We start from the raw sequence: 144,179 nt of genomic DNA, 5'->3' as shown, positions 1-144,179 counted from the left end.
ACTTTTGACTTGGAGGGAAGGCTGAATGGCGGGCGACCAGGGGTCAAACAGGGGGAGCGCGCCCCCTATGTCGGATGTGACAGGCGAGAGCCCCCCCCTGCTGAGGCTCCAGAGGTGGCACTTTGAAAATATTTTGAAGATTGGTTGACTGAACCGGCCGGGGGGGGCAAATGTGGTCAGGGAGGCCGCCCCATAGCGCCCCTATGTTGGATATGGCAGGCGAGGAGGAAAGGAGGAAAATGAATGTACAGATGGGTAAAAGTCAGCTGAAAAGGTAGGTTGATGGCTTGACCCAAGGTTGTGATGAATGTCCTTAATTTTATCATGGAAAAATGACAAGATGGAGTTGCAGAAGGCGGTTGTGCATAAGTGAGGAGGGAGGGAGTCCTGGTTATGGGTGATATTGTTGAAAACAGCAAACAGGGACTTAGCATTTCCATTATTGTCAGTGATTCTCTTGGAATAATAGTTAGTTTTGGCATTGGTAATGGAGATCTTATAATATGAAATGTGATTAGCATACATTTCTTTGTGAATGGTAAGTCCGTTTTTTCTGTAGAGGCGTTCCAGTTGTCGAGCTTTTGATTTCAGGAGACGGAGATCGGAGGTAAACCAAGGAGCAGAGAGCGAGAAAGAAACAGGCCGTTTTTTTAGTGGAGCTAGGGTATTCAAGATGTTATGAAGTCCAGAATTGTAATGTGTGACCAGATCATCAGGGCTGGAGAAACTGTGTATGTTGGGGAGAGAATATATCCTTCTACTTCTTACTGTAGACCCTTTTGCCCCGGTCTGGAAGATATCGTGCTTGTATTGCTCCAAGAACACTCACTGACATTCATTTAAATTGTAAGTGTACAGAAGGTTGTCGAACCATGAAGCGTCAATTAAGGGGGCGAGGCTTTGGCGAAAGGTTAATTGGAGGCATGAAATCAGAGAAATGTGATTCAACACTCAGTGTGTGCTTTGAGCATAATCTTGGAGAAGAACACAGATTTGTAAATTCATCAGAATATGAAATAATCAGAAAGTGGCTAATTCAGATTGATACTGGGGAAATAACTAGCTATCCAGCCCTGAACGAGCCACACATTTTTGTTCTTTGGGTAGGATTCTTTGAACCAAGTAATGCTGACACTCATTATTCCCACAATTATGGCCAGGTTTACAAATAGATGTACTGTACAATTCTTAAAAAAAAAAGAATCACTAGAAGATTAAATCAACAGGGCCAAATGGAGTGGTAAAAATAAAAATAAAAATTCAACGGTTGTTTCTTTCACATTCACACTCTGGTGGTAGTAAACTACATATGTAGCCTCACCTGCCCTAGGGTAGACTGACGGAAGTGTGGCTGCCAGTGTGCGCCTACGGCCCCTCCGACCACCACCAAACCTTCACACCATCCATACACCAGTATGTCTAGCACTAGTGGATCTGATACAAAAGTTAGAGCAATGATTCTCATCTGGTGAGCGAGACCCAAAAGTGTTCCGAGTGTGTCGCGAACAAGTGTTTAAAAATTTAGAGGTCTTCGATTTCCGATAGCACTGATGTCTGAGGTCACAAACGAACCAACGGCGTAAAGAATACACGGTCACACGGCACAAGAAGGCATGCTCAGTTAGCACTGTACTTTTTTTTTTTTTCATTTGACTGTTTTATATTTGTGGCTTACAAGTGTTTTTTAATCATGACTTTACTAATTATTATTTATTTTATGAATGATGTAACCAAATTTATTGGGAGTTCCTTCGTCATGCAGCATTAATGACTCAAAACAGACTGCCAAAACAAAAAAGGATTTCATCTGTTCATCGATTGAAAATATTTAATTGCCAGTCAACCTCCAGATTAACCTGTAAAAGAAAAGATAGAAGGCAGTAACCTCCCAAAAACAAACAACACATGAAAGTGGCTGTGATAATAGCCTGCAAAAAAAGTTGGGTGATGTCAATGGGATTTGCTGTGTAGTTATCGCAACTACAAAATAAATATGGATCTGCTTTATGTCTATTTTAAGTCTGTTCTGATATTTCTTTCCAAATAATGCCATCTTCTAAGTCGATTATCTTATCCAGCCATAAATGCCTGGGGAAAATTATAAAAATGTTTATGGCTTGTCTCGTACTTTTTTTTTAAGTTTTCATTTTCAATTTTCAGATACTTTGAGGGGAGGGTACGGTCAGTAGGGATGTAACGATATCCAAACAGTACAATACAATAAATATCACGATATGAACCTCATGATACGATAAATATCACAATATATTGTGGGAAGCTTGATGTAAAAAAGTAAGATAATGTGTAAAAACTCACAATATTGTAAAAATAAAAAATAAAAAAATACAATTAAATAAAAAATCTATATAATAAAAGCTCATGTTTGGGTTTGGCTGAAGCGGGTCAAAAGTAATGTTTTTTTTTTTTTTATTTAGATATTGAAAAATATTTGCTGGTAGACTGATAGGAGTGATAACCACTGCACCAGCCAAAACATTCCTGTTTAAAATTAATCTGCACTAATGAACTAACACTGCACAAATGGAATACAACCTCGCCTTTTTAACAGATGTGCTACTTTTAATATTGTGACATGACGATAACGATATTGTGGCACTTTTAATAACACGATATTGCTACAATATATATAATAATAAATATATATATATATATATATATATATATATATATATATAATCGTTACATCTCTAATGGTCAGTGGTCAGCTTGTGGATTTTTCTCCAAAGGAAGTTTAAACTCCAAAATAAGCATTTCAAACAACAAGCAAACACGTACAAACATTGGTCTTTTATAAGCATAACCTTCACATTTTGCTTCCTAATTTAATTTGAACACGTAGAGCTATGGCGCAGTCTAATAAAAGCAGAAAAATATAACAGAATTTCAAAGTGAAAATGCAAAAAGATGCAATGCTACAAGTGCATTAGCTTTAATGTGCTGTATATCTCTCAGTATTCACACGTACACTGTTAGGGGATCGAATAAAAATAAAATCCACATTAAAAAAACACCTTTATATATATATATATATATATATATATATATATATATATATATAATGGCGTTGTCAGTGAGTTTAATCACCATTTTTGCTGACATTTTTATAGATTTACCCTTATTTTAAAACTTAATGGTGTCTTTAGTTAACATGCTGTTTGCAGTATATCGGCCCTCAACATGTATATTTTGACCTACTGTACATTCTGGAGACACAGTGGCCTAATAGGTGGCAGCTTGAAATAAAGTGGTTAAATTGTTTGAAATTAAACAACTCATTTATATAATGTATAGTGCAAGCTTACTTTTTGAAATATTTAATATAAGGTTGGGGAGCGTCTTTGTAATATATTTCCGAATTGAAAAAAGTCCATTGTTAGGTCATATGAAGTATTTGACATTGTGAAACCATTTATAAGTCATGCCAGAGCACACATAAGATAACAGATAAAACATTGTTGGGAAAAATGCAGTATACATACAATTTAGTCATCCATCGTAAAAGCTAAATGTAACACATACTGTGATTGATGTTGCCGTGCATTAAATGATTGAGATTGTATTTCCATAATATGACATCTAGATGTGTTAACAAATATCCATGACCTCTTTGAGCACTATCTCAGGGCCTTTTGTGTTTTTGTTTTTTGATCGTATTTTCAGATAAATCTTGCTTTGATAAAAAAATATTAAAATAGGGATGGTAGCTTACCTCTTGCCCAAAATCACTGGGATAGGCTCCATTTACCCATGACCCTAACGTGAGAAAAGTGCAATAGAAAAAGATGTATGGTTGAATTTTACGTGTGTTATTTAGTGAATGACAACCGAATATAGCATAAGCCATAACGCAAAGAAGTCAGTTTGAGATGATTAAGTAGCAGATGTTCCTGAGTGTGGATTGTGCAATTGTGTGTTTAAGAGGACACATCTAGTCTTTTAAATGCTTATAACGAGCTCCAAGAAGGAATGATTTTAAGCTTAGATTTGGAGTAAAAAAAAAAAAAAAAGTAGTGAAGTAGAAAACTGGATAATGCAAATTTAAAGAAATGTGGCTCAGGCATGAGTGCACAATATTTCATTAAGTAAAAATAAAAATATTACTGCATTGAGGTAACGACTTAGCAGTTAACATTAGTATGTGCACGTTCAAATTAACCATTTACCCAACAGTTAAATGGCACTACAGCACTAAAGGAGACAAATGTAAACTGTGCCACTTGCTCATGACTCATATTTGGTATTCACTGACACTTGACCTAGCCTTACATTCTCACAACCAATGTTAAAGCATTTTTTTTTCTTTTATTATGCTTCTGTGTACATTACACGTGGAAAAAAATAGATAAAAAATGATAAAACTGATGAACGCAGTAAAAGGCCACGTTTAAAAAAATATATATATTTTTAAATTCAGAGCTTCAACATGAAACTGAGAAGTCAAAAAAGACGCATGCTATATTGCAAACATATATAACAATGTACAGTGTGATGTCAATGGTCTCGCTCTACATGTTTTAGATGATAAGGCTTTTGTGTTTGTTTTTTAATTATTATTTTTCTATCTGCCTGTGTTTTTAAAATCTGCCTTGTACTTGGATGTTGCTCGCAGTCTCGAAGGTGCAACCATAATGTTTCCTTTTGGAAATAAATATCACTGAATATGAAGTTAATGAAACTGTCTGGTATTATATGTCTCTGCATCTGATTGGCGAGTGCTATGTTATAGGAAATGTGGGAATTGTAGACAAGGCGGGGCTGTGAACAAATCACCACATGGTGGTGTGCTGGCTCCGATTATGGGGGAAGATGCCGGACCCGGTCTGACCCATCAGACGATAATGTAATGTAATGTAAGGGTCTGCTGGGAACATCTGGCAGAGTCCCCTGTCAGAAGGAATTTCAACTCCAATCTCCAGTAGAGTTCCGCCTACTTTCCGGATCTGTCTGCAGCCTGGAAGATGTGGACTGTTGTGTTTATTCAACCTAGAACATTTAATAAACAGATACGGAAGGAAGACAAGAGATATAGGCTCGCGAGGAGAAATGAACAGAGATGTGCTGATCACAGATTCCTGCCCATTTCAGACACACTCTGCCGTTTCTCCTCCTTTTATTTGGGTTGACCTACCACATGGACATTACTGCTCTGAGGGGTTTGGGGAAGCACATAGCAGTACTGTAATGTGACAATAATTTACAATAAGACGTTACACAGGCAACATTGCAGACATACTTTAACACTAAAAGTTTCTCAACCATCCGGCCATCTGTTTTCTGTTGAAGCTCGTAACTGCATATTTCCTGTTTTCTGTTGAATCTTTGTGACTGATTGTGACTGCAGTGACTTCAACTCACACAGTTCCAGCAGAGGTCACAATGTTGAATACATTAACAAGGTTGAGTAAATGCTTTATAATTAATAAAAGACTAAATATGGGATAAGTAAGATACATTAATCTAACATGGACGTAACATAATTTCGGCTTTATCATGTATAAGTGGGAATAATTTGACTGTAGTGTAGTCCAATTTGCTGTATCCACTTCTGGCAAAACAGCACGGTTTCCATCGGACTAAGAGGAAATGTATTTAATTTAATGAATATAAGGACATAAGTCACTTCTAAAATTTGCTCCAAATAACTGTGGGCCAATTAGCAACAATATTAATATTCACAAGTTTAAGTCAGCAATTTTCTGCATTGTCATTTTATCATACATGGATCAATAGGGTTGACGTCCTGTTTGCTCATTAATATGCATAAGATCCGAACTTTCGGACAAACATTTAGTGCCGACACCCACTATACGTATCATTTTGGAAGAGAAATGTTTTTCTTGTCATAAAATTTTAAACATTATCAAACTTTCTTTGCAACAAGAAAAATCGTTTGAGAGTATATAAAAAAGAGTTTGAGTAGGGGCGGACTTACCATTAGGCAAACCTAGGCAGTTGCCTAGGGCAGAGGTCGCCAAGTTCGGTCCTCGAGAGTCACTATCCAGCCTGTTTTCCATGTTTCTCTCCACTAACACACCTGATTCATGATCAGGATTGTTATCAGGCTTCTGCAAAGCTTGCTGATGAGCTGATCATTAGATTCAGCTTTGCTGAAGGAGGGAGACATGGAAAACAGGCTGAATAGTGGCTCTCGAGGACCGAACTTGGCCACCCCTGGGCTAGGGCCTCACGTTACTAGGTGCCCCATACAATTCCTCATACACTAATGGTCAATATAGTTTTTACCTATTTGCGCACATTAATTGTGTTTTTGATTCAAATCATTTTGCTAAAATGCCAATAGAATGATTCTTACTTCTACTGCGCATGTGCAGAAAGTATCTAGAAAGTCTGCGCCCAAACTGACCAAAGGGCGCGAAGTGACGACAGCGAGCGAGACTCAGAAGCAATCCCAGCAGGGGCGAAAAGACGAAGGAGGAGGAAAGCAAAAAGTTTATTGCAAAATTACCAAAAATGACAAATATTTTTTCACTGCGTCTACGTCTTCTACCAGCGACTCACAGCCTGCAGCAGCAATATCAACACCTATTGGTCTGTTAAATAATTTTCCTGTCACACCTAAAAGTAGAGCTGCAGAATATATCGAAAAATTATCAATATTTTATTGTAATATTGGCCCATGCAATATGCATATCACAAAGATCCTGTATTCAATCATTTTCATATGGGATTGTATGCGTTTATCAAAATTTGAATAGTCAGATGCAAACTCCACAATCCAATAGTTGAACGTTATCTAGGACAGGCTTTGTCACTCCTGGTCCTTGAGGGCCAGAATCCTGCAAATTTTAGATGTTTCAGTCCTCCAACCAACCTTTATTCTAAAGATCATTTTCAGGCTTCTGCTGAGCTTGCTGATGAGCTGATTATGCAAATCAGCTGTTGTGGAGGACGGAAACATCTAAAACCTGAGGACCAAGAGTCCTAAGGCCTGGTATTAGATACTTTCATAATGTCATTTATTTAAGTACATGTTAAAAACTGCAATGATAGATAGCTAGAGTATAACTATATCGCATGTTTTGCCAATATCGTGCAGCCCTACTTAAGAGTCGCCATTACATAATTACCAGTGATGTGCAGTGAGCTCTAGGTTTGGGTAGGCAGGCAGTTATAAATTGAGACGCACACACATTTGTGTGTCTGCAGGCGAGTGTACAGCATCCTCTGTATGGGTAGAAAATAAAACAAAAAAACATTACTCTCTTTTGAAGTCGCATATTTTTTGCTCCGCAATCTTTTTTAATTTTTTTTTACTTTGAGCGGGGTTCGTACCTATCGCCTCCGGTGCAGCAGTTCAACACTTGCCACTCAGCTAAAGTTCTAGGCCACCATCAGTCAGCGCGCAGTCTGCCAGCCTCAGTAAACGTTGCACAACGGAAAACGGACAATTTCTAACCCGACCGGACGCCCGGAAAGAATGTAATAAAGTGAATAATATATATATATATATATGAATAATAGCAATAGCAATAGCAATGCCAAACACCATGTAAAGTGAAACAGCCAGTTAATCGATGCACATCCACAAAGCCAATCTTTCCTTTTGCACCATTCTTTGTGAAAAGTACGAATAATTCTTTGTCCCTTACTTTGCTGGAGATCCGATAGCTACGGCGTTGGTCTCCCATCCTTCAAAAGATGGCGTTTTCCCTCAAAAGAAAGGTGTGAGAATAGTTTTATCTTCTCCAGAGTGGCGTCATCTTACCACTTTGCTGTGCACTAAGTGTGTTTTGAATTCATGACTGCACTGTGTAATAAAATAAAATAATAATACAGCCACGTAAAAAGGCTGCGTAGCGATCTGCCTATTTGCGTAAAGGACTTTTCTACTGGGAAACTGACTAGGCATGCGCGAACAGACATCGCTACGCGGACAGGGCTGGGAAAAGCACAGTAGCGGTGTGCCTTCAGAGGGATAATTTTTGCAGCATTTTTGCCTGCAGGCCAGACGAAGTAATGAGTCATTTTTAATTGAGGTATGAAAATCACCAAATGTTGTCACTTTTAAACCTATAGTTAGTTTAGGCTTTCTGAAATGAAAGACATAATTTAAATAAATAGAAAAAGCCAAACGGTTTCAGCTTTCATTTCAGGCTGTGGTAGGCATGAAGTTGTGATTACAATATTGCAGACTCAAAACTAAAGGTATCACGCTGTTGTTTATTTTTGTCACACCGCAATGAGGTTGTCTCGTCTGGGCTTTTACTGTCTTATTTAGAAAATTCTGACTCTCCTTTCGGTTCAGGTCAATTGCCCTTCCTCATGTGGTGTCAGTGTCAACCCTAATTCCTGATTGTGTCCACCTGTTTCTCATTACCCTCATGTGTTAAATGGTCTGTGTCTCCCCTGTCACTACACTGGACAATATACACATGATGCATTGGTAAAAGTGGCACAGTGGATGCCAACTGCGGTGCAAGGTCAAGCACAGAATGTATTAATTTGGGAAAAACAAGTGCAGTTTCACGAAAAAGTAAACAACTCCACTGATGAGGTATTACACAATATGACTAATTGGATGAATTGGACTGCGTGTTCATTGCAATACATACATGCCAAAGTACAAAGACATCGATTTAAAGCAATTGTAATAACAAATAATTATTACGAATGGCGAAGGATATGGAATATTACTACTAATGTCTAAATGCATACTGGATTTTACAAATTAAAGGAGAGTGGTTAGCACCCAAAACAAATATCACTTACGATTTAAACGGATGTGACCATACCGATGGAGGAAAAGTCTGTATGCTAAATCAAGGGTGCACCAATCCATGCCTGAAAGAGGAAAATGCAATGTGTGACTGGGATAATTAGGTGCCTCGAGATGTGCTATATCAGGTAGGGCCACATACCTTATGTGTACCTACAACCCGGTTGCATCCCCAGTTGCCGAAAGTACCATTCTCTGGCTGCCTCAAGGATGTCTATCTGTGGACATGGAACAATCATACTTATCGGTTAACCAATTTCACTGATGCCACAGCTCTCACCTTGATCCAGTGGGAGGTGTTGCATGACAACCGTTTGGTTATCTCCTTGGAGAAGTACAGTTGCGCACTGAGCGAATCTAAGGAGCTAAAACAGATGGTGAAAGAACACCGTCATAACCTTACTAAATTACAGATAACGACAGTGGTAGCCAGGGAACAGGTACTTGCAGTGGGAAAGACGGTGGAACAATCATCAGCGTCGCACTGGTATGATATATTCACAGGATTATCACCCTTTGTACAAAAAGTAATGCCTCCTCCATTGATTGTACTTATTGTGGTATTATGTGCGATATCTTTACTCAATGTATGTACTTGCCTCTATGTGAAACGGGTAAAACGCGCCATGGATGACAAATTAACTAGAACACTTTTGGAATGAGGGGACGATATTTTGAAATAACATGTATGGATTAACATTACAGTAATATCTATGGGAAACAATGCCTTGTTTATACTGCAGTTCTCCCTTTTTCGAAAACATGTTTTCGGAGCAGGACACGACTCATAGAGAGGGTGCCTGGGAGAGGGCTTGGCCAGCCCAGCTTCTCGCGCTCGTCCCTACTTGTTAAAGAATAAAAGATGGAGCGGCACGCGGCTTGGGTAGAGTCAGCTTAGGGAAGCGTACGCTCGCCCAGCCGTTAAGCAGCTCGTTCTACCCGGACCGTCGGCTCTCCGGTCCAGTGTCAAGGTAAGCGCTGATGAGATTATATTATACTGCTTAGCGTTGAAGTGTGTTGATTGCTGTTTGCGGTGAATAAAGGACACAATTATTCTAGCACAGTATATCAGTCTCTGTGTATTCATTGATGCCGCCGATCACTCACGATCCTGCATAAAAATATAAAAGTGAAGCAGTGTTCCACAAAAAGTCCTAGTCAAGTACTTTTGAATTAAGAGGAATAGTTCGACCACTTCTGAGAAATTAAGGCTCGGACACTTTTGTTTGGGAATAAGCAAGTGTCTTTGAATAAGGAAAAAGAGAAGGCCTATGTGAAACTGTGGTACCACAAAAGACGTTAATGAAGTAACTAAAAAATAAAAATAAAAAGAGAGAGAGAGAGAGGAGTCGATTTAAAACAAAATGAAGGGAGAGTTTGATAGGTAAAGTGAATGGTTCGATTTACGGCAAATACCAAACCATTCTGAATAAGTGTTGCTGAGGAATGCATGTGACTGTGTGTGGGAGTATTGCCTGAGGGAGAAATGTTGGGGGGGGGGGGGGGGTTGAGAGAGAACGGTAAAAAAAAAAAATGGATGAGGAAGTGTTGCGAGAATGGATGGTTTCCTACATTGTCTTCAACTGCGTGTTTGGTGATATTAATGAGAGAAACGGAAAAAAGCTTGTGTTAAAAGAGCGGCGGCTCTAAAATTGGAAGTAAAATTTTTTTGAACAGGTTGTCTCCAAAAGGTAGAAAGGTGAGAGAGAATGCTAAGAAAGTTGTGGAAATTAAACCGAGAGCAAGAATGATGGCAATGGGAACACGCAGCTAGAGGCCCTTCGAATGAGGAAGTGGAAAACAGGTTGTACATTGCTCAGTTACAGAATCAAGTAGCAGAATTAAAGTGTCATGTCCATAATCTTTCAGGTGCCCACCCTGACTTCGCTCTGGACCGAACCAGAGGTCCTGAAGACCCCGAAGAATCTTCCAAAGGTCCAACTTTTCCTCCTCATCGGCCTGTGACTCGTTCCCAAATCTTGCAGGCACCCATGTTAGCTAAAGTTGACTCGTCCACTGGTAACTCTGCTATGTTTTACAAACCTTTCTCTCCCACTGATGTGAGTGTGTTGATGCAGAAACTTCCGCCTATGCAATTTGGTGGTGCCAATTAGCTTCAAGCAGTGCAGAGAGCGGTTGCGGGACAAATGTTAACAGTAGGTGATATCTGTGTTCTTCTTACACAATTATGTCCGCTTTTATAGTTGAAAACTTAAATGTAAAAATTAGGTTTTTCTTCTCTCCCCGATAATTAGGCTCTTACGCGAGAAAATTACTTAACCTTGTCTATAGCCTTAGACGCTTTGTTTCCCCTCCCTTAGTGTGTCATTTCAGATCTGGTGTTCACGCTGATAGATTACATTAATTTTGTAATCTATTGCGTGTTCAAATAAATCATAAATGAAATCGAGGAAGAAGTTTCTTGCAAGATTTCATTTTAGAAGCTTCTAAAAGACACAGAATTAGGTTTACTGAAGAAAATGTTCTTCAGAGTTCCAAGTGTGTGTATAATAGTGAATGTCCAGCATCTTTATAGTAAAGGTTCTACATTGTGTGGCTTGTTCACGCCCTCCTCTGAATCCTAGCAGAGTTTGTGATATAAAACAGATACAAGTTTCTGTCAGAGTTACTCCCAAACTTTGGAGAATTAATGTTGACAGGCTTAATCCTTGGAGATTTAGAATTTACTATCTGATGACCTGGTGACCAGAAACTCTGACAGTATTTTAAACATGCCCTCACATTATATCAACAGAAAACCTTTTAACATTCTTTTCTCATGGAAAGAGAGAGAAGACAGAGTTCAAACAAAGTTGAAAGAAATCATTATCACACCCTTATACATCTAATAATTGAAATAACATCCGTCTCCGTCCGTCCGTCTTCTTCCGCTTATCCGGGGTCGGGTCGCGGGGGCAGCAGCTTTAACAGGGAAGCCCAGACTTCCCTCTCCCCAGCCACTTCAGCCAGCTCATCCGACGGGACCCCAAGGCGTTCCCAGGACAGCCGAGAGACATAGTCTCTCCAGCGTGTCCTGGGTCGTCCCCGGGGCCTCCTGCCGGTAGGACATGCCCGGAACACCTCCCCAGGGAGGCGTCCAGGAGGCATCCGAACCAGATGCCCGAGCCACCTCAACTGGTTCCTCTCAACGTGGAGGAGCAGCGACTCGACGCTGAGTCCCTCTCGGATGACCGAGCTTCTCACCCTATCTCTAAGGGAGAGCCCGGCTACCCTGCGGAGGAAACTCATTTCGGCCGCTTGTATCCGGGATCTTGTTCTTTCGGTCACGACCCACAGCTCGTGACCATAGGTGAGGGTAGGAACGTAGATCGACCGGTAAATCGAGAGCTTCGCCTTTCGGCTCAGCTCCTTCTTCACCACAACGGACCGATACAGCGTCCGCATCACTGCAGACGCTGCACCGATCCGCCTGTCGATCTCCCGCTCTAACCTACCCTCACTCGTGAACAAGACCCCAAGATACTTGAACTCCTCCACTTGGGGCAGGACCTCCTCCCCGACCCGGAGAGGGCACTCCACCCTTTTCCGACTGAGGACCATGGTCTCGGATTTGGAGGTGCTGATCCCCATCCCAACCGCTTCACACTCGGCTGCGAACCGCTCCAGTGAGAGCTGGAGGTCACGGCTTGAAGAAGCCAACAGCACCACATCATCTGCAAAAAGCAGAGATGCAATGCTGAGGCCACCAAACCGGACCCCCTCAACGCCTCGGCTACGCCTAGAAATTCTGTCCATAAAAGTTATGAACAGAATCGGTGACAAAGGGCAACCTTGGCGGAGTCCAACCCTCACCGGAAACAAATTCGACTTACTGCCGGCAATGCGGACCAGACTCTGACATCGGTCGTACAGGGACCGAATGGCCCGTATTGAAATAACATAGTAATATCTATCTCTACACATGTATAACTAAATTCAAAACAGTCAGAATATAAATTGAAACAGTTAAATGTCAACAACAAAGCAGATGAGGAGGCCGCGGCTTTTGTTGATCGGGCACTCACTGATTACACTCTGAAAACAGGACATGCCCCCACGGCCTCCACCTTGCATTCGCAAGTGTTCCAAGAAGTTATTTTGAAGGGCGTTCCCAAGTCTGTGGCACAGGCCATGGAGGCCAATCTGGATCTTCCCAGTGCTGAGGTTGACCTTTGGTTGTCACATCTTAAACATCATTTGAGGAGACATGCTAAAGAAAAAGAGTCTAAGGTAGACAAACACAAAAGTACAGAAACACAACTTACTCTGTAGAAGAGGTGGGGTTAATTAGCATTTTAAGAATACTTTTTGGTTTGTTTAAAGTAGGAATTTTGTCTTGTTTTCCCTCTGATCTTTTATCTTAATTTACATCTGCTTGAGTTGTTTTCCTCACTTTGTGTTGCCTGAATAGGATTCAAATTTGCATCACAAACACAGAATATTATCCACAGGCGGAGCGGGGAAACTTCACAGTGAGAGAGACAAGATGGCCCAAGGCTCATCCTCTCCTGTCCGCGATTTCGTAAATAAATGTAAAGAAAATGCCTGAATTCACTGATCTCATTGTATGTTTTATTAATCAACGGCATGAACACGCAAATGGTAAGAATCCTTCATTCCAACACTTGGAATGGTGTTTGCTACTCCAACAATCGCCTGCCTCAAGGCTTTGTCCTTTCACCTGGACTCTTCAATGACTGTCTTCGCCAGTTGCTGCCTCCACTTGAACTGCCCCCCTGGTGTTCTCCTAGTGCAGTGTATGGATGACCTCTTGCTGGAAGCTCCATCTGAAACTTCTTGTCTTGAAGCCACCAGGTCTTTGCTTTCTCATTTGGCCTCTGTTGGACTGAAGTGTTCCAAGTCTAAACTCCAGATTGCCCGATCACAGGTTTCCTTTCTAGGACGTCCGATTTCACGCCACGGAACAGGAATGTCTCCCTCTCACAAAGACAATATCCTCCATCACCCAAAACCAACAAATGTCAAAACCATGCTGGATTTTCTTGGTCTTTGCAACTACTCCAGACATCATGTTCCAAACTTTGTTGAACTCACTCACCCACTCCGACAGATGGTCAATGAACAGGGTATGCGAAACACTCTTTGTTGGACAATGGAAGCAGACACTTCCTTCATCTCCTTGAAAAAGCATCTTTCCAATGCTGCAGCTTTTGCGATTCCTGACTACAGTCGCATGTTCTATCTTGACGTGTCTGAAAAGTTCAGCAGTGTTTCTGAAGGAGGAAGTCGACAAGTTTGTCTGTATGCATCAACTCCATTGGAAAAATACAAGCAAAACAAGACAAAATCAACACTTCTACCTATTACAGAAAATTCATGGAACCCTGCAAGCCAGGACCCACATTACTCATTTCCTATAGGTAATTTAAAATACTTAGGCATAAAAATCTCACCTAAATTAACTGATTTAATTCATTTAAATTTTTCTCCACTTCTGGATAACATTCATAGTGACTTGGAACGCTGGAATAATCTTCTTATTTCTTTAATAGGACGAATAGCCACCGTTAAAATGAAAGTTTTACCTAAAATAAACTATTTTTTCTCAATGATTCCATTTAAACCTACGGCTAAATGGTTCCAGTTGTTGGACTCAGCCGTTACAAAATTTTACTGGAAAAAAAAAAAGCAAAGATTAGTCTATCTATTCTTCAGAAAAGTAAATCCAAAGGTGGTCTAGAGGCACCAAATTTTATGTACTACTATATAGCTAACCAGCTACAATATATCGTTCTATGGGCACAACCCAACAGAGATACTAACTGTTGGCTGGAACTAGAACAGAAGGATTGTAATAACCTCAGACTTCTAGATTTACTCTTTATTACAACATCGATTAAGCGACATAATTGTTTTAAAAACCCAATGATCTCCGCCACCCTGACTGCTTGTTGGAAGGCATTAGAAATTACAAAAGCCCAAGTGGAGCCCTGTGGGCTTTCTCCCCTATGGCATAACCCTGACTTTCGAATTAACAACCAAACGTTTTATTTAGGTGTGTGGGAGCAGAAAGGAATCACACATCTTCACCATCTCTTCTCAGATAATATGTTTATATCATATACATCTTTGCTCCAAAAATACAAAATAACTAACGGAAATTTTTTACATTATCTGCAAGTTAAAAATATGATAAAGAAACAAATTCCAACACTTCAGGGTACGCTCCAACCGCCTGGCTTAGCTAAAGATATTACCAAGCTTTCTCCGACAACAACAAAAAAACTTTCAAAAATATATAAGTTACTTTCATATACGGATAAAATGTCTTTACCCATCTTAAAATGGGAGACAGACTTGTCTATAGCTCCGGAATCTGACTTTTGGATTCAAGTTTGTGAAAATGCATTTAAAATGACAAAACACACAAATTTACAACTTATCCAATACAAAATAATCCATAGAACATACATTACTCAATATATGATGAAGAAAATGGGCCTCTCCGACTCCGACATTTGTCTCCAGTGTCTACAAAACACTCCAGACACTTATTTTCATGCTTTATGGTTATGCACCCCGGTTATGTATTTCTGGACTAAAGTCTTAGAAAAACTTTCCGCTATCTTGGACTATAGGATACCTTTATCTCCAAACTTGTGTTTGCTAGGTGACCTAACAACAACTGACCTACCACATAAACAATTTCAATCTACACTTGTAGCCCTTACTATCGCTAAAAAAACAATTCTTGTTAACTGGAAAAATAAACAAACTCTGAATATCGACCAATGGTCTAACCTCCTCATAAATCACATTTTAATGGAAAAAATATCGGCCTCAAATAAAAAACAAATATCAAAATTCATAGAAATATGGTCTACGTATATAGAATATTTTAACCTAATTCTGGTTATTTAATTCTGCCTGTTAGCGAGAGCCACCACATCGTGATAACTTACATTGATGTCTCTGCATTTGGCAGTTTGTTACTAATGGTTGTGTTTTTATAGTCAGGAACCCAGTTGCTGCCAACAGGATCGAGCAGATTCACCTCCAATGGGCACTAAAGGCTAATATTCGGATTCACTGCATGCCAGGGGACTAACTCTACAGGTGCTGTCCCCCCTGGCTGGGCGTGGGCGGGTCTGCCCCTCTGTTGGCAGCTGGGTGGCGGCTGCGTCTTGGTCGTTCCCTGGGTCTCGTGGTGGGTGCTGTGTTGCGGGGCTCTCCCTGGTGTCCGGGGCGGCGCCGCCCCGGCGCGGTTCGTCGCTCTGGGTCCGGCGACGCGGGTCGGGCCCTGTGGGCCGCCGGGGTGCCCCGTGGTTCCCTCTCCCCTCCCCCTTCCTCCCCCTTGCTTCCTCTCCCTCTTCACCTCTCCCCGCCCGTCCTCCGCCTCCCTGTCCCTTCTCCCTCGTCGCCCTTCCTCCTCCTCTCCCCCTCTCTCTGCGGCCCTGCCGCTGCCTCCTGCCCTTCCTGTCGTCTCCTTATATCATATCCCTCTGCTCCGGTTCACCTGCCCCCAATTTTAATGCAACACACACACTTATGTATATACACTGGGTGGGGTCACACTCACGGTTTAGGGGTAGAGTTCGCCAGTCGGCGAGCTGGCGAACTTAGTAACAGGGTTAGTTTTTCACTTAGATCGTTGGGGTGACGACCGGGGCCTCTCCCCGCTGGGCCTGGGGTTCGGGGATGCCGCCCGTCCTCCGGTGCCCCCATCTCCCCTTCTGCCCCTGGTGTTCCGTCCCTCCGCGTGGTGGGGTGGGCGCGGGTGCCCTCTCCGCTCCGCTGCCCGGCCCCCTCTTCGGCGCGGATGCCTGGGTGCGGTGTGTCCCCGGGGTCTGGGGTCGGGGGCTGGGGGGCTGTCGGTTGGTGGGGGTGGCGGGCGGGGGCGGCTTGGTTGGTGGGGGGGTGGTGGGGGGGTGCCGGGGTGGGGGGTGCTGGGGTGGGGAGGGTGTCTGGGGATTTGGGGACCTGGGGGCGGTTGGGGCTGGGTTGGGGTGGGTGGCGGGGGTGGGGGGGCGGGGGGAGCGGGGGTTGTGGGCCGGTGGGGTGCCTGGTGGGCCTGCAGTGCCCCGTCCTGCTGTGTTGGGTTGGGGGCGCGGGCCGCGTTGGGGTGGGGGGCGCTCCTGCTCCAGGGTTTGCTCTCCGGCCGGTGGCCCCTGCGGGGCCCGGGGGTCGTCCTTTGGCGCGGCCGCGGCCTGGGGGGCCCTGAGGTGTTGTTGGGTCTGATATTACAGATCCCCTTAGTTACTGACCGTGCACCAAGGAAAAAGGAGGCAGAAGCTGTTGCTTTGTTTTATTGCAACCGCGGCTGGGAGAGGAGAGGAGACGCGAGACCTTAACTCACGCTCGGCTCCTTCCGACTCTCTCTGTCCTCCCCCGGCCACCTCGTCGCTTTTATTACAGTTAAGTTTCAGTTTCGTTTCATACGTCATGGAAAAATACAAAACATTAGAGAAAGTTGAGCGGCGCCTCTAAACGACAGTTGATAATATAAAAACACAAAAATATATACAGGATATTCTTTAAAATACACATAATGTTAAGACTACTGTTTTAAGCAACTTCACATTCCCTCCTGTTGTGGATTTAAAAGGATATCAGTAAATACTAAAACAATTAAGTTTTCTCAGTATTACTTCATTAATAGATTCACAACATTTGAACCATTCTCAGGAAATGGCGAAAACCCTTAACTTAAAGGGAAAAATTCCATAACTCCCCCACCGCACGGTGACGAGAACCTCTTGGTCTGAGAATGGAACTGGATTTGAAGTTAGGAAAACACAATAAGATGAGGGTCACACTTTTGTGTCGGTCTCCACAGTGTCAACATAATCCTCTACGCGTAGTAAGTTATATTGATACATCTGGGCCACGAACATACGGGCGACTAATCTTTTAGACATTGGGACAATACAGCAAGAACAAATAACACATAATAAGATAAACATTATAATGATCAAAGTCCAAACAATGTCTGAAAAAGGGTCATCTTCTCCTTTGTTCTTCTTCTTTTTGACAAGAATCAGGGGGTAATCCCTTATCTGAGTTCGGTGACCTTTTTGCAGTGACTCTGGTGGATCCACGTCTCTCTCTCAGCGATTTTGAGAGCGGTGGGTGTGGTCAGGAGAACAACGAATGGGCCGTCCCAGCATGGGCTCGACCATGTTTTCCTTTTTATCACCTTCACCAACACCAGGTCACCCGGGGTCACCGTTTCCTGTGCAGGAGGAAGAGAGGTAGAGGGCAGATCATTTGCTCTTGACACAGTCCGTTCTTTAAACAAGTCACATAACCATTTAGTCAGTGGATCTGCCTCTCCTGTTTTGTCTGACCATGGCTGATTTTCCCATAAGGGGAGCACAAAGGGTCTGCCTGTTACTGCCTCAAAGGGCGTGATCCCTTGTGGGTTTGGCGTTATTCTCATGTAAGTTTTTACTAGAGATAAACACTCAGGCCATGGTTTTTTGGTTTCTTCCATGGTCTTTTTGAGTCTTAGTTTAATAGTACCGTTGGTCCGTTCAACTAAGCCTGCGCTCTGTGGGTGATATGCACAATGATTTTTTAGGGTGATCCCTAAGTGAACGGCCATATTGTCAACGATGGTATTTACAAAATGGCTACCGTTATCACTCCACAAGACTCGTGGAATGCCATGTTCTGGTATTATGTGTTTACAAATAGCTTTAGCTACTGTGAGGGCGTTTGGATGTTTTGAAGGAACAAGTTCAACCCATTTAGTTAGTGAGTCTACTAACACTAAACAGTACTTGTGCTGACCACTTTTGTGTAGTTCAATAAAGTCCATGTGTAAAACTTCAAATGGGTAGGAGCCCACTGGGCATTTCCCTCTCTGTGGTCTTAAGTTTCCCTGAGCATTGTGACGACAACACACCATACATGACCTACAAAAAGTTTTAAAATAGGTTTGTAAGCCCTGTGGTATTGTCATTGTCTGTTCTACCATAGATACCATCCCTCCTGTTGAGACATGGGACTTGCCATGACTCAATGTGGCTACTGCGTGGAACAGACTGCGGGGGATGACTGGTCGGTCTTCTTTGTGGTAGAGGCCTTCTGGGGTGAGTTCAATGTTCATCATTTTCCATAGTGTTTTTTCTTTGTCTGGAGCGTTGTTTTGCATGTCAATTAGTACTTGTTTTGGAATGTTGTTGTGTTGTTGTGTTTCTTTGTGGTTGGCGAGCATGACGATCTTTGTTTTGTCTTGGCCTGCTTGCTTGGCTGCCAAATCTGCTTTTGCATTTCCTACAGAAACTGCGTCTTTTGCTGAGGTGTGAGCTTTGCATTTGCATACCGCTATTTTGGAGGGTAGCAGTACAGCGGCCAAAAGGTCAGTGAGTAATTTGGCGTGTTGAACAGGTTTTCCTGTTGATGTTTTCATTCCTCGTCGAGCCCACATGGCGGCAAAGATGTGCAATGTCGAGTGGGCATATTGGCTGTCGGTCCAAATTGTTACTGCTTTGTCTTTGAATAATTTACATGCTTCTGTTAGCGCGATGAGTTCTGCTGCTTGTGCTGACAGATTTCCTATTAATCGTCCGCTCTTCAGTGTCTTTTGTTGTGTGACCACTGCATAGCCTGTGTTGGTGTTGCCTAGTTCATCTTTGCTTGAGGAACCATCTACAAACACTGCTTCTCCTTCTTGTAAGGGTGTGTCTAACAAATCTCTTCTTGGTTTGCAGATTTCCTCGGTGGCTTCTGTGCAACTGTGTGGTGTCCCATCTGTCTCCACTGGGAGGAGACTTGCAGGATTGAGAGTGCTGCATCTCTTGATGGTAAGATGGGGTTGGGACAACAGTACAGCTGTTAGGCCAAGATGTCTTGCTGGTGAGAGAAATGACATCTTTGTTTGAGTCAAAAGAACATCTACTGAGTGTGTTACTAGTAGAGTGGTGGGATGGAACAACACCAATTCGGCGGATGCTTGGACAGCCATTGCTGCGGCACACACTGCTTGGACACACTGGGGCAGGGCTCTGGCGACAGCATCAAGTTTCTTTGAGTAGTAGGCCACTGGTCGCATTTGTGTACCATGTTGTTGGAGTAGGACGGATGTCATGAATCCGTCTTTGCAGTCCACTGTTTGGGTAAACAGTTTCTTGTAGTCGGGTAGGCCCAAGGGGCCTGTGCTTGTGATGGTCTGTTTTATCTGATTGAACTTTTCATTAGCTATTTTCGTCCATGTGATGGGATCGGCCAGGGCGATGTCTTCTTGGTAAATTAAATCCACCAGTGGTTGCGTTATTTCGGCGAAGTCCAGAACCCATAGACGGCAAAAGTTCACTAGGCCTAGGAAGGCCATCATCTGTCTTTTGGTCTTTGGTTTGGGGGCATCAAGGATAGCTTGTTTCCGATCAGAGGTTAGTTTTCTTCCTTCTGCCGATATGATGTGACCTAAGAAAACTACTTCGGTCTGAGTCCACTGTAGTTTGGTCAGTGAGGCTTTGTTTCCTGTCTTTGCCAGGTGTTGACACAGTTTCACTGCTTCTTCTTGATTTTCTTCTTTGGTTGGACTGGCGATGAGAATGTCATCTACGTAAATCAAGATTTGAGTGGTTTCACTGTGTTCATGGAGGCTCAGACAGTTGTTGATTTCTTGAGAGAAAATGGTGGGGCTCTCTGCATAGCCTTGGGGTAGTCTCGTATAGGTGTACTTCTTTTGATTAAAGGTGAAACCAAACCAATGACGGGCAGACTCGTGCAATGGGATGGAAAAGAAGGCGTTGCTTAGATCAATTACTGTGAACCATTTCTGTTCTGGCTTCAGCGCATTGAGTAGAGTGTGGGGGTCGGGGACGCAGGGGGCTCTCTGTTTTACTGCCTGATTTACGGCTCTTAAGTCGTGGACCATTCGCCAGGTCGTGGTGTCTGCTTTCTTTACTGGAAAGATTGGAGTGTTGCAAGTTACCTTGGGGGCTTCTATGAGCACTCCAGCTTTTACCATGTTCATGATTACTGGTGTGATTCCTTCTTTGGCATCAGGTTTGAGTGGGTATTGATTGATTCGTGGGCGATAGTTTGTTCTTGGTTCAATTGTTACTTCTGTGGCTGTGGTCATTAGGCCCACATCGGTTTTTGACGCTGACCACAGCTGAGGTGGTATTTGATCCATGGCGTCTTTTAGTGCCAGGATCGTGGTTTCCTCCGGATGTCATGTACTTAGGTGGGTGCTGGGGACAAATGTTGTCACCCAGTTTAGTTTTTTCCTCCAGACCACGTTTCCTGATGACATGATGCGTTTAAATCTTCCATCTTGACATGGGGTCCACGGAAGTCGTTGTTCGGACCATGTTACATCTCTTATTTTTGATCCTATGTCCTTCCATCTCCAGCCTGTTGGTTTTGCCAGTGAAATGTGGAAGGGAATGCCAACGCCTTCATATGTGGTTAATGCATATATGTAATCTGGAAAGATTACTGTGGCTGCCATCCATCCTGCCTGTTCGTCCCAAATTAGGTCTTTTATTTGGGCCCGCATGGTTGTCAATCGGGACCATTGATCAAAGAAGTCTCTGTCCTCTTTGTTCGGGGCGAAGCGGATGGTGGAGTGAAGTGGGTACGTGGTTTGGGGCACCCAATTTGAATTTGGTAGGATTTGTTCTGGCATCTGTTGCAGATTGTTTGTTACTGATGTTGGACCTTTTTGGATCGGATCCAGACTGTAGAATGGGCGTGGTTTGTCTTTTCCTTCTAGTACTAACATCTGCATTGGTGTTTCTTGTCCTCTTTTTGTCACGACCATGCTGGAGCCTTCGACCATTAATACAAGGCTCATGGCTTTTATCAAATCTCGTCCGATGAGATTTTCAGGACAACGAGGCACGTAAACGAAAGTTTGATCTGGGTATTCTGTTCCGTCTTCATCAATAATGGTCAGTGGTTCGGTAAAGTAATGGATGGCTGGTCTACCTCCCACTCCTATGACCATTATTGTGCTTTTTGACAATTTGACACCTGTTGGTAGATCAGTGATCACGGAGGATTGTGCTCCTGAATCTACAATGAATTTCAATGTTGTAGTAAATGGCCCTAAGCCTAGTTTTCTTACTGCTGGGTCAATAGAGGACATCTGGCTAAACAGGACTGTCAGGTCAAGCACCTCGACGATCGTTCTGGTGTCATCAGGGTTTTCATCACTTGACCTTTCCTGCTCGCGTCATTCGGTTGGATCCCAGTGGTCAGATCTTGGGGTCTCAATTTTTTGTTTGGAGCGGCAATCTCGGGCGAAGTGGCCGTACTTGCCACAATTGTAGCACACATCCTGTCTGGTGGCTGGTCGGCCTCTTCCTCTTCCGCGTCCACGTCCTCTACCCCGATTGGGTTGGTTTTGGTAGTAAATTGGTCCAGAAGGTGGAGGAGAGGCATGTTGAAAAAATGTGTGCATGGCATTGAAGACTGATGATTGCGCTTTTTGTCTTTTTAGGTCTTCAGCGTGTGAGGCCCAAGCTACGAGATCATTCACCGGGGCAGTTCTCCAGGTGTGGTAATGTTTCTTGATAAAATTGACTGTACCGTCCACTAGTCCATCCAGGAATGTTGCCCGCAGTAATGTTTGGTATGTGCTTTGTGCCTCAGTGCTTTCTTCGATGCCACCATGTAGTTTCAGTACGTCTTGGAGGCGGTCCACATATTTTTGTGCGCTTTCTTCAGGTTCTTGGCGGCATTGGCGGACTTTAGTTAAATCAGGTGGTTTCTTGAACACTGCGATGGCTCTTTCTAAAAGAGTATTTAGGGCGTTGTCTAGTTCTTGGCCTGGTTGGTAGACTTGGCCTCGTTGGTTGGCTGGAGCAAAGGCTCCTTGGAATCTTCCAACTCGATGTCCTGCGGTCAGACGTAGGACGCTTAGTAATTCATTGCCATTGAGGTGATAGGATCCATGTAGTTCTCTAATTGCAGCTGCCCATTTTTCAACGTTGTCTTCAATGGGAGGAACTGATGCGCATGCAGCTACTTTTTCTTCTTCGGTCCATGGGCGATAGAGCAGCAAGGTCTGTGGATGAGCAGGTTGACCAGGATTTGGCATTCCATAAGCTGGGTTGGCTACAGCTACCATGGGATATGCTGCCACCTGCTGAATGTCTGGGTATAATTTTGTTGTTGCAGCCAGGACGTCTGCTGTTGGTTTGTTTGATCTTGTACGGCTTCCAATAGGAGGGGAGGCTCCGTCCCCAAAACTCGTGGAGGTGGAATTTGGGGAGGAGGTAGACGGGGTAGGCGGTTCCCGCTGTTGGTTGACGTTTACTTCCTCTTCTGGATCATTTTGCTGTCGCACTTCAGCCGGTGCATTTCCGTTGTCTCTTCGTCTGGCGCCGGTTTCTTCCGTTGGTCTTATCTTCATCTGATACATTTTTCTTTCTGTCTTTTCCTTTTTTCTTTTCTCACTTTCCAAAATGCTTTCTGCCCTCATTTTACACTGTTTTATCCACACTTCAACAGCACGTAGTTGTGCTTCCAATTTTTCTACATTCTTTCCCTTTTTAATCTTATCTCATAAACTCGCACAAAGTACACACCCACACACACACACACACACACACACACAAGCACACACACACAAAAACTCACACACAAACACACACACTTAGTCTTTTCTGTGGTGCACCACTTTCTAATTTAAAACCATGATTTGTGTTTTAGGCGATTATTTTTAATCGCAGTCAGTTCTGTTCTGACCTAATAAATCTTAGTTATATTGAACACAGATATTTTGGTAACCAATGAGTGGGGAGGTGTAAATTATTACGTATTTACGGCAACGTTTAATTTCCTCTACCCGGGCACCCGAAAACGACACTTTTTTTTAACAAGTTAAAAACTAGTCAATAAAAGTATTTTGGATCTCATCTAATAAAACCGTGATCCCTTTGATGCCCGGATCATGTATACCATGGGTTTTTTTTCTCTTCTTCACGGGCCAACGCCCAAGCGCTTCTCTTTTACTCCCCACTTTTCTATTTTTCTCTTACTTCTTCAGTATATTTAGTGTTCCTTTTTTCAAACTTCTGTGTAAATCGTGATAATTAAACAGCATAATACCTGTTAGTCCTCGGTGCCGGTCTGGTTCGCAGGACCCGGTGTCCGGGCGAACGGCCGAGGCCGGAGCGACGAGACCCGTCACGCAAGGGGAGACGCTGTCGACAGATTCTCGGTGTCCTCGGTTCGGCGGCAGTCGTCCGTCCAGATGCAGGTCCCAGGTTTCGGCACCAATTTAATGTTGGGTCTGATATTACAGATCCCCTTAGTTACTGACCGTGCACCAAGGAAAAAGGAGGCAGAAGCTGTTGCTTTGTTTTATTGCAACCGCGGCTGGGAGAGGAGAGGAGACGCGAGACCTTAACTCACGCTCGGCTCCTTCCGACTCTCTCTGTCCTCCCCCGGCCACCTCGTCGCTTTTATTACAGTTAAGTTTCAGTTTCGTTTCATACGTCATGGAAAAATACAAAACATTAGAGAAAGTTGAGCGGCGCCTCTAAACGACAGTTGATAATATAAAAACACAAAAATATATACAGGATATTCTTTAAAATACACATAATGTTAAGACTACTGTTTTAAGCAACTTCACAGGTGTTGCGCTTGCTCTGTCCTGGCGGGGGTCGACGGCTCCCCTCTTTGGTGGAGATTTTCATGCATGCTAGATCCACCACACCAGCATCTATCGAGACTCAGACACAATTTGTTTCTCCCTCAGGTCATTGATTCGGTGGAGGCTGGTGTCTGTGGATCTCACTCTGCTTCGTCTGTCCTTTCTACCTTTCCTCAGTTTCTCCTTTGGGCCCTTGAGGTTTCCCTGATTTGTTGGAGTTTGGATGTCTCTGGGGTTGGTGAAGGTTAGTGGCCCGGTGGGTGGTGTCTGGTCGGTGCTGGGCTTCGCTTTTCTTTCTTTTCTTTGGTCCCCCTTCGGGTCTCCTGGCGGCCCCACGACGATTTTGAAGTGGTTTAGGTTTAGGTGAACGGTATGGGAATTCTTATTTATTTATTTTATTTTTTTCTCACGCACGCACGCACGCACGCACACACACACGCACACACACACGCACGCACAAACACACATTAAAAAAAAAAAAAAAAAAAGGAGAACAATGATGATGACATTTCAAATGATCTGATCTGAGATCTCCCCAAAAAAAAAAAAAGGAAAAATACAAGCAAAGAAACCCAATTTGCGCTTCTTTCTCATCTGCTCTAACCAGAGTGATTCAGAAAACATCTCACATTGTTCTCCATCACCCGCTGACTGTGCGAAAATCACACAGTACAGTCCAGTACGTCACAAGTCAAGCTTTCACCATGACCGGAGGAAGACAGAGAAAAATTTAAGCAATTTTAACACAACCACATATTCTCTTTATTCATGAAGGAGTAAAAATGGCTGAAGGTCTGCTCAAAGGAGAACCGCATTGTTGCATACAAAGAACTACGGAAGACACCTATTGACAACCCGGACTTGATCCTTTTCACAGATGGATGTAGCGTCAAAGGCAATGATGGCCTACAATCTGTATTTTCAGTAACCCAAACCACAGAAACAGGTTTTGAAGAAGTCCAAGCAGAAAGAATTTCAGGCTCTCAGTCAGCACAAAGAGAAATTTTGGCATTGACAGCAGCATGGATATTACAGCACCATGACTGACTCCGAATTGGACAATCTAGTTAGAGCTATTAAAATTCAGATGCCTAATGCAGGATACAGGGCAGTCAGGGGAAAGCTAATGGCAATGGGTAGCCGGGTAAAATGGGAAAGGATACATGATTCAATGCATCGTGTAAATGCAGCTGGAGTCCTTGCCCGACTCACACAACTTTGTTATGATTTGTGTATATCATGCTTGGGTTTGTTGTCTTGGCTTTGTGTCCTGTCCTGCTTGTTAGGGTTTGTTTGCACCTGTACTCGTCATCCTGTTCCCTTGTGTCATCCAATCATCTCCCCCAGCCACTTCTGTCTTGTCCAGGTGTCTCTCGTTGTCTCGTCAGTTGGCTTTTATTTAGTTTCCTGGTTTTGTTCATTCTGGGTTGGATCATTGTTGCTGTCACCACTCATGTGTTTTGTTGTTACTTAGATTTGTGGTCTTTTCGGAACTTTATTGTTTTTGTTCATTTAGAGTTTTACCCAGTTCCCCTGTTAGTGTTTTTGTTAAATAAATTGTGTTCAGTATTACATGCATCCCTGCCGTGATTCTCCTGCCTCCCTGCATTTGGATCCTCCACCCCATCGTGACAAAACCGGAACACTCGGCCACAACAACCATTGAAATAAAATTTAATTATACATTACCTGATTGGATGATTATTCCAGGCAGATGTAAAGACAGCTAGTGCTGCTTTAAGGCGAAGTAAAAAAAAAAGAAAAATAAAATAAACACAAAAAAGGTGCAGTGCGTTTGAGATGTCAGGGACACCATATTCCTCCAGTGTGTGAAGCACATCATAGAAGATCCACGTGACGGCCATCCACACATCTGTGTTCAAAAAGCTTCATCTGCCCATCACTAGCCTCCAGCGATCTATTAACAAATCAAAAATGCAATCAAATGACTCCAAAACACTCTCGTGGACAGCTGCTAAGTGATGAAAGTGAGACGTCATGAAATTGAGAAAACTGAGAAAAGATTAGTTAATATTATAAAACTGTTGTTTTTTTAAGCGGAATGTTCGCTCGGGACTACTTTCTTTCAGGGCGTTAAATCACTGCGCCTGTTACCTGTCGGCGCCGTCCAATTAGCTTAAAATCAGTTGTCCAAAAGTCGTCTTCTTCTTTATAGCGTTGTGAAAATAAAACAAATTAGTTGTCCACACCAGCGTTTCGGTGTTATTTTGACGGCGTGGTGTACCACTTGGTTTCATTTAAAGCGCTATGTACAACATAACATTTTTTTAAAAAGTAGATGAAAAAAAAATGCTCACCTCATTGTTAGCCATGATGATTAAACAGAGCTCAGCAAACAGAAAAGATTATTGGACTGAAGTTCCCTTCCGCTCCGTTCTCGAACTCCCCCCAGGTTTCAAAGATGGGAAACAAATCTATGCCCAGGGCGATCAATGCCAAAATGCCTTTTTTGAAAACTTTCGGAGATTTAAACCCTTATTACGAGGTTTTGAGTATTGGCAGGATTCTGATTCCTTACATTTTCTGCCACTGATGAAAAAGACATGCAGCCTGCACCTATTTGACAGCCAATCAGTGTGGTCAAGTAGCGAACACACTACCGCAGCCTCCTACCAGCACTTTGGGGAAGTATTACGTAAGGCATTTGATAATCCGGTGAAAAGGCAAGGAGGCTGGAGGGCAGCTGATAGACTAAGTGCATGGCAAATGTTCCGTCGCGGACTACTTAATCGAGTTCCGCACTCTTGGAGCTGGAAGTGGGTTCAACGAGCCCTCATTGTGTTGCCTGTTTCACAGAGGACTGAGCTTTATGGTAAAGGACGAGCTCGCCGTGCGTGATGACTCTGACAGCCTCAAGGCTCTCATCTCCTTGGCCATTCAGCTAGACAATAGGTTGGGGGAGAGACAGCGGGAACGAGGTCTGGAGCGTTATGTGTCACCCCCGAAGAGAGCGGGGTACGAACGGAGGAGGGCTCTTGAGCCCTTGGCGCCAGAGATGCCGGCAGGAGTTACCAACGTCATGCCGGGGGTGGAGCCAATGCAGCTGGATAGCGGTCGCCTCCGGGCGGAGGAGAGACGGCGACTCAAGCCTGGAGTGTGCTTCTACTGCAGGCGGCTGGATCATCGCGGGCAGCAGGAACGCTACTCTAGCAGCGCCCCAAGACCCGAATGACTCACATGAGTGCCATGAAACTATCTTTGTGTCGCCCCCTTCGGCCGAGGAGGGGGTAAAATGACTTGAACTCTCTGGTGAAGTGTTTTGGATGAACAATGGATGAGTCAATTAACTTGAGTGGCGTACCCATGGAATATCATGACCTTCGTAAAGTATTTAGCAAAGATCGTGCACAGTCCCTACCTCCTCATCGCCCTTATGATTGTGCTATCGATCTTATCCCCAATGCTCACCTCTCTATTTCCCTTCTGTATCTGTATCTCAGCCAGAGCAGAAAGCCTTACCGGAATATATTTCTGGCGCACTGGCGGCGGGTGTGATCCGGCCCTCAACTTCCCCCGTCTTCTTTACCGACAAAAAGGACAAGTCCTTGCATCCATGTATAGATTACCGTGGTCTCAATGAATTTACAATAAAAAACAAATATGCACTACCGTTAGATTCCGCCTTTGCCCCATTACAATCGGCTGCCATCTTCACTAAACTAGATCTACGTTCTGCCTACTATCTAGTCCGAATCCGGGAAGGTGACAGGTGGAAAACTGCTTTTAAGACTCCCCTTGGCCACTTTGAATATCGTGTAATGCCGTTCGGGTTAACTAACGCCCCAGCCGTCTTCCAATGTCTGATTAACGATGTTCTGAGAGACATGATAAACGTCTTCTGCTTTGTATATCTCGACAATATCCTGATTTTCTCCTGAAACCTTCAAGGACACCAGTGTCATGCACGTCGGGTACTCCAGCGTCTCCTTGAGAACTGTCTCTAGGTGAAAGCCTAAAAATTTGATTTCCTTACCACATCGATCCAGTTTTTAGGTTTTGAACAGGGGAAAGTCTGGGCAGATATGGCCAAAATCCAAGCAGTCATAGATTGGCCTGTTCCCACCACACGCAAACAGTTACAACGATTCCTGGGCTTTGCCAACTTTTACCGGTGATTCATTAAAAACAAAGAGTTTGACCACTAACTAGAATCACGTCATGTAAACTCTTTGAGTGGAGTAAGGAAGCCGATGCCGCATTTAAAGTGATTAAGAGATTTCCCCTTTTTAATCGAGGTGGATGCATCAGATGCTGTCGCAATGCTCTCCAATTGACCACAAGATCCATCCTTGTGCCTTTTTCTCCCGGCGCCCCAGCTCAGCGGAAGCCAATTATGATGTGGAGAATCAAGAACTGCTGGCAGCGGTCTTGGCACTACAAGAATGAAAGCACTGGACCATAAGAACTAGGAGTATCTACGGGCAGCTAAGCGAATGAATCCCCGACAGGCTCAGTGGGCTTTGTTTTGTCGTCTCCCCCCATGTCCGCCTTCCTCCCCCTCCCCTGGGCCGGCGGCTCCATCTCGGGGCGGGGCTCTGGAGGGGCGGGCGGGTGTTGGTGTTGTACCTGCCCCGCTCCAGTGAGCCTCCTGGCACATCGGGCGGGACCCAGTATCCGGGGGGCGAGCCCTATCACTCCGCCGTGCTTTCTCCATATGCCCCCCGGGGTCCCGTTGAGGGGTTGGGGGTGCGGTGGGGGGGTTGCGCCTCCTGCCCCCGCCGTGTTGGGAGAGGCTGCGCTGGTTGCTCCTCTTAACTCACTGCACTAGTTTTGCACAATACACTTTGTTAATAGACACATAGGGCAAATAACACAAACTTTGAGGGGTGGGGTGGGGTGGAGACACCGTCTTTGCCCTACAAATCCCCTCCAATTTTATTGCACCCCACAACTTAGGGGGGCGGGTGTGTCGGGTTGGGGAGTCATCGGTTGGGGCAGACCGCAGCATTACGCAGTGCTGCAGTCCCCCATCTGTATCCCCGCCGCGTCACCATGCCCTCCCTATTTTTTTTAATGCACCACATACACTCACCGACACGTCTCGGAAGCAGGTGGCTGGGTGGGGGGTGCTGTGGGAGGTTTTGTCTGGGGGTTTGGGGGCCTGGGGCGGCGGGGGCTGGGTTGTGGTGTGTGGCGGGTGTGGGTAGGGGTAGGAGGAGGGGTCATGGGGGGAGCGGGGGCTGTGGGACGCTGGGATGCCTGGTGGGCCTGCTGTGCCCCGTTCTGCTGCGTTGGGCTTGGGGTGCAGGCCATGTTGGGGTCGGGGGGGCCGCTCCTGGGTTTGCTCTCCGGCCGGTGGCCCTTGCGGGGCCCGGGGGTTGTGCCTTGGCGCTGCTGGGGCCTTGGGGGGTTGTGCTTGCTCTGTCCTGGCCGGGGGTCGACGGTTTTCATGCATGCCAGATCCACCCCACCAGCATCTACAAAGACAATCTACTTCTTCCGCTGGTCGTTGAATCATTGGAGGCTGATGTCTGTGGATCTCACTTCATCTATCAATCCTTCATTTCCTCAGTCTTTCCTTTGGTCTCTTGAGGTCTCCCTAATTTGTTGGAATTTAGATGTTTCTGGGGTTGGTGAAAGATTCTGGTTGGTAAGCCGGTCGGTACTACGGCGACTGCTATTACAGGAAAGGGCAGTACCTTCTGAGATTTTCACGGACATACATGTGCATATAGCCCATTGACATACGTATTATTGATACTTTTAAACATCAAACACATTTCCAGTCGCTTTGTTCATATTATGTGTGCCCATGTTTGGAAGTACAGACGTAGTAGCATACCAAAAAGTAAAAACTGAGATTTTGCCACTGGCTAGACAGCACCGTGACAAGATATATCTTTCAGTGTTGCAAAAGAAAGCCCCAAAGTTGCTCTTTGAAAGAATGAGGAAGAGGAGATGAGCAGCAAAGAAAAACTAATGGGTTTTATTTTTAAGCAGGACTCATTTTCAGCCTTGGGGTCCATTTCACAAAGCATGTTCGACAAACATCAAGACTAACCCTGAACAGTGAGATGACATACACTGAGTAAGGAAACTTCCAGGAAAGCTGATTTGAGGTAGTTATATTAATACAGAGTAATTTCACCAGGCGTTGCCACTACACTAAAAATACCACATCTTCGTTGAGTCACCATGGCATTTTTTTTTACCCCTCTCATCTGAAAATCTTAATGTGATCATATGGCGAATTTGAAAAAACAACACCAGATAGAGTGAGGCGGCGTGGGAGAATGTTGCTACTCGGGTTAATGCGTAAATTTAAATGTAGTCCTTTGCAATCACAATAATATTACAGGGGTAACCTGTTGAATGGTAGCTCATTAATTCATTTCATTTAGGTGCAATCCTGCGGGGGAGTATTACACTTGAATTAAGATGAAATTTAAAAACATTTTTCAAACGGGTATAAGAAAAACACGCACAATATTATGCTCTGATGTGAGCAGATCACTACGGCTGGTAATGTTGCAAATGTAAGAACGGATTGAGTTGTGTATATAGATGATGGACTGTGATGTGAAACGGTACCGCTTAAAAAGATAACTGTCCGGAAATGCCAGCATATCTATGCGAGGTCTGATAACAATCTCACGATGAATATTTAATTTCCTGCGCAATAAAGCGGCACCTTCATCAATAGGGTCATTGTCAAAAGGACATGCCATGTTCGTGACAAAATTTTACTTTACGCTTTAGACTATAGACGTATTTACGTAAAAACTCACCGCAGTGGACTTTATGAATGAGGAAATAAAATGTAATGTGTGGCTGAAAGGAGGCGAGCACAGAGAAAACATCGACGTTCAGTGTGAAAAACCTGCTGCCGACCAGGTTAGGTTCATCGACACTGTTACTACGGTAACTGACCGAGAGCTAAAATTACCTCTTTTTATGAAACAGGCTAGAGTTACCGCTTTTCCTCTGGTTTTAGTTGCCTACCTTTCTGAAACGGAAGATGAAGTTTCCCCACATTTCAGGGTTTCTTGACTAAGGGTTCTCACTAAATATGCTTTGTGAAATAGACCCCCGGTGTTTCAGGGTTAGGTTATCTTTAGTTCACAGCATTTTAATGAAGATGTATATATATATTTTTACATATTAGTGTATCAATCTAAAATATTTTCACATTCCAACCAACATCGATATTTATAGTGTATTTGATCAAATATCAAAACAACAACTGAATGCCTTACTAGATAACAAACAATCAATGATGAATTGAACAATAAACAAATATAGGGTGACACAAAAAAACTGGGAACTTTTTAACAATCCAATAAAACCAAGAGTGGTGAAGGAAAAATATTTTATTCATCGTAATTGAAACCTGAAAACATGCAATTTAAGAAACAATGTTGGAATAGTCTTTTTTTTTTTTATTACGACCTGTAGATGATATCCTCATGTACGAATCCATTGAAATCTGCTGTTGAGATTCCTCATTGACCGCTGTAATATCTAAACCACGTTATTGGCTGATTTGGAAATTTGTGAAATAGCGACCTCTGGTGGCCCACCGGGAAACTGCCAGCTGGCCTTCTCAAGCCAACACTGCCTTTAAAGGATTACTCAACAGGAAGTCAGACTCTTGCTCCACCCCTCACTAAGATTTAAACTCGCTAAGAAGCCGTTTAAGGAGGCATGTACGAGAATGAGCCTGTGCGTGGCGGGGGCGACGACGTCATGCGGAACAAGTGACATAGTATGTATCATCTCGTGAAATGAGAGGACAAACAGCTAAATTGTGTTTATATCAGTGTTTAACCTTAAGGTGGCACCAAACACACGGTTTTTGCCCCAAATTCAAGCTTTCAACAAACATGAACTCAAATGTAAAAATAATGCCAGTTTATACAGTTGATCAGCAAAAAAAGTTGATTAAATGTTGAGTTATGCTTTAAGTACACCAAAAAAACACAAAGTCACAACACTAGTTCACCTTCTTTTGGAATGGGTTGTCTGACGTCACACCGCCGCTCTTGAGTAGGACAATTTCCATTTCGGAGGCATCTTGCTGTCGTGGAAGAAGTCTTCTTGCCGCGCCGTGCTGCCCAGCAATGCTCCATTTCGTGGTCCCCACCCCTCACTACATACACAATGAATGGGTGTGACGATGGTGCTCTGCACCCTGCTAAATATAGTGTGAAAAGGACTTAACTTTGTTTCCAAATCTTCAAGTCTGTGCTGTTCCTATGATGAGCTCATTCCAGATCCAGTCTATCATCGTCACTCACAAACGGTGCTGTTTGTTTTGTTTCAGTCAATATCTCAACTGTTTTACTTGTACATGTTTCATTGAGTTTTACTGAGGTAAAGCTGGTTGTCACATAAGATACATCTTTCGACTAATGGTTCAGTGTTTTTACAAACACGTCTTTTGCCCTTCTACTGAAATACCTTCCCACAATGGCAAAAAGGAAGGGGTTATCAGCACTGTTACTGTATGCCAAACAAGTAGACAGCTGAATGCCAAGGTCAAGAACATAGCACCAAACGCAACCAGAAGTTATTTGAAAGCATTCTAGAGTGTCCAGGAGGCGCATCCCCTGATGTGGGATCCAACAGAAAAGAAAGACAGCCATCACGGCCAGAACCAAGCGGATGGCTTTCTTCTCTGTCCTGTTTCCAGGGAGACCTCTTACATGACTTTACTCAAAACAGCAACAATCTGACATGTGCAGTAACTTAGCACAATAACAGGAATTAGAAAACCAAACACATTTATGAAAATATTGTGCTGAACCCTCCAGGCCAGTTATGGGTACAACTGGATACATGCATCTACATCGGCATACTCTACATATTTCACTTCACGAAAGAGAAGCACGGGCATTGAAATAAGGAATCCTAGCATCCAGGTCGCCAGGCAAATGCGCTTGGCCCATGAAGTTCTCCTCAGACGACTAGGGCTCATTGGTTCCACCAGAGCAAGGTAGCGGTCCAAGCTGACCAGTGGAAGGAACAGTATACTGCAGATGTAATTCATGTAGATGGCAACATTGACAAACTTACAGAGAACTTTTCTCCCACTGATGTCCACGAGCAATAGTGAAAGCCCAAAAAGGGAGGCAGGTCATCATGACCAGATCAGCATGGGCTATGTTACCAAGGTAAACATCTGCTGCAGTGCAGTTCTTATTCTGCAGGCAGAAGACAGCAATCACAAAGCTGTTTCCCAGGAAGCCTACTAAGCTGATCACAGCAAAGTATGGCAGCTGTAGGGAGGACATCAACAGTAAGGTGGCAATGTAGTTGTTGCAGGAGTCAACTTCCGGGATTGATGCATTCACAGCCATCGGAAAATTGGGGATGAGAGTAGTTTCACTATGCTTACATAGTATTGTTATACATTATTAACATTTTTAATACTTTATTTCATATTTTAACCATGTTGAAATGTTTTATAGATGTGTAGAGCAGGTGTAATAATGTTGAACTCAGTATAATTTTATTTTTTATTTTTTTTTGGGAGAGCTCAGTATTGATCATTTGACATGTCATCATCATTGTTCTCCCCCTTTTTTTTTTAAATTATTATTTTTTTTTGTATGTGGATGTGCGTGTGTGTGTGCGTGCGTGCGTGCGTGTGTGTAAAAAAAAAAATCCCATACCGTTCACCTAAACCGAACACTTCAAAATCCAGCCAGAGTCGTGGTGCCGCCAGGAGACCCGAAGAAGGACCAAAGAAAAGAAAGAAAAGCGAAGCCCAGCACCGACCAGACACCACCCACCGGGCCACTAACCAGAGTCCTTCACCAACCCCAGAGACATCTAAATTCCAACAAATCAGGGAGACCTCAAGGGCCCAAAGGAGAAACTGAGGAAAGGTAGAAAGGACAGACGAAGCAGAGTGAGATCCCCAGACACCAGCCTCCACCGATTCAATGACCTGAGGGAGAAACAGATTGTGTCTGAGTTTCGATAGATGCTGGTGTGGTGGATCTGGCATGCATGAAAATCTCCACCAAAGAGGGGAGCCGTCGACCCCCGCCAGGACATAGCAAGCGCAACACCACAGGGCCCCCCAGGCCGCGGCAGGGCCAAAGGACGACCCCCGGGCCCCTGCAGCAAACCCAGGAGCAGGAGCGCCCCCCCACCCCAACGCGGCCCGCGCCCCCAACGCAGCAGGACGGGGCGCTGCAGGCCCACCAGGCACCCCACCGGCCCACAACCCCGCTCCCCCCAGGCATGTCAATGAGCGTATGTGGTGCATTAAAATAAATTAATGGGGGGGTGGGGTGGGTGCACATGGACAGGGGACCGCAGCACTGCTCCATACTGCGGCCTGCCCCAACCGATGCCCCCACCCCAGTTGTGTGGTGCATTAAAATTGGAGGGGAGCTGCTACCCCACTCCCCCCCAAAGTGTGTTATGTGCCCTCTATGTCTAAAATGTATTGTGCAAAACTAGTGCAGTGAGTTAAGAGGAGCGACCAGCTGGGCCTCCCCACACCGGGCGGGGGCGGGAGGCGCACCCGCCCACCAAATCCCCACCCACCCCACCAGGACCCCGGCGGGTATTTGGGACCAGCCCCGGATACTGGGGCCCGCCCGAAGTGCCCGGAGGCCCACTGGAGCGGGGTGGGCACAACACCAATCCCGCCCACCCTCCCGGCCCCAGGAGCGCCGAGACCCGGGCTACGGATGGAACCCCCGGCCCAGGGGAGGGGGAGGAGGGCGGATAGGGGAGGGGGAGGGGACGGGGGAAGGAGACGACAGGAAGGGCAGGAGGCAGCGGCAGGGCCGCAGAGAGAGGGGGAGAGGAGGAGGAAGGGCGACGAGGGAGAAGGAACAGGGAGGCGGAGGACGAGCGGGGAGAGGCGAAGAGGGAGAGGAAGCAAGGGGGAGGAAGGGGGAGGGGACAGGGAACCACGGGGCACCCCGGCGGCCCACAGGCCCCGAACCGCGTCGCCGGTCCCATAGCGACGGACCGCGCCGGGGCGGCGCCGCCCTGAACACCAGGGAGAGCCCCGCAACACAGCACCCCCCACGAGACCCAGGGAAGGACCAAGACGCAGCCGCCACCCAGCAGCCAACAGAGGGGCAGACCCGCCCACGCCCAGCCGGGGGAGGACAGCACCTGTAGAGTTAGTCCCCTGGCATGCAGTGAATCCGAATATTAGCCCTTAGTGCCCATTGGAGGTGAATCTGCTCGATCCTGTTGGCAGCAACTGGGTTCCTGACTATAAAAACACAACCATTAGTTACAAACTGCCAAATGCAGAGACATCAATGTAAGTTATCACGATGTGGTGGCTCTTGCTAACAGGCAGAATTAAATAACCAGAATTAGGTTAAAATATTCTATATACGTAGACCATATTTCTATGAATTTTGATATTTGTTTTTTATTTGAGGCCGATATTTTTTCCATTAAAATGTGATTTATGAGGAGGTTACACCATTGGTCGATATTCAGTTTGTTTATTTTTCCAGTTAACAAGAATTGTTTTTTTGCGATAGTAAGGGCTACAAGTGTAGATTGAAATTGTTTATGTGGTAGGTCAGTTGTTGTTAGGTCACCTAGCAAACACAAGTTTGGAGATAAAGGTATCCTACAGTCCAAGATAGCGGAAAGTTTTTCTAAGACTTTAGTCCAGAAATACATAACCGGAGTGCATAACCATAAAGCATGAAAATAAGAGTCTGTAGTGTTTTGTAAACACTGGAGACAAATGTCGGAGTCGGAGAGTCCCATTTTATTCATCATATATTGAGTAATGTATGTTCTATGGATAATTTTATATTGGATAAGTTGTAAATTTGTGTGTTTTGTCATTTTAAATGCATTTTCACAAACTTGAATCCAAAAGTCAGATTCCGGAGCTGTAGACAAGTCTGTCTCCCATTTTAAGATGGGTAAAGACATTTTATCCGTATATGAAAGTAACTTATATATTTTTGAAAGTTTTTTTGTTGTTGTCGGAGAAAGCTTGGTAATATCTTTAGCTAAAACAGGCGGTTGGAGCGTACCCTGAAGTGTTGGAATTTGTTTCTTTATCATATTTTTAACTTGCAGATAATGTAAAAAATTTCCGTTTGTTATTTTGTATTTTTGGAGCAAGGATGTATATGATATAAACATATTATCTGAGAAGAGATGTGTAATTCCTTTCTGCTCCCACACACCTAAATAAAACGATTGTTTTTTAATTCGAAAGTCGGGGTTATGCCATAGGGGAGAAAGCCCACAGGGCTCCACTTGGGCTTTTGTAATTTCTAATGCCTTCCACCAAGCAGTCAGGGTGGCGGAAATCATTGGGTTTTTAAAACAATTATGTCGCTTAATTGATGTTGTAATAAAGAGTAAATCTAGAAGTCTGAGGTTATTACAATCCTTCTGTTCTAGTTCCAGCCAACAGTTAGTATCTCTGTTGGGTTGTGCCCATAGAACGATATATTGTAGCTGGTTGGCTATATAGTAGTACATAAAATTTGGTGCCTCTAGACCACCTTTGGATTTACTTTTCTGAAGAGTATATAGACTAATCTTTGCTTTTTTTTATTCCAGTAAAATTTTGTAACGGCTGAGTCCAACAACTGGAACCAGTTAGCCGTAGGTTTAAATGGAATCATTGAGAAAAAATAGTTTATTTTAGGTAAAACTTTCATTTTAATGGTGGCTATTCGTCCTATTAATGAAATAGGAAGATTATTCCAGCGTTCCAAGTCACTATGAATGTTATCCAGAAGTGGAGAAAAGTTTAAATGAATTAAATCAGTTAATTTAGGTGAGATTTTTATGCCTAAGTATTTTAAATTACCTATAGGAAATGAGTAGTGTGGGTCCTGGCTTGCAGGGTTCCATGAATTTTCTGTAATAGGTAGAAGTGTTGATTTTGTCCAGTTAATAGAATAATCTGATAACTGTGAGAATTTAGTTATTAAGTTAAATACTTCCCCTAACGAAATCGCCGGGTTTTCTAAATAAAGTAAAATATCATCGGCATATAGATTAATTTTATGTTCTGTTACCCCAGAAATAATTCCTTGAATCCTTCTTTCCTGGCGTATGGCTATTGCAAGCGGCTCAATAAATATTGCAAATAATAAAGGGGATAGTGGGCATCCCTGTCTTGTGCCTCTCTGTAAAATAAAGCTCTTAGATATAATCCCATTAGAAGTAACTGTAGCTTTAGGAGAATCATATAATACTGACACCCAGTGGATAAATGATTTCCCAAAGCCAAATTTATTTAAAACAGCAAAGAGGAAGGACCAGTTAACTTTGTCGAAAGCTTTTTCTGCATCCAATGATATAATAACTGCCTTCTTATCATGCCGCTGTGACATGCTAATAAGGTTAAAGAGCCTCCTAATATTATTAGTAGAGTGACGATCTTTAATAAAGCCTGTTTGGTCGCTATGAATAATTGTTGAGATTACTGTTTCTAGTCTAGATGTGAAAGCCTTAGTAATAATTTTAATATCAGTGTTAATTAGTGAAATCAGACGGTTACTTGATGGAAGAGTGGGGTCTTTTTCTGGCTTTAATAAAAGTTTAATTGCTGCTGTATTCATGTGTGGACGTATGTAACCATTAGTTTTAATTTCTGTTACTACTCTTAAGAATAGCGGAGCAAGCATTAACCAGTAGTGCTTAAAAAATATAGCTGGATAACCATCTGGGCCAGGTGCTTTGCCATTAGGCATACTATCTAGAGCACTGTACAACTCGTTTATAGTAAGTGGCGCCTCTAACATATCTTTATATTTAGTAGTTAACTGAGGCATATTTAAGCTACTGAGGAATGCCTCAATATGCTCAGGGTTAGGCTTGTTAGTTTCTGAGTATAGGTTGCGATAATAGTTATAAAAAATTTGATTAATTTCTTCTGGTGACTGTGTACATTCACCAGTTGTCCCTTTGATAGCCGTTATAAGAGATTTTTCCCGATTGCGTTGAAGTTGATTTGCAAGAAATTTACCTGATTTGTTATTATATTCAAAGTTGTTGTATCTCAATTGTTGTATTATAAACTCTGTCTTTTTAGTTAGCATATCGTCTAACTGTATTTTTGTATTTTGTAAGTCAGTCCATATTTGGTCATTTGGGTTTATTACGTACTCATCCGTCAGTTGTTTAATTTTATCTTCCAAGTCATTTTCAAATTTTTGATCTTGTTTCTTTTTATAAGATGAATATGATATAATTTTACCTCTTTCTTTTTTTTCTCTCTTGGGAGAGCTCAGTATTGATCATTTGACATAATCATTGTTCTCCCTTTTTTTTTTTTTGTATGTGGAAGTGTGTTTGTGCGTGTGTGTGTGTGTGTGTGTGTGTGTGTGTGTGTGTGTGTGTGTGTGCGTGCGTGCGTGCGTGTAAAAAAAAATCCCATACCGTTCACCTAAACCGAACACTTCAAAATCCAGCCAGAGTCGTGGGGCCGCCAGGAGACCCGAAGAGGGACCAAAGAAAAGAAAGGAAAAAAAAAAGAAGAAAAAAAAACATTTATTAAATTTATTTGTTTTTTTTAAAAAAAGGAGAGCAATGATGATGTCAAATCGAATGAACAATACTGAGCTCTCCTGGGAAAAAAAGAAAAAAGAAAAAGAAAAGCGAAGCCCAGCACCGACCAGACACCACCCACCGGGCCACTAACCAGAGTCCTTCACCAACCCCAGAGACATCTAAATTCCAACAAATCAGGGAGACCTCAAGGGCTCAAAGGAGAAACTGAGGAAAGGTAGAAAGGACAGACGAAGCAGAGTGAGATCCACAGACACCAGCCTCCACCGATTCAATGACCTGAGGGAGAAACAGATTGTGTCTGAGTTTCGATAGATGCTGGTGTGGTGGATCTGGCATGCATGAAAATCTCCACCAAAGAGGGGAGCCGTCGACCCCCGCCAGGACAGAGCAAGCGCAACACCTCAGGGCCCCCCAGGCCGCGGCAGCGCCAAAGGACGACCCCCGGGCCCCGCAGGGGCCACCGGCCGGAGAGCAAACCCAGGAGCAGGAGCGCCCCCCACCCCAACGCGGCCCGCGCCCCCAACCCAACGCAGCCCCAACCGCCCCCAGGCCCCCAAATCCCCAGACACCCCCCACCCCAGCACCCCCACCACCACCACCCCTCCAACCAAGCCGCCCCCCACCCCCACCAACCGACAGCCCCCCAGCCCCCGACCACCGGGGACACACCGTACCCAGGCACTATAATAATGTGTAATAATGTTGAACTCAGTATAATTTGACCTTAACCTATCTGGTACCTTGTTTTTGTTTAAAATTTCTTCCCAGTGTCCTGCGTGAGAACAGATTCCGCTTTGAGAGAGAACACACACACACGCTGTATGTCAAGTTCAATCTGTTGACTGAGATTCTGTTTTGGGAAAAGTACGAGCTGGTACACGGAAGAGTATATTTTGTCTACAAAGGGAACACAGGTGCGAACTGTGTGCTAAAATTCTGTTATGTAACATATTGTGTGAGAACCAATCTGTTTTACTTATTCATGATGGGAGGAGAAAAGGCGTTTTACTTTCAAACTCGATTCTATAAAGAGCTGTCTTTCAACGCTGGAATTCCACTCTTTACGTGATGTTCAGTGTGTGTGACCGGAGATTCTCTGTAATAAATCATCCTTGCAAGGAGTCTTTCTCACAAAGAAGTTTATCTCCATTTTTTGGAACACGCAAATGATGACAAATTATATCATCATTTAACAGTGTATATATATATATATATATATATATATAAGGTATTGGTACTCGCGGCGGTAACCGATACCATCATCGGCCGCCCTCCTGCAGCGATCAGGAACTAGAAATTAAAAATTATAGGAACTGCCATTAATTTCATGCAATGTTAAGGGAAAATTATATATTGGGGCAGAGGTGATTCTAGGTTCAGATGTTGAGGGGTGCTATAAAGACATTTAGGAATGCTTGGGCACTACAACGGGGGGTGGAGGGATAGGTAGCGTGCCGTGGTTTGGGATTACTTCCCGCTCCAAAAGTTGCATGGGAAGTCAGTGAGTAAACCGAATCTAATAAAAGTTATGCAAAGGAGAAAAGGACTTAAAATGTAAACATATCCCAACCCTAATTTCTTGTGAAGGGTACTCTTTTTGATATAACAGCTCCTCAACATACGCATTGACAGTATGAATGTTTCTGAAGCAAACCAGCTCCCCACAGTTTACAGTGAAGTGAATCTTCTGTTTCAATTTAATTATAACTGTTTTGATTTACTTATAACTATTTAGAATTGGACAAAATTGCTTTGATTTACTCAGTATAGTTTTGTGTGAGAATTCAAATGTTGTCAGGAAGTGATCTTCTCTTCTCTTTTCACATTACATTCCTGAGAGTATGAGGTGGGGGAAAGCGAATGTGTTAATTAGACCCCTTTGTTATACTAACGACTCCCCAGCCTCTCTCTCGCTCTCTGTCTCTTCTGTAAACAACGTCAACCCTTATCTGATTACCTGTGTTCCATCTTGGGACTAAGAGGGGGGCAGTCAACTGTATTGAGATATCATGTGATTCTGGGAGGGACTTTTCTAGGACAAAGGATATTACCCACGAGCGGAGTGAGAAACGACACAGATGAGAAACGAGATGGAGCTGAAAGGCTCCAATCTCATCTGTCCACAAATTTGTGTAATAAATCCTTAAGGAAATATCTATTTTCACAGATCTCATTGTATGTTTTGTTAATCAACGGCATGAACACGCAAATAGTAAGAATCCTTCATCCAACAATGGTGATGCCGACGTTCGAGATTTGCCCTTCGACGTGGCTGGTTGCGTGGTCTCGACAAACAGAATCTGCGGCGCCAATTGTAAATGTGAGTAAAAGGACAAATTATCCTTGTTGTAAGATGAATTCTGTTTGTCGTAGACTCTGCGACGGTTTTCGTCGGCTAAATTTAACTAAGTTACATGTGAGATCTGAGTGAACAGGTATTGTTTTTGTTTAGAGTACGTGTTTGTTTGTTTGTTCGTTTCGTTCCATTGTGGGGTTTCGGCGCCACGAGGTCTTATTTGTTTGTCTTCTAAAATTTGCGCGACGTGTTTGTGTCGCGACTATCTAGGTTGAAGTTAAGGAAGTAACGTTACGATGGATTATGCGCAGAAGAGGTGTACAGGTTGCTTTCTGAGCAATCAAGAGATCATGATATTTGTTTTATGAGTTTTAAGAGGCACAGGTTGACGTCTTGGTTTATACCATTGACTAAGAAATTGGTAGACTGCGGTATATTTTTTGTTTTATTTTTATTTCTATTTTTTGGAGGGGAGATGAGCAACGTTGCTATGAAGGATATAACCTATTGAACTGGTACAACAAGTGAGACATCACTGAATTAATGATGATGGTTTATCCGTGTTGCGTATGATGAGTGAGTGCTGGAGCCAGATGGAACGTGAATTTGTTTGCAAGACTGTGTGGTGAATCTGTGTGCAGGAGTATGTGGCTAGCATTTGTGAAATGTGTGACTTGTAAGGGATATTTTTTGTTGTGTAATGGCCAGAGTGAATTGTGTGATTTTTATTTTTCGTTGTGTAATGGCCAGAGTGAATTGTGTGATTTTTTGGGGGGTATTTTTCTTGTTTGTGTGCCTGCAGGAAGTTGTGAATTTTTTGTTCAATACATTGGGTGAACCCTGACAATGGAAAAGGTGGATTGCATTTGGACCTGGGAGAGTGTTGATGGAAGAGGGAAGTATTTGTGTTTTTTTTCTCCTCACTGTCTTTAACTGTATGTTTGGGGATGTCTATTGATGGTGTTCTGATGTTCTTTGTTATAAAAATGGAAAAGAATAGAAAGGAGGAGACAGTTTGTTGGAGACAAGTATTTTTTTGTTACCTCCAAATGTGTGTGACAGATAAAAGTAGGTGCCATAATGGCGTTTGCATAGGTAAGTGGTAAAAACAGGTTTTCTTTGTATCGGGATTGGAATGTTGAAGAACTGGTTCTCCATATTTTGCTGTTTGTAAGAGTTTTAAGCTTCTCCCGCTACCTTTTGTTCCAACACAGGCCTGTAGGATTAAAGGTGGGGGTGAGTTGTTGTTTTGAGAAGGAGACTTGTAATCTTTTGTGTCTGGCAACTACAGTTTGTTATTTTAATGAGTGTTTGCGGGACTCGTCTGCAGCTACTCTGATGGTGCTAATTCGCTTCAAGCTGTGCACAGCTGTTGAGGTTTGGATGTTAGAAACAGGTGATATCCGTATTTTTTTTACAGACACTCCCCTACTTACGAACATTTGAGTTACGAACAACGGTACATACGAACATGTCTGCGCGTACAGTAAGTCGAAAAATGTTCGGAAAGAGATGCTGTAAGTTCGATTTTGTATGCGCGCCTTTTTCCGAGTAGTGCTTCTTTCCGCCGCTAATACCAACGCTTGGCGCTGTGAGAGCTCACCCAGCATTGGAGGCTCAGCAATGTGTCGAGGAGGAAGAGGAAGAAACACCTGTCCCCATGAAGGAGGAAGTAACTTTTAAAGCGCATTCCAGCGACGACGAAGACCCTCTCATGATATAAAATCCTCCTCTTCCTCCTCTTCCTCCTCCATCATCTCCTTAAGCATCGAGTACATCTTCCAAAAGTAAGTTAAACTTCATTTTATTTATCTTATTACGTACATGTACATACTGTGTGTGTCTCTCGCTCTCTCTCTCTAACATACGTAGTACAGTACAGTACTGTACGTATTCACTCCATTTTATTAAATGTTTTTTTCAGTACAAACCAATACAGGTTACTTATACAAGCCTTAAACATACTTATATAAACCTTCAATATACTTATATAGGCTTTAAACATAAATTATAATACAAAATATAGCACTGAAGCAACTTACGAACGAATTCACCTTACGAACGATCGTCCGGAACGTAACTTGTTCGTAAGTTGGGGAGCGATTACGTCCACTTTTATAGTTGTAGGTGAAGTAATAATTGTTTTTTGATACAGAATTTTTTTTTTTTATTATTATTTTTAATTTTTTTCCCTCTGAGTTTCATTCCAGAATTTGGTGTCGGCCATTTTGAAGGGCAGTCCTGAGGCTTTGGACCCCATGTAACATGTAATGAAGAAGAAGTCTATGGTAGACATATGCGTAAATATAGTAATACTACTTGCTATAGTGTAGTGCAGTGGTCCCCAACCACCGGGCCGCGGCCCGGTACCGGGCCGTGGGTCATTTAGTACAGAAAGAAAAACAATTGCATTATTTTTATTTTTTTTTCGAAAATTATGTTTTATTTTGAGAAGTGGCCGGATTCTGTCTGTTACATCCGTCTCACTTGACGCACTTCAAGGCCGCTACACCACACGTCACATGATACGTCACGCTAAATTTAATTCCAAGCTAGCAAAATGAGCAAAAAACAAACTTCTTTAAAAAGTTTCTTTGCGAAGGGGAAACGGTCCAATGAAGGGACAGAAGAGGAACCTGGACCCTCTAAAAAAGGGAAAGCTGCCTTTAACAGGCAGTATCAAGAATCGTATTTAAAATATGGATTTATCGCCACGGGCGATTCCCACACACAAAGCCCGCTGTGCGTAATATGCGGTGACCGGCTTTCTAATGAGGCGATGTAGCCTTCAAAACTGGTTCACCACTTGGAGAGCAAGCACCCCAGAGCAAAAGACAAGCCTTTGGAGTATTTTCAACGGAAACAACGTGAACATGAGGGGCAGAAGAAGTTGCTGATGGCCACCACGTCTACACAGGCAAGTGCACTGAGAGCATCTTATTTGGTTGCTAACCGTATTGCTTTTTATTTTATTTTTTTTGGGAGAGCTCAGTATTGATCATTTGACATGTCATCATCATTGTTCTCCCTTTTTTTTTTCGTATGTGGATGTGTGTTTGTGCGTGTGTGTGTGCGTGCGTGCGTGCGAAAAAAAAATCCCATACCGTTCACCTAAACCGAACACTTCAAAATCCAGCCAGAGTCGTGGGGCCGCCAGGAGACCCGAAGCGGGACCAAAGAAAAGAAAGTGTAAATTAGACCCTTTGTTTATACTACGGTTCCACTCAGTCTGCCTGTATCTCTGAAAGGCTACTCCCTTATCTGCTCTCTGTTTAACATCATTGTGAGAAGGGGGGCAGTTGGTCAACTGTATTGAGATATCATGTGACTCTGGGAGGGACTTTTCTAGGACAAAGGATATTACCCACGAGCGGAGTGAGAAACGACACAGATGAGAAACGAGATGGAGTCGCAAGGCTCCAATCTCGTCTGTCCACAAATTTGTGAAATAAATCCTTAAGGAAATATCTCTTTTCACAGATCTCATTGTATGTTTTGTTAATCAAGGGCATGAACACGCAAATAGTAAGAATCCTTCATCCAACACTATCTCTAGCGTCGTTTCTTGTTTCCAGTTTCTCACGTGAGTCTATTGACAAGTAGTTTTATGTTGTTTCCTCGGCTTATTGCCTGAGTGCTTGTTAACCAGCACTTGAGCCTTTTTTGCTCCGTAGTTTTGTGTTTCCTCAGCTTTACGCTTGAGTGATTGGTATTGAAAGAGGCTAATAATTTGTCCTCTTTTGCGTGTTCCAAAAATTTGGAGACAGACTTCTTGTAAGAAAAAACACCTTGCAAAGATGATTTATTAAAACAGAGATCTCCGGACATCGGGACAACCCTGAACATCACGTAGGAGGTGGAATTTTCAGAGTGCCCATTGTGCCCCCTCCCTTGCGGAAGAGGGCTTCTTATAGTATCGAGCTTGGAAAGTGAAACGCCTTTTAAAACACGTTATACAACAGATTTGCAGCTGTGCTGATCTCCAGACAAAATACATTCCCCGGGTACTTTTTCTCAAAACAATATCTCACAAACAAGATGAATCAGATTTAGAGTGGCCGTGAGCGATGGCGCAAACAGAGTGTGTTCGAGGCAGATTCTGTTCTCACGAACAGAATGTGTTTTCGCACACTGAGAAAGGAATTTTAGACTAAACAAAGTGTATGGCTTAGGTTAAGGTCAAATCATACTGAGTTCAACACTATTTCACCTACTTTACACATCTATAAAACATTTCAACATGGTTAATATATGAAATAAAGAATTAAAATGTTAATAATGTCTAACAGTATCCACATGTTTTTCCCACATCGCTTTTAGTTTATCCGCTTTGTATAGCTCGTTTTGTATTTTGTTTTTTCTTATTCGCGTTGAGCGATTCTACAGCCCTCGGGTGTATTTTTGTTACTTTATTTTCCTTGCATACTTTGCAAGCAACTTTTGTTATCTGCTTTTCTCCTGGCTTCGTCCAGCGCTTTGTGTTGTAGAATTCCGTTGTGTACAATTAAATTTGTCAATCCACACCCTTTGTGTCTCTGTATTTGTGGGATCCACTATCCGTTTATTCCGGAAATCGTTACAGAATACTAGGACCATGGATCCCGCAGAACACAAAGAGGTCTGACACACCCTGGCTAGGTTGTCACCATGTTGGGTCATGAAGACATTTAATATTTTCAATTTGATGTTTTACTGTTTTTGAATTTACTTATAGGCATATCAATGTGATATAAGCATGAGTGTTTAAAAGAATACAGTGGGATGGTGATTTTGTGAACTTTATTTGATCTTTGTACCCTCAATGCTGTTGGAGGGGCAATGTGCATGATGTTGTCAGAGTCTCTTGTCATTTAGGGACTGAAGGTCTGGGGTCAGATTTTGATTACTTCTGTTCCCCCAATCAAGAAGGGGAACTGTATAAAGATGTCTGTTTACCATCAACCTTACACCTTTGTTCAATCTAGGAGATGACATGTCTGCCCTTTGTTCAATCATGAGCCAGGAGGAGGAACCTTTTAGCTTTTTTGTATAAATGTGTCGATGTTCTGTAAATTGTCACACACTTGGAATCATCACGTTGCATTCTGATGTGATATTCTGACTGTGTCTTTAGAGGCCTCTAAATAAATTCTTGCAGGAAAACTTCTTCATCAGATCCTGAATACAATTATTTTGGACACGCAAAGATTACACTTAATATAGTAATTTAATATTCCTTCAAAATGGTGACGCCGACGTGGACTTATTGAGACGTTTTTCAACAGCTGTGATTGATCCTGAACACCGGATTTCTAAAGCGCAAAAATATTAACAAGGTAAGTGGACATTTTATCCACGTAGAGAAATTCTGGTTGTTTGGGATCAATACAGTTGCATTTCGTCTGTGCTAAGTTGTATTTGGGATCTGTGAACAAGTTAGGGGGGTTGTAGTAATATTTCTTACGGTGGGACGGAAAGTCCTCGATATTGAAAATTACTACGACATTGAACCATGCATGGGAGTTTTTTCCGTGGTGTAATAGGTTGTGTTTTTTATTTTTTCGTATGAATAAGCCGTCAGTAAATAAGCTACTGGGAGTGCGGAGTGGATTACCCGCCTGTGTGGTAACAAGGTGTGTGCTGTGTGGAATTTCTAAACCTAGGGACATAATTCCTCGGTGTGTGTATGTTGTGTTAAATAAGAAGCCGGGAAAATATTAAGTCGCGCATAAAAGTGCCCCGTGTTTACGGAAGTGACGTCAAGTAGGAGAGCTCCGCTGTTGTAAATGGCATAAGAGATTGTGTACCACGGGGGATTGGCTGTTGGGTTGATTGTAGTTGTGTTATTAGCCGCTAAGTGTTGATCACACTTAAGTGAGTGCTGTTGTGTGTGTTGTGCTTTAAGCGGCCTGTGTTGATCACACAAGGCGTCTGCTGTGTTGAACACCCGTATATTAACGGTGTTAGCCGTCCGTACATTGTTACGTTCGAGAGCTGTGTGGTTTAAGCCGCCCGTGAAGATCCTGGATATATTTGTTGAAGTCGCGCAAAAGGTATTTAATATCTGTTTCGTTTTCGTCTTGTTTGTGTTTGTCTGAAAAAAAAAAAAAAAGAAAAAAATTTTTTTTTTGGGGGGATTAATGAGAATACTTTTGATCTGTTATATCGTAGTATTATAAGTGAGACGTCACTGACTTTATAAATATTAAAAACGACTAATTACTACATATTATGGACGGAAAAAAATTGACCGTAACTAAGGAGGTTTGCATAGACTTCCGGTTGAGAGTCAGAATTGGTCGCTAAGCGAACAGTGAGTTCATGATGCTGGACGCATTTCCACCACAGCGTCAACGTAAGTATGAAACTCTTTTAAATGTATGAATGCGCACGAATTGTGATAGTGGTTGGTTCTCACCGTTGTAAAATGTGGTGTGTTTGTGGAATTTGATTGTGTAAACAGCGCCAGACGCTGATTACCTCCGTGAAAAACACTTCTATAAGTTTCTTCGAATGGAAGAAAAGTTAGACGGTGCGCAGATGACGATGTTAAGTGATTTTGAGAATGAGGAAACTGATGCTAAGCTAGCGGCTCTGCCAGCGTACGAGTTTTGCGCAGGAGATGAGTTTTTGGTAAGATGCTACCGTGCGAATCTGTTTTTAAGGCTAAGGATGAGTTAGCTGCGGGCAGCCGCATCTGTTAAGAAATTGGAACATAAATTGGATGAAGTGTTGACTGTGAAAGATGACCCGGGGGGAAAATTTGAACCAAGCGAGAGCTCTTGGCTTAGAAATGAATTGTTGAGTGAACGCGTTTGTTTGTTTGTTAAGCTCCATGGTGTGTTGTGGCCACGCGGTTTTTCGTTGTTTGTTTTAAATTGTGCGCGACGTGTCTGGGTCGCAGCCGTAACGTTGCGATGGATTGTGCGCGAATAAGTCGACATTTGAGCTATAAGTACGTGGTGAAGTTATTATTAGACGAATAAACGGTGTATTTTACAAATGAGTGCGCACTTCAGAGAGGTTTGTGTTCGTCTGTGGTTCAACAACTGAGACGCCACTGAATTAAGTTGAGGAGTTTGGGTTGTGTGAGTGTTTGTTGAGCCCAGTTGGTGAAATGTTTGGAGCATGTGTGGATTGTGTGATTTTTTCCTTGTTTGTGTGCCTGCAGGGAGTTTGTGACTGTTTGTGTGACTCTGACAATGGGAAAGGTGTGTTGTGTGATGTTCTAGCGAGATTTAATGGTAAGCAGGAAATCTGCATATTTTGAAAGTAGGGGAGAATTCTGCCTTTGTCTGTGACAATTTTTAAAGCTCTTCCCCCCACGCTTGATTAGGGACTAAAGGTCTGTGAGGATGGGGGCCGTGAGCTGCTGTTTTAAGAAGGTGGTGATTTGTACTGTTGTCTGTTAAAATTTAATTAAACTAGATAAAAAAGGACAGGGGGTGTGATAAGTTTAGTCCTCTCTCCCATTGTCTCCATTTGGGAGACTTGTAGTCTGTTGTGTGTGTGAATAGCAGGGGTCTTCTAATACTAATCTGGTAAAATCAAATTGTTAAAATCAGATCTGTGGTTTTTATAGTCGAATGAGTAATAAAACCAACTTTTAATATAGTTGAATAAGTAATAAAACCAAATTTTAATTGAAATAGACTTTTCATTTTTGATTTTTATATTTCCCCTGCATCTCTGATAACTTATTTGTAGGTGTGAAAATGATTTAACCTCTGTCTTTATCTGAGTCCCATTCTAGAAGTCTGGAAAGGACTTCCATTTTAGTGGCCAGGGTGACTGACAGCTGTCACATTTTCTTAAATTTGAGGTAACACGTAATGAAGATGTCTATGGTAGACATATGCGTAAATATAGTACTACTACTTGCTATAGTGTAGTGATCAAATTCAAATAAAACCACAAAATAAATAAATGAATAAATTAGGGGTTTGAAAAACAAAATATTTTGGGGGAATTTTTTATTTTATTTTTTCTTGGAAATTGAATGACAACAAGCAGTGTTCTCTTGCTATGATCTCATCTCCCTCTGTCTGTTCCGAGTGTATAAATGTTTCAGGCAGGTTCAATCTTTGACTGAAAGGTGTTTCACTTGGGTGACTCAACCAAAAAGTGCTGGAAATGGAATGAACAGCAATCTCCTGCTATCCTTGATGTTCAGAGTGGACGGCGAACTGAACAATGGTCACTTTCGGGGGGGGAAGTGACCACACGGACTGCAAAAAGGATGGTACACTGTAAATCCGCTCGTCCTGTGACTGTTCAATGACTCTTATGCATTGTTTGAGCATAATGTCCAGCAACTTTTTGAGCCGACAGGATTATCATCGATTCTGCCTTGATGAACTTTTCCTGAGAACTCCAGTACACAAAGCCCAGTGCCCGCTTTGAACTTTGCCCTGCATAAACTGCTATCGACAAGGACAGGAAGGAATATGAACTACAGTTGTGGACTCAAAGTTCTGGAATCATCTGAGTTTGGTGCCTGAGGTCGTATTCTGTTTGTAGACATTTGCACTCTGTACTATGTCAGAAAGGAGATGTGATCTATAGCAACGCAGTTTCGGAAATTGAGAACATCTTATGTGAATTAGGGTAGTACAAAATTCATTCTAATCCTTAAATACTATATTTTCCGTTGTTCGATGCTTGTTGAATTTGGCCTTCTATTTTTTTTCCCCCATTTCTCTTTTATAACTTTGGCTTCTCAGAGTGGACTCAGATATGGAACACTTACGGCGAATTTGCTGGTTAAATTTTTAATTTTTGATTTAGGTCGCAGCACTGATTTTAATTGGGTCATGATCTGCAAAGTTCCCTGCTGTGTTTTTACAAAGCCCCCACTACTCTGTAGAAGAGGTGAGGTTAGTTAGCATTTTAAGAATACTTTTTGGTTGGTGTAAAGTAGGGATTTTGTTTTGTTTTTCTGATTATAACTCATTTCTTTTATTAGTTGAGATGGCAGATATTTGGAAGATTCGTGACCTGCAATAGATTAATGGGGTTATTTTAAATCTTTTCCTCATCTCTTCCTGACCCTAAAAGTCCTCCGCTGCAGGATCTTAATTTACATCTGCTTAAGTTGGGTGTTTTTCTAATCTACAGGATTCAAATTTACATTACAAACTATTGCCTCAAAGGTTTTTTTTATGGCTCATGGCTAGCTCAGCTGGAGATCTTTTTATAGTTCTGGTGTTGGCCAAATTGTCACAATTTGGTTGTTTTTTAATCTACAGGACACAAGGTGTCTGTTTTTCCTCTTTGAAGCAGCAATTTGGAAGTGGCTGCAGTTTTCACATTCAGGTCTGAAATGATCAAAATTGATCTTTATCAGATGGGGGAATGATTGGTCTGTCTGAGTTTGTTGAAAAGGAAGTCTGATGTGAGAATGATTGGTCTGTCTGATGTGAGAATGACTGGTCTGTCGGTGTATCAAAAGGAAGTCTGATGTGAGAATGAAGTTTGGTGTGAGGAATTTACAGGCAAAGAATGGAGCGGAGAATTGGAGGATTTGACTTGGAGGAAACGTAAGTTCTACAAAGATGACAAAAGACGACCCTTATAGCAGAAATACGGTAAGTATGTTCCATCTCAGAAACGATTGAAAAGTATAATTTCTAGAGCCCATGGAATATGCCATTTAGGTGTGGAAGGAACATTGACACACCTGGGTGACATTTTTTCATGAGACAAGTTGTTAAAAATGAACTGCAGTGTTTATTTAAGGTATAAGTATAAATCTCTTCTCAGACTGTTCATGGCCCGGCCGGACATGAATAGTTCTGAGTTAAGATGATGTTGTTTTTAAATGATTTACACTGCTATAATAAGAAACCAACATTAAAAATACAGAAATTTGATGTACGACAAAGAGCACATTTATGCTAAAATCTACAACAGTAAATATCATGGTAAAATATTTGATTAATCATTATCTACCATCATAAGGGTTTCCTAGGAAGATTGGATCAGACAAACCCACTTGAAAAAACAAAACTTCATAAGATATAGAAAAGGCATTGAGATTAAAACATATTAGATTTAGTATATTATCTCTGATCTCAAGGACATTAAAGAAAAATAGAAATATTAAACAATTGGCCTCATAAAGTTTCAATGGCAACAAGACTTTCATTATTATGCCATTGAATGTACAAATGTCATTAAACGGATTCTGTTTGAATGCCACAACAAAAATAACTTTTTCCGTGTCCAACAGCATGTTTCAGGACCTACAGAACTTAAACAATTAACATTTGCTAAAGAACCAGGTGCTCTTTTCAAAGTAAAGAATGAAGACTATGTATGTTATGAGTGACTAAATGAAAATGATTTTGCACACAGATTGGTTTGCTGATCATAATGGTGGGGGCCACATCCACCACATGTGAGCAACGAGGTCCCAGGCTCATCAAATCACATCAATTGAAACCGACTGAGGGGGATGACTAAGCTGCTGATCTGCGTCCACACCAATTGGAGCCATCTAACGGATCCCACCACACCCGGTTCCGGTGTCTACCTGACAAGCTGCCCAAGGACAAGGAGGAGGTCGCTGAAAGAAGATTCATTGGAGTGCCTTTTCCCTGGGCACGGATTGACACAGTTGGAAAAGCTGATCAAGTGTCAATCTGCTGTTTGAAAGGGGGAAATCACTCAAATCCCCTTTTCATCAATTCACAAGGATTGAGTCACACTGGGAATGAAGTCCCGTGACCTTTCCTGCGATCTCTGGCAGTGAGCCAGGGTTCGGAAAGAGGCTGACAAACGCCTCTTTTTTAAAAAAAAATTGACCAACTGTCGAACGCACTTTTCATTCAACAAAGACCTTCATCAGGAGATGGCTTCGAGGGACGGACACATCTGCTATTGCGTCGTGACACTTAACCACATCACATAGTGTTATGCCTCACATTTATTATGCCCCTTCCACTGAATTTTTTAATGAATCAAACTGAATTTTGACTGCTAAGCCCATCTATCTTTCTCTCTCTCTCTTTCTCTCTCTCTCTCACCTGCTATTCTTATTTCTAAACTCCACACATAAACATTGCTTCATTTTGCAACGATCAAGATCCGCGCTGGACTTTCTCTCTAGACTATTGTGGGATTAAATGTCCGGTTTTTGAACTTATAGAAGTTCAATGGTAGGACTGAAGACATTTAATATTTTCAATTTGATGTTTTACTGTTTTTGAATTTACTTATAGGCATATCAATGTGATATAAGCATGAGTGTTTAAAAGAATACAGTGGGATGGTGATTTTGTGAACTTTATTTGATCTTTGTACCCTCAATGCTGTTGGAGGGGCAATGTGCATGATGTTGTCAGAGTCTCTTGTCATTTAGGGACTGAAGGTCTGGGGTCAGATTTTGATTACTTCTGTTCCCCCAATCAAGAAGGGGAACTGTATAAAGATGTCTGTTTACCATCAACCTTACACCTTTGTTCAATCTAGGAGATGACATGTCTGCCCTTTGTTCAATCATGAGCCAGGAGGAGGAACCTTTTAGCTTTTTTGTATAAATGTGTCGATGTTCTGTAAATTGTCACACACTTGGAATCATCACGTTGCATTCTGATGTGATATTCTGACTGTGTATTTAGAGGCCTCTAAATAAATTCTTGCAGGAAAACTTCTTCATCAGATCCTGAATACAATTATTTTGGACACGCAAAGATTACACTTAATATAGTAATTTAATATTCCTTCAGTCATCAGCTGGAGAAGTTGGATGCTCGGATGGAGCAAATGCCACTAGGGAGCGGTTCCAAGCCAGGTGTGTCCGCGGCGCACGTACCTCTGATCCCGTTCTCTCCATTCAGGGGACCGGTTTTCTCACTCCCTGCACGCTACGATGGTGAGCCCGGTGATTGTGGCCCTTTTTTACACCACTGCTCTATTATTTTTTACCAACAACCTCAGCCATACCCTAGCAATAATGCTAAGGTTGCTTTTATTATGAGTCTCCTGACTGGCCAGGCAGCTATGTGGGCGATGGCGATTAGCAAGTCCTGGCCGGATCTCCAGTCGTCCTCTCAGGGTTTTGTTTCCGAGTTACGCCGTGTTTTCGACCACCCTGTTAAGGGACGGGAGGCAGGGAGTCCGCTGGTGGACTGTGTGCAAGGGAACGGCACCGTGGCCGATTATTCTATTTCTTTCCGTAAGCTGGTAGCGGAAAGTGGCAACGAACCATCTCTCTGTTGCCTTTTTCGCCGAGGACTCAGTTCTAAAGTAAAGGATGAACTTTATATAACAGTTTGGAGGAACTCATTACACTTGCTATCCGCCTGGACATTTGTCTTCGAGAGAGGTGATGCGGGCGCGGAGCAGAACTCGTTACGCGCCCTGCCGCATCCGCTCCACCTGGGTCTCTCTGTCTGGCCTCTGGGAACCAAGGGGACGAGCCTATGCAGATTGGCGGGGGTCGCCTGACACCGGAGAAACGTGCACGCCGCCTCACGACCGTGTCTCTACTGTGGGCAGCCTATCTACCGGGTGGCCGCCTGTCCTTTGCTGACACCCCAACGCGTCAACAGTAGGACCAGAATGGGTCATCGCCTCGTTCATGAGACTCTGCCCACCCCTGCCTCTAGCCTGAATGAACCGCGTGAGTACTGTGATACAGTTTTACCTGAAGTCTTGGATGATGATTCCAGCATTAGAAGGCTTGAGTTGGCTGGGGAAGTTTCTTGGGGAACTGCGCGGAACAGGGTGGTGGCTGACGATGATTTTGTTGACCCCGGTGTGCTCAAAGCTTTAGGCTATGAGCCTATTCCGTTACCCAAGGAAAGAAGTGTGTATAGTTTGGACGGACGCCTTCTGGGGATTGTTACTCATTCTACTGTTCCGCTTACTCTTCGCCTTCTGGGTAATCACGTAGCGTCTTTAAGTCTTTTGGTTATGCCATTGAGTTTGGCACCGCTTGTTTTGGGGTTACCCTGGCTTAAAATCCACTACCCAGACATTAATTGGACGGTGCTGATTTTGGAGAATTGTAGTGTGTTTTTTTTTGTCACGGGCAATGCTTACGCTCTGCTGTGGCTAGGCTGGAGCGCTAATTTTAGTGGATGTCTGGGTGTGCGTCGGCCGTGCAACCCGCAATTTTTTTTTTATACGTCGATCATTAAAAAGTCATCCACTAGTACATGCTAAATTGTAAATATTGTTTATTGTATATACTGTTTCTATGACTTTGGCGATGGCTGGAGAGCGCCACCCACGCCTCAAAACATTTTATACTATAAGACATATATATATAATTTAATACTATAAGACATATATTTATTATAAATCCACATACACAAGATCCAACACAGTCCCGAAGAGCCAACAATAACGTACCAATTACTAAACAATAGTAAATATAAATGTATAAATATGTACTAATAAGCAACACTCCTGAGCACCATAGTGACCGTGTATCACACATCTCTGTATCTCCTGAAAATATGACTTTTATATTTAGTTGTGGACTGATTTGTTTTCCCAATGTTCTGCACCACATTTATCTTCATTTATATTTGCACATTTGTTCTCCAAATCCCAAATGAAATATATTTGTTTAATTTAAGTTTAATGATAGTTTGTTCTTTCAAATAAGATGTTCCTGGGTTTTAATTTTTTTATTTGTATGCCTTCAGCAATATTCATTTAAGGGGCATTTAAATTCTCGTCAGTATGTGCGTGTGTGAGTGTGTGTGCATGCACGTAGCTATTGGAGCATGATTAAAAGTTGTAATTAAGAAATGTCATTGATGGAGCTAGACACCTTTCTAGTATATGTTCATCTAAAATGTTATAAGCTAAAAAATACAATATAATTTTTCACCATGTACATGTCTGATGTTGACATATCTTTAATCTGTAGTTGTTTATGTGAATTTTTGAATTATTTGCTGGTTTTCTGTAAAACTCCACTGATACTGGAAATGAATCACTTGAAAAGAATACATTATAATAAAGTACAATGTAAAAATCAAATATAGGCACTAATTAGGAATTGGGCACTCAAGCCAGCAATGTATCAATTTTGAAACACATTTAAGGCAAACAAAATTGTGTGTATATATATAGGAGACATTAACATACATCAGATTATCAACAAATGGAGCATTATTAGTATGCCGTGTAAAATTAAAGGCAAAAGTTAACTTCCCCTTCAAACGATATAGCCTATTCCAAGTGGATTTGAGTTTGATTAATCACATACATTTTTTGGTTGTAACAAAAGCATTCACCACAAAAGAGTATATAAAAGAGAATGATTCTCTATAAGGGGTAATTTTTTTCATTCTTTTCTTTTGTTAATAAGACATTGGGATCAGTTGGCATTTTTACTTTATTTCACAGCTGGACAGGATCCTACGCTGACCGCTCCACTGACCAGAGCTGCATTACTGAAGCTCACTCCACTGTTGTTGATCATCAGTTTACTCATACAACCTACATATGGCTCCTTGGTTACATGGCTGCTTGTAAGGAAGATATCTGAGAGGTAGACAAGTGTTTAGAAAATTATGACTTGAAAATAAAAATAAAAAGTTTAAAAAATATAATAATAACACTAACGCTGGGGGATAACTAACCTGGAGCTCCACCAATAAAAATCTTTCTGGAGGTTGTAGAATGAAGATTCAGAATTCCATCAACACTGTCGACTTCTTGGTCTACTTGCAACTTGAACATGTCCATGTCTTTTATTACTGTGTTGAGGCAGGAAAGAACAGGTCAATGTAGTCATTATATTGTTCAGAGCCTAGTGAATGTAGTCATAAATAAGTGTTCAGCATTTTTGACTTTTTTTTAATGTAGTTTCACTTGAAATACATTGTAATATATATTATTTAACCATTATTTACTTGTGGGGTGGAAAAAAGAAGAAATTACTTATAAATGTGGCCTATATAATAAATAACTGGGCCTCTTTAGACTTTTAGAAAGCTAGCCATTAATTGAGAAATATAGTATTTGAAATAAAAAGGAACAAAATCTTATGCTTTCTTGCGGAATTCTTGGATGCTTCTCCTACACAATAAGTCTACCTTTTAATTGTGTATTATTATTTACAATTACTTGTATATTCTCTGATCATTCTATATTGTACTCTTAAGCTTGAACCATGAAATATATTAGAGAAAATTCTGAATCTTTGTAAATAAAGTATTTATTGGTCCTTTTGAACAAACAAGAAATAAATGAAAATCATCCTCCACATCTGACTTTCGATGTGTATCACATTTAATACATTTTTACATACTTTAAATTCGTACATTTATAACTGTCATAAATATTATAATAAACGGCCATATAAAACATATTAGTATTTCCAAAAATCAGAAAGAGTATTTCCCACTATTAATAAGCATACGTGTCTCTCTTTTCTCAATTGGGGCGATATTGCAAGCCCGCTGGAAAAGCCATCAGCTGTGTGATACTGTTCTCTAATGGATTATCCGTGCAATGCATGTGTCAGATCATATATGTCAGGGTTTTAATGGGGAAAGAAAATATTATACTCATATTAATGCATTTGACCACAATAACTTAATACTCACCTGCAATTCTATGCCAGTGGCCAGCACAGAGAGCCTGTCTTGGAGAAACTGTTGCCAATAACATATGTGTCCCATCAGTCAAAACAGCCACCACCTGGAAAACAAGTTGTTTTCATTACATTTCTAAACTTTATATTAGACAATTATCTATTTGATTTCATTTCTATAAAAATATATTCTGTAGTGTGGTGTAATTGTGTGATTTGTGACGTATACTTACTGCTCCTTGATGAATGTACATAGAAAAGTAACCCTCCGCTATGGGCACATGTAGAAGTAAACCAGAAGCCACATGAGGCCGCACCTCCATTTCCAGTTGAAATCTAGGTCCCATAACAAGCGTGTCTAAAAGAGGGAAGTAGGAAAGGAAAACACATTTTCTGAGGATGGGTTGACATAACGATCTAAATTTTTATTCTCCTTCTCAAACAAAATGAGCATTGTGGATGAGATGATGAAAATGGTTGGGCTCACACTTGTTTGGTTTGATTAAAAGAAAATCCAGTATGGATTGAAACGCTAATGTAGTTTGTTTGGTTAAGTGTGAAGGTTGTTACGTGAACCCTAGCGCGCACCAAACAAGCAGACCGAGACTGCTGGGATGAAGTAGTCTGCTTGCAAGTGAAACCTTGTGCGCTGCACACCACAAACTCAAATTTCAACACTCCACACAGACACCAATGTAGAAAATTGTTAATCTCATCCTGTTAAGGGGGGGGGGCACCCTATGGTCAGAATTATTTTTATAATCAGTAAAAATGCCCTGAAAAAATTATGGCAACCTTAATTTAATGATGAAAATTTCTACAACACTTAGTGAGATTTATGCACCTGTCCAGCAGTATACTATGTCTATCTACTACTATGACAATGAGTCATCCAGAATGACATTGTAGTGAGAACAGCAGAATAAACTCATTGTAAGCAAAAGATTGGCCGGTCATCACCTTTGGGTAAGACTTAAGCAAGCAAGAAAAGGAAGTTACCCAATAGCACGTAGCCTCCTTCCTCTGCAAAGAATGTTCCTGCCTCCGTGAGTCCCTCATAACATGGGGTGACCCCAAATGTTTCGTCCGCAGATGACAACCAGCGTCTATTGAGCTGTATATTCCTCAAGCAGCCAGAAAAGCTGTATACTGAGTTTCTCTAAAAAGAACACACACAAAAAACATCAACATTTTGAAAACACACACACAAACTGTTTTGATTAGGGGAACATATTACAAGTACTTCTTTCATTTCATTCTTTCATTTCTTTTCGTACAAGAAAGAAATTTCTGGAAACAAGGTACTTAATCACATAGATTTGTAACATAGATATGAAATATCATGTAATTTAAGTATGCCTTTTTCTATAACATCTAGGTACAGATAAACGTCAATAAAATGTTTTTTTTAATTGTTATTATTTCTATGATTCCATGTATAGTACAGTGGTTATAGTACAGTTGGATCATTTTGTATAGAAAAAAATCCCATGTCTTATTCATGGGATTATATGTTAATATTTTAAACCCTGAAAATAATCATACAGTATAGTACATTATTACTACATTACATACATACATACATATACAAATTAGAACTATTTAGTGCCCTTTTCAATAATCACAAAAGCATCTCAAAGGCTTCACATGCCCACAGTTGACAAATTTTAACGACATTGATGTATTCGATTAAAACAGATCTTCAGAGTTTGAAAAAAATAATCTATTCCATACCTGAATATTTTTTGGTACTCGCTTTGGAGGCACGCCTCCAAAATAGAGAGGACTGCTGACATGCCAGGGCACAATTTTGCCTCTAACTCTGTCCTCCAGCACTGTGAGCCCATCGATGATCAATTTTCCCATATTTCCAGTACGCATAAAAATGACCTTCAGAGAGGGAGCACAAGTTATTGTCACTGTACAGTTGATTGACATATGACCAAAATAGTGCAATTTAGTCTTGCAAGCATTTCACATCATACTACAGTGGTACTCAAATTGGATTTTTTTATTTTGATTTTTTTTTACATGATCAGTGTAAAACCTGTGACCTGTGATATACTGAAAGTACAAAAAACATACTGCTGCTGTGGTGGATGGAAAACTGTGAATCCATTGTATCCCTCCCCTGTTGAGCTATGACAAATATTTGTACAGTTTTCTATCCTTTATCACAGGCGTTACGTTCCCCAAAAAACTTGCAACATAAGTGATATCCGTTAAGTAGAGGTAGATTTTTTCCCCCCATTTATTATGTTTTTCTTCATTCTAAATTTTTATTTATATTTATTATACATTTTTTATATACTGTAAGTTTTTTTTCATTTTTTTTTTCATTTATTGCACTGTTGTTGTTTTTTATTATTATAATGGATGGATAGATGGATGTTTTTTTGGGTTTATTATATGTTTCAGGCTGTAGAACCCCTCACCACACACTTTTATACCACACATCGCACATACTAAAAAAAAAAATCTGTGAAAACGCAAGGCTGCAAAAGGTGAACTGCATTATAGTAAGGGAAACTGTATATGAAAATCTGCCAACTAAATCCTTACCAATCAATTTCTTCACTGAAGTGTGTATAAATACGTATGTGTAGTAAGATGTACTAAGTTCTAATCATGTATGTTTTGTTAGTAACAACTGCTCAAACTTGAGGTACCGAATACTGATTTTCGAAAAATCAAAAATGTTTTGTTTGGCCTTGGGTAACTTGTTAGGGGTCAAACCAGGGTTTTTTCATGATTCTGAGTTGATTGCAATAATTAATTAAAAAAATAATAATAATTTGTGGAAAAACAGACACCGTTCCAGCTCTCGGACTGTTCAGCTTCTGTACAGGAATGTATCCATTCTTTGCAACCAACCTGCACAGATCTGCAGAACCCGTCCAGAGGAAGCGAGAATGAGATACAGAGTGTCCGATCATTTGACTGCAGATAGACTGAAGGCAATCAAAGATCACTGGGGCACTGAAGTTCTTGGACGTCTGGAAGGGATCAATGACCTTGTGGCAGAAGAAACCCTGTACCATTTGCGCTGCAAAACTCATTTTGAAACAGGTGGCAATTGCAATTGTGTGACCGGAATCATCTTGTGATCAATGTGGGGAAGACAGAGGAGGTGATATTTGATCCAAAAACTGTGGGTGACCACGGGCCAGTCGTCATTAAAGGCAATCACATCAGCCAGGTGGGTTCATACAGGTCTCTGGGGGTCCACATTGACAACACACTCAGCTGGAGGGTACACGTTGGAAGTCTCTGCTCCAAACTCCAACAGCGTCTCTATTTCCTACGCAGACTTCGCGTCTATGGAGTGGAGCAGAGGACCATGCTGTTGTTCTACCGGGCTGCATGGGAAAGTATCATCAGATACGGCATTGCGGCCTGGTACGGCAAGCTGACTGTGCAGTCAAGGTCACAGATTGCCGGTCTGGTGCGGACTGCCATGAAGATCATGGGGGTCAGGAATCATCCTTCCCTACAGATGCTTTATGAGCGGTCCGTCACCAGACTGGCACAGAAAATTGTTACTGACCCGACTCACATTCTGCATCATGAGTTCCAGCTACTGCCTTCCGGCAGGAGATTCAGGGCCCCCAGAACCAGGCTGAACAGCTACAAGAACTCATTCCTGCCGACATCCATCAAATTACTTAATAACCGACATTAACTAAGTGGTGCAATATATATATATATAGGAGTGTGTGTGTATTATATTTATTTTATTTATCTCTCTATTCTGTTGTTTTTCTTACTGTAAACTACTGCTGCACTTCTTATTTAATTTTGATTTTATCTCTTTCTATTCTGTTGTTTTTTCCTTACTGTAAACTGCAGCTGGACGGAGTCCAGGAAAAAGTTCCACACGGGGAAAATAAAAGTATATCGTATCGTATCGTATCGTAATTACTCCAAAACTGAAGATAGAGGGAAAAGGAAGAGAGGACAAAATAAAATTGATGAGGAAACCAGAGGCTGTTTTTGTTGAATTCTGAGATAGGTTAGACTCAGAACTCAAGCATGGGGTGATGATTCTTGACCAAGTCCACGAAAAGCTACAGCAGTCTGATCCGTCACCAGATAAGAGCCTCTGTTATTCAAAGCATTGGCTAAAGATGAAACTCCAAGATAAATTGTGTGTCACCTTGTATTTCACATCAAAGGAAAAGGGTAGCTGTCCTCTGGCTAAAAGATGACACAGCAACATTCTGCGAGAGTGCCATGCTAATCTTCAGCATGGGGATGAGAAGACACACATCATAAGGATAGCACTGAAGTTGATATGCAATGACATCACCATGGTCAATCTAAACCAGTGGTGAGCAAACTCTGTCCTCGAGGGCCGGGTCCTGCAGGTTTAGGATGTTTCATTGCTCCAATGCAGCTGATTCCAATCAACAGGATCGTTATCAGGCTTATGCAGAGCTTGCTGATGAGCTGATCATATATCAGCTGTGGTGGAGAAGTGAAACATCCAAAACCTGCAGGACTCCAGCCTTCGAGGACCGAGTTTGCCCACCCCTGATCTACACCCAACGTCATACCCCACAGCACACAGTATGACTGACATCCAGAGTCAACAGGCTCTTGTTCCTGAGAGTCTTCAGATGTTCCTGGCGCCAATGGTGAAGACTGATGAAAGTGTAGCCATTTGGGGGCAGAACTTCATTAAGGCCTGTCGGCCTCGATCAGCAGTTGTGCGATACCAGATGGGCCTTGCCATACAACTTGGGTCAAAATGGATGCTCAACAAGTTACACCAGCTGGGATACACATAGTCGCATTCTGAGACACAAAGCTACAAATACTGCTCCCTAAATAAAAGGAATGAAGATGGCATCCAAGATAATTCTGGTACTCTTTATACCAATGTGGAAGAAACTGATGAGCAGATTGATGATGAGGGTGTGGTTGACTCTGTGCTTGAGGATCTATCATTTACGAGAGCCAGTGGAAGTGAAACTTGCCATGACATGACGTGGTCATGGAGGCAATGGAGGTTGGGGAAACAACCAATGAATTGATTTAATTTGCATAGGCAATATAGATTTAAACATTGTATTCAGGGAAACATTTCTTTCCATTTATTGGGTTGGATCAAAATAACCTCTCTGGCACCATCTTTACCAGATGCCCAGACAACAACAACCTGTCCACAGAGTGAAGTTGAAGGCACTTGGCAAAGCTAAGATCCTTAGAGGAGCTAAAGTTCCATTCACCAACAAAACAAGGACAAGGATAAACACCATCACATTTCTTCCCATTACTGGAGCTATAGATGGACATTAAGTGTACATTTCTATGACCCAGTTCCAACACTAGACCCCATGGTTCCCGAGGAGCTACTGCAGTTTACAAGCTGCAACTACAATGGAGATTACAACAACCGATGGTGCAGTGCTGCAAGAGGAATGGCGCTAAGTGCATCTCAGCATGTAGAGTAGGAGTGGGCAAACTTGGTCCTCAAGGGCCGCAGTTTTGCAGGTTTCCCTCTTCCAACACAAGCTGATTCCAGGCTGATTTAATGGGCTTTAGGTGAACTGATGAATACACACACGCACGCACGCACACGCACGCACGCACATGCACATGCTCACCCACATACAAAAAAAAATATATATATATATATTTATATATTATATATGTGTGTATATGTATATATATATGTATATATATTTAAAAAAAAAAAACTTTTTTTTTAAATTAATTTTTTTTTTTTTAAAGGAGAGCAATGATGATGTCAAATTGAATGAACAATACTGAGCTCTCCTGGGGGAAAAAAAAAACAAAAAAAAAACAAGCTGATTCCAGTCAACAGGATCGTTATGCAGAGCTTGCTGATGAGCTGATCATATAACAGCTGTGTTGGAGAAGGGAAACATCTAAAATCTGCAAGAGTTTGCCCACCCCTGATGTAGAGTCCGTAAAAGAATTTCATGCAAGAATTGTGGTCATGATGGTGGTGAGTCTGGAGAAGGCCCCGAGATTGAGTGCTGAAGTGGTCAGTACTTTTAACTACTACTTTTGTGAGTACAAATAAAGCTACTTTTGAATTTGAACCAGCGAGAGGGCATGGCCTTTTTTCAACCAAGGATTTTTTTGGGGTGAGAAATACACGATTGAAATCAACTCAGAATCATGAAAAACCCCTAGTTTCACCCCTCACAAGCTACCCAAGGCCAAATACGACATTTTTGATTTTTTTCAAAAATCAGTAGTTAGTACTTCAACTTTGAGCAGCTGTTATTAACTCTTTGACTGCCAGACGTTTTCAGAAAAGGGATGCTGTGGGTGCCAGCCGATTTAAGCATTTTGACTGATCTTTCAAGGTCCAGAGAAAATTTTGTGTTTGGACTATGGAAACACACATACTACCAAATGAAAGATTGGACTCTCATCTTTCATCAGAAAAAAAAGTTTGTTTCTACCTTATTCCGTTTTTCAGTAATCAACAATAGAAAATGGTTAGTTTCACCCAAATGCTCTGTTTTGAAACAAAATACGGAGAAATCAAGCTTTTTGTGAAACAATATTTCATGCACTCTAATGAATTTAGCACCTTTTTTTTCCCATGAATGATGCCACAAACACCTAAACAGTGCTTTACTTCTGTAAAACACTACCACCAACAATGAAAAAGTGTTTTTTGATAGCAAAATACGTTTATTTACATTCACAACAGTGTAACAATTTGACAAAACAATTTGGCAAACTATTTACAAATGTGTGCAACCGTGGTACTATTTACAATTGTGTGGCTGTTTCAAATACAGTTTTTCTTTTTGTAACACTCCCCTGCGTGCAAGGGGACGCAGCAGGATTTTCACAACAGATTAGTTTCACTGCGATTGCCCCTTCGCGTGCAGACGCTACACTTTCTTGCTGGCTTTTTTTTTCGGGGAATAGCAAGTATGTACTGCAGTGTGTGTTTGGCCATGTTGCCATCAAGTCTACTCTCAGGATCATGATACGGTGACGTTACGGTGGTGTTACATCTGGCTTCCTCATGTCCTTCCTCATGTTCCTATACCGGGTGGTAAGAGATGTTCTGATCCATCTTATCCACTCCATTCATGGTGGCATCGTAGTCCATAACCAGTGTCTTCTCCGTGATCAGACTGTACCGACTCCTCCGATGAATATGCATTGGACTCGGGGTACTCTTCGTCGTCCGATTGAACGTCCGCCTGTGCAGAAGTGCTCGCTTGTGCTCCGCGTTTTCCGGCGTTAGCATCGCTAGCCGGTGAGGCTTTATGACGTGATCATAGCCGCCGCGTCAACGCATCCAACTTCAGCGTCAACCTCGGAGTCACCATCATCGTCATCATCAATGTGCTCTTTAGCATTGGTCGATGCTTTTCGTCTTTGAAAAAAATGCTCAAGTGTGAGCTGCTTGCAACCGGTCGCCATTTTCGCTTCCTCAGTCATTCTCAACACTCTAGCTCCGCCTCACGTCTTCTACTGACGCCTACCAAATCTTGTCCAAAGAGAGTCATCGCTGCCATCTAGTGCCCAAAAATAGGCATTATACTAACTAGATCTGCTTGATACTTTCAGCACAGCTGGCCAAGGCTTTCCTCCACCCGTTTCCCAAAAAAAAACAAAAAAACATAGTGAACGTCTTTGGCGGTCCTCCGTAGGATTTTACTAAATGTTATTTAACGTTTTTGGCAGTCAAAGAGTTAAAAAGCAAACAGGATTTGAACTTCAACATTTTAATACATCTTACTACATGTATTTAGAAACACGTCAGTGAAGAAATTGATTGGTAAGGATTTAGTTTGCAGATCGGTCAAATATTTGATAAAATGCCCTTACTATGAGGGAACACTATACTTCAACCTGCTCAAATGGAAAAATAAATGCTTATAAAAGCTTTTACTGGTACTTAAGCATAATGAAGTAAACCTTCAAGTGAATGATCAAGTAAATTTTGCTTTATCAGAACAATCAGTTTTTAGATGGAGCTGCAAAACTCTTAAAGATACTCATGTTTTGGTTCTGTGGGTGTTGGGTTTTATTTTGTTATGGGTGTTCTTGTTGTTTTTGTCTGTGGTTGGTGTTTTTGTCATGTGTTCCTGGTTTCTTCCCTTGTCTCGTTATGTCTAACCATGTCCAACTGTCCATCATGTTGTCCAGCGTTGGTGTATTTAGTCTGTTGTGTTTGTCCAGTCGGTGTGGGTGCATTGTTTACGTTATTTGTGGAAGTTTGTGTGTCAAGTCTTTGTCACAGACAGTAGCCATTGTCACAGCCAAGTCGTCTTCGCCACAGCCAAGTCGTCCTAGTCCCAGCCAAGTTGTCTTCGTCAGCCAAGTTGTCTTCGTCACAGCCAAGTAGCCATTGTCAAAGCCAAGTAGCCATTGTCACAGCCAAGTAGCCATTGTCACCACCAAGTCGTCTTCGTCACAACCACAGCCACAGCCAAGCTATAGCCCCAGCCAAGTCATAGCCACTCCACAGCAAGTCAGGTCATGTCACGCTCGTTTCAGTCATGGCGACTAGTCCAGTCACGTCCTGTCCAGTCACGCCCCATCCAGTCATGGTGATCAGTCCAGTCACGTCCCATTCAGTCATGGCGATCAGTCCAGTCACGTCCCGCTCATTTAAGGTTGTCTGCTCACCGTTTTCCCTATACTTCATTATAGTACCACACATTGCACTTGATTCCTGTTTCACTGCCTTATTCTCCTGCATTTGGGTCCGTCATCCCTTAGTCACTCACGTCCCACATGACATATTCTAAATTGCATAGCGGTCATCTCACAGTAAATGTGCACATCACTGGAATAATATTACCAAGTGCCGGTACATTATCTTGAGTGAGACACAACACATAATCACACACAGCTTTGCGTTCTTCCATACATCAATGAATGTGATATGCATGCACATGAAAAATAATTTTGTATATCCAAATTTCATTCTCAGTAGTGACAGGTGTAACAACATGATGAACTTACATTATGCCATGTTCCGTCATTGTAGTTTTCCTTGCTCCAGATTTCCACTCTTTGATTACCTACATTGAAGGTGTATACAAGTCTACCATTGGCCAGAAAGAGAGCCATAAAGTTTTTCTCGTGGTTGTCAGCTACATAAAAAATTAGGCCAAATGATGTGTTGGTTTTTAGGGATAAGGAAAAGTTGCACCTGGAAGGGGATGGGGCGGGAGACATTGATAGACACATTTTTTTTAGAGAAGGCTTTTAAAATAATTGTGATTGTAAAGAATTTTCAATAAGACTTACTTCTGAGAAAAGGATTCTGGGAGCTCTTTGTAGTGCTGCCTACTGTTTGCAAAGTTGCCATATTGGTAAGCATGTTGTGTTGCTTGGTGACTTGAGAGATGGCAGGGAGCTACGTTCACTTCACTCTCACTTCTTAACTCCATTATATTGTGGATGGATTCATCCCTGCTAACCTGTGGCATTAAATATTGTGGCAAAATTATAAATCAGGAATACAAATATAGACCCCAAAAGTGCCCAAATCAATTGAGGTTTACTAAAAACCTCTAATCTCGTCTATATTTTTATTCAGATTGATGCCCTCACCCACTTACCTTACGTGATTGCCTCCGTTTGGCTATATGTTTGTCATCCCTGTGCCTTGATGAAAGAGCAGCAGGAGGCTTTTGCACTGGACAGTCCTGCAGGAAAGTCTGGACATTATCGATGTAGCGCTGAAAGTCTTCAGGCTCAATGTCTCGGTCTTGTCTACATAAACAAATGGGGAGAGAGACAAGCTAAAATTAATATACAATAATTAAGATTCTAAATCAAAACACCAGTTTCAGTATTTCAGGCAATCTTGAGCACTATTGTAATGTCTTTTTATCATTTTGCTGCAAGAGTTTTTTTTCTCAAATCCCATACTGTCTATAGGGGCAAAGGGTGTTTTTTTTCATAATCTTCCTCCCCCTTCCTCATGTTTTCCTTTTTCCCATCTTAGAAACTCGGGGTACTACTTAGCAAACCGCCAGGCCTACCGTTCTGTCTCTCTGTTGGTCATTGTTATTTTTCATCTTTCTCGGACAGGTTGTGACTGTGAAGACAAATTTCTTGTGTTTTTACATATTTGGTGAATAAAGATGATTCTGATACAAAGTAGTAGTTTAGTCAATCTATTGGTTGTTGGCTGAAATTGCTGAATTAAAAACTGTATGGCTAAAGAAAAGCAAGTGTATTCACCCCAAGCCAAATTATGGGCATACATTAAGTAAGTGTCCCTCTAACCTCACTCCCAAACCTCTTTGTTTGAGTTTTAGTCTAATCACCCAATGCTAACTGCTAACTAGCAGCCAAAGTTAGTGTGCTCCGCTCTTGAAGCAGAAAAGAGGTTTTGGAGCCTGTGCTTGAGAGACTTCTCTACTGTAGTTTTTTTCCTCAAAAGTATTCTGTAAAATAAATGAAGATAAAAAAAAGTACTATCTATCTTGGGTTTTCTTTCCGATACCAAAAACGATTTGATCTGCGACTCAAATCCATGATCCGATCCCAACCGTGACTTTTGTGATCCTTTGCTGTCACCGACAGTACTCCTGTCCTGTTTCTGTGGGCGCTAATCCCTAAATGGCGGTAAAGTAGGCAGAAGCAGTAGCGAAGAACATGGGTCTAGACACTATTGACAAAGAAGTCAATCAGTCAGCAAGTTTCACTTGTCACTCACATGCAGAATATCATAACATTGAGAACATTTCTGACAATAGAGCGGATATTGCACCGTAGATATCATATATTGTGATATTCTTATCGTGGGCCACATATCATCACAGTATTGAATTGTGAGTTACCCATATCATCTCACCCATAATTTTAAAGAGAAACTATAGCAATGAGACCAAATTAAATATTTAAATGACTAAATAAAATAAATGTATATTTTATATTCTTACACTCCATTTATATGTATCGTATCTACAAAAAAGAAAAAACTGAAGATCATGTAATGGTTTATATAATAAAATGGCAATTGTGTGGCAATTGACAACCGTTCCTGTTTCTCTCATGGTCCCTTTAGCAAATTAATTGCCCACACCCTAACCCTTAAAGAGCACTTTTGACAGTATCAAAAAACCATGAATGGTAAACTGGAGAATCTCAGTCTTTTCCCAAGAGTGGTTTAAAAATAGTGTGCAGTTCCAAGCAGTTAAGAAAGCAATTCACCCATGTGCAACCTGGATGACTGTTCAGTGTTGAGAAGGGATCTACCTGTTAATGTAGGCATATGTAATGCAGCCTGTAAAGTTCTTTAAATTGCTGCTTGGTGATCCCCCAAAGTAGAAGTTCTTTACTGTAGAAACGGAAGAGGGCCTTGTGACTGATTGTGGGCGTTTCTTCTCCTGCTTGTCTTTATCATCCACCAATAATAAATACCTCAAGTCAAAAGAGAAACACAGTAAATAAAATACACTTATGGACCTTTTCGAATGCATTAGAGAGACATAAGTCTGACATATAAAAAAAATTGTAAACACTGTTGTTAATGTCAACAACATTCAAACTCAAAGCAATATTTAGCTGTAAAAAAAGACAAATATCTGAATATGCAGCAGGATGGTAATTGCAAATAGTGTTTTTAAAAGCACAGTTGACTGCAAGCCACACTCAATGACCTCCAAGTAGTGTGAAATGACAATGATATAGCGCTAGTTGACTACACCCATCAAAATGTATAGCAATTCTACATTCTTAGAAAGAAAGCTTATAAGGAGCAGAATTGGCATCAAAATCAAAGGGTTTGCTCAAAGTAAAATCAAATGCTTACTTCTGATTATTCACTGAAGCCAATAAAAAGTGTGTCCTTCCATCATTGTAGTGTTTCTTATGTGTTTTAACTCTTGTTCCATGTGTGTTCATCACCACTGCTCCGTTTTCAAGGGAGATGCTGAATTCGTCAGGCTGAAGTGGTAAAAAATGCAGGAGATTTACAAAACGTATTGGTTACCCTTAAACATGAATAATATACTGTTTCTTTCTTTTTTTTCAAAAGCAAATTATTACTGTAATTGTTGAATGGTACCAGCCAGAAAATAAACTAAGACATGCTGATAAAATATGTTTCAAATACAGCTTTTTTTTTTTTCTTTTTTTTTTTAATCATTCACTCCCAGCCATTTTCACTGAAGCAAGCTCCTTCACCCCCGGTTTTACTGGATTTTGACTGATTTTGCAAGGCCCACAAAATTGTGTTCTATTGCTACATGGAACATATCTAAAGAAAGATTAGAGTCTCTTCTTTCATCAGGAAAAAAATGTATATTTGTATGTTTCCGTTTTGCAACAATTAGCATTAGAATATAGCTAAGTTTCCTCATTATTCACAAACCTGTTGAATATACTGGGTAAAAGAGGTTGTTGCAACATGATCTGATCTCTTATACTCTGCTCCCACCTACTGCCCATTTTTTGTAATAACTACCATTGCTTTAAGCGACCTCTTCAGGTCAGAGGCTGCATCAAAGCCTTTTGTATGCTCTAACATAAAAAACAAACAAACATAAAAAAAACTTATAAATACGTTTTGGGGACAATGGCAATATTTAAAATAGAACGTGTTTATACGTTTCTGGGAGCAAATGAGTTAAAACAAATATTTTTCATAAAAGTGTTCATACCCCTTCATTGTGATAGAATAGTAATCCACTGGCTTGAAAGGTTCTAAAGTTGAGGCCTCCTTCAAAATTGTTAAATGGTGAAATCTTTGCCGAGGATCCCAAGTAGCTCTCACCCATGAAGTATGCTTTATGTGATGCCTGTAAAATAAATTAACAATGTTATGCAATAAGTCACACAGTTACTGAAAAAAGACAAAGCTGTGCACTTACAAAAGACTCCTCAGGGCAGCCACTACTTATGCCAATGGTGCCAGGCTCCTCTAAGAGATTGAAGTCTTTTTTTTGGAACAGGAAGCCTTTGACACAACCTTTGAGGCCAACCACGGCAGACAGCTCGGGCCTGTCATGAAAGATACGTTGTCACTGTGTTTTTGACTGTATTTTTGTGTCATTCAACCTCAATCTCACCATTTCTTTGTCAAATATACAATTGACCAAATGCACCTCCAGCATCTGTTGTATCCATTCCCCAACAATCCACAACAACAATGATATAAAATTAACTGTAACTGTAACTACTGCATAGTCATTGGATAATCATCGGCCACGTTAACATACAAAACACAGTAGTTCGGTCTCTTCATGTTTATATCACTAGATTCATTTGATCTTTGGTCAAACCAGGGTGATCACCCGCACTATTTTAGAAAGAATATTCATAAACACCCTTACATTTGTTGGTGTTTTTCTTTATTTTTTGTATTTTACTACATTTAATAGGGCTGCGGGACGAATCATTGCTGACTTGAATTGAGATGTGAATTGGCCATTAAAAATGAATACCAAATTAGAATGTTTGGATTCAAGTGACAAAGACACATAGATAGCGTATGTGTCTACTAGTGTCACAGCAGAAATTATTGAATGGCAATGCATGTGATGCATGAACATATGTGGGGAGTGCGCTTTTCAAGACATGGTACCCAGAAATGTTTGCGTGTGTACAGGAATGTTAAGCTAGCTAACGAGCATTATATTAAACTGTGAAGAAATTATTCTAATAATAATAAATCTCATCTAGACCGTAACTCACCACCTTTATTGGCCTTTGATGCCGTCCTAGCATGAAGGGAGTTTGCAAACTTGGATGCTGGGCCGGAGAGATGAACTCTCACTGGGGTTAGCTTATCACTAACAAGCTGCTACGACAACCACGATACGGATAGGGTGGCCAGATGTCCGGATTTAGGGCGGACAGTCCTAATTTTCAATTATGTGTCCAGTGTCATGCGCAACCCTATGCCGGACGCTGGTTTGTCCGCCTTTTCAGCCGCGTTGAGTTTATGTGACCCAATATCTGCCCCGCCGGCCCGCCCCCAACTGGTCTGGGATTGGCCAAGAGTGAGAAATTCTCGTATATCATTGATTCAACAAATGTAAACAAAGCTCCACGTGTAGCTATCTGATTACATCTTTTATCCCCGTGTTCTTTGACTGTAGCCCGCTAGCAAGCAAGAAAAAAAAGGCAGCGCTAGCTGGGCATCTTTCAACATTGATTGGATGAAAGAGCACAACTTCCTGGCCAAAAGCAGTAGAGACTGGTTTCTGCACGCTTTGCCGGTGTGACGTGGATGTGAAAAGTCAGGCTAAAGCAGTCAGAACGTCACGCGGGAACGGCCAAGCTTAAAAATAAGAAACGAGCAGCAGATACGTCATCATTGAAGTAATTTTTTCCTTGTTATTTGCTTTTCAAAATAAGTTGTGTTTTGTGGCACGTTGTACATAAACATGTCACTTTCTTAGTGGTTTAACCCATTAAAGGGAGAAGAGCACTGGAGTGCTCCCGGCTTTAATGGTAGATGTCATGAAATGGTGCGCGTAGGAGGCTGGCTGGCGTGGCGGGACTGGGCGAGAGGAGACTGGCTGGCGTGGCGGGACTGGGCGAGAGGAGACTGGCTGGCGTGGCGGGACTGGGCGAGAGGAGACTGGCTGGCGTGGCGGGACTGGGCGAGAGGAGGCTGGCCGTGGCGGGACTGGGCGAGAGGAGGCTGGCTGGCGTGGCGGGACTGGGCGAGAGGAGGCTGGCTGGCGTGGCGGGACTGGGCGAGAGGAGGCTGGCTGGTGTGGCGGGACTGGGCAAGAGGAGGCTGGCTGGCGTGGCGGGCCTGAGCGAGAAGAGGCTTGCTGGCGTGGCGGGACAGAGCGAGAGGAGGCTGGTAGCCATGACTGGACTGACTGGACTGGCTTGACTTGGCAGAATGTGGAGAACTTAACTGTGAATAGGACGACTAGACTGAAACGTAGCTTGGCGCGCCGGGAACCAGACTTCGACACCTGACGTAGACAATGATCCCACACCAACTGGACGAACACAACAGACTAAATACACCAACTTTAATGAGACACAACTGGGGAACACAATAGGAAGAGGGCACCGATTGGTCAAACGCACTGGGAAGGGAACAGGGACACAGGTGGACGTAATCAGACATAACGAGACAGGGGAAACACTCAGAAACCCAAGACAAACACAGAAAGACACAACAAACACACCAAAATAAAACACAACCCTAACCCATACAAAACCGAAACGTGACAGTAGAAGCACGGTGACGCGCTCCCGGCCTTAATGGGTTAAAAACATGGTACTGTAAACGAAATAAATTGTCAAAAAAAAGTTTGACTTTTTTTTTCTTATTTTTTACCATTTAGTTAAACAAACATGATCTATAAACCATGTAAAACGTCATTGTTGACGAAAATACACCGCGAGTCTGATGTACAGTCTTCCCTCGATTTCCGCTGGGGTTAGGTTTTAAAAAATACTCGGAATAAATGAAATCCGCGAAGTAGTTAGCTATATGTTTTACATTTATTATAAATGTTTTAAAGCTCTAAAACCACAAAGTTTATACACTTTTCGCATCGAGGCATTTCTATTTTATCACATTCCTCTCTCATTTCAACGTTCTCAATGTTCAAACCTTCATCAATTTTATATAATAGGTACAATAATGTAAAAAAAAAAAATAGCTAAATTGTACTAAAAAAAATCCGTGAAAAGTGAACTGCGTTATAGCGAGGGAACACTTATAATTTTTTTTAAATATGGCCTCCTTTTTGACCTTATGGAAGTGGCCACCCTAGATACTTCAAAACTTTACCAAAAGCAGGGGGTTAACACCCTGGGTTCTGCCGTTAGCCAGTGTACGGCAAGAGGTTTTTTTAAACTGAATAATTAAAATATGAGGCTTGGTACATAATTGTCTATAAAGCGCTATATAAGTGTACTCCATTTATTGTTATGATCAATTCAAACTGGATTTTTTATTTTTTTATTTTTTTATGGTCTATAACGTGTTTTTCGGCAAAAGTACAACTAGTAACTCATTCAAATGGGTCTGTGATTAGGTGGGTAAATGGTAATGCATGTGTATTTGTAGTATAGATGCTGAATTCCAACAAGTTACAACAAATGTTGTCCATGTTGAATAAAGTTTTTAACCTCAAACAGTTGTTGTCAATGCATTACTTTCCACGTCAACTCCACATTCCTTGGATCTGATGCTCACCATAGCGGTGATCGGGCTAGCTGAAGCTAACAGGAGGCTAACCTCATTCCTGCCCCTTCGACCAGTGGAGTGTGTGCTGTTTGTTTGTTTGTTTGTTTGTGCATCATCATAACTTCCTGTTTCAGCCGGGTTGAAAGTATTTTGGTCCATAACAAAAATTGCATTTTTTGGCAATTTTGGGCAGCTGAAAATGTTGGTGATTTTATAATTTTATCCTTAGTGTGTATGTGTATATCTGTACACAGATTAACAGATAGTGAAAAGGCTCCAAGAGGAAGTCGGAACCTGGAGTACAGTTGAATGAGTTTTACTATTGTGCTTCTCTTTCTGTGTTTGTTTCTCTGACAATAGTATTTACTTTTCCAAGGCTCAATCAGTGAGAGGCAATGGTGAGAAATGATACTATAGTTCTACATTCACTGAAAGTGCCCTACTGGAGGTGTCACATGATTAAATCTACCCATCAGAACAGAGGCTGGAATTTAAAAGAAATTGCGCTACACCGTCAGCAGAGGGAGGCAAAGCAAAGTCTAGTAATAAATTCATTTATCCCCAGATGTGTCAAACTGTCAATATTAATATCGTTCACACACTTTAAAAAAAAAAATCAAGCCCAAGACCAGATTTTAACAAATTTCTATGAATTTATTTGAACTTCTTTATTTTTCCCTTTCTACTGTAGTCTGTATACTTTCTCCACCTCAGAAATGTTCAGTGAAGTAAGTTCACCAGTGTTGTTTTGTTTGACTTCTAGGCTAAGCACACTCTAAACGAGCCCTCATATTCTTTAGCCTTTTAATTGGCAACCCCAGGCACCGCACAACTGCGGTTACCTCATTTGGTAAATCTCAATTGGTTGGCGACAAGTAATAAGTTAAGGTAAGTCATTGTTTGCTTGTCCCTAGTAGGAATATGAGTGTTTTCCCACTGGTTTTCACTGTGGGGGATTGATACTGGGGTTTGGGAGAATTCAGAACAGGCAGGTGGCTCGCCAGAAAGAAGAAGACTGGGAAGACTAGTTTTTTTGCATGCATTTAATAGCAGTGTTGGGAACGTTACTTTAAAAAAGTAATTAGTTATAGTTACTCATTACTTGCTTAAAAAGGTAACTGAGTTTGTAATTGAATTACTTCATAATAAAAGTATCTCGTTACCAGGCAAAGTAACTATTTTTACTACTTAAATTTTTTTTTTATATCCAACAATTTGGATTTTTTTATATACATATTATTATTAGAGCTGTCAAATTTTAATGAGATTGATCACATCTTAGAATTTTGATTAATCACGATTAATCACTTAAATAAAAAGGCTTTTTATCAAAAAAAAATTCCTGCCAAATTTGAAGCACACCGGTTATGTGTTAATTCTTTTGACATTTAATGTTATGAGGATCTCTTTTTTTGATCCACTGCACGCGCTCATCCTCCTCTTTTTCTAATCAGTTAATTACTTGCATAATTTAAAATTGAAAAAAAAAGACCCCAATATTTTGACATGAACAAATATTCTAAATGTAATATGCAAACATTTATTAAATTCTTTACTTTAATGCATGTGATTATGTTTATTGCTCAAACACAACCTGTGCTACCTTAAACGTAGCCATCCGCTGTCACACTAAGGGATCATCTTCATCTATGGTCAAAGTTAATAGTGCTATTAATCTGCGTTAATTCATGATTAATGCGATAATTTTTTGTAGTTAATTAATCAGTTAACGCTTTAACTTTGATAGCACTTATTATTACTATTATTATTATTATTATATTTTATACAAGGAATTCAAATTACTTCCAGGCTATATAGGGTGTTTTCATTTATTTTTTAGACTATTTATGTCACACAAATGCCTCACTCCATAATATGACACATCATACAAAAATTTGTATAATAATAATAAGAATTAATTAAATTTGGAGTGGTGATGTATGTTCTACCACTGCCAGTTACTACAGCAATCATAATAATAAAATAAATAAATATATAAATAAATACTTGATATATGGTGAGTTGTGACACATATGTCATCTATAGGTAATTTGTAGACAGTCCTAGCCAGTCCCTCCAGGATTTCACTGGCATTTTTAATGATTGTTGCGGGCTAAAATAATCAATAATAGATAAAAGAAATTGCCAATGCTATTAAAATATACATTGCTTAATGCTATCATGGCCAAAATCATAGCCATAACTACTACTATATTTACTCCTCAGAATCATCAGTTTACGCTTGATCTATCTGAAAAACATACATGTACACTTTCAAATATGAGAGTATGGTGATATATATCTTCAGTTTATAATTCTACACATATAAAGACGTGATTGATTTACGTCAGAAAACTGCCCAACGCTAGGCTTAACATGCATCATTCACATTCAAATGTCTCTCCATCGCCTCCATGAGTGTGAGCATATTTCAACACTTTTCACGTGTTTAGCACTCAGGAAATAAGACAAATACAATTGTTGGCTCTATTAATTACTCTTGGCGAGCGTGTCGCTATGACTTACTGGGATCTTTATCGCTGTTATGGTGCTTGTGGAGTCGCAATATGGCTCTTGGTGGAACATGATTGTCAACAAAACGCTCCTCATGGCGGCCGTATTTCGGCAAATCTCGACTGTTATTTTTCATTAATGTCACTCTTGTCAAAGTTTTCAAAACAGTTCTAGGCGAGGACGTGGACTCTTTGCTAAAATATGCTAAGCCTTAAGGCCCAGAAGGAAGAAGGACGACACGTCCGTCACGTTGTCACACGCTTCCTAGTCACCGCAGAGTGTCTTGTAAGCTTACTTCGAGCCTTGAATCTAATAAATAAAATGTAACGCAACGCATTTCTTATACAATAACGATAACGGTGTTTCAAATATGGGGAGAATAATTAGTTAGATTAGTCCGTTTATGAAAAAAAAATTAACGGAGTTGCCTAACGATGTTAGTTTAAACGCCATTCCCAACACTGTTTAATAGTCAGAAGGACATAGCTGCATGATGTCCAATTCCTACCTCAGGCTGGTTCGTAGCTCAGATATTATGTATGCTTGCACATTAAGGACTATTGTCTTGTTTTTTATCTTAATTCCTCATTTAAAAAAAAGATTCAAACAACACATTTCTCCTTGTGTTTTTGTGGCTGCATAACATGAAAGCCGCAGCTGGCTACTAGTTAATGTAGAAAGTTAACTTTCCCAACACTGAAATTCACAGTTCTCAAAGTCTAACATTAGACTGTACAGCAAGAGTGTTTTTGGCTGCAAGATTTTTTACTCACTGAGATAGGAGAACGTGTGAGGGCGCCCCACCAATGTAGATATCTGAGAATGGCAGAGTGGTTTTTGGATTCTCCATAGATTTAACATGGCTCTTGTCCACCAGAAGGATAACTTTCTTTGACTGATGATAGATCACTGATATCTATTCCATTATTCAAACACAAATAGCCAAAATTATTACAAATAAAAAGTAGCCTATTTACCTTGGGGAATGTAATGAGACCAATTGAAAAATGAAAAATGTACCTCGTGATATCTTGCATCATTTATTTTTAGCTTTGGTATGTTATCCTCCAGAAGTTTTGGCCCATCAGCGAAGCCAAAGTCGTACATTAGCCGCAAAAATCCATTTTTTATTTCTAAAAGAAAGAATTTATCCTGGGAAAAGGAAAGAATGAAAATAATTTTAGGTAAGTCTGTAGGCACTACTGTAGATGTCACTGCACTGATAAGTAACATTTTCATGAGCTTGAGTTAATTTATACATGTAGTGCATGTATTCATTCATTCAAGTTAAAACTTTGTTTAAAAAAATCAAGCCGACAGACATACATTATACACCTTAATAAACAGTAACATTAGATTAAAGCCCTAATCTCACTGAATGGCGCAGGCTTGCGAAGGTGCGCGTAGTAAGTGTTGCTTTTTTTTAGTCATTCAGTGTTGTAAAACATTGCAAAGACACTTAGCAGACACTCTTTACATTCTCAAACTGTTTTTTTGAACATGTTCAAAATTTCCCTGCAACAAAAAAAAGGAAGACCGCCGAAAAAGTAAAAATTGCTACGTACGCCCACCCTCACAAACCTGAGCCACTCAGTGAGATACGGGCTTAAACGTTTATTTTTTCACTGTTGTTAACTCATTCACTCCCAGCCATTTTCACTGAAGCAACCCCCTTGGCTCCCATCTGTTTTACTGGATTTTGACTGTTTTTTCAAGGTCTACAGAATATTCTATTCTATTGCTATGAAAACGTACCAAAAGAAAGATTAGAGTCTCTTCTTTCATCAGGAAAAACAAACAAACTATTTTTGGGAGTTGCAGGACTAAGTATTAATAAACGTATTTATACGTTTTTGGGTTTGAATGAGTTAACTATTACACCTCAGCGGAAGCGTATACTGTATCCCCTGAGTATTAGTCACTATAATATGAACTTACAGCATTGACCATGGTGAAAAGCACGCCATTGTTTACAACTGTTCGCACTGAAATATCAAATCTGGTCACATAGCCAAATTTCCCCCTGCGCTCTATGTTATTGATCAGTGCATAGCCCTTTCCATCAAACAAATAGCTTGCAATGCGACTCTGTGAAAAGGCCAGTTTGTACCTGCAATTAAAAGAAGAAACTGAATTAGTTTAGTATAAGACACATTCAGGTTATACACAGTACTGACAAAACTGAATAACCATCAACTCATAAACTCCCTAAATTTGTTACAGCATTCAATAATATTAGCAGCTAGGCCACCTTCTACCAACTACACTTTTTGTAATAACCTGCAGGTGTATTGGTAATTAAATTTAATAACAAATTGTCTTTTTTCTCCCCAAAATCAGTTATTGTCAGCAATGATAAACAATAATAAAACTACTGTGTTTTTCAGGAGTCAACACGTGTTCGGCCCAGTTGAGGAACCTGATTTACATTCTCAGAATTCCATCGTTGTGTTGCTGTCCAAGATTGGTTTCAGTGCTGTATGATGCCAGTAAGATGCCAGTAAGATATATGTACACTGGTATTGTTGCCATTAAAAAAAAAATAATAATAAAAAATATAAAAAAGTTTTTACTGTGTATTGTATGTGTTGTAATGTGTTCTAATGGACCAAGAGTCACCTTAATAAAATAAAATAAAGAATTAATAATAATAATAATTAAATAAAATGGATACTCGATTAACTTCAAAACGTTGGTGCTTTCATATTGAGAGGGATACTTCCTTCATGGTTGTGCTCCCAATGTAAAACACCAATAATCACTAAGAATAGATAAATACCTGGAACATGGTGTTGATGCAACCACATCCATGTTGTGAGTGTTATTGAAATTATATAAACTGATAACATCATTGTTCAGCGAGGCCAACTCGATGCAGCCCACAAAGGGAGCAAGAGTCAAAGGTGGTGGGAGCTGAAGTGAAACAATAAATTATTGTAATATTTAGATACATATGGAAATTATTCAATACATATGTACTTGTTTATAGCTATGAATAAAATACCTTTGTATCTGGTGGGACACCCCCAACAAAGAACACCATGTCTTTCGGGTCAACGTCAAAAAGTGAGTCGGTTCCCGGAGCTTCGCCTTTCTGAATGAACTTCTGTTCATCTGTGGATCTCTGGCTGGGAATGACTAGGTAGATTTTCCCATGCCTGCCCAACCTGATAAAAAAATAATAAAAACATGACATCATTGTAAGACAGGATTTTATTGATTAAATTTGCTTGACAGTAGCGAAACCCTCATGATAGTACCTCTCTACTTTGATGTAATTGAAGACCGCAGGCCATTGGCTGACTGGTTTTGAGCTCAGTGGGATTTCAACGTATTCACCACCAAGATTATACATGTACACAAGGTTGTCATTCTTGATGGCAAGTCCCATGTAGTCTTTCTTACCCTAGCAGCACAGTAGGGAGCAAGAAAAATATTTGAATATTGCAAAAACTATTGGCTAGTAGGGACAAAGGCATTAGCACATTCCATGTGTGTGGACCGCAGGAAAACAAAAAATAATAAGGATTGTGCTGCATACAGTTGTGCACAATGCCATATACAGTACAGGCCAAAAGTTTGGACACACTTTCTTATTCAACACATTTGCTTTATTCTCATGACTGGTTACTTGGTAGATCGTCACTGCAGGCATTAAACTATGTATGGTATGAACTGATGTGGAGTTATGTATGTACTTAAAAAAAGTGAAATAACCAAAAACATGTTTTATATTATAGATTCTTCAAAATAGCCATCCTTTGCTCTGGTTACCTTTTTGCATACTTTTGGCATTCTTACCTTTGGGAACTCCTTAAAGACTGTTGAAAACTCCTTTCAGGTGACTTCTAATCTCATTGAGAGAATGTCAAGAATGCAAAAAGTAATCAGAGAAAAGGGTGGCTATTTATTTATGTATTTATTTTTATTTTCACCTTTTCCTGTTAAGTACATAACTCCAAATGTGTTCGTTAGTTGTCATAGTTGTTGTCATAGCTTTGGTGCCTTCAGTGAGAATCTGCAATGTACATAGTCATGAAAATAAATCAAATGTATTGAATGAGCAGGTGTGTCAAAACTTTAAGCCTGTACTGTATTTACAAAAAGGGAACTAGGAATAACTTTTCTCAGGTAAATATATTTTGGGGCTTTTTTTCCCCTCTCAAATATTTGGCATTGACAAAAAAATAAACTGCTGAAAAATGAGTAGGGGTGTCAGTTGGCATATCTAGACGTCCTAGCTCCAGCAGAACAAAAAGGCTCGTAAGAGTGTTCGCATGTTACGAATGTTGTCGTTTTTTTGTTGTTGTTGTCAGGGTTAATTCAAGGTCGCAAAGACGTTCGCCAGCAGTTTTAATGGTTGCAAACCAGTTTCACAGTAAATTCTATAGAGTGAATTTGACTCTATTAGAGTGGGACCAAATAGACTCAGTTTTAGAGTAACATTTACACTTGGAAGAGAGTAAAATAAAGATATCTACCTGAGATATTCCCCATTATATTCAGGAGGAGACCAAACACATTCATTTTGGTCTAGGAGTTACGAAGTTTCCAGCTGACAGAAGCGATATACTAACTAGAAAAATTCCCACGGAAATTTTGAATGGGACTGCTGACTCTTGTAAATGAGCTGAACAGTTTAAAATTCAAACAACTGGAATCGGTCAAGAAATGTGGAAGTTAACCATAATCAACATCAACTAAAAGTATCTCACTGTCCCTGTAAATGTATTTAAAAAAATGTAAACGAGCTGAACAGTTTAAAATTCAAACGACTAAAATCGGTCAAGAAATGTGGAAGTTAACCATAATCAACATCAACTAAAAGTATCTCACTGTCCCTGAAAATGTATTTTAAAAAATGTAAATGAGCTGAACAGTTTAAAATTTAAATGACTGGAATCGGTCAAGAAATGTGGAAGTTAACCATAATCAACATCAACTAAAAGTATCTCACTGTCCCTTTAAGAAACATGCACTTTCACGCACACACATTTGTCTTGGAGACGTCACGCACCCACATTCCATTGATATTGTGTGAAAGACGCACACCTCGAACAAAAGCCTCTCACGACTTAACGGTTCAAGATGCAGATTCAAGAAATGGCTCGTTAGAACGGCAAGGGTTTGGGAAACGCGAGCATGTTCTCACTTTTTTAATCGGATGAAAAATGGCCAAATGAGAGCAGGTTGAAAACTTATGATTTATCCAAAATGAAGTGGAAAAAGGAGGCGAATTTAACATGGAAAAGATAGGCGAGTTAGTCCGACTTCTCCTTGCTTAAAGTGAAAATAAAGGTACTAAATGACACCTTAGCCAAATAAAAGTTAGTTTGTCTGAAAGAAGAGACTTGTCACTACAAAATGTGAGAATTTGATGTCTAGTGAGCAAAGATTGTGGCCATTGTGACGAGTTGAAGTGAAACTTTTGACTTTTGGAAATCGATTTTTTTGGTTACTGCCAGAGCCTAATTGCTCCACAGAGTGTAATAGAAGGCTATTTCACTCACTGTCTTTGAACCCGCACAGGGGGGAGAGCTTTCATTCCTTAAAATAAATTTCGACACTGAGCTAAAGATGGGAAAAATTGCTACAAAATGAGCTAAAATTCATCTCGGTCGGTTAACGTATGCGCGTCTTGGAAAAAGGTGCTTTATCTGTAATTTGTTCCCCCTTTCTCCATTCATTTCCTATGGGACTTTTTTGGGAGTTTTTTGGGAATTGCGTCGCCATGGTAATGTCGGAATTCCTAGAAAAGTAATGCCGCACCGAGTCAGATCGAGCCGCATCGTTTGATAACTCATTTGTCCCAGTGCGATCTACGGTACGGGACCCATTTTTGCGGAAAAATCTGGGGATTTTCTAGGGTGGAGAGTAATATGTGCTGCTTTCAGCAGTCCCATAATAAAGAGCAGGAACTGCGTAGGCTCAGGGAGTAGATCGGCTGTCTCCCAAGCTGAAGTTTGTGAGGTTGTTCCTCAACCCTTCAGTGACTTTCATTTATTTATTTTTTTTAATCCTTTATTTTACTCTCTTCAAAGTGTAAATATTACTCTAAAACAGAGTCAATTTGGTCCCACTCTAAATAGAGTCAGATTTACTCTACATAATTTACTGTGTTCTTGTTACTAAGAATTTTTTAACATTTCTTGGCCAGGCCAAGAAATTTCTGACATGAACGAACCCTCAGGAAAAAAATAAATAACATTTACTATGTGTGCACACCCTTGCGAGCTTTTGCCGCCCAGAGAGATTCGAGCTTAAGGTGGTCGGTGCATTTAGTGGTGGAAATCCTCAAATCCAATGCAGGACAACAGCAGTGATGGATGCTGTTAAGCTGAAGAAAGAGATTTATCGGGTCAATTTGTCTAGTGGGACTCAAGAGGAAATTGATGGATACTAGCAAGCCAAGCGGAATTCAACTTTGTTGGGCACTGAGGCAAAAAAAATTGTGTGGAAGAAGTTCAGAAAGGCCAGTCAGAATAACTTCCAAGCAGCTTTGAGGAAATTCGGGTCCACCATCCAGCATTTCAGGAGGGGGAAAGTTCACCATAAACACTATAAAGTAGGGACAGAGTGATTCTGACCTCAACATTGTGAGTTGTTGGGGAGAATACTTTGAAGACCTCTTCAATGGGGACTCTGAGGTAAGCTCCCTTCTCAATTTACCAGTCAATCTACATTCCTACCCTCAGCAACAGTTTGTCTCAGGATGTTCAACCACATGCTTGAAAGACTAAGTCTCCCAGCTGGCCTGGGATTGATCTCGAGATCCACCCGGCCATTAGAGCTGGATGAAGAGAGAGGGAAGTCTGGGATACCCTACTTAACATGCTGTCTGTCTGTCTGGCTGGCTGGATGGACAAATACATGTTAGTCAAACACAATCTCATGCTATTTAATTGGAAGGTGTATCCAAACTGTTGCAGGTAATATACACCTAGATGCTGCAAATCACAATAAGACACGATTTTAGACGCCATATTGTTGATTTTAGTAACAAGCATTTCTTGGAGCTATTCCCTTTGTGCATCCACTGTTATCAAATCACAATAGTATGGGAATATCCTTACGTTTCTGTCTCCTAGGTATAAAATGAAACGGTCCTCAATAGGATCCTTGTCTGGGTCAACTTTCATATATAAGCTGATGGATGTCACCGCCTTCAGGTCTTCCAGGTTAGTATCAGTGTGAATCTCCACTGAAGACTGACCATTGAACTTCATGGACACTTGAACCTAGAGCGGAAAATATATATTGCAAAATGACATTGCATTTTTAGTGTCTGCATACTATACATCCATGTAGTCTTTTGAAATAAGATCATGTTTCAAAATATTGTTATTTATAATTTCTAGTGTGAATACAATACAGTTAAGAATTTTAGTGGTGTCATTAAATTCAATTCCAATGACAATGAGAAAATATATGAAAGGCTGCTTTATATGGAAGCACGTGTGTTAAATTTTGTTATATTTGGGACATAGCTGAAGCTAGATTTAAATATGTTGTGTGAGAACTAACCTTCTTTGCCACACTTCTGGCCTGGGCTATGAGTTCTCTGATTCTCATAACATTGACGGTTATATTATTAACGGGCTTCTTCTGCTCAACCACCTTCAGTTTATCCAAAAGTTCAGGAACGACAAAATTGAGGTGATCCACTGTAAAGTATAAAACACTTAATACGTAAGTAATGGCTATCATTTAATTTATTGATGTTTTTCAAAAATAATGTCCATTTTCTTATTATAAATTGACAATATTTTTAGCGAGTACATCAATTATCAGAGACTAAAAGTAGGCAATCCTTTGTTTGTGTCAGGAGGTAAAGTTTAGTGGAGGACCCAAACATAGGGAAGCAGGTCAAGGAGGTGATGTAAAGAAAAAAAGGAATTTAATTATACAAAACAAAAGCGGACTCCAAATGACAATGAAACAAAATGTGGGGAGGACAACAAGGCAAAAAAAACTGGCAGCATGACGGGAGGAAAACGACGATGAATCGACGCAGACAGAGGGGAGACAGAAGACTAAATACACACACAACGACTCAAGACACACCTGGGGCAAGACACAAGTGGCTGAGGGCAGGTTTGGTTGACACGAGGAAGGGCAGGATTACACTTAACAAGATCAAGGGAGACAAACAAGGAAAAACAGAACGCAAACATGACAGTTTGGGATTAGATGAATAACTGACGCACACAAAAATCTACTAGTAAATGAAGAGTTTCTTGAAGGACAACAGTGTATAAGATCACATACCTGATTCCTTTGCAGAGTCAATGGCTTGCTCGTAGGCAGCTGTAGAGTATTTGTTTTTAATTAGATTGTCGGCCCATTCCTCTACTTTGTAACTGATCGGCGTAATTGTCTCAAGGACTGCTGCTGAGCGGTTAAGAGTTCCCTCAGCCACCTTGAGTGTATACTCCAGTCGCTGGTTAGTTCTGGCTAGAAAGGGTTAGAGAAGCTGTGATTAAGTAATTTATGAGTCCAGGTTTAGAGCATTACCTTTGACTTATTAAAAGAGATACATCTGAAGACTTCAATTAAAAAAGATGGATAATAATTCATATTGATAATACAATTAAAAGCTTACGTTTTCTGCATTTATTCATTTGTTTTGCTTAGCCCATGTACTGAGAAAACAAAATACACACAGGTAGCGATAACAATTTTAATCCAACCAATGGTCATTTAGCACCTCATCTTACAGGTGTGTGACATCTAATTTGGATTGTGTAAAACTGTAAATATATATTTGCACGGAAAAAGAAAAAAAAACAAGGCCCGACAGCATCCCAAAACAACATATCTAGACAAGTACTGGACTGTCTTCTACCTGTCTGAAGTTCATAAATATCCTGCACCATTTCTTCAAGTCTTTTGGAGTTTTTATCCAAGGTCTTTTTTGTCCCTTCAATATATTTCAACTTGTCAGCCACCTCGGCTTCCACTTCTGGAATCAGAATACTATAAATGTGGGATAATCATTGTACGCAACAATGTTGGCATAACCAGTGTTGCTTACCTATTTGTTCGGAATGCAATGAAACAGACTCCTTGAAAACATTGTCACATTTGACCACTAGATCATCAAGCTGCGTCTTGATCCCAGTGACCGACTGAAGCATGGACCAAAAAAGGACAAAGTAACTTAATGTTGACGGAAATACCAAATATACTTGCCAAGTATTCTGTGAACTTACATCATTTGCCGTGTGGGATAAGTTTAAGGTCGTGAGTGACGTGATATTGGCATTGTTGATGTATTTCACTATATTAGTGTAGACATTGGCAGCACTTATGGCCTTTTGCACAAAGCCATTGGTATCACTCTCTCGCAGGTCCCTGGAACAAATAAGAAAAGCATATGTTTTAGTGTTATTACCCAGTCTAGAGGACACCCTCAACCTCAGAGATCCTGGTTGGTCTGCTTTCCCCACCCAAGCAGACAGACAGGACCCAAGAATGAAGAAGGGAGGGCTACCAGCCACCTCTGACCAGAAGAGGCCAGACCCCAGGAGACATGCTATATGTGAAGGGGAGGTCCTGGCTTGAATATGTGTCCTGTGCAAGATCCCCCGTACAGACCTTAGGGGTCACTCAACTAAAACTTCAGCTTTTGGCCCCCCCAAAAAAGGTATCTACCAATGTAGAACCGGTCTAATGGTCTTTAGAAATGTCTTAGCGATATAAAAGTATACTATAGCTCAAGTCACTTATCTAATTACAGTATGTGTGCCAAACCATCGTAGTGCATCAAAATTGGAGGACAGGTGATGGCTCGGTAAGGGCTTGCTCAGCTAACCTGTAGCTTTCCCCAGATTGGAACCAGATGAATGAGATGACCCCCAAAGAATAGATTTATGGATACATTTGGTACAAGATGGTACAGTACAACGTCAAAGCTCAATTGACCTCATATATGAGGCCCATTCCCATCCAACCCCATGAGTGTGTGTCATGCTTAGAACTAGAGAATAGGCAGGGCAGTGGAACGGAGCAGTAGCCCCAGGAAATCACACCACCCAATTGTCTTGCAGTTGTAACTGTATTGCCCAAAAAAGCCTTGTGAGGAATACTTACAATGAGTGTACTGTATTGTGAATATGTGCGTGATGCATGATACAAGAGGCTCCATTAATGCTCTATTAAGATACTTTTCTTACTCCTCCAGTTTGGTGGCTTGTTGTTCAAGCTCTTCAGCATGCTCATCCGCCCTTCCAACCAATTCTGTATCAGCAGATGAGAGCTGTCCCATCTTCTCTATCAGCTTTTGGCTGGCACCATCAATTGCAGCATGGTACTGTGTTATATTCTGTTCACAAAAGCAAAGAGAAACACACATGCAAGCACTCATTATTACACTGTAAAAAAAACCAACTAAAATAATAGAATTTATATGTTTATTTTAATTGATTTTTCCTATATTATATATATATATGATTTTTCTATATTTTTAAAATGTCATTTAATTTTCAAAAATAGATTGTGATCTTATACAGTATGCTGAATGTAAAATAACATGAAATCACTGCAACTGTGAAAACACAATATTTCTGTTCTTTTACCAAAAAACACAGAAAGAATACATATATTTACTGTTAAAATATGTTCACAAATGAATCTTACTTTCACAAATATTTGTCTGTTATTTTAGGGAATACACTGTAAAAATGCAACTTTAAAACTCTAAAATAATAACAATAATAATAATAATAATAATAATAATGAGAAAAACATTAAAACATTTCTGAGAAATTTATAGTAAAGATGTGTAATTATACGATTAATTATTTTTTATTTGACTAATGTTTTTTTTAATATTGTAAATAACTACATTTACTGTAATGTCCTAAATGGTAAAATTCTTTGACATTGTATTAACATTTATTTTGAAAGAATATCAAAAGGGGTATAGTGAAAGGGGAAAGTTTCGCTCTAATAACTAACTCGGTGGATCTGTTATCACCACTTTATTTAATACATAAATGCAAGTTAAATGTAATTAATTGATTTAGATCAACTTTCTTGCTAACTGTATTTTATGAGTTGATCAAATAATAATATTGGTAGCTACATCAACTTAATTTAGCACGTCATATAAACTGTTCACTGTTGGTAAGCTGAAAACAAAATTCAAGTTGGCATAACTTCATAAATTTAGCTTGATAACCTTATTTTTGTCAACATTGACTGATTCAATTTTAATAATAATGCATCGGATTTATATAGCGCTTTTCTAGACATTAAAAGACGCTTTACAATGGAATGGATATGTCATGCCGCAGTAAGCAGGCCTGTGCTGCTCTTATTTTGGTTCATCCATTTCTGGTTTTATTTTGAAAGAACTAACCACCACTCTCACTCCAGGTCACTTGCCATTCCTCCTGCCAGGCTCAGTTCCAGTTCCTGATTGGTTCCACCTGTCTCCAATTACCCACCTAATAAATAGACAGCATCAGCCACCTCCAAGTGCTGAAGTGTCACAACCCGTGGATGGAAGCGTTCACACAGCTCTTGAGCCACAGGCTTGGCCTTTTGTTCAGCGTTTTTTTCCCCTCTGCTAGAGGTGATTTTGAGTTTGTGAATAAACTGCTGCCGTTGAGGCCCTGCGCCTGGGTCCTCCCTTCCTCGTTGTGTCAGGATACATTAGTCATGCACTCACAAATTCACACTGTGGTGGCAGTAAGCTACTTAAATAGCCACAGCTGCCCTGGGGCAGGCTGATGGAAGCGTGGCTGCCAGTGTGCGCCTACGGCCCCTCCAACCACCACCAAACATTCGCACCTTCCATACACTAGTGTGATAAGCACTGGAGGCAATGTGTGTTAAGTGCCTTGCCAAAAGACACAACGACACATGAATTGGGGAGAGCGGGGATTGAATAGCCAAATTTCTATTTACTGCACGACCGTCTCTTCACCCTGAGCCACGGCCGCCACGATTAAGATGATTTGAATACTCCCACAATTCCTTTCATCACCATATTCAAACTAAATAGTCATTTTTCCTTTCAGTTCTTTAATGTATAATTATTTACATTAGTGACTTAATGATTACGCTAATGTTAGGAATCAGTTGCTTTTCAACACATCAATCTTTACTCTGTAATCTCAGTTCTCAATATCCTTTATTAGAGACTAATTGGTAATCTCCCAAACACAAGGGTGCTAGAGAACATGTGAGCTCCTAAGGTCCTCCCAGCCGGTAGATGCGGTATAAATGTATTGTTCTTTGTTTCCTTGGCAATTTTAAGCACTGTCCCCAAACACATGTTAACTTGTGCCTCTGGATTGTCTAATCAAATGAAGTGGGATTTTCCAAGAACAGAGCTTGTTGTATTGCACAGCATTGATTCTGGACCTACAGTGAGTATTCTTTCTTTCCTGGGTTTCTCTTCTTTTGTAAAGACTTCTACCTGTGTGGTCATCATCATTGCTAACTACAACTTGAGTTCCTTGTCGAGTGAACTGGCATAAAACTATTGATATCGCAAGCCAAAGACCGAGAGTTTCATTTTGACTGAAAATGCTAACACATTTGGGAAAATGCTCATGCTGGTGTCACGTTCTGTCTTTCTGTCTTCTGGTGACATTATTTTCCTTCTTTCCGTATTCTTGCTACACCTGACAGCAGTTTGTGTTGTCAGGTATTTACGCCAAGTACAAACGTAAAGCCAATCGCGCTGTTTTTGTTCCAATTTTGCCCTTTTCCAATAAGGGCATCAAATGCCAGACAATCTTACTGTATGTCTTGTAATATTATGTATTTTAGTGAGTATTTGTCCCGATAATAGGGTCCAAAACGGGCCAGGCCAACAATTAAGAAAAACAAAAACAACACAAACGGTACTATATTACAACCAAAAACCTTCATGCGTGTGGGGAAAGCCGACATCAGTCAATGACTCCATGAACTGTGACATGGAAGGAAATGTAGCTAATGAAAGAAGCCCTGTTTGAGCAACAAGAAAACAACCCTAAACAGAAACAAACATTTCTAACCTGATATTGATTTCTGTATAAAAGTGTGTTACCCGGCCCCCGGGTGACAAGAAGTATTTTCCAAAGCAATACTTCCTGCTCCAGTCTTTTTCAGAAATACTCAAGTAACGTTCCCATAGTGCCTGTTCTTCTTTGTTTTTGTGACCATGCAAGATTTCCACTTCAGAAGACTTCGTTTTGAGATTGATGATAAAATCTTGATGTGCGTGGCCCCCTGTGTTGAGATATTCAGGGCCGCAGTGGTGGCCGTGGCTCATGGTGTAGAGATGGCCGTTCAGTAACCAGAAGGTCGGCTGTTCAATCCCTGCTCTCCCCAAATCATGTGTCCTTGGGCAAGACACTTCACACACATTGCCTCCAGTGCTAATCACACTGGTGTATGAATGGTTTGAATGTTTGGTGGTGGTGGTTGGAGGAGCCATAGGCGCACACTGGCAGCCATGCTTCTGTCAGCCTGCTCTAGGGCAGCTGTGGCTACTAAAGTAGTTTACTGCCACCAGAGTGTGAGTGCGTGAATATGTATCCATTCCGTTGTAAAGCGTCTTTGAGTGTCTAGAAAAGCGCTAGATAAGTCCAATGCATTATTAGGGTCCGAGCAGCTACCGCTGCAGTATTCTTCTTCTTTGTAAACAATCTAATTTTTGGGGACTTAAAACATTTACGAAAACTCACCAAATTTTGCACACTCCTCGGGCTTGGCGAAAAATGTGATATTGTGAAGTTGCCATAACAACATATAAACATAAAATATGCACCAATCCCGGCACGTTTGACTGAGGGCTACAAAAATTGGCAGGCATGTGAAGCGTCCCGAGACACACAAAAAAGTCAGTGAAAGCCATATCCTAAAATGTACAGGAAGTGAGCTATGAATTTTTGAATGTCCAATTTTGGCCAATTTTTGCACATTCACTGTGGTCATTCTTTTTGCCCATTTGCCAACAGTTTTCATCCGATGTACTTCTAACTTGGTATGTATCATCTCAAGACCTGTTACAACAACTGGGAAAAAAATCTTGACTTTTTGAAATACTATATGACAGGAGCGGGGCCTCAAATTTTGCCTTTGATATTACCTTCATCAAAAAAGACTAAATGCTTAATAACACCGCTGTACAAACTTCTCATGCATCTTAATAGATGAAATTGGTGACAAGAAATGTCATACTTTTCATTTTTATCTATTGTCCCGAGTACGTTTGAAGGATCCAGTTGAAATTTTGTCCAAAAAGTCTTAAGATTTTGATCATGCCCAACACCGAATATTGTAATTTTTCGCAAAAAGGCATGGCCGTTAAGGTGCTGTGAAGTCTGATGATTCACCGTGACAATAAAAGCTGCGTTAACTTGACCCAGATTATTTTATTTTATCAAAATTTCACATATTTCATGAGAGTCCAGGTCTGAAAACATCTACAAATTTATATTTATTCGTACTGATAGCGCCACCTACTGGCAATTTTAAATTTCTACTTTTTTTTAAAACTTTTTTCTCAACCACGTTAACTGGATCTACCTCATATTTTCTCAGAAGAGTGTTTAGGCCTTCATAATGTCATAACACGAAGTCTGTGAGTTTTTGTGAATCGCTGTGGGCGTGGCAAGGTACTGTTCGCCAGGAAAACAACGCCAATTTTGAGGGCCTAAACATGCACAGAAACTCATGAAACTTGGCACACACATCTGGCCTGGCAAAATGAGCAATATTTTATCATGTATTGTGCGATTTTTACAAAAATTACTCACTAGCGCCCCCTAGAATTTTTTTTACGAAGCAGCCCTGGTTGAACTTTTAAGCAAGATCTCCCAAAAAATTGTGGTATTTGAGGGAGCCCAAGACCTACAAAAAAGTCTCTTGGACCCAAATGCTTAAATGAACAGGAAGTGAGGTGCGAATTTTTTAATGTACGATTTTTGCCAATTTTTTAACATTTACAGGAGGCATACTCTTGCTCATTTCTCCTACACGTTTGAGCCAATTGACTTCAATCTTGGCCTGGACCATGTCAAGACCTGGGCCACCAAGAAGGAAAAAAAAAATCAGTTTTCTAAATACTATATGACAGGGTCGGGGCATCATATTTTGTGCTTCATATTTCCTTCGCTATGAAAGATAAAATACGTAATAACTCCCTGGTACATGCTCGTAAAATCCCAAACTTCGCTTGTATGTTTATAGTCACGGACTGAAGGTATCTCTATGACAATAGTCAGCTATAAATATAGCGCCACCTAGCCCTTGGGTCGATAAAAAAATGTTTACGACACCTAAGGTATTTTGTCCCAAATTTGGATACTCTTTGTAAGTGTGATAACTGTCATTTATGAATATTTTTTTTACTTTCCACCACTCAAAATGTTCAGTGACATCAGAACAATCCATACATATGTACTTTTGTTTATTTATTCATGATGTTCTCTATGGACAATATATATATATATATATATATATATATATATATATATATATATATATATATATACAGTATATATGTATATATATATATATATATATATATATATATATAATTGATATATTGTTTCTTTGTGAAGACCTTTTTGTGTTTCTTTTTGTGCTTCACATTTGTGTGCTCTGCCTCTTGTTATAAATAATGAATCCTACTTGATTGTTCTATATTTGTTTGTCTGCATTTTTTATCCATCCTTGGGCAGTTGTCAAGTTTAGGCAGGTGGCTACTTTGCAAAGCAAAATTTTAGCATTTGCATATGTATAAAAACTTAGTTAGTGTTGTGTAATAAAAACAAAACGGTCATACCTCGACCAACGTATCCACCTCAGCCACATTCACTTGTGATTTAGAAATTATGTCTTTGGCTTTGTCTGTAATATTATGAATAGCTGCAAACTCTGCTTCCATCTTCTGCTGCGTTGCCTGAAAGTGAAACACAGACAAAAAAACATGGGAACACTTAAACATCAAGAAGTGGAACTACAAATAGTTTTCTTTGTTGATCTGATGAAGAAATTACATTTTTAGGAGAATTGAAAATGGCAGACCTCAAAGGCACTGGTACATTACAGTGCGTCCTAAACCAAATGTTAATCATGCGATGGATCAACTGAAGAATCTGTCAAGTCAAATTTATCTGTATAGCTCTTAATCACAATTACAGGTCGATCTACGTTCCTACCCTCACCTATGCTCACGAGCTGTGGGTCGTGACTGAAAAAACAAGATCCCAGATACAAGAGGCTGAAATGACTTTCCTTATAGGGTGAGAAGCTCGGTCATTCAGGAGAAAATAAGAGTCGAGCCGCTGCTGTTCCACGTTTAGAGGAGCCAGCTGAGGTGTTCTGGGCATGTCCCACTGGAAGGAGGCCCTGGGGACAACCCAGAACATGCTGGAGAGACTGTCTCTCGGCTGGCCTGGGAACGCCTTGGGATCCCCCCAGTGGAGTTGGATGAAATGGTTGGGGAGAGGGAAGTCTGGGCTTCCCTACTAAAGCTGCTGTCCCCTTGACGCGACCTTGGGTAAGCGCTAGGAAATGGATGGATGGATGGATGGGCTTTTCTTACATGGCATCAAGGCAGATGCACTTTAAAGTTTGGCACAACATTCTCATATTTGAAACACTTGCAAAGTTTGAATTTTATCAATAGCAGGGAACAATTATAACACATAATATGCTGTGCAGTATAACAACAAGTAGTTAAAAAAAATTGACCTCATGATATAACACTTGTTGTTTACCAAGCATATTTTAGACGTGTGGTGTATTGCGTTAGCATCCAACAAGGTAACACACCAACAGTTACTCTTTCTGTTATGTCATTCTTGTTCCTCACTCTCCAGGCATGACCAAACCACGCTGAGTATAAAATAATTTGACACTTTTGGAGAGTGGTTTGTAGGTATGAAATGCCACACAGGGGACTGTTTTGTTGCATTGGTCACTTGTGAGCTGATTTCAATAAATGGAATCTGGGCGGTGTGCATGTGTAATGCTCATGCTGTGAGTGAGGGTACAATGTAAACTATTTGTAAGATTTTTTTTTTTAAGAGGGGATCTCGGCAAATAAATGTAAGCATAAAAATTATATAACCCATAACCCTCTTCAAATCCTTTGAGAGGTATAAAAACTCACCAATGTGAAGTAAAATATATGCTTATCTATTCTTTTACATTACATCCCTATGGAATACATTAAAATTGTCTGTAGCTTTGTGAGTTTGAAGGGATATGCTGGCAAAGGGTACAAAGTACAAAGTATGCACTAATAAAAAGGGTGAACTAAGTGTATACACATACACATATGAAATGAATACTCAGGGAACAGAAAAAGCTGGAACAGATACAAGAAAAGAAAAGTTCACTTGACTCTGAAGGTCTTGGGAAATTACCTCATTCCTCTGGAATTTGAGGACATTGCCGCTGTTCCTATCCCGTGTCTCCTTAATTGTACTGGTTGCATTCTGGAGGAAGGACTGAGCATCAGACAGCTTGCTTGTGAAGCGGGACAAAGCCAACTTGAGTGGGCTGAGATGACCATGTGTAATCAGTGACTTCTTCTCCAACTGACGAATACGCCTTAGCACTGTAAATACAGCCAGGGTGAGGAATGTATTACACTCTATAGTTCATTGATATATATATGTACTGTATATTCCTTTATAGAATATTGCAATTTTAATAATTGGTTTGAAATTGTTTAATTAAAAAATATAAATGTATGTATGTCTTTACATTTCAGCTTTATATTTGTGGGGGGTTATTAACTAAATGTACTTACAGTCATGAGCTTCTGTTGACTCTTCAATGGTTATTGGCCCCTGTGTGGACAACTCAAGATTCCTCATGTTGTTCACAATGCTTATCGCTTCATCTGTGTTTCTCCTGACCACCTCGGGGTCCGCTTCCTGGTAAACACTGTACAACTCCCATTCATGGATCATTTCTGGAGACAATAACAAAATAACCAGCGTTTTATCTTCTGCAGGGTTACAGTAAGCCCAAGCCTTGAGGGGGCAAAATGTTAAGCGATCAAGCAAGTTGCATACAAATTATCCAACATTTTAAAAGTGAAGCCAAAAAACGGTTTCCACAAATAAGTGTTTACTTTAGGAAAAAATAAATTACATTTTACATTAGAGTATATCGATTTTTTTTTTTTTTTTTAGTATAATGCCATGTGCAAGCTGTGTGAGACACTAATTTCCTGTTATCTTCTACACAGCTGTGTTTTCTCAGTGTCTGTCTGTTGTTAATCACATCCTAGTTTCCCTGTCTTTATTCTATTCTTATCTCATCCTTGTTTTGTTTGGGTCTGTATAATTAAAATTTTATGAAACAATGTTTTCCTTTGTTTACAGTACCTGCCACCGCCTAAGTCCATATAGATTAGTCAAGCACCTCCAGTATATGGACCATTGCAACAAGGCCATTGAATGGCATCCACCTAAGACCAGCTACAATATCTGTCGGTTTGAGATGCACAATAGTGACAAATATCTTGATCCTGGTTTGGGTAAAAATTCTAGACACGAGCCACTGTCTCATCAGGCCTAGGTGCTGTGTGGAGTTCACAGACACACATGGGGGATATAAACACAAAGCCAAATTTATGACTTAAAATGAAATTAATAATAATTGGATCAAGGTCTGGTTGAACCACCTAAAAGTCACGGGAAAGTTGGAGCCTAGATGTGATCCACATGCACTGCTATACTGCTCTGGAAAGCAATTAACATTTCATAAATTTTCATTTTAATTTGAAATGCAAGCGCTATGTTCGCATTTGTTGCACTTCAGTCCAGAGATATGGTACCTTCAATGCGCATGTTGAGATCAGTGAGGTTTTTGCTGAAATGCTCAGCTCGCGTCAACGTTTGCAGTGTATGCTCATCAAGGTGGCTCCCCATACTCTTCACGGTGCTTTCCTATGAATTTAAACATAATCTTGAATTTGCAATAATTTCCATGTTGAAAACCAAACAGTCCATGCAATCATGCAAGCTTTGAAATCTAATTGAAGCGTGAGTTAAAACAAAACAACAACAAAAAAGCAAAGCAATCACAATCACATTAGGCATTGCATACTAAGTTAACCTTTTAACCTTAACACTTCTGATTATATTCAAATATAACTCAACTGACCAATTCGCTAAGCTTTCTTATGTATGATGCGACATCCTGTGTGGAGTCTTCCACCCCCGCAGTCTCTGTTTTTATTTCAGACAGTTTGTTTCTCCAGGCATTAAACTGATTCTGAAACACACAAAGAAATACAGTTGACTAATGTGAGCTATTCAAAATGTCACCAGCATATTATTTCTTACTTTGGCTTTTATAGTTCTGTAACTGTGTATGTACCTGCAGATGTTGAGCAGTGTAGTTATAATATTTGACTCTGTCATTAACAGCAGCCCCAGTAGAGATGTTCAACACTCCAACCCTCAGATGGTCCAGTGTTTTGTTGGACAACCGCAGATCTCCGATAACATGCCAGATGCATTCATCGCAACCTGCACCGAATTTAGATGAGTTTGATTAGGATCTACAAAAGCTTGGAACTGCCAATTTGGAGGAAAATATGTTTAAACAAGTCCATAACTTGCAAATACTGTACATCGTATTATGTCATATACATCGTACTTGCAAGTAAAAATACGTATTTGCAAGAATACAACGTATTTGCAGGTAGGCTACGTTCAAACATACTTATAGGCTAAATGCTAAAAACTTAACATTTTATCCCATAACGCCACTGGGTCTTGATTTGCGCATACGCAGATTAAAAAAAGAAAAGAAAAGCTTCTTCTTCTTTTTTTAAACATTATAATCAGAATGTCATAACACTACTGGGAATGCACATGCTCAACCCTGTGGCATTTTAAGAAAAAATACAAAATTTTTACGTTCGAACATGCTTGCAAAGAAGGATCAGAACTGTGTATGTTGTTTATTTGCTGCTGTAGTTAACTCATCTTACTGATATTGCACAGGTTAACTGTTGCAGGCTCTGGCAGGCACTCTCCTGTTTGCATATCACAATGACTGCTCTCACAGTCACACCCTGTAAAACAACATAAACATACATTCCATATTACTGTATACTGTACAGCTTTACAGCCTTTGGCTTGAAGGCCGGTAAATTTTGTACAGCTGTTACAGATGGGGGAAAACAAGGATCCATAAAATTTGCTTCCAGCTGCATGGTGTGTTGTTGCTATACATTAGCATTACTGTGCTAATACTTTAGCTGTGTATTGGCAGAATAGCAGAATTGTAGAGATACCAGAGAGAATAATTTAAAACTGCAGCTACAATTAACTATAAAGGGACTCCTCGCAGCACGGGCCATTTTGGGGTACTTGCACATTGAGGTTGGAATGTGATTTTTTCGGGGGGGGGGGAATGTCACAATATACCTTTACACATGAGTTTTTTCTTTTGTGTCAGTCCTGATGTGTATTCAAATGTTTAGACCACCGATATCAGCATACTTTTTCTTGGCAAACAGCGCGTAGCCACAGCAACACCATGCGGCGAAGTAAAAAGTTTTGCTTTGACTATTCATCGGGAGCATCTTTAGATGAAACACCCACAGATTCAAGTCAATTGGATAAAATCTGTGCGAGGACTTCTTTAAAATGTAACCTCGATAATAGACCAAAAATGGGGCAAAATTTGAAAGTAAATCCAAAATGGCGGACTTGCAATTGGGTTTAGCATATGGTTCCAAAATACTTTTTTGTAGGTTTTGGGTTGTTTCACCTGAATCCTGAGTTTTGTAGATCTTAAATTAAACATACAACAGGGGGATGCTTTGTTGAAAATTTGTTGGCGGTGTTACTGAGCTATTTTTGAAAAATCTCACAATAAACTATTAAAATATAAGTTTCATAAGTTTTCGTCCATGTTAAGACCCTCCAAAATCAGCATTTTTTGGGGGGCGAACAATGCATTGTCACAGCAACATAATTTCACGAAAAGTTCACGTTTCAACATCATGAAAGCCTTGCTATCCCAAGCTAATATTGGGGTTAACCCACTAGAAGAAAAACATCTAAGAAAAAAATACGTCACTCTGACGAAAAATAAGTTTGTAGATGTCTTCAGGCCTGTACTGTCATATGTGAAATTTTGAGAAGATAGGAACTTCTTGGTCACGTTACAGCAGCTTTTATTGTCAAGGTGAATCACCAAAATTTGCGGCACTGTAATTGCCATGCCCTTTGTTAATTTTTCAGGCGTGCTACTGAGCCATTTTGTTAAAAAATTTTATGACAAACTTAAAATCGAAAAATTTTCACCAGGCCTGACAAGTGTGCAAAGTTTGAGGAATTTTCGTACACGTTTAGGTCCTCAAAAATACAATTTCTTTCAAAGGGGAAAAAAAAATCTACAGATACAAATAGGGACCTTGAAGTGGTGACTGCTCGGGCCCTAATTTATTTTAATTTTTTTCAGAAAACCTCACATCTTTGGAAATGTATTTATTGTATCTGGTTGTACTTGGGTGCACGTTGTTCAGAAGAAACATTTCCTCCATGTGATAGACTCGAGGCAGATGTTGAAAGACTGTTTCATCAAGAGAACTCGAGAACAATTGCACACTGTATCATATATGGACAACTTACTCTTACAGCCAGAGGGGCTATAGTCCCAAAAGCCTGGGAGGCACCTCTCACAGTAACGACCTCCGGCACCCGGGCGACACAGACAGCTGTGAGTGAGAGAATGGCAAGTGGGACGAAGAGAAGCTGGCCTGCATTCACATCTCTGACAGCCTTGGCAGCTGGAGAAACCCGAGTAACCCTCCTGGATTACAAGTACAAAAAGCAATGTTAGAACCTACAAACCGGTTTTGGGTATTTTACACCAGAGGCTCTTAACCATTTTTACCTTTCCAGTATAATGTCCTCAGCCTATTCAAATATATATACTGAAGTTGGTTCGATTGCTGCTTTGATTAGTGTTCTGTAGCTAAATGAAATCCACTTACATTTGAACAGGTTACTGTCAAATAAATGACATCATAGTGTATGATGTCATTTATTTGATAGTAACTTCATTGATACAGTGTGATCGTCACAATAACATTTATCGTATGGGCTTTATATAAATCTTCACATTTAACAAGATGGTGAACAGGCTAGCAATTCACGGAACACAAAAATAATTATTGACTGAGTCTTAAGTGACCCCATAATATCAGTCAATCAGTGTAATTAAATAATTTCAGTATTAAAAACTGCCCCAAATTAAACAGGTCTAAAAAATATTTATATTTAAAGAAAAAACAACTAAATAAAAACTAAAATAAATTCTGAATGCTGCTCAGTTTACTGGTACATGACCATTTTTATGTTTCTTGTCACTGTCACACGCAGCTAAAAGATTTCTGCAAAATCAGTGGAAACATCAGACGCATCATTGGTTCCTTAATTTAGCAAGTCCATGAAACCTCTTTGAAACTCAACCTTCATGCCTCATCGTGAATTTAAGACAACTGAGGCATAGTCCATTAGTCTCTGTATCATGTCTTGGGTCATCCCTTTGGCCTCTTCCCAGTGGAATGTGCCTGGAACATTTCACCATGGAGGCATCCTCTCCAGCGTGGCCAGCGAGTTATCCATCTGGCCTCCTCCCAATGAGATGGGAACACCTCAACACAGAGTCATCCAAGAGGCATCCTTAATAGATGCCCGAGTGGTCCTTATCTTTCAGAATTTCTTAGACCGTATGAGCTCTCATGGTCCCTGCACTGCTCCGGCTACTAGTCATTCCCAAAGTCAGGACAAATACACATGGCAAATCGTCCTTTCCGTACGACGACCCTCGCCTCAGAAACAGTCTGCTAGAGGACCTCAGTGCCGCAGGGAACGTTCATATTTTTAAGAGCAAACTCAAGACCTTTTTTTATTTAGCTTTTAGTGGAAATTAAATTACTTTTCTATATATGTTTCTGTATCTACTTATATCTCAATGTTACCTATTATTTATCTATTTTATGTTTTTAATGGGTTTTATTATTTTTAGACTCTTAGTGTTCCTCTGAGGCCTCTGCCCCGGGAGCAGTGGTTAGCTGCGACTAGTGAAGGTTGAGCATTCCACCCACACCTCCGCCGGATGCCTTGGTAGTGCCCTGACTTGGGCTTGGTGGTATGTCATGTCTTCCTGTCAACCTTCTGAAAATATCTTATTTTTCAACAGTCACATCCTCAGTGGGAATTTTGTCAAATCGAATTATGTACTTATACTATTAATGCAAATATGTTTTTCCAATTAACTCCAGAAATAATATTATTTACCTTGATGTACCAAATACCAGCTGGTCCAGGTTTGTCTTACCTCACAGCGGTCACAGAGTCGGCCGGTGACGCCTGGTTTACAGTGACACACTCCCGTCCTGTCATCACATGAGGATGTGCCACATTTATTGCACTCACACTCTGGGATAGACAAAGGATGCACACCATCGTGTTAGAGGTCACATTACATCACAGGCATTGTGAAAAGTTTATTTTTGGAACTGGTCCGCCTCAAAAGAGAAGCTTCACTTCATTAAAACCTTGTGTTTGTGACATATTTATGTTGATAATACAAAAAAATTTGCTCAATGAATTTGGGACATTGTGCAAAACTTTAAAAAAATATATTACAATGTTTTGCAAATCCTTTTCAACCTATGTTCAATTGAATACACTACAAAGACAATATATAATAATGTTCACACGGAGAGAGGGTTTTCAACATCTTTGGTCCATAATATCATAAAAAGATTCAAAGAATTCTGAGAAATCTTTGTACGTATCGCTACATCTACAAATGCGATTTAAAACTCTACCACAAAGCAAAAGTCATATGTCAACAACACCCAGAAACGTCGCCAGCTTATCTGGGCCCATGCTAATCTGTGATGGAACTGGAAAGTTGTGCTGTGGTCTGATGAGTCCACATTAGAGCCTGATATTTTTTCGGGAATCCCATGGGTCCCGGAATTCCCGCGGGATTGTGGCGGGATGGGAGTGAATTTTACCTTTAATTAAATATCCGTTCGGGAAAAAAACCTTAGACAGATGCACACTTGTGCAACCATTTGTGTTTTTCTTTCCATACACTGTTTTTTTTTTCTCTAAATGATGCAGTTGACCTCCATAATGGGAGCGGTACCGGAGTGGGAGTAATTCTGAATGGGAGCGGGATGGGAGTCGTTTTCACAGGGAATGGGAAGTGACAGGATTGTTTTTTTTTTTTTTTTTTACTATTGTCCACGACTGGGACAAGATGGGATTTTTGCTGTGGAAGTGGGATGGGACGGGAGCGAAAATCCACTCCAGTGTCACCTTCTAGTCCACATTTCAAATGGTTTCTGGAATATATGCACATAGTGCCGTCCAGGCCACAGAGGAAAGACCAGGACAGGATTGTTATCGAAGCAAAGTTTAAAAGCCAGCTTCAGTGGTGTTTCGGTGTTAGTGCCCATGGCTTTGTTTTTTGGAGCAACATATGCTGTCATCAGAACAACATATTTTTCAGGGATGTTCCTGCTTATTTCAGCAAGACAATGCCAATTCTGCACGTTACAAACAGCGTGGCTTTGCAGTAAAAGAGTGCAAGTGCTTGTCAGTCTTGCTGACCTCGCTCCCATTAAAAATGTGTTAACTTGTGAATTATGAAACGCAAATCTCATCAGTGAGCAAATGGAAACTGATGAGCAACTGAAATTGTACAGCAAGCAAGAATCGGAACTTCCATTACAAAACTTCAACAATTAATGTCCCCTCAATTCCCAAACGCTTTATTGAGTGATGTTAAAAAAAAAAAGAAAACATGTCCCAGCATTTTTGGAACGTGTTGCAAGAATAAAATTCAAAATTTGTGAATATTTGAAGAAAAAAAAAGTCAGTTTAAACATTAAATATATTGTTGTTTTTGGAAGGTATTCATTTGAATATAGATTGAAAAGGATTTGCAAATCTTCGTAATCTGTTTTTATTTACATTTTACACAGCACACCCACTTCATTGGAATTGGGGTTTATAATTGTAATTTTGTGTTAAAAAGAACTCTGTGCAGCTTTTAACCAGAGCAACTGTTTAAATCCATTAGAGTGTCCCAAACAGTTCTACCTTCACTTAGGTCTATTATGTGACCATCATGAATTTAAATCACTGTGTTCACATTCACAATGGCCTCCGAACCTCTGCAGTTCTTGGCACCGATGGCATCACCGTAGAAACCCTGCGCACACCTCTCACAATTCGGCCCGGCAGTGTTTCCCCAGCAGTGCTGGCAATGGCCCGTCACATTGTGGCACCAATTAAAGATCAGGTTTGGGTCAGAGTTGTCATTACAGTCACATCGCTTGCAGGAGCCACCAATTGTCATCGGTATGCCATAGTAACCCGGGGCACACCTGGATAGAGATAAATGCAGTTATTACAATGAAGCAAAAAGTTAACTTTTGGTTTAGATTCAGGTCTGTTTTGTTTTGTTGTTGTTTTGCTCTCTTACTATCCAAACTGTTATGAACATATAAAAAAACAAAAGCATTAAGGTTTGTTGCACAGTCTGTATATATATATATATATATATATATATATTAGTGCTGTCAAAGTTAAAGCATTAACTGATTAATTAATAACAAAAAATTATCGCATTAATCATGAATTAACGCAGATTAATCACACTAGTAACTTTGACCATAGATTATCCTTTAGCGTGACAGCGGATGGCTACGTTTAAGGTAGCACAGCTTGTGTTTGAGCAATAAACATAGTTACACGCATTAAAGTAAAGCATTTAATAAATGTTTGCGTATTACATTTCGAATATTTGTTCATGTCAAAATATTGGGGTATTTTTTTTTTTAACTTTAAATGATCCAAGTGATTAACTGATTAGAAAAAGAGGAGGATGAGCGTGTGCAGTGGATAAAAAAATGTTGAAGACGTGCTCATAATATTAAATGTCAAAAGAATTACCACATAACCGGTGCTCTCCAAATTTGGCGTGAAAAAAATATTGATTAAAAAAGCCTTTTTTATTAAGTGATTTATCATGATTAATCAAAATTCTAAGATGTGATTAATCTGATTTAAAAAATAATCATTTGACATTTCTAATATCTCTATATATACTGTATATATAAACAATCTACATGATAAATGTTGAGTTTTGCCATTACAACATTAATAATTACATATAATACATATGTCAAACAAAAACATTTCCTTTATTTTAGAAATTATTTAAAAATATATATTTTTATTAATTGCTTAATTAAGAAAGATATTTTATTTTATTATTTTGAATTAAAAACAACTTGCAATTTTTAAATTGAAAATAATGATTTTAATAATGAGTCAAAAAGTTTGCCGTCTTTATTTAATTTAAATGAAAACAAGATTTGTTCTTAGATGTCTCTGTTCACACTTCCCACTCGATTAATAAATAAGTAATATGATCAAAACAGAAACATAAGCCCACAATTATCAATAAGATGCTGATGGGATAGTGGCAAGTTGTGAAGAAATGTGGTGCCTATCTCCACCGTTTGACAGAAAATACTATTTTATATTGTTAAATTTCAGTTTGTTATTCTTAATCAAGCATTAACTGTTAATTTACATGAAGGCATGAATATTTAACATTATTTTACAATATATATATATATATATATATATATATATATATATATATATATATATATAGGGACGTAACGATATCCAAACATCACAATACAATATTATCATGATATGAAGGTCACGATACGATAATTATCACGATATTGTGGGGAGGTTGGCGATATGAGAAAAGGTCACAGTATTGTAAAAAAAAAAGATCTCATACGAAAAAAAAGCACAATAATATGCTTTTGTATATAACAGCAATGAATATAAACAACCTACAATCTCTAATAACACTTTCTTTCAAATGTATTTTTATTGGTTTCACAAGAATACAAAACAGACCCCACCCCCTCTCCCCCAACTGAAAAAAAACAAACAAACCCCGTTTCACTCAAAGCTATCCAACACCACTCACCATAAAGTACAAGTCTAATCATAAACGTCTATAGAAGGTTCTTCTGTGCCATCACTCCCAATACATAATGGTTACAGTATAGTCTAGATAGTATAGAATACAATACAAAGTCAGATGTACTACCAAGTAGGAGCAGCATGAAAAGCGACTGTACCGTTGCCAGCCCATCCACCATAGCTGTATTAGCGATATGACAGTGCATATGTCATTCCTGCAATCGTGTGGCGGTGTTATCAAAAAATTAAAGAAAAGGTCCCCATGCATTATAAAATTTCTTTTCGGAACCACGAAGAGTATATCCGATTTTCTCGAGCCTGAGGTTCGTCAGCACGTCCCTTATCCAGTGCGAAGTTGTGGGTGGGGCAGCCTCCTTCCACTTCAAAAGAACCAAACTTCGCGCCAAAAGGGTAGTAAAAGCAACGACCCTACACCACCAAGTAGGCAGCCACAGACCTTCCGGTATAACTCCAAATATTTTTATTTGGAATCAGGAGTAATTCCAACCCCGAACACCAGGGAGAGGGCTTCAAAAATACCCTTCCAAAATGTTTCTAAACTTGGACATAACCAGAACATATGGATCAGTGTTGTATCTTCCATCTTACTGTACACCTATCACACAAAGGGCTAATTTCTGGAAAGATCCTGGACAATCAATCTTACCTTGGAATAGTGTACCCAGTGCACTAAAATAATTTAAATTGAATCAGAGCAAGACGTGCGCACATAGATGAGTTATGTACCCTACCCAAAACCTTGGACCACAGTCTATTCCCAAGTGGTGCTTGAAGATCATGTTCCCACAACTCTTTAATTCTAGATAAGGACGGAGGTACCATATTAGAAATTAGATTAAGAATGCGCTTGATATCCCCTTTCTCTGTTGGATCTAAAGACATAAAATCATCGATAACTGTTGTAGGAGGTTCATTTGGGAAAAGTGGTATGACACTCTTTACAAAGCTTCTAATTTGCAAATATCTAAAACGGTGTGATTTAGGAATATTCAATCTTTGGACTAGCTGTATAAAAGAGGCAAAAACACCATCAACAAAAAGTTAATTTAGATGTTTAAAATCAGATTAGACCACAAGTGAAAGGCTTTATTGACTGTTGAAGGTACAAAAAAACAATTTGACGCTACTGGGCTAAAAAGGCAAATACCAACTAAACCATTTTTTGTTTCTAAATTGAGAGAGTATCCGAAAGGAGTGAGATATTACTGGGCTATTTCCAGATATCTCCACTGTCAAGGGCAGTGGTGCACCAGACAAGGCGGGTAGTGAATTGGGGAGACAAGAACATGCTTCAATCCGCACCCAAGTGGGACCATTCTCCTCAAGATGGTAGTATAACCAACTCATCTGCTAAAAAGAGTGAATTAAACCTCCAATTCCTGTTGGTCGCACCTGCTTCCGGTAAATTCAACTTCAGAACAAGAGGTGCATGATCTGAGATAACTATAGTTTGGTATTTACACGAGCGAACATTAGATAGTAGTCTATTATCTGTGAAGAAATAATATATTCTGCTATGTGTATGATGTACATGTGAAAAAAATTGAAAATCCCCTCTCCCGTGAGTGTAAAAAACGGCATTTATCAGAAACGGCAAGTTCTTGAAAACAAGATTGAAGGTAAGAAGCTGATTTGGATGTAACACCGCCAAGCCTGTGCGCCGACCTATCCAGCAAAGGATCCAAGCAAAGGTTAAAGTCTCAACCCATTATAAGTAAATGGGAGTTGAGATCAGGAAGCAATTGAATAAGTCATACAAAAAAACTGGGCGTCATCAAAATTTGCAGCATAGACACTAGCTAAGATTACCTTGTAGTTGTAAAGGCTACCCTATACCATAATGTAACGACCATTTGGGTCCGCTATGACTCCAGTGGGAGTAAAAGATACATTTTTATTTATCAATATGCCTGCCCCTCTCGCTTTAGCTTGAAAGTTCGAATGGAAGAGCTGCCCCACCCACTCACACCTGAGACGAGAATTATCTGACCTTCGAAGATGTGTTTCTTGAAGAAAGGCAACTACCGTCCTCATTCGTTTCAGGTGGACCAATACTTTCTTCCTCTTAACCGGGTGGTTCAGGCCTTTAACGTTCCAGCTTACTAATTCAAGGTCGCTGTTCATGTCGCTCTTCTGTGTAATGTTATATAGACAGTAGTCAGCATCGAACGCAAAAAATATAGTAAAAACAGTAAATAGCAATATAGCAATGAGTGAAACCCCCTTAAGCCTCCCCGAACCCCTAAATTGAAACTAGCTGTCAAAATGGACAGCACACCCTATCTAACACCAAGACTTCCAGAAAGAGCCTACCTAACCTATCTAATCCCTCTCCCGCTACAGTAATAACAAATGTTCCCCATTACAGTGAAAACTCCACATTAAACACTTTATAACAAAAGTAAAATACCCCAAGTATAGGGGGGGGGGGGGGGTAGATATCTTTTCTTTTTTCTTTTTCCTCTTTTTTGGGAGTAAAATAACTAATGATAATAAAACAAAACCAGGCTCATAAAAATAATATAAAGTAATAAAACAATAGATAAATAACAACAATTAAAAATTAAGTGTAAAATTATATCAAAATTAAAATACAAGAAGATAAAAATAAATTAACAAAACAGAGTTTACACTGAAAGACTAACAGATCCTTCAACCTGCCCCAAAAAAATTAAATAATAATAATAATAATAATGATAATAATAAGACATCACCACATCTTCAATATGAACAAGCCTTTTATATAAAGTAGTTAACTAAATAAATGGTAGCGAAACTCCGCTAACAGCCAATGTTTGCAACAATTAGATATGCCAGGTATCTCCAGAACCAATAAAATAATAATAATAAATAAAAAAATAAAACATTGCGCAAACTAAACATGTAACTAGCAAACTGGCAGCAATGAGCAACAATCATACACCAAAACAGTCACGAACATACATGAAAAAAACAGTCAATGTGCAGTACCACCAAGCGTTATTCGCTTCGTCAACCGACCCGAACCGTCAGCCTGAACGATACGAAGCCGAGCCGGGAAGAGCAGCGAGGGCCGGAGGCCCTTCTCATATAGCACAGCCATCACCGCGCTGTAGTGTTTCCGCTGGCTCACCACCTCCGGAGTATAATCCTCATAAACTCTGAAAGCGTGCCCCTGGTAATCAAGCGAGCCTCTCTTCCGTGCCTCCCGAACCAGCAGCTCCTTATTCTGGTAGCGATGAAAACAAACCAGGACAGGCTTCGGCTTTCCCCCATGAGCTGGTTTGGAGGTCGGGTTACGATGGGCGCGATCCAGCTCCGTAGCAGTTGGAAAAATTGCTTCCCCCAGCGCAGCCTTCAAAAGTTGGGAAAAAAACTTTGTCGGCTGGGGACCTTCGATTCCTTCAGGTAAGCCCACAAGGCGAACATTGCAGCGACGATTTCTTCCCTCGATGTCCGTTAGCTTAGCCGTTAGTCGCTTGTTGTCGAGCCGAATTGCGTCACATGTGGTCTCAACAGTCGTTGGTGAAGAAACTCCACATTCTCCTCTAAGGAAGCCAACCTCTTGTCGTGGTCACTGACAGTTTGTTGAAACCCGTCGAGTTTCCCACTGAGTTTGGCAAACGAAGACTTTAAGTACTCCAAAATATGGCTGCTAGCATCGACTTACTAACCACAGTGGCGTCGGCATCTGGCTTTTCAGCCAGTTTAGCGGCATCGTTACACCCGAGGGACACGAAAGAATAAGGCACAAGTCAAAAATAAAGGTTTAGCAATAGTCAGGCAGGTTATATACAGGTGGGGGATAAAGTTAGATGTATATTTAGCGGGAGTGGGAGGCGAACAGGTCTCTACTCCATGACTGCTAAACCGGAAGTCAAATCTCTAATAAATCTTATATTGAGGCACTTACTTGCTAATGTACGCATAAATTGAATTCCACCACATATTGACTGGTTCACAAGCATATTACGTTCCTCTTCATCTGACCACTAGCGTGGATTTTAAACATAGAAGGGCCAAAACATGCCATGTGAAAATTAAACTGCACAACAACAAAAAAACTAGCCACCTGAGGGTGCTAGAACTGTGCAAATGGAAATCAACCTGACTTTTTTTAACAGATTGGCTGCTTTTAATATCGTGACATGACGTCTACAATATTGTGGGAGTTATAATATCGCGATATCACAATATTGCCATTATTGTTACATCCCTAATATATATACCGTATATCCTAAATTTACAGCAATTCATCGTTTTATGCTGTTAATTTACAGTTATATACTGTTCTTATTAACCGACTTGTTACAGATTTTACTGCTCATTTACATGTTATGGATGAATATTTAACAGTATTTTACAATTATTACAAAAAAAATGATATATTGTTGTAATTTCAGCATAAAAACTACATGCATTGTCATTGCCAATCACTTTTATGCTTAGTTGCTTGTTGACCTCCCTCGATGACACATGTTGAATGCTGTGCCAACATACTGTAAACCTACCCAGCACTCACCTCTCACAGTTATGTCCAGCATAACCCTCTTTGCACTTGCACCGTTGAATGTCACCTTGCCTGTCACAATAGACTGCAAAACTGGCCAGAAAACACAGGCAAAATTGCATAAAATATTACACACTGCAAAGCAATTACTGTACCGAACTTTCAGGTTGAATATAAAGTACAGACAGGCATACTTATTTGAAGGGACAGAAAGAGGGCAGGCACAGGGTTGGCAGCTATGGCGTCCAACCTGGCTTGGTACCAACATGTAGCCATCTTCGCACATCTCACAGAAATCACCCATACTGTGATCGCTGCAATTCTGAAAGGGGCCCGAGTACCACAGATTAGCCTTATTCAGATCTCAAATTAACATGAATGATCTTGTCACAAGTAAAAAGCTAGCACTACTCTGGACCTGATTTGATTTCTTAGACCAACAATCAGACAACAGTAGCTACCCTGATGAAAATCGTGTCGAAAGATTAGTCTGGTAATTCCTTGCAGTTAAAAAAAAAAGATGTAAATCCTTTGGAAATACCTGGATTTCAGAATGAAGTTCAACTAACAGAGGTGGCAAATCCAGATCTAGAAAGTAAAAACCCTGCCACAGTTTGGCTTTAGCCCCTGATGCTAGCTATCTCGCTAGCTAGCTCCCTAGCAGGTAAACAAACACCAATGGGAGCTAGCTAGCAAGCACCCGATGCTAAAGGCAAATTGTGGCAGGGTTTTTACTTTCTGCACCTGGATTGCCACCTCTGAAACTAAGTCACGAAAATAGACAAACATAGTGTTCTTAACAAGTACCACAACATTTTGTTTCCATGTTTTTACAAAGTGCATTGTGAGAAAAAATATGAACCTTGGGCTTTAATAACTGATTGAAGCTCCTTTGGCAGCAATCAATTCACCAAAATCCTTACTGTAGTTGTAGCTGCACAACAGTAAGGATGAATTTTTGACCTCTCAAAACTGTTCCAGTTCAGTAATATTTTTGGGATGTTTTGTGTGAATTTCTGATTATGATTCTGCCACAAAATCTCAATCGGGTTGAGGTTAGGATTCTTGATAAGTTTGTAAACTGTTTCTTTATGTCAATTATATCAATACATGCAGGACCCAGGACAGCAAAAACAGACACTCCTGGATTTAGGGCTGCTCGATTATTAAAAATAAATAAATAATAATTACAATTGTTTTGGCAATAATTGAAATCCCGATTATCCAAACAATTATTTTATATTTTTTTGGTACAAAACAAGAAAATGTTTAAGCATTTAAAAATATTAAGACCAATTAAAAAAATAGAAACACTATGATGATGTAAGTTCCTCTTGGACTAAGCATAATTCATAATGATATATATTTATAATAATATGTATGTATTTATTTATTTATTTGTTTATTTATTCATGTTGGCAGAAACTTGAAGTTGGAGTGCAGCTTGTGCACTGCGCAGTAGGACGATCATTTATTTTTTGGTACAAAACAAGAAAATGTTTAAACGTAAAAAACTAATAAAAAAAGACAAATACAATTATTTGAAACACTATAAATATGCAAGTTCCTTTTGGATTAAACAAAATTTATTAAATTAGTTATTTTAAAACTTGTAAATGGTGTAAATTTAAACAACTCAAAAATTTGTATTAATAATCTTTATTTTTACAATTATGCTGATTTTGTAATTGTGGAGTGTAACAATTGAAATTGTAATTGAATTTCGATTAATTGCACAGCCCTACTTGGAGTTTTCTTTTCATTGTGCAGTCTGCACTGTGCTCGTGCAGTCTTTGTTACAGGATGGCCACTCCTAGGGAGAGTAGCAACAGTGCTCTACTTTTTTCATTTGTACATATGTCTTACAACAGTATCACAAAAGTGCCTACACCTTTCTCATTTCTGCTGATATTTCATTATATCGTTTCATTGGACAATGCTGAAGAAATTACATTTTGACACAATGAAAAGTACTCACTGTTCAGCTTATATAAAGAGTGTAAATGTATTGTTCCCTAAAAATCACTCAAAATACACCTATACCCCTGGCAACAAAAGTCAGTACGCCCTAAGGTGAAAATGCCCAAAATGTCAATGTTTTAGGCATAAAAATCTCACCTAAATTAATTGATTTAATTCATTTAAACTTTACTCCACTTCTGGATAGCATTTATAGTGACTTGGAGCGCTGGAATAATCTTCCCAATTCTCTAATAGGACGAATAGCCACCATTAAAATGAAAGTTTTACCTCAAATAAATATTTTTTTCTCAATGACTCCATTTAAACCTACGTCTAACTGGTTCCAGTCGTTGGACCCGTTACAAAATTTTACTGGAATAAAAAAAAAAAGCAAAGATTAGTCTATCTACTCTTCAGAAAAGTAAATCCAAAGGAGGTCTAGAAGCACCAAATTGTATGCACTACTATATAGCTGACCAGCTACAATATATTATTCTATGGGCACAACCCAACAGAGATGCTAACTGTTGAATGGAACTAGAACAGAAAGATTGTAATTGGCTTTCTCCCATATGGTATAACCCCAACTTTCAACTTAACAACCAATCGTTTTATTTAGGTGTGTGGGAGCAGAAAGGAATTACACATCTCCACCAAAAATACAAAATAAAAAATTGTAAAAAAAAACTTGTAAATGGTGTAAATTTAAACAACTCAAAAATTTGTATTAATAATCTTTATTTTTACAATTATGCTGATTTTGTAATTGTGGAGTGTAACAATTGAAATTGTAATTGAATTTCGATTAATTGCACAGCCCTACTTGGAGTTTTCTTTTCGTTGTGCAGTCTGCACTGTGCTCGTGCAGTCATTGTTACAGGATGGCCACTCCTAGGGAGAGTAGCAACAGTGCTCTACTTTTTTCATTTGTACATATGTCTTACAACAGTATCACAAAAGTGCCTACACCTTTCTCATTTCTGCTGATATTTCATTATATCGTTTCATTGGACAATGCTGAAGAAATTACATTTTGACACAATGAAAAGTACTCACTGTTCAGCTTATATAACTTAACAACACTTCGGGGTACACTCCAACCGCCTGTTTTAGCTAAAGATATTACAAAGCTTTCTCCAACAACAAAAAACCTCTCAAAAATATATGTTACTTTTGTATACTGATAAAATGTATTTGCCCATCTCAAAATGGGAGACAGACTTGTCTATAGCTCCGAAATCTGACTTTTGGATTCAAGTTTGTGAAAATGCATTTAAAATGACAAAATATATGATGAAGAAATTTTGACTCTCAGACTCCGACATTTGTCTCCAGTGTTTACAAAACACTACATACACTTATTTTCATGCTTTATGGTTATGCACTCCGGTTATGTATTTCTGGACTAAAGTCTTAGAAAAACTTTCCGCTAACTTAGACTGTAGGATACCTTTATCTCCAAACTTGTGTTTGCTAGGTGACCTAACAACAACTGACTTAACGCGTAAACAATTTCAATTTACACTTGTAGCTCTTACTATCGCTAAAAAACAATTCTTGTTAACTGGAAAAATAAATAAACTCTGAATATCTGGGGGTTTGAGGGCGGCTGGGGCTGCGGGGCCCAGGGGTTGTGCCTTGGTGCTGCCGTGGCCTGTGGGGCCCTGGGGGGTTGTGCTTGCTCTGTCCTGGCCGGGGTCGACGGCTCCCCTCTTTGGTGGAGGTTTTCATGCATGCCAAATCCACCACACCAGCATCTGTCGAAATTCAAACACAATCTGCTTCTTCCTCTGGTCGTTGAATCGGTGGAGGCTGATGTCTGTGGATCTCACTCTGCTTCATCTATCCTTCCTTCCTTTCCTAAATCTTTCCTTTTGTCTCTTGAGGTCTCCCTAATTTGTTGGAATTAAGATGTTTCTGGGGTTGGTGAAAGATTCTGGTTGGTAACCTGGTGGGTAGTAGGTGATGTCTGGTCGGTGCTGGATTTCACTTTCCTTTCTTTTCTTTGATCCTTCCTCAGGTCTCCTGACAACCTCACGACTCTAGCTGGATTCTGAAGTATTCGGTTTAGGTGAACCTTTATGGCATTTTTAATAGGTTTTAGGTGAATTAATGAGTACAAACTCACACGCACGCACATTTGCACACACACACACGTACAATTATTATTATTATTATTATTATTATTATTATTATTATTATTATTATTATTATTATTATTATGTTGGAGTACTGTCCTGCAGCCCAGTTTTTGGAGGGATCAAATCATGCACTGCTTCAATATTTTAGTCTGTCAGTCTTACGCAAAGTGTCTGCTGGCTTTCTTGTGGATCGTCTTTAGGAGAGGCATCCTTCGTGACAGCCATACAGACCAATTTGATGCACAGGTGGTGTATGGTCTGGGTACTGACAGGCAACACTCATACGTTTAATTTGCAAAGACAAACTCTGGATGTGACGCTGAGTATGTGCACTCGACTTATTTGGCTGACCTTGGCGAGGCAATTTCTGTGAGGGCCACTGTGCTGCAGCTCAGTGTGAGGGTGTTGGCAATCTTCTTATAGCCCAGGACAACTTAACTCATTCACTCCCAGCCATTTTCACTGAAGCAACCCACTTCGCGCCCGGCTGTTTTACTAGATTTTGACTGATTTTGCAAGGCCCACAGAATATTGTGTTGTATTGCTCTAAAAACATGGAACCTACCAAAAGAAAAATTTGAGTCTCTTCTTTCAACAAGAAAAAAAGTATGTTTCTATCTGTTTCTGTTTTGCAACAATTAGCATTAGAATATTGCTACGTTTCATCATTATTCACAAACCGGTTGAAAACACTACAGACAAAAACTTGTCGCAACATGGCCCTGGCTGATCTGTAATACGAATTTTAACAAACCTGCTCCCTATTCACACCTGAGACCTTGTAACACTAACGAGTCACATGAGACCAGAGAGAGAAAATGACTGTGTTCACTTTGGACATTTTGTATAGTCACTTTTGTTGCCAGGAGTTCAGCTGTTAATGGCTGTGTTTTGAGTGATTATGAGGGAACAATAAATTGACACTCTTATGTACGCTGTGCATTGACTACTTGTGTCAAAGTGCCATTCCTTCAGTGGTGTCTCATGAAAAGATATAATGAAATATCTGCATAAATGTGAGTGGTGTACCTGTGAGATGCTTGTATATACTGATCAACATGTGCAAAGCCTGAATTGGGGTTATTCCTGCAGAACACCAAACTCAAGGATAGTGTTAACAATCTCCTCCAATATGTTACCTTTATTGTTCTCTAGGCTGGCTAACCCGTGTCTCTTGGAGAAGTCATTAGCCTTGCGGTTCACATACTTTTCCTCCTTGCACTGTGAATATTTGCATGGTGTGTCCAATAAAAACATGGGAACACATAACACGTTTTTTTTTGTGCATTTTGCTGTTGATGTGAATTTTTTTGGACCAATTCATGCAGAAATTAGAAAAGGTGCATGTTTCCTTTAAAAGGTGTTCTAATGTTATTACAAATATACTGTCTAGTCTACAAATGACATTTATTAAGCTCAACTTACAAAGCAAATGCCCGTGATGTCCTCACAATGATGTGCATGGCCTTTGCAGTTACAAGGCAAGCATTTGTTTTGCTCACTAAGGAAAAATCCTTTAGCGCAAACCTGAGGAGTGAACAAGAATTTAAAAAAAAGTATCAATTAAGACAATAAACTATAGTGGACAATGATATTTTGTAATGGAATTTAGAAAAACAGGGCAGCACGGTGGCTGACTGGTTAGCACGTCCGCCTCCCAGTGCAGAGGACGTGAGATCGAGTCCGGGCTTCGGCCTACCTGGGTGGAGTTTGCATGTTCTCCCCGTGCTTGCGTGGGTTTTCACCGAGTACTCGGGTTTCCTCCCACATTCCAAAGACATGCATGGCAGGTTAATTGAACACTCCAAATTGTCCCTAGGTGTGATTGTGAGTGTGGTTGTTCGTGGCTGGCAACCAGTTCAGGGTGTACCCCGCCTACTGCCCGAAGCCAGCTGGGATAGGCTCCAGCACCCCCGCGACCCTTGTGAGGAAAAGCGGCCAAGAAAATGGATGGATGGATGGATGGAATTTAGAAAAACAAAAAAACAACAAAAACATTGTTCCTTTCCAAAGCATGTTTGTTGTATATGCAGAAATAACAACAGCAATATTAAATGCTAAAAGATTCTAGTCATTAGTACAGCATGTTCTTTATTAGTAGAAGTAAGCCCTTGAGATATGCTATGTTATTTTTAAGGGATAGTACTTAAAACAATATGCAGAATACTCACAAATCAGCGGACCATAGACAACACATCAAATAGAAAAAAACAACCAAGAACTATATAAAGCAACTATTGAACTACAGCAAAACAAAAATCAAAAGTAACTTAACTCTACTCAATAATATTTATTAGGGGTGGGTGAGTACCGATACCATCGTATCGGGCCAATACCGGCCTTATCTCAAAGTATCGGGTACTCGTGACAGTGGCTGAAATCAGTATCGGTTGAGAGAAGGTGTACAACCACATATTTTGTTTGGGACCTTTTCTGGCCACTGGATTGTTTCATATGATGTATTTATTTATTTAAATTCATTTTATTTTGTGTTTTTCTTTCAAATTGTCTGTCATTGGTTTAATAGAAATGTTACGTACCCAAAGTACTAGTGGTATCGGCACTTGATGTTGGTATTGGTGACTACTCAAGATTTCAGTACCGGTACTCATGCTGGTATCGGTCTGAAAAAAAAGTGGTATCGAACACACCTGTTGTTTATAGAGCACTTTAAAAACAACGAAGTGCTTCTATGGAATTATTTTTGCGAAAGTAATAATTCAGTTATGTTGAAGATATGTTTGTTGAGGCTAAATATCGCATCGGAAGTATATTTTTGTTATTAAAATGTTAGTTTATTATTCTTAGGTGATGTCCTTGATAAACATGTAATGGGTTTCTACCTCACCATCACATGTGTTGTATTTATTTAACATTTTTTACTGCCATATATATTTTATATATTTATTTATTTTAAGATTGTGTAAACAAACAAACAACCAAAACCACTGCTGAACTATAGATAAAAATCAAATCTTAAACACAAGAAAATTGAACAAAAAAACTGAGTGTTATTTTATTGTTGTGTTTTTAAGGTAGGTTTTTAAATGGCAATTCCACATAAAATGGCACTAACAGAAAAGGTCAAATCCCCTCTGACAAGCAGGGCAAGACCATTTCAATGTTTGAATGTACACTGTACATGTAGAAGAGCCACATCTAAATATGAAACTCATGGAATGATTCCTCTCCAAAAGACTGTCCAAAACTAAACTATTTGGGACAGTGTATCTGTTATTTACCATTTCTTAAGTCGCCTTAAGTGTTTGGACCCGGTTCAGACCGTGGCTCTTTGACCGCAGTATGACGTGTCAAACAGCTGCAGTGCTTAGGCAGTCGAGAATGCATGGGAAGGGGGTTGAAGTGCTTATAGGAGATGAAGCAGATGGTCAGGAAGGGTCTGCTCTGCTCCAACATGAGCTAAAGCCAGCGTTTGAGTTATATGGGAGCGAAAGCGCACGCTAGCTCCCATAAAGACAGTAAATCCAGCAGTGTGTGGAGCATAACGAAATAATAATTGAATTACTGTACATTGTAAAAATAGTATTGTTCATGTAGAAAATACTACTTTTCATGTTAATGACAAATTTAAGTCATTACCAAACCTCAAATTGCACTTACTGCCAAATGTAAATTCAAAAATGTATTTTGTCCACAGGGGGCACTTTAGGTGTGCAAATCTTTGACTGTATCTCGCATGGCTGAAAACAAATTATAGGTACCGTACAACAAACCTGACAGAAAATGAGTTTGTTTTTTGTTCTTTAGTGAGTTTCAGGACCAAAAGGAAGTCTATCCCTTTGGTCTACTGCCATCTTTAACTTGGTGTCCAACTTTTTATTCTATATTCAAAAATTGGCAATTGAGTGAATTTTCTTGATTGAAAATGGGAGAATTTTTTTTACACGTAATTTTTAACTGAAAGCATCTTTCTCTGAATATTCTGATGCCTGTGTTGTATTGAACAATACTATTGTGCTTCCTGTTGGACTTGACCTAGCGGAGGGCTTTGTGAATGTATCTTAACATCCTGCTGCTTTGGTCTATGATGTTCTTCAGAAGCTTGTTGTGGCCAAGTTTCACAGCATTGTTTTCTTTAATTGTCTGAGTTTCTTCAACATGGTGCACTTATGCACATGTATACATGTTGTGCAAGAGGATGAATAAGTATTAAGAGGGAAATAGCCAAATAAGCCCATGGATTCCAACACAATAAATATTTCATTCCTAACTTGACACCTGTAAAAGAATGTAAATGTAATGTAATGTAATGCTAAAACGTTCATGTAATATGTTGGGAAAACATTATACATCATTCTTCATGTGAAATTATAATTTTATATTATAATTAAAACATTTAGGGCTGGCGGCACGGTGGTTGACTGGTTAGCACGTCTGACCCCCAGTGCAGAGGACGTGAGATTGAGTCCGGGCTTTGGCCTTCCTGAGTGGAGTTTGCATGTTCTCCCCGTGCTTGCGTGGGTTTTCTCCGGGTACTCCGGTTTCCTCCCACATTCCAAAGACATGCATGGCAGGTTAATTGAACACTCCAAATTGTCCTTAGGTGTGATTGTCAGTATGGTTGTTCGTCTCTGTGTGCCCTGCGATTGGCTGGCAACCAGTTCAGGGTGTACCCTGCCTACTGCCCGAAGCCAGCTGGGATAGGCTCCAGCGACCCTTGTGAGGAAAAGCGGTTCAGAAAATGGATGGATGGGCATTTAGGGCTCTATTTTCGTAGACAGGCGCATGTACACTCGACGTAAAAATGGCCGCATCTCAATGCAAGTGCTGGGGCATGTATAGTCTACCATATTTGGGGCCATTTTGTGCCTCTCTTGGTGTTCCGACGGACACAGCTGACTCACTCACGCGCATTTGGCAATTTGGTAAAAGAAAGTAGACTTGATTTTTAGGCTCAGTTAAACAGGTCTAAATGCGAGATTGTGGTGCAATTGAATGAGGCGCCAGCAGACAGACGTGTGGTGAAAGTCATCGTATTTAATTTATAAATATGACAATAGTGTGGGACAATCCCTCTGAATCTTTGTAAAAATCCAGTGATTAAACAAATTGTCACTATCCAATCTCATCTCTCACAACCCAATGAGCCAATTTGCATCCGCAAATGCTCCTACCGCCCTGATTTTAATGCAAATGAGGGATGCCGGTATAAATGGTCGGAAATGGCTACATTCGATTCCACAACGGCGCACATTGTCGCAGATGCCCCGTGACGCCAAATTCTGCTTGGGCAAAGTCTAGATAAATACCAAAAGAAAGACAACTCCACCCATGCGCGCAGTTAGACTGTGCTTTGCGCTAGCCTTGTGTAACTATTTGACATCAGAGTGTCCCTCCCACTACTCTCCTTCTGTTGGATAACAAAGATGACATTCAGCATGTCACAGTCTTCCTATTGTTCAAACTTCTTTTACAGCCTGTGCATAACTGTGATTTGGCTTTGGTATCTCTGAAGCTCTCTGTGTGTGAGGGACAGCCGAAGTAGTATTTAACAGAAAAACATGTTTTGTCTTCACAATTGAGTGTTCCTCCAAGTCAACACCGACGCTGGTCTTTTGGAGCCATATTACTCTTCTTCACCAGTCAGCTTAGAGTAAACTCTCCAGAGTGTTGTTTTATAAAGAACTTGTAATGTGATTTAAACTTTGCTTTGGTTGTGTGTGTTAATAATGTCAAATGTCTGTAATAATGTCTGTTTCTCTCTTTCCGAAGATATTTTTGTCAATCAATTCTGTTGATAAAATACCATTTTTGCATTAATAACCATATGGAGACGACTCCTCTGACCATTGCAGGGGTGCTTTAACTCGGAATTTATTAATGCCAACACCTCCGGAAGGTCCTTAAAATGGAAAAAATATATATATATATAAGGTCATGAGAAAGTCAGCCTAACTGCACAAAGAGCGTTTGTGGGAGTGAGCCTTCCACTCAGACAGACAAATGGACAGTGAAGAAATCCTCATTGGTCATGCTGTGAGGAATTTTTTCCCATGTTTGGAAATGAACTACCTCTGAAAATCCTGTTTAACACCCTATCCTTACATGAGAAGTTAGGCAAACAAAATGTATTGTGCGTGGGCTATGGACACATACTGTAACAACTACAGCTGCTTCAAATTATGAATTCATTCATTGTTTGTGAAGTTGTAATCACATTGATTTTCTATAAATTCTGATTATATATTGGTACAAATATGTATAATACCAAAAAGCATGGTCTACAATCAGTGCAGTTCAGTAAGTACCATGCAACAAAATCATTTTTTGGGGACATCTTAAATTAAATTCTATACAACAAAATTAAGTAATTAATTCATCCACATGCCGTGACATAAATATGAGAAGAATGTGAGTGTGGATATAGTCTTTAAACGGCAACCTATACTGAAAATCTACCCTTCATTGCTTTATTCTTGTAGTAATTGCAGTACATATATTTTATGCATCAGTCATCATTGTCAGTGAATGCACAATTTCAAATTCTGTGCATAAACATGATCAATTAAGATCATTAAAATTAATTTCTGTAAAATAGATGCCAATTGTAAAATGGCCTTTGCAATGATAACAATACAGTACAATATTTTATGACGATATACCAATAGAAAAAGTAAATAGAGTCTTTTGCTTTCCGTTAGTCAGGGTGGGGCAAAGGGACATGGCAATGGTGGACGCACTAACTAGAGAGTTTTGAGGCTCCACTAATGACATGCTCATAACAAATCTCTACATACTGAATACAACTGCAGTGGTGTCAAAAGTCAATGTTGTCAAGCATGGTTAAGAAAACACATGATGTTAAATGCCTTACTTTCAATGATGTATCTTGCTCTCTTCCAAACTTGACAGCAGACAAAGTGGCAATCCCATAGAGAATGAAGAAAAGGCAGAAGTAGTGCATCGATTTAGTAGCCATATTCTCTTTTTACTTAGTGGACTCCCTTCTGTCTGTCGGTCTAGTCAGACAGTGGGAGAGTCTCTGTGTAGCTCCCTGTGCTCCACTTTCCCACCACTCCAATGTCTTGATTTGTCGCTACGCCTAGTTCTAGCCCAGGCTGAGTAGAATAAACAAAGTTGTGTGAACTTCCTCCCTTTCTCTCCCTTGTTGCCAGCTCTGAATCTTCTCACTTGGTGAAACTGCCCTCCCCCGCTGCCTGAGCCAGTGTGCCTTAATCACATACAGATGGAAAGGCAGGAAAATGAGAGACATGGGGAGAGCAAGAGAAGACAGAGTTTGCCATTGACGTTATGATAATTGTGGCTGCAATGTTATCTAAAAACACCTTTTTCTCTATACATGCTGTATACATTGCTGTGATAATGTATGTAGCCTCTTCTCAAATTCTTACTTTCTCGAATAGTGTCCCCACTTTAACGGTTAAATGAATAAATAGTTGTTTTTTAAACAAAAACACTTATTACAGTGGTATTTCGGAGTTTGAACATAATTAGTTCCTGCGAAGTGTTAAAAGCCCGAATTGTTCAACCTCCGAAACACTTTTTCCCATAGGAAATAATGTAAATGCAATTAATCCGTTCCCAAGCTCTAAAAACATAAAATTCCCATTTTAATTTTTATTTATGTTTTTTACATTTACAGTACAGTACAGTATTTAAACAATAAAAAATACCTTACCCTACCTGTTGTGGTGTGATGGTATCAGTAGATGATAAATGCTATGTTAATGCTAGCTTTACTTCAGTGTTCAGTTTGTGTATTTTACATTGGGCATATTGTTAGACTAAGCGGTCCTTGCGTGCGTTGTTTAACGTCAGGCGCGTTGTTGAACAGCTAAGGGGGGTCTTCGTGCTAGTATTTACAGAAGTAGTGACAGTAGTCACAACTGCGCGATAATCATCTTCCTAATTCCACTGTAGTTCATAGCACTATTTTTTTTTCTTTGCTGCCACTGGCAGTAGTGTCTTTCTTTAGGCCCATGGCAAAGAAAATTGTCGTGGAAAAATCAAAATGCACTCGCAAGCATGGAGCACCTCCGGGAGTATTCACGATCTGACTGGAAATGAGCAGTGCATCGTCTCAACTACCGCAAAGTGTGCGTTCGGCATTGCTCGGCTTCGCGTTTAAGGTACGGTTGGCTTAGCTTGGGTATTACTAAGATTTTTCGGTTGAAGTCCGAATTGTACGAGTTCCGAGACGTTCAAACTCCGAGGTGCCACTGTATATATTATTTATATCTGGTCCTAAATGTGAAATAAAAAGCATAATACCAGCAGTCAAACATGGTGGTGACGGCCAGCAGCTTTAGCAGGGAAGCCCAGACGTCTGCCTCCCCAGCCACTTCTCCCAAGTCTTTTCCGTTGGGATCCCAAAGCTGTCATGAACATGGGATGCGCGGATGAGAGGGTGGACCCAAAGGTGAGAAGACACATCAGGGAGACAGGAATTGTGAACACAAGGAGAAACTTTATTAAAATAAGTAGGGATTGGAGAGTGGACGAGGACAGGACATGACTTGACATGACGTGACAGGACTGGGCGAGAGGAGGACAACTTGACTGAGATGAGGAAAAGTTTTTTGTTTTTTTTCTGGAGATCTCAGTATTGTTCATTCGGCAATTTTACCGATTTGACATGTCATCATCATTGCTCTCTTTTTTTCTTTTTCTTTTTGTATGTGGGTGAGTATGTGCATGTGCTTGTGTGCGTGCGTGCGTGCGTGCATGTCTGTATTCATTAGTTCACCTAAAACCTATTAAAAAATCCCATACCGTTCACCTAAACCGAACACTTCCAGCCAGAGTCGTGAGGCCGTCAGGAGACCCGAGGAAGGACCAAAGAAAAGAAAGGAAAGTGAAATCCAGCACCGACCAGACACCACCGACCAGGCCACCAACCAGAGTCCTTCACCATTCCCAGAGACATCTAAATTCCAACAAATCAGGGAGACCTCAAGAGACCAAAGGAGAGACTGAGGAAAGGAAGGAAGGACAGACAAAGCAGAGTGAGATCCACAGACACCAGCCTCCACCGATTCAATGACCTGAGGAAGAAGCAGATTGTGTCTGAGTTTCGATAGATGCTGGTGTGGTGGATCTGGCATGCATGAAAATCTCCACCAAAGAGGGGAGCCGTCGACCCACCAGGACGCGGCAGCGCCAAAGGACAACCCCCGGGCCCCGCAGGGCCCACCGGCCGGAGAGCAAACCCAGGAGCAGGAGCGCCCCCCACCCCAACACAGCCCGCGCCCCCAACCCAACGCAGCAGGACGGGGCACTGCAGGCCCGCCAGACACCCCACCGGTCCACAGCCCCCGCTCCCCCCACGACCCCCGCCCCCCATCCACCCCGGCCACCTACCCCAACCCAGCCCCAGCCGCCCCCAAGCCCCCAGACACCCTCCCACCCCCAGCACCCCCCACCCAGCCACCAACCCCACCCCAGCCCAACCAAGACCCCCCCCCCCCCCCCTGACCCCGACCCCACCCCCACCAACCAGCAGCCCCCCAGATCCCGGGGATCCCCCGCACCCAGGCATCGAAGGGCCGTGCAGTGGAGCGGAAAGGGCACCCGCGCCCACCCCACCCCCCACCACGTGGAGGGACACCGGGGGCAGAAGGGGAGATGGGGGCACCGGGGGACGGGCGGCACCCCCGAACCCCAGGCCCAGTGGGGAAAGGCACCGGTCGTCACTCCAGCGTGCTTAGTGAAAGCTAACCCTGTTACTGAGTTCGCCAGCTCGCCGACTGGCAAACTCTACCCCTAAACCTTGAATGATATCCCCACGCTCCGATCCACCCGGCTCCCAGGCATGTCAGTGAGTGTATGTGGTGCAATAAAAAAATAAATAGGAGGCGGGGGGGGGGGGGGGTCAGGGACACGGACAGGGGACCGCAGCACTGCTATACTGCGGTCTGCCCCAACCGATGGCGCCCCCCCCCCCCCCACACACACACACACAGTTGTGTGGTGCATTAAAATTGGAGGGGAGTTGTAGGGCGAAGACGGTGTTTTCACCCTACCCCCCCAAAGTGTGTTATGTGCCCTATATGTCTATAAAAGTGTATTGTGCAAAACTAGTGCAGTGAGTTAAAAGGAGCGACGGACTGCGCCGGGGCAGAGCCGCCCACGCCCAGCCAGGGGGGGACAGCACCTATAGCGTTAACCCGAGACGAGCAAAACTTGGGTGCCGGGGTGAGGGGTGCGTCTGGGGATTTGAGGACCTGGGGGCGGTTGGGGCTGGGTTGGGGTGGGTGGCGGGGGCGGTGGGGGTCGTGGGGGGAGCGGGGGTTGTGGGCCGGTGGGGTGCCTGGTGGGCCTGCAGTGCCCCGTCCTGCTGCGTTGGGTTGGGGGCGCGGGCCGCGTTGGGGTGGGGGGCGCTCCTGCTCCGGGGTTTGCTCTCCGGCCGGTGGCCCCTGCGGGGCCCGGGGGTCGTCCTTTGGCGCGGCCGCGGCCTGGGGGGCCCTGAGGTGTTGCGCTTGCTCTGTCCTGGCGGGGGTCGACGGCTCCCCTCTTTGGTGGAGATTTTCATGCATGCTAGATCCACCACACCAGCATCTATCGAGACTCAGACACAATTTGTTTCTCCCTCAGGTCATTGATTCGGTGGAGGCTGGTGTCTGTGGATCTCACTCTGCTTCGTCTGTCCTTTCTACCTTTCCTCAGTTTCTCCTTTGGACCCTTGAGGTTTCCCTGATTTGTTGGAATTTAGATGTCTCTGGGGTTGGTGAAGGTTAGTGAGCTGGTCGGTGCTGGGCTTCGCTTTTCTTTCTTTTCTTTGGTCCCCCTTCGGGTCTCCTGGCGGCCCCACGACTCTGGCTGGATTTTGAAGTGTTCGGTTTAGGTGAACGGTATGGGAATTCTTTTTTTTTTTTTTCTTCTTTCTCACGCACGCACGCACACACACACGCACGCACGCACGCACAAACACACATACAAAAAAAAAAAAAAAAGGGAGAACAATGATGATGACATTTCAAATGATCAATACTGAGATCTCCCAGAAAAAAAAAAAATAGAAAAAAAAAACAAATAGACTGAGACGTGGACGACTAGACTGACACGCGGACGACTAGACTGAGACGCAGACGACTAGACTAAGACGTAGTTAACTGAGACAAAGACGACTTAACTGTGACGAGGGCTTGGCTTGCCTCAACGAGAACCACAGACTCCACACGTACCGTCGGCATCAACACCTCACATAGACAATGATCCCACACCGACTGGATAAAGACAACAGACTAAATACACCAACACTAATGAGAAACACCTGGGAAACACAATAGGGTGAGGGCACTGATTGGTCAAACACACTGGGAAAGGGTAATACACACAGGTAGAAGTAATCAGACATAACTAGACAGGGGAAACACACAGGAACACAAGACAAACACAACAAACCACCAAAATAAAACAAAACCCCAACACAACTGAAACGACAAAAGCTTTCCCAAGCTGGCGTAGTCTCTCTACTTGGTCACCTGCAAAGCATCCTCCCAGTGGAACATGCCCGGAACACCCCACCAGGGAGGCGTCCAGAAGGTATCCTAACCAGATGCCTGAGCCACCTCATCTCAATGTGGAAGAGCAGCAGATCAACTCTGAGTCCTTCTCGGATGATCAAGCTTCTCACACTATCTCTAAGGAACAGCCCACACCCTGCGGAGGAACTAGAGCCTTTTTTTTTTAACTGTTTGCAAAGCATACATTGCAAAAATACTGACATTTATCAATAAATTGTAATATTTAAAATAAAATGATTAAATACAGAGGATAAAGGGTTGAGGTTAATATACCTGTAGCGGCTTAAAGATTCACTCGCAGTAAAAATGTTTTGTGTTCATTTTATTATGATAGTAAGAGTACCGATACTTGAATATAATGTTCCTCAATACAAGTAGCTGAGTACTGTCCACTTTTGGTTATAGGTTTAGGTTATCTTGTAAAACATTAAATAGGGTTCTGTAGCTCTATAGTAATTTTCACATCTAAGCACTAAGCAGCGGTTTATGAAGTATTTTTAGATTTTTATTTTATTTTTATTTTATTTATTTTTTACAGGTACAAGCTATTGATCGTATGTTTACACTGGTAGGCTTCAAATCTTGAAATAGAAATCGTGACTTCAATGTGTTCAGTTTTCATGACAATTAACAACATGAGATGAGCTAGCTAGCACCGAATTACGAGCTATGATCGTACAATAAATCTTACCTTCATACTAAAACTTCTTTCTTTCTGCCCACTTTGAGTGCTTTGCATGTCAACCAACGTTTAAGCTGTTCCGCACGGTGTTTGTATGTTGAACCATGTTGAAATTTTCACGCCTGGGACGTCCTCTTCTTCCAAAATGACGCGGAAACTGGTGTGGCTACTCTCTTTGTTTGGAATTTCGGATTTGTGCATATTAATGATAAAAACGTGGCGTCATTTGAGTTAAACCCACTGTCATTCGCTTGAGCCCGCCCAAATCCTCCAGAGCCCGCCGTTCTTCTTCTACAAGTACAAATCACGGTGCTCTACAAGTACAAATCAGTTTTGCACCATTTGTAGCGAGAGATTTGGTGCAAAAGTCACATGACTGGACAGCAGCAGAAAAAACACTTGTGACTCCTGGTGGCGACTTCTTTGACTACAAGTTGTCATTTCTACAGGTACAAATCACAACTTTTTTGTACAGGTACAATTTTTTTTGGTACAGGTACAAATCATGACTTTTACAGGTACAAATTTGTTTATACAGATACAAATTTTTTGTACACATACAATTTTTATTTTAACAGGTACAATTTTTTTTACAGATACAAAAACATTTTTTACAGGTACATATTTTTTTTACAGGTACAAATCACGACTTTTACAGATACAAATTTAGACTTTTTTCTACAGGTATAATTTTTTTTTTACAAGTTAGTTTTGCACCATATTTACCTCCATATCATTGTACATCTTTACCTAGGGCACCCATTGGTCTAAGAAACCGTAACGTTAGATATTAAATATGTGATTAATGCAATTAAAGAACATAACACCTTAACAATGATTGTAATGAAACTTGAAGGAGAAGATCGGTGCTTGATGGTTGTGTCTCTACGACACGATGCTTGCACCAGCACTGGTCTTGATTGGGGGAATTTTGGTGCTGACTGTTGCCGCTTGACAGCCAAGGGGTGCTTGTATTGTTGTTTTTTTGCAACAAATCTGAAAAAAATGACATAGGAAATTATTTTAAGAAGGCATTGATATGTAGGAATTAGTGTTGCTCCGATAACGTTTTTTGGCCCCTGATACCGATTCTGATACCCAACATGAAAAAACTGTCCTGCCATTGGTTCAGAGTATTTAAGGGCCTATCGGATATCTTAGCTCGGCATGCAGTGAACATATCACACATCAATGAATGTCGTGCATGAGCAAGACAGAAGATGCTGCATCCAAAGTCCTATATTAGCGTCAGAATTAATGGTATCGGTATGTTACTTGTTAGTACTCACCGATACCGATACCACTGTTTTAATGCATTATCGGGGGCCTCTGCCGGTACAAGTATCGGTATTGGAACAACACTAGTTAGTAGGAATAGAAAAAAAGATTTGTTGGATTGTCATGACTGTATCATTGTTAATGTTTATAGTACAGTATGTGTTCTGTAAGCACTTTGTGACAGCTGCGGCTGTTTGAAAGCGCTATATAAATAAAGATGACTTGACTTAATTGGTTGTAATTAACACAATAAATTGACACCTCTAGAGAAAGCACATTTATTTCAAATAATTTGTTTGAAAAAGTTAAACTTTTTTGTTTAGCATTAAATACAGCATCAAGGCAATGTGGCATGGAAGCGATCAGCCTTTGGGCACAGTTCAGGTGTAGCCCAAGATGCTGTGATATTGGCCTTCAGATTGTTGGCATTACAGGGTTTCTGTTTTGTCATCTTCCTCTTGACAGTACACCATCAATTTTCAATGGGGTCCACGTCAGGCTTGTTTGCTGGCCAGTCAAGTACTGTTATTCAATGGCTATTAAAACAGGTATTGGTAGTTTTGGCAGCGTTCAGACTGCCAGCCAAAATCCAATTTTTAGCTCATCCAGATTGAAACTGGATGGCTCCTTTGTACTTTGAACGGTCACAAAGCACATTAAATTGTTATGTCCTCAAAAGAATCAAGCCGTAGTTCTTTCTCATGACTTTATTCAGTCTCAAGCAACAGCAATTCAACAACATACGGGTGACTCACTTCCTTATCCTATCTCGCCTTCTCCCTCATTGCCTCCCATCTCAGCACTAATCTCCAGGGTCTCTCTAGTGGTGACACCCAGACACCACAGAAATCAAATTTTTACAGGACAGATTGAAACCACATTTGGGAGGTAGTCTCATATCTGGTTTGGACAGCATGTGTCTCAGTCTGAACAGGTCCAAACACAGAGATCGAATTTGACTGTCCGTGACGTCATTCTGCACGTGCAAAAACCCAATGTGCCAGTGCTGTCAGTATCCCATTGGTTCACTGCCCAACTGGTTATTCGCATGCACAACTGGAAAAACAGTGACAGTTTACGATACTTAAAGTGTTCCCTCTCGCGGGTGTTACGTTCCACAAACTACCAGTGATGATGGAAATCCTCGTTAATTTTATTTCTTTTTATTTACCGTAATATTATATATATTTTTTCGTTTATTATGTTTTTTCATTTTAGTATGATTTTTAGTTTATTATGAATGCTTTTTCATTAATCATATATGTTCTTTTTTCATTTAGTCATTTTTTTCCATTTAAGTATTTTTTTATTTACTTATTACAACACAGTATTTATTTTTTTCGTTTATTGTAAATGTTTTTTCCTTCATACTACATTTTATTCCCATTTATTATATATGTTTTAAGGCTAACACCTCACCACATACTTGAAGCATGCAATTTTCTTGATAGGCGTTAACATTTTCTCACATTCTGTATCTCTTATTTAAATACAGTAGGCCTCACTCTCAGTTCAAACTCTTGTAGATTTTAAAATAAAAATAATAACAATAAAAACTTTAACTAATATACAGAACATTTAATTGAGAAACAAAAATATAACGGCGATTAATCCATTTTTTCCGGCCGGTATGTTTTCCTAAAAAAATGTATAAAAATAGTAATTAAAAAAAAAACACACAACAACAACAAAACAGCTGTTAGAAATGACACTCTTAATTTTAATGATGATGATACGAGCCTGAGTGTCACAGGTTCATTTCCGAAAGGGGAAAAAATGATGGCGCAATCAAAAAACTTCAGTGAGGTGTTTTTATTTACACCAACACAGCATAAAAAATGTGAGCGAAAAAATATTTACAGTGCAAGTCCAATGCAAAAACAATCCCAACAATATTTACAAGTTTCATTAGTCTTTTCCGTAACTTACTATGGTAGCCAGTCACTCACTATCCCACTTGGCTGAGCACTCCCCACAAATCAATTTAGATCCCTTTAAATACCCCTAGCCCCATCCTCCGGGCAAACCATTTAGGCAATCATGGGGTAAAATACCAAAAAGTAACCAAAAATAACTAAAGCAGGTAAAATAAATAATATCTGCAACATATATTAACCATAAAAAAAATTCTCCAATGACAATCCAAACCTTAATCTCTGAAAAAAAAACTAACTCATTAAATAATAAACCAAAGTACTTTTGTGGTATAGTCCATACCCATGTGATGCTTCAAGCGCGGCAAAAGCGCTATTTAAGTGGGAGTCCGGAAGTGCTTCGGTTTGGTCCAGTGTTTATTGTCCAACGACCCCGCAGAATGCAGGTGAGTGTTTGAGGTGCGTGTCATGCGTCGGTGTCGAGTGTGCACCCCCGGCACCAACAAAGGGGAAAAGATATGAGTCCAGGCGGCAGGTGAGCAGTTTGTGAAAGTGTTGAATTACGGGAGGAATTTGTGTGGGCTGTGTGAAAACAGTTTTGACGGAGCTCGTCTCCGCGGAAAAGAAGAGCGAACAGCGCGCGCGCATGGGCTGCTCCTCTCAGCTAGACGGCTGCGCGCTCAAGTCGGGGAGTGGCGGACAGTCACAGGAGCTCCATCACATTATCCCCCTCCTCCACGAGGTTGACGATGTGTGGCAATCTTGACAGGTAATCCGCCACAACGTTGGTCTTGCCAGAGCGATGTCGGATCTGAAACTGGAACGGCTGCAGGTAAAGGTACCAGCGGGTGAGACGACTGTTGTGGTCCTTCATGGAGTTAATCCACGTCGATCCACGATGATCCGTCTCCAAGTCGAACTCCCTCTCCAGTAGGCTCTCCAGAGCCCATTTGATGGCCAGGCCCTCCTTCTCCACAGTGGAATACCTGGTTTTGCGTGGCAGCAGCTTGCGGCTCAGGTACATCACTGGTTGTGCTTCCCCTGGAGCACTTTGAGCCAGGACCGCTCCCAGTCCCACTGCTGAGGCGTCAGTCTGCACCAGGAACCGCTGGTCGAAATCAAGACTCCTCAGCATCGGAGAGGAACACAGGCCGGCTTTGAGATCTGGCCTAACACTCGTCCCAGATGCTGCAGATGTTGCTCCCAGGTGTCGCTGAAGATGACCACATCATCTAGGTAGGCAGCACTGTAGTCCTCACACCCCTGCAGGACACGGTCCATCAGCCTCTAAAATGTGGTGGGTGCTGTTGACATTTAACTGTTTCAATTTATATTTTAACTGTTTTGAATTTAGTTATAGATGTGTAGATGTAAAATATAACTATGTTTAGCTTGATGAATAAGGATGTGATAATGATTTCTTTGAACTTTCTTTGAACTTTGTTTCTCACTCTTTCCTGAGAAAAGAATGTGTATGTTTTAAAGTACTGTCAGAGTCTCTGGTCATCAGTCATCAGGTCGTAAAGTCTAAAGTCCAAAGGGCAAAGCCTGTCCACATCAATTCTCCAAAGTCTGGAAGTAACTAAGATATGGGCTGTCAGAAACTTGTACCTGCTTTTTATCACAACTCTTCTAAGGATTCAGGAAAGGGCGGGGAGAGGTCTCATGTAACACTTTTTTGTATAAAGATGCTGAAGATTCGCTATCACACACACACTGGGAGCTTTGCACCAATTTTTGAGTGAGCTTGATTTTGTGTCTTTTAGGAGCTCCTAAAATAAAAACCTTGCAAGGAAACTTATTCATCGATCTCAATTCAGATTTATTTGAACACGCAAAAGATTACAAAAATACATGTAATCTTACAGTGCTCCATGGAGCCCGAAGGGCATCATAGTGAACTGGAAGAGGCCAGCAAGGGTCCGGAATGCCGTGTATGGGCGACTGGAGGCATCCAGAGGTACCTACCAGTAGCCCTTGCAGAGGTCCAGTGTGGTGATGAAACTGTCCCGACCCATCTTTTCCAGAAGATCGTTGATTCAGGGCATTGGGTAGGCGTCGAACTCTGACATGGCGTTGAGCTTCTGGAAGTCAATGCAGATGCGGAGTGAGCTGTCTTTCTTCATCACAATGACCACTGGGCTGCAACACTCTGACTCTGATGGTTCGCTGCATCTCCTCCACTTCCTTAAGCTGTTTCGCCACCAGATGTAGGGGCACCCGGTAGGCCTGCTGGCGAATCGGCCCTTTGTCCTTCAGGCGGATATGTTCACCAACAGTCTTTCCCGGGTTTGCAGCAAAAAGCTTGAGACTTGCTTGAACACCTGGCTCAGCTGGCTGAACTGGACAGCAGAGAGATGGTCAGGTGCAGGCTCAGCAGACTGGTTGAGGTCGGCAGAGACGGAAAAGTTGAAGTGGTAAGTCTGCTTCTGCTTCTTTTTGTCTGGGTGGTGAATCTCATACATCACAGGGCCCATCTTCCTGAGGACTGTGTACGGGCCCTGCCACTTGGCAAGCAACTTGCTGGTGGAGGACGGCAGGAAAAGCAGGACCTTCTGTCCGGGTTGAAATTGACGTTGCCTGGCCTGCTGGTCATACCACGCATTCTGGGTCTGCTGGGCATCACGCAGGTTGACCTCTGTCTTGACTCGGTACTTAGCCAGTCGGTCCCTCATCTCCAACACGAACTGGACGACGCTGCGGTCGCTGGTGCCGGTTGCAGGAGTTCACCCAGTTTTGAGTAGAAGGTCCAACGGGCCCTAGACCTCCCAGCCATACAGCAGCTCAAATGGGGAGAATCCAGTGGACGCTTGAGGGACTTCCCGGTAGGCGAAAAGCAGGAAGGGCAGCCACAAGTCCCAATCTCGTCCGTTGTCGGCTACGAATTTCTGCAGCATCTTCTTCAGGGTTTGACTGAAGCGCTCAACCACGCCGTTCGTTTGAGGGTGGTACGGGGTGGTCTTGATCGCTGAAATCCCAAACTGTTTATTGAAGAGCTGTAGGAGTCTGGAAGTGAAGTTGATCCCCTGGTCCATAATGATCTCTTCCGGAACACCAACTCTGGAAAACAGCTAGACAAGACACCGCAGCACAGCCAGAGCAGTAACAGTGTGCAATGGATAAGCCTCAGGGTACCGGGTGGCGTAATCACAGATAAAATGTACTTCTGCCCCCTACTGCTTCACACCATGGTCCCACAATGTCCATGGCTATATGCCTGAATGGAGTGGAGATTACTGACAGAGCTTGGAGGTAGGCACGGTCTGTCTGACTGGTGGACATGTCAAGTTTCCTGGCAGATAGAACAGGTCTTACAGAACGATTGAACATCAGCATACATGGAAGGCCAAAATAATCTGGAGGATATGCGCAAATAAGTTTTGTTGTGCCCAAGATGACCTGCCCAAGGCATGGTATGTGCCAGGCACATGATCATTGGCCGATATGACACTGGTACAACAAGATGCTTGATCTCATCCGTTACAGTGTACAAGACATTGTTGTCAGTTGCAAAGCATTCGTCATCCCCCTGTGCCTTATGCAGCCCCCCCAACCACTTTGACAAATAATGGTTTCAGAGTTAAATCCTTTTTTTGCTAGACTCCAATGTCACTTGGCACCTCCCACATGTCCTTTTTGAGTCCCTCCTTCCAGTCTGACTTCAGAGTTTTTTGCCCCTTTTCAAAACGGCGCGGGCGCCGTGACTTTCTTGGGTCCTTTGTGCCCCCCTCAGACAAACTACTGTCTAGTGTTGAAAATAAATCTGGATCAATCGCATTGGCTTTACCCGGGACTGACGGCACCCCAGCTCTGGCCTGGCTGCATGTGATTACATGCCCCAGTAAACCCCTACCACCATTAATGTCTTTGGGCCCTGAACCCAGCAACACATCCAAGAAAACTGGTAAGTCCCATTCCAGGATGGCTGCCACAGACAACTTTTCCACCACCTGAGATTAAATAGATAGGGTTGCTCATCCACAATCACAGTCAGTTCAGCAGTAGGGTAGGAGTGGCTGTCGCCATGCACACACAAAATGTCTTCCCGTTTGCTATAGTCCACACTGCTCATTGGTACTAGGTCCCTTCGGACCAGCGTCAAGAAAGTACCGGAGTCCACCAGAGCAGTCACTGGTTCCTCATTAATAGCAATGTCTTCAACCCGCTGCCGACTCCCCACCGCGCTTACAGTCTCAACCCTGGGAATGTAGCATGCCCCGCTAATCCCAGTTTTTCTGATGGGGCACAGAGAAGCTTTATGCCCGGCTTTTTGGCAATAAAAGCAGATGCTATAACTAACTATGCTGGTGAGGTGCAGAGCGAGCTTCTCCAGGCTGATGTGTGCTGGTTCTGGCTGCTGGTCTGAGTTTCGTATAAGCCTGACGACTCGCACCACCTTGATAATCCATTGGGCCTCTTCTCCGAGCCTTGAAGTGCTAGTTTAGCCGGAGTTAGCCCGTCGGTTGGGTCGTGCTCCTTCACCCAGGTGCGGATGTCGGCTGGGAAGACACGCAGTAGCTGCTCCAAGATGATCTGGTCGCCGATACGCTCCTTGGTGTTCTGCTCTGGACAAATCCACCGCTTGTAGAGACCCTTTAATTGGTGGTAAGTTTCAGTTGGGTTTTCTCCAGGTCAGGGACTGGAACTGCTGCCGATAGGTCTCCGGTGAGACATCAAACTTTGCCAGGAGTGCAGCCTTCAGGTCTGTGTAAGAATGAGCACTCTCTTCATCCATGGCTGTGTAGGCTTCAAGTGACTTTCCAGTCAGGCGTGGCACCAGGCGACACGCCCACTCACCCTCCGGCCGAGCATGTGTACGTGCGTGTGTGCGTGTGTGCGTGTGTGCGTGCGCGTGAGTGTGTGTGTGTGTGTATTCATTAGTTCACCTAAAACCTATTTAAAAAATCCCATACGTTCACCTAAATTGAAACACTTCCAGCCAGAGTCATGAGGCCATCAGGAGACCCGAGGAAGGACCAAAGAAAAGAAAGGAAAGTGAAATCCAGCACCGACCAGAAACCACCCACCAGGCCACCAACCAGAGTCCTTCACCAACCCCAGAGACATCTAAATTCCAACAAATCAGGGAGACCTCAAGAGACCAAAGGAGAGACTGAGGAAAGGAAGGAAGGACAGAAAAAGCAGAGTGAGATCCACAGACACCAGCCTCCGCCGATTCAATGACCTGAGGAAGAAGCAGATTGTGTCTGAGTTTCGATAGATGCTGGTGTGGTAGATCTGGCATGCATGAAAATTTCCACGAAAGAGGGGAGCCGTCGACCCCTGCCAGGACAGAGCAAGCGCCACACCTCAGGGCCCCCCAGTCCGCGGCAGCGCCAAAGGACGACCCCCGGGCCCCACAGGGGCCACTGGCCGGAGCGCGAACCCAGGAGCAGGAGCGCCCCCCTCCCCAACACGGCCCGCGCCCCCAACCCAACGCAGCAGGACGGGGCACTGCAGGCCCGCCAGGCACTCCACTGGCCCACAGCCCCCGCTCCCCCCACAACCCCCTGCCCCCATCCACCCCCGCTATCCACCCCAGCCGCCCCCAAACCCCCAGACACTCTCCCACCCCCAGCAACCCACCAACCAGCTGGTTCAAAAGCGCCCCTGCATCGTCTTACCACTTCAGTGGGCGACCTCTGGAACTCCTCGTTGGGACCCGTCCCCGTCCTCGTCTGAGGACAGTTTTTCTTTGAGCTGGCTGGCTTCATTTTGTGCTTCACTGAGCTTCTGCTCCAGTTCTGAGACGGCGGATGGGTCTGGGAGCTTTTTGTTTTTCTCCTGGGCCTTGACAAAGTCATCCTTGGCCCTCTACAACTGGTTCTTCAGCCGGTCAATCTCATATTTTAGTTCTGCCTCTTGCTGTTGATTAGTTTTTTTTTTTTTTTACAGAGATGATCTCCATCATCTTTTTGTCAAATTCTGTCTTTTGCTTCTCTATCTCTGACTTTGCCTTCTGCAGATTGGCACTGCATCGCTCAAGCTCCTGGTTTAGAGTCTGTGTCTGGTTGGGGTCCGGCATCTTTTGTTTCATAGTGCTCACTTTTTCCTGGAGCTCTTTCAGCTCCTCCTCACTCTCCTCTTTCTCCAGTCGGGTTTGCAGGAATGCTTGCTTTGTAGACCGAAGTTCATCCCTGGTGTTGTGGAACTGCTCCATCCAGTGGTTGCTCTCATCCCTGCAGACCTCTAACTGCTGCTGGAGAGTACGAACTGACGAATTGATATGCAAGTGCTCAGCCTCGATCACAGCGTGAGACTGAGACACCTGCTCCATGCTGCTCCTCATTTTCTCCATGTCAACGCTGTACTACTCTCGGAGAGCCTCGATCTCCTTATTGTGCGAGGCCACCTCATCCTTCAGTGCTCCCTTCAGTGCCGTAAGCTTCCTCTCGTGCTGCCGCTGCATCTCCTCCAGCTTTTGCTTCAAGTCACAGACCTCCATCATCTCAGCCTCCAGAGTCACAATGTCCGTCTTGTTATCATTTTCTCTTCTCAGTTCATCTTGGAGCTCGGCCAGCTGGTCCTCCAACGCTCTGGCACGACCCTCTGCATTTTCTCTTTCTATGCGCAGCATAGTTCAGACTCCTCTCAGCTAGACGGCAGCATGCAGTCGGGGAGTGGCGGACAGTCACAGGCGCTCCGTCATACTGAGAAATCTATTTTGACCGGGAGGCTCGGAAGCGCATTGCCGGGTCTGGTGGTCTTGGTACGACAAGCTGGTCTGCAGTCGATCCGCAGCGCATACGCAGCCGGTGTAATATGAACAAGCTGGAAATGGAAACAAATCAGCTGAGCGGATCTGCAATGCACACGCATGCGGTGTAATCTAGAGGTGAGCCATGGGGTGGTGGCGACGCACGCTGGAGCGTTCCAGGGCATGAAATTGGGAAACTGTTGGGTCGAAGATGCCGGTAGTCATGTCCCCGGTAGGATGTAGGGCTGGGGAGATACGGCCGGCCAAAGACCTTCAGGACACAAAAAGTTACGCCGCCGGCGGTGGTTCCCATCCCATCCCATCAGCCCTTTATCTCTGGGACGCAGGACACCGAGGATTTACAAATGGCCACGACTGGTTCGGGGCGGACACATTTTAATGATGAAGATATGAGGCAGGACAAATAAACCTATTTTGACCGCCGGACCGTATTGCTGCGGTGCCCCCGAAACTCCACAGGCCTGCGTGAACCATGGGGCGGGTGGCAGGCAGCGCGCTGAGCCGTCTGACGGCAACGACGGACGGCGCGTGCATACACTGTTTAATTTTTTTTCTTCTCAAAACACCAAAAAGCAGGTTGTAAAAAAAAAAGCACGCTGTAAAACATTGTGCGAACGATGAACCCGCGAAAAACGAGGGAACACTACTCAAACGCTAAAGCCAGGCCTGCTACTCCGTCAGTTCTTCACATGCGCAACCAGAAACAGCAAATTATTGCCCAGTTGTAGCCATAGACATGTGGTCGTTAAAAGAAAATACATAAATAAATGCACTTACGAAGAAGAGGCAGTGCGGAGCTGTAAAAAAATTCACAATTGAGCTTTTGCAAACTACACCCAAACCGCACTCCCAAATGGCCATGGTCCGTCAAACTTCTATCCATTCCATCGAAATCCATTGTAGAATCAATCCACAAAACTTTTGTCAGCTTCAATAAAACCATACCTTCCAACATAGTGACGTGATGTGCCCAAAGACTGTGTAAATTGGACACAACCTCACCCCCATCTAAATGTCTCTAAGTCCAAGATAAACAAGCATTCCTACGTTAGCTCCAAGGTAAGAGCCTGTAGCATAGCTATAAAGGACTAGGCTAAAGCCATATTTGCAAAACTAGCAACCAAACAATATTTTCAAAACAACTCAATTATATGTAGTATTTTACAGATGTTAATGCAGATACCTTGCCATTGTTGACTCATTCAGAACAATTGCCAATAGCTTCCGTATTGGGGTGTGCACCCTTCAAATGCCTTCTGACCTGTCACTAGGCTACCAGGAGCTGACTACCAAAGACCTTAGCTTGATTTGTTTGTTGTACATGAGGCCTTTCCACTGCAAAAAAAAACCTCATGAGGCCATTCCCAGAACGCATAATAAAATTACAGTTACGTATGTAACCACAATTCTATGAGTCCCGAATGACCGCTAGGTGGCGGTGCTGAACAGAACGGAAAGTGCCTTCTCATACGTGCAAACGAGAATGCATACCAAATAGACACGTAATCACTAACCAGTGTCCCCCGGGTGACTCATGGCACATGTATAAAAGGCCTTAGAACCTACTCGCGTGAACACGAGGGCTTTGAGTGACAAGCAACTCTGGCGGACATTCGGGACTCATAGAACCGTAGTTACGTAAATGTACCATTTCGTCCCTCATCGACTGCCTGCTTGTGCTACTGTTGACACTGTGTAACTTTATTCTATCTCTATGTGTGTACTCCACGTGTACAGCACCACACTGCCCCTAATAGGCCAACATGCGCAGGAACAGTTGATGGCACTCAGGGTATATATAAGGGTATATGAAAACAAAACTCATTCCATTATTGAGTTATAACATTTGAAATAATGTACATTTAATATAAGGATGTAATGGTTTTTGTATTTGTAGACTCAGACAGTGAATACGCAACTTCATTGCAGTATCCGCACTACAAACCAGGTGGCAGTAATGCGCCTAAATCAGTTTGTCAGCAGACAGTAAAAAATAAAACACACAAAAAAAAAACGTGTTTATGGCAACAAACGGACATGATAGTTTTTTCCCCACACTCGATAAATGGTCATTTGCATGTGTGTTTGTTTACATTTGTCAGTAATATTCCTTTGTGCCATGTTTTGCGTCTCTTGTCAAATACATTTGAGTCGGCACTCACGAACGCACCGCACAAACAGACTAGGAGAAATTCAACATTTTGAGTTTATATACTGTATATATATACATATATTAATTTATTTATTTATTATATACATTATTTATTTAATTTAATGGGCAAAAGCATTTTAGTAATAATAAATAATAAAATAAATTAAGACAAAGTTCTATTTATCTGATTTCATTTTATTTATTTTTTAACAATACGATCCGTGACTTAATGTATATATCCGTGACTTAATGTATATATATATATATATATATATATATATATATATATATATATATATACATTATTTATTTATTTATTTATTATATACATTATTTATTTAATTTAATGGGCAAAAGCATTTTAGTAATAATAAATAATAAAATAAATTAAGACAAAGTTCTATTTATCTGATTTAATTTTATTTATTTTTTAACAATACGATCCGTGACTTTGCACCACTAGTTATTTGGGTACAAAAACTATGAGGTGGTCAACAAAAAATTAATTGCAGTATGTCCAAGATTAGATCACTGATGGAGAGGCAACAACTTCAAACTCTGTTCAACTTCTGAAGTTGCACAAAAAACGGTGAGTAAGCTCATTTCAGTTGTTTATCGACTAATTATCATTGCTAGCTGCTTAGTTAATGAGACTCTAAACTCACTGGTAACACATTGCAAACACGGCAATCTGTTGCACCACTCTGGGTTCACACCCTGAGTCCCTGACTCCTACTTTGATGGTCACCCAAAATAATTTAATCTACGATGTTGTTAAAATGACTCGAAAGGATTTGAAACTCAGAGTGTAGGACTTGTCAATTGCTTGAGACTTGTCAGTCTTGATTTGGGACTTGACTTGAGGGGAAAGACTTGAGACTTGAGGGGAAAGACTTGAGACTTACTTGAATTGCAAATCAATGACTTACTCCCACTTCTGTAAAAGTTTAAACAACAGTGATCGCCTTATTTGTTGTCAAGAAAAGTAAAACATGAGTAAATCCAAGGCTGCTACAGGAATTAAAAATGTGTGTTATGTTTTTATTCCCACTTGCATCTATTTATACAATAATAACAGTCTAGAGTTATTTTTGTAGCTTTTTCTGAAAAATCCTAAATCTATTTTAAATGCAAATACCAATGCTCTTAATGCTCATTTCCAAGGATGACTAATGTAAGCAACAAAAGTTATTGATGAATTGTCATACTACTACTGAATGCTAAAACACTGCAAAAAAAAAAAGAAAAAAGGAAGGCATTGGTTGATCTTTGATAATAATAAAAAATCTAGAAAAAAATAGTAGATGAATGAATCTCTTTCAAGTGTCAGAGCTGCACATTTTTACAATAATTTGACAACTAAGTTGAACTAACCCTGAACATGCAGCAATGGAATTTTAAGCAATGCCCAATTAATATTATTACAATGATAATAGCAAATACTCCCTCCTATTGCTGTATACTGCTTGCTTTGTTATTGAGAGCTTTGAAACATGTCATTATGACCAAAATTGTCTTGAGCACAGTAAAGAAAAAAGAGCAGGCAAAATGGGGAAAGAGAGGTCTATTTATTCCTCTTGGTTTGTCCAAATTGATGTTGCAACAGAAAGTCACCCTCATGATTTGTTTGACAGAAACAAAACTGTCACAAAATGTTCACTTTTATATTTTAAATATGGAAAATTGTCTTTATATGCAATGTTTAAAAAAAATAAAAACACGATGCAATTTGACTACTTTTGTAAGCACACATATACTGTATCTTTGATGGAGGGAGCTGGGCGCCAAATAAAATCTCGCCGAGGGCGCAACATTGGCTACTGTATCTTCCAATTTATTGTCAATAATCAAGTCATTCATAATTAATCTTTTGGAGAGAGGCACACTCATCACGGCTAGATTAAGTGTGTCATTTGTGCGCTCATCACAACCAGATGTTATGGGAACATGTAGGCTACAAAGCAGGTCCATGAATGATTCAAATGTATATATTATATGTGTAAAATATACTAGGCCTAATATTCAATACTCGACAAATCTTATAATAAGGTAGGTAGCATGAATTGTAGCAACCCTTGTGTGTTATTCGCTGGTTACGTGGTTTCCCATGGTCTGGACAGGCGATGAGGGCAACGCTGCCTTTTTATTTATTTATTTATTTATTTAAAAAATACTCACATTCATGTTGCGTTTTGGCGTGGTTACGGCCGAAAGTAACTGTTGCAGATTGACATTAAATAGTTGTTGCTGGCTCGCAGCTTGGCTTGATCATTTCTCAAACGCTACAATATACAGTAAATAAATACCAAGTACCTAGGCTTAGTAAAAAATAAAATGGTTTGTTTGATGGATTAAAATATACCATTTCAAATGACAAGGCACTACTAATCACACAAAAAATAGTAACTGACCTGGATATATTACAAATAAATATGCCACGTTAATCAGCGACGCAGGGATTGTGATTGTTCTTTCTCCATTCACTATGCCACTTTCTCTCCGCTACACATTAATGCTGCGACAGGTGTCCATTTTACAGAAAGAAAAGCATATTATTCATTTCATTTCACTTCTGAATATGAATTACTGTACAAATATTAAAATTAAACCAAAAGTAACTATTTGATGAAAGGAAACAAAATAAATAACATATCAACAAAGCACTTATTTTGTATCACACACGCAGTCCCAAAGCGTGGTAAAAGTTATGTGTGTTGTGTAAAACGCAGTCCCAACGCGTGGTAAAAAAAATACGTGTGTTGTGTAAATTTACACATTCATGTGTTGGAATTTTTCAACATGTCCCATTTGTCAGGAGAGGAATTTGTCCGATTTCCCCAGTAGTACCTGAAGGCGACATTGCTTCAACTTCAGAGGAAGTGACACTCAGGTGCAGGTGATTATTGTCACTATCAACCGTGGACTATGCACATCGCGTAATAGTGCTCCGCTTTGACACATTTTTTAACCGCTTCGGAATATAACATCGGTATGTGGAGGACCATGAGAGACACTGATTGGAAGATGTACTCAAAATGAATTGCTGTAATTGACCGAGAGCATGGATATCAGAACGAGGTTTTCAGCGTGTTGGGAGAGCTTTTTGACTTGTTTTAAGAAATCGAATCGAAGTGGAATTAAGAAAGATAACCTGAAAGAAACCGACGTCGTTTTTGTAAACCGAAGCGCTGTCCACGCAATTAAGCCAAGCCAAGCCAAGCCAAATTTGAGAATTCAAGAAGATGATAAAGAAGATTGTATCGAGAACCATTTTGTCGCGCTTTATGATTACTCTGCTCGCACCGAGCAGGACTTAAGCTTCAACGCAAGTGACATTTTGGAAGTTCTGGATAAAAAAGCCCACGACTGGTGGTTTGCAAAAGCGATCACTGGAATTTCGACATCCAAACAGGGCTATATCCCCGCAAATTACGTGGCGCCAGTACAGAGCATCAACGCAGAACCGTGAGTAATGATGGTGCCACCATAGTTGTCATGTTCTTCATTTCCTGAATTGCAAATTAGGGTTAGATTTAGTTTTATTTCATGTGGTTGGTGTTAATGTATTATCTGTACAATGTGCCCGTAACCGCTTGTTCAAATGTTAACAAATGCCAAATGTATTCTTAAAACATTTTTCTAATATTGAGCTTTGTTTAAAGGAATGTTATCAGGATAGTTGATAATTGTCAGAAGTTAATATTTTACTTTACAGGACGTCAGGATCACATTATCCACATTAGAGCCATACACTTATCGTGATATGTATTTATTACTGTGCCCCTTGGCATATTATTTAAATTTAATGAAAGATGTTAGTACTTGTTTAGAGAGATTTTCTCCTGAAACACGTTATATGACGTACAGTGGAAGATGTTCTTTTTTGTTTGATGATACAGTAGGCTATACAGGTTTATCCTGTTTGTTTGCATGTTAAAATAGTTTGATCATGTTGTTTTTCTTCACCTCTAAACAAACAATAAAATGACTGAAAGTAAAAACAAGATCTGTACAAAATCACACACGTGTAGCCTGTTAAATTAGTTTCTATCACATTAGAATCCGGACGTCATGTGACTATTCCCTAAACGCCCCAAGCCTATTACTTGCAACTTCTACCCGTCAACTTTCCATCCACGAGAATTCACACTCACTTTGTTGGAAAGGACATGATATCCATGCGCGAGAACAGGTTTGATCGTATTACCATTGCCGATGAAGTGTCAGGAGTGCATTTTATTTCAACTCTGCAAAATTGCTACGTACCATTGTCATTACCCCCTCCCTTACACTGGTGAGTGATTGCAAATGTGATCATACAAAAGCTTTACAAGTTTGTACAATCTGGATTTATTTCCCCTTCATGTTTGGTCAAAATGCCATGGAAGTTAACAGTTTCACGCAAGTCGTGCAGTGTTATTTAGTAGAGGTGTGAATTGCCTAGTACCTGGGGATTCGTTCTGTATCACGATTCAAAGGTTTCGATACGATTAATCCCGATATGAATCTATACGTCGATTATTGCAATTTGTTAAACTCAAATTTAGAAAATACTACTCAGTAAACTTGTACATGTAAGTATTTGTATGAAAATGTACTTCAGGCTTATAACTGTGAGCCACTGTATTTAACAAACGGCTTGCAATCTGTTTCATGTTTGAACAGCGTTGAAATAAAATATTAAGGCTTAATGTAGGGCTGGGTTTAAAAACAAACAAACAGAATAACCTATATTGAATCGATTTTCCTGTTTGAGCCCTATATTGATTCATAAAACGATGAATCGATTTAAAAAAGAAAAAGATCCCCCCCCCCATCAATAGAGTCCATACGAAGGTTAAGACTTTTAAGTGTGCCTTGTGGTCGTGAAAATACAGTAGGTACGTTAGCAACTTAGTATCTGCTAATTGGACGGTGCACCGTCATTTATGCCGTGAAAAGTCTTCTTTATTGTGTTGGACAGTTATTAAATATAACTGTGTAATAAGGGTGGGAATTGCCAAGTACTTGGCGATTTGATCCGTATCACGATTCATAGATCACAATTCAATACGATACCGATTAACCCCAGGCTGTGTGCATTGCGTCTCCGCTCCGCTGCGTCTTAACTGGGTGCTCCGGACACGTACATTTTATGGACGGCAGCTCCGTCGCAGACAACGTCCCGCCGTGTCTCGCTTGATCGCACGCGATAATGTGGCATTAAAACGACGACATCCTTTGATTTAACTCACCGTCCACTCCCACAGCTTCTACCTTGACGTTCCTTGCAGCATCAATTTTGAGGTTGTCCAAATAAAAAGAATGTGCCGTGTCATATATAATCCACCTCCATTATAAATCTCTCCTCGTCCATGTTTGCTGCAGTGAATTAAGTGTTAAGCATTATGATGTTTTGCTTACATGATTGTGAAATAGGATCTGGTGAGTATTTTATTCTGAAAAGTAACCGGATTTTTTTATTTTGAAACTGCGTCTGTCTTCATGTCCCGCTCAATGTGTTCTGTGCTGGTTGGTCATTTGACGGATGCCGGTGTAATTTGAACAAGCTGATAGAATGGAAACTAATCTGTTGCGCCGTCGGAGCGGAGACGCAACGCACACGCATGCGGCGTAATCCCGGGGTAATCCTGATACAAATCTATAAATTGATTATTGCGATGTTTAGTTTTTTTTTAACTCAAATTTTGAAAATACTAATCATTAAATTTGTACATGTACACTGTAAGATTTGTAAGAAAATGTAATTATCTGAAACTTAAGGCTTACAATTGTGAGGCACTATATTTAACAGTTTGAAATCTGTTTAGCATTGAAATAAAATAGTATGGCTTAATGTTCCATTAATATAACATTCTTCCATGCTTAACTTGTGAACCCTAACCCCAAGTAAGACGTTTTGTTAAATATTCCCATTGAAAAATGTTTATGTTTAAACATCAATTCGGCCACATAATTGCGCGCTGTAATATCGCAATATTACAGAGCCCCTCTGGTGCCAGGATATGAAAAAATATATATAATAATTCCGCCAATCTGTACCCGCAGTTTAGCAATCTGTACCCGCAGTTTAGCACGACAATAACAAACAAAGAACACTCGAATATATAGATACAAGTTTGATTTATTTGAAAACTGGAGTAGTGTTGTATGAAACAGGCGAGAAATTCCATGCTATTTTGATTTTGTGGAAATGAGAGCAGATTGAAATCAGTGTGTTTTTTTTTTTTATTGAAGGCAACGAGGAAACCAGCGTCTTCACCAATGCAAAACTGAAAACACTACCATCTTCAGGCCATAAAATGCAAATGCATGTTAGGTTTGATAATATAGGAGCGCAACAATATAGCCAACTTCAGCGTCGCTGCTCATTTGTGTTATCCATCGTTTGTAGAATACATAACTAATCCTCACATCAAATTTACCATTTTGTCCCGTCAGACGAAGCGTTTGTGGAAGCTAAACTGAATACTGTGTATAGGAGGATCTAGAGTGCTTCACGGCTCGTGTGCACTACACATTACATGGATACTGTTTAATAGTTTTGCATTGGTGACGGCGCTGGTTTCCTCGTTGCCTTCAATTAGACCCCCCCCTCCTTCCCACACTGATTTTAACCTGCTCTCATTTCCATAAAATAAAAATGGCATAGAGTTTCTTGCCTGTTTCACACTCGACACTACTCCAGTTTTTAATTATTTCAATTATTTTAATCTTGATTATTTTGTCGATTAATCACTGAATCAGATTTTTTTTTTTTTAAGTTTTACTTGCCATTTCTTAAAAAAAAAAAAAAAAAAGGACATTATTTCATATTGACAGTTCAGAAAATAAACAAACTGATAATGATTCAGTTACTGATTTTGGTCCGTGAAATTTCAAAAAATGGGCAAAAATGTTGACCATTGTTTTCCAAAGTAAAAGCATATGTACAAATGTCTTACTTTAAATCAATACAACAATAATCAATCTGATATGTAGAGTGTTTACTGTTGAGAAGCTGGAATTTTGAGAATTTGGGACATTTTAACTTAACCAAAGTTTCAAAATAGTTATTGATTAACTGGATAAACAATTAGTTGTCAATCGATTAATTGTTGCATCAGTACTCTAGTTTCTACTTTGTTCATGTAAGGTGCAGAGATTGGGTTGAAGTGAATAAATGTCTCAAGATGGCTTTCTCATTAGTTTTCCTCCTCTTTACCCTGTCTCCATGTTTGAGTACAACAACCTTATAAATGCTGGGTGGAAATCAATAAAAGGATTTGGCAGACCTGTTCATTGGGAAATACAATCAGGAATTTAGGGCACCGTGGAAAAAAATGCTATCATTTTGGGCCCCACCACTTTAATGCAACACATTTCAAACATTTTCCAGGGCCCTTGGCAGTCCTAGGCCATCACTTTCGTTACCCTCACGGTGACCCTGCAGACAACCACAAATACAGTAGTCATTAATATGATTATGAAATCATTTAATTTCTCAGTGTTGTGTAGCTGGAAAATAATACAAATCAGAAAGTTTATGTTGCCAAAACAACTGAGCATCTAATTGAACCAAATGTGTTCAGACAGTTAGTTTATGTATCCATATTTTGTGGGACAGCTTATTTGCTTTGCCTGACATGTCTGATGAACTTCTTTTCTGTGCTCATTTTAACTGGTAGATGGTATTTTCCGGATACAAAAAGGCTGGATGCAGAGAAGATGCTGTTAACAGGAAAGAACCAACATGGATCCTTCCTAATCAGGAACTGTGAAAGCCAGAAAGGGGAGCTCTCCCTCTCTGGTAAGACCAGGGTTATTATGGTTTTGGAATTTTTCATGTTATCTAGTTTTTATTTCGTTTTGAGTTTTGGTTTTTAAATTTAGTTGGTTTTAATTAGTTTTTTAATGTGGTTCTGTTAGTTTTTATTAGTTTTAGTTATTTCATAAATGCAAAAGGTTTTCCCCAGGTTTATTAAGTGTCGGGGACACCATTGCATAATTCTAGTGTATATGGACTGCTGGTATAGTGTACAATGTACAAAGGGTTAATTTGCATTTAATTACATATGGAATCAAGTGTTTTACATTGATATTATCCTTGTTTTAATCTGTATTTAACTCTTTTACTGCCACACGTTATCCAAAAAACAACCCAGTGCCAGCCGATTTCGAGCATTTTAACTCTCTTTAACAGAATATTGTGCACTTTGACTACATAAACATGGTGAGTACCCAATGAAAGATAGCATTCCATTCTTTCATTAGAAAAAAAGGTATGTTTCTACCTTATTCCGTTCTTTAGTAACTACCATTTGAAAATAGTTAATTTGAGTGTCATTGAGCAAAAATTGAAAAGATACGGAGAAAACAAGCTTTTGTGAAAAAATACATTTTCTGCACAGCAGTGACTTTGACACTAATATTTTTTGTTTAGTGACGCTCTGTGAATTAGATTTATTGTGACAAAGGCTTTGATCATTCACGTCATCCTTGAAAATGTTCCATGTCATCAGATTGGTCATGTTTCACTGCAATTGCATACACCGGCAGAACATAGACAAGTTACAAATGCTGCCATCTGCTGGCAATAGTTAGTGGGTATTTTTGATTTCACAAGTTCATTGAGTAGGCAGCGCCACGCAATAACTTTCACTGCCCATTGAGAAAAAAAAACTATAGCAAACGTCAATTAACGTCTTTGACGGCATTCATTTGGACTTAAGTATGCGTCATTAAATGCTTTTGGCGGTAAAAGAGTTAATTATGTGGGTCTTTTTTTATTGCTAGAAAAAAGAATCGGTAGTTAAAAAAACTATTGACGAACTCTCTGGATTTAGGATTTTACAGCAAATTTCCCAAAATAGTACCTTATGCAAATGTGTGTATATATGTATGTACGTGTGTGTGTATATATGTATGTATGTGTGTGTGTATATATATGTATGTATGTGTGTGTGTATATATGTATGTATGTGTGTGTGTGTATATGTGTGTGTATGTATGTGTGTGTATATATATATATGTATG

The 144,179-nt window shown here is 40.9% G+C and overlaps 3 protein-coding genes and 1 long non-coding RNA gene across 5 annotated transcripts in view; 2 read left to right on the top strand and 2 right to left on the bottom strand.

Annotated features, from left to right (window-relative positions):
* The first annotated feature begins 16,948 nt into the window (after positions 1-16,948).
* On the top strand, positions 16,949-23,272 carry LOC144039158 (uncharacterized). Its single transcript, XR_013289374.1, has 3 exons — positions 16,949-19,082; positions 19,435-19,527; positions 22,176-23,272. It is a non-coding gene; the product is annotated as an uncharacterized LOC144039158 (long non-coding RNA).
* Positions 23,273-31,278: 8,006 nt separating this feature from the next.
* Positions 31,279-33,855, bottom strand: LOC144039157 (B2 bradykinin receptor). Its single transcript, XM_077552164.1, is given in 3 exon segments — positions 31,279-33,007; positions 33,010-33,385; positions 33,387-33,855. Coding segments are annotated over 3 exon segments (948 nt in total). The 5' UTR covers positions 33,659-33,855; the 3' UTR covers positions 31,279-32,707.
* A 20,420-nt stretch (positions 33,856-54,275) lies between these two features.
* Positions 54,276-118,107, bottom strand: lama4 (laminin, alpha 4). Of its 2 annotated transcripts, none has more exons than XM_077553491.1 (40): positions 117,789-118,107; positions 112,379-112,874; positions 107,045-107,172; positions 106,863-106,943; positions 100,499-100,713; positions 98,646-98,746; positions 96,932-97,112; positions 95,281-95,364; positions 94,662-94,813; positions 94,446-94,556; positions 94,117-94,228; positions 93,082-93,246; positions 92,693-92,886; positions 91,105-91,221; positions 85,490-85,638; positions 84,527-84,668; positions 84,349-84,442; positions 84,160-84,276; positions 83,583-83,768; positions 82,839-82,978; positions 82,388-82,552; positions 78,575-78,720; positions 78,319-78,481; positions 78,094-78,227; positions 77,253-77,424; positions 76,335-76,466; positions 76,088-76,230; positions 69,508-69,637; positions 69,298-69,435; positions 68,448-68,581; positions 67,892-68,056; positions 66,244-66,397; positions 65,930-66,102; positions 65,642-65,831; positions 58,403-58,558; positions 57,668-57,827; positions 56,902-57,026; positions 56,682-56,775; positions 55,713-55,829; positions 54,276-55,614 (listed from the first exon to the last, which is right to left on the bottom strand). In XM_077553491.1, exons 3-40 carry the CDS (start codon positions 107,152-107,154, stop codon positions 55,466-55,468), a joined length of 5,391 nt encoding a protein of 1,796 aa, XP_077409617.1. In that variant the 5' UTR covers positions 107,155-107,172; positions 112,379-112,874; positions 117,789-118,107; the 3' UTR covers positions 54,276-55,465. The 2 variants fall into 2 exon arrangements, with proteins under 2 accessions (XP_077409617.1, XP_077409616.1); XM_077553490.1 differs by having other exon boundaries at positions 112,379-112,480.
* Positions 118,108-138,074: 19,967 nt separating this feature from the next.
* Positions 138,075-144,179, top strand: part of frk (fyn-related Src family tyrosine kinase) — a 64,197-nt gene continuing 58,092 nt past the window's right edge. Inside the window, exons 1-2 of the mRNA XM_077552710.1 lie at positions 138,075-138,629; positions 142,832-142,953. Of these exons, the coding sequence (XP_077408836.1) occupies positions 138,226-138,629; positions 142,832-142,953 (526 nt within the window). The 5' untranslated portion in view covers positions 138,075-138,225. The remainder of the gene's footprint in view (positions 138,630-142,831; positions 142,954-144,179) is intronic.

Source organism: Vanacampus margaritifer, chromosome 19, assembly GCF_051991255.1.
Source record: "Vanacampus margaritifer isolate UIUO_Vmar chromosome 19, RoL_Vmar_1.0, whole genome shotgun sequence".
Classification (NCBI taxonomy): Eukaryota; Metazoa; Chordata; class Actinopteri; order Syngnathiformes; family Syngnathidae; genus Vanacampus; species Vanacampus margaritifer.
This window is presented reverse-complemented; position numbering and strand designations above follow the sequence as displayed.

Excerpts from the sequence above, each read along its gene's own strand:
- lama4 (XM_077553490.1), bottom strand. The coding sequence starts at position 117,893 with ATGGCTACTAAATCGATGCACTACTTCTGCCTTTTCTTCATTCTCTAT. Across the intron at positions 106,944-107,044 it reads CTTTCTGTCCCTTCAAATAA|TTTTGCAGTCTATTGTGACA; the intron begins GTATGCCTGTCT and ends TTTTCTGGCCAG. Across the intron at positions 78,228-78,318 it reads GTGTCCCACCAGATACAAAG|CTCCCACCACCTTTGACTCT; the intron begins GTATTTTATTCA and ends GTTTCACTTCAG.